This window comes from Ochotona curzoniae, unplaced genomic scaffold (assembly GCF_017591425.1).
Source record: "Ochotona curzoniae isolate NIBS_2020 unplaced genomic scaffold, NIBS_Ocur_1.0 contig_523, whole genome shotgun sequence".
NCBI lineage: Eukaryota > Metazoa > Chordata > Mammalia > Lagomorpha > Ochotonidae > Ochotona > Ochotona curzoniae.
In genome coordinates this window covers 1,189,973-1,326,775 of record NW_024466459.1, presented here as the reverse complement: position 1 = coordinate 1,326,775, position 136,803 = coordinate 1,189,973, and the positions used below count along the sequence as shown (strand labels likewise).

The 136,803-nt window shown below is 50.7% G+C and overlaps 9 protein-coding genes across 19 annotated transcripts in view; 6 read left to right on the top strand and 3 right to left on the bottom strand.

Annotated features, from left to right (window-relative positions):
- The window catches only part of SCN4A (sodium voltage-gated channel alpha subunit 4), a 29,100-nt gene extending 2,450 nt beyond the window's left edge, over positions 1-26,650 (top strand). Inside the window, exons 6-24 of the mRNA XM_040989500.1 lie at positions 299-577; positions 1,279-1,342; positions 1,509-1,650; positions 2,667-2,876; positions 4,108-4,261; positions 6,823-7,061; positions 8,598-8,771; positions 9,479-9,835; positions 15,158-15,637; positions 17,293-17,428; positions 17,968-18,122; positions 18,590-18,763; positions 18,865-18,987; positions 20,198-20,476; positions 20,741-20,794; positions 20,965-21,102; positions 21,603-21,707; positions 22,172-22,442; positions 23,449-26,650. Of these exons, the coding sequence (XP_040845434.1) occupies positions 299-577; positions 1,279-1,342; positions 1,509-1,650; positions 2,667-2,876; positions 4,108-4,261; positions 6,823-7,061; positions 8,598-8,771; positions 9,479-9,835; positions 15,158-15,637; positions 17,293-17,428; positions 17,968-18,122; positions 18,590-18,763; positions 18,865-18,987; positions 20,198-20,476; positions 20,741-20,794; positions 20,965-21,102; positions 21,603-21,707; positions 22,172-22,442; positions 23,449-24,677 (4,763 nt within the window). The 3' untranslated portion in view covers positions 24,678-26,650. The remainder of the gene's footprint in view (positions 1-298; positions 578-1,278; positions 1,343-1,508; positions 1,651-2,666; positions 2,877-4,107; positions 4,262-6,822; positions 7,062-8,597; positions 8,772-9,478; positions 9,836-15,157; positions 15,638-17,292; positions 17,429-17,967; positions 18,123-18,589; positions 18,764-18,864; positions 18,988-20,197; positions 20,477-20,740; positions 20,795-20,964; positions 21,103-21,602; positions 21,708-22,171; positions 22,443-23,448) is intronic.
- A 3,246-nt stretch (positions 26,651-29,896) lies between these two features.
- Positions 29,897-32,969, top strand: CD79B (CD79b molecule). 4 transcript variants are annotated; one of them, XM_040989498.1, is made up of 6 exons: positions 29,897-30,051; positions 30,675-30,725; positions 31,501-31,752; positions 31,976-32,094; positions 32,335-32,376; positions 32,467-32,969. In XM_040989498.1, the coding sequence occupies exons 1-6, from the start codon at positions 29,988-29,990 to the stop codon at positions 32,563-32,565; spliced, it is 627 nt and encodes a 208-aa protein (XP_040845432.1). In that variant the 5' UTR covers positions 29,897-29,987; the 3' UTR covers positions 32,566-32,969. The 4 variants fall into 4 exon arrangements, with proteins under 4 accessions (XP_040845432.1, XP_040845431.1, XP_040845430.1 ...); XM_040989497.1 differs by having other exon boundaries at positions 29,898-30,051; positions 30,678-30,725; positions 31,501-31,818; XM_040989496.1 differs by having other exon boundaries at positions 29,898-30,051; positions 31,501-31,818.
- Positions 32,970-40,668: 7,699 nt separating this feature from the next.
- On the top strand, positions 40,669-41,984 carry LOC121162406 (somatotropin). The gene is made up of 5 exons (XM_040989392.1): positions 40,669-40,681; positions 40,887-41,047; positions 41,218-41,334; positions 41,446-41,607; positions 41,784-41,984. The coding sequence occupies exons 1-5, from the start codon at positions 40,669-40,671 to the stop codon at positions 41,982-41,984; spliced, it is 654 nt and encodes a 217-aa protein (XP_040845326.1).
- A 5,221-nt stretch (positions 41,985-47,205) lies between these two features.
- Positions 47,206-53,898, bottom strand: LOC121162405 (intercellular adhesion molecule 5). The gene is made up of 7 exons (XM_040989391.1): positions 53,847-53,898; positions 52,287-52,553; positions 50,443-50,763; positions 49,910-50,188; positions 49,294-49,563; positions 48,492-48,734; positions 47,206-48,335 (listed from the first exon to the last, which is right to left on the bottom strand). The coding sequence occupies exons 1-7, from the start codon at positions 53,896-53,898 to the stop codon at positions 48,106-48,108; spliced, it is 1,662 nt and encodes a 553-aa protein (XP_040845325.1). The 3' UTR covers positions 47,206-48,105.
- Positions 53,899-65,693: 11,795 nt separating this feature from the next.
- SMARCD2 (SWI/SNF related, matrix associated, actin dependent regulator of chromatin, subfamily d, member 2) lies at positions 65,694-74,455 on the top strand. 3 transcript variants are annotated; one of them, XM_040989481.1, is made up of 14 exons: positions 65,694-66,054; positions 66,166-66,214; positions 70,138-70,322; positions 70,484-70,526; positions 70,651-70,773; positions 71,387-71,542; positions 71,903-71,998; positions 72,128-72,229; positions 72,352-72,513; positions 72,624-72,721; positions 72,909-73,044; positions 73,172-73,294; positions 73,408-73,509; positions 73,585-74,455. In XM_040989481.1, the coding sequence occupies exons 1-14, from the start codon at positions 65,999-66,001 to the stop codon at positions 73,636-73,638; spliced, it is 1,485 nt and encodes a 494-aa protein (XP_040845415.1). In that variant the 5' UTR covers positions 65,694-65,998; the 3' UTR covers positions 73,639-74,455. The 3 variants fall into 3 exon arrangements, with proteins under 3 accessions (XP_040845415.1, XP_040845414.1, XP_040845413.1); XM_040989480.1 differs by having other exon boundaries at positions 65,694-66,214; XM_040989479.1 differs by lacking the exons at positions 65,694-66,054; positions 66,166-66,214 and having other exon boundaries at positions 68,463-70,322.
- Positions 74,456-74,503: 48 nt separating this feature from the next.
- On the bottom strand, positions 74,504-81,819 carry PSMC5 (proteasome 26S subunit, ATPase 5). Of its 2 annotated transcripts, XM_040989493.1 has the most exons (14): positions 81,808-81,819; positions 80,957-80,958; positions 79,511-79,561; positions 78,929-79,000; positions 76,776-76,845; positions 76,490-76,587; positions 76,266-76,322; positions 75,961-76,191; positions 75,525-75,651; positions 75,244-75,434; positions 75,054-75,152; positions 74,862-74,972; positions 74,682-74,768; positions 74,504-74,604 (listed from the first exon to the last, which is right to left on the bottom strand). In XM_040989493.1, the coding sequence occupies exons 3-14, from the start codon at positions 79,532-79,534 to the stop codon at positions 74,551-74,553; spliced, it is 1,221 nt and encodes a 406-aa protein (XP_040845427.1). In that variant the 5' UTR covers positions 79,535-79,561; positions 80,957-80,958; positions 81,808-81,819; the 3' UTR covers positions 74,504-74,550. The 2 variants fall into 2 exon arrangements, with proteins under 2 accessions (XP_040845427.1, XP_040845426.1); XM_040989492.1 differs by lacking the exons at positions 80,957-80,958; positions 81,808-81,819 and having other exon boundaries at positions 79,511-79,609.
- FTSJ3 (FtsJ RNA 2'-O-methyltransferase 3) lies at positions 79,772-86,523 on the top strand. The gene is made up of 20 exons (XM_040989473.1): positions 79,772-80,171; positions 80,291-80,396; positions 80,633-80,679; positions 80,791-80,870; positions 81,203-81,302; positions 81,389-81,583; positions 81,972-82,087; positions 82,192-82,296; positions 82,382-82,482; positions 82,578-82,658; positions 82,742-82,888; positions 83,187-83,322; positions 84,430-84,608; positions 84,708-84,825; positions 84,906-85,177; positions 85,348-85,433; positions 85,524-85,623; positions 85,714-85,897; positions 85,976-86,070; positions 86,152-86,523. The coding sequence occupies exons 1-20, from the start codon at positions 80,105-80,107 to the stop codon at positions 86,342-86,344; spliced, it is 2,508 nt and encodes an 835-aa protein (XP_040845407.1). The 5' UTR covers positions 79,772-80,104; the 3' UTR covers positions 86,345-86,523.
- An 83-nt stretch (positions 86,524-86,606) lies between these two features.
- DDX42 (DEAD-box helicase 42) lies at positions 86,607-119,261 on the bottom strand. 2 transcript variants are annotated; one of them, XM_040989471.1, is made up of 18 exons: positions 119,142-119,261; positions 107,252-107,489; positions 105,030-105,180; positions 103,653-103,714; positions 102,314-102,350; positions 101,333-101,482; positions 99,843-99,947; positions 98,526-98,645; positions 97,202-97,378; positions 96,532-96,660; positions 95,888-95,987; positions 95,074-95,121; positions 93,148-93,245; positions 92,038-92,314; positions 91,645-91,871; positions 90,344-90,454; positions 89,143-89,244; positions 86,607-88,189 (listed from the first exon to the last, which is right to left on the bottom strand). In XM_040989471.1, exons 2-18 carry the CDS (start codon positions 107,470-107,472, stop codon positions 87,482-87,484), a joined length of 2,823 nt encoding a protein of 940 aa, XP_040845405.1. In that variant the 5' UTR covers positions 107,473-107,489; positions 119,142-119,261; the 3' UTR covers positions 86,607-87,481. The 2 variants fall into 2 exon arrangements, with proteins under 2 accessions (XP_040845405.1, XP_040845406.1); XM_040989472.1 differs by having other exon boundaries at positions 107,252-107,486.
- A 609-nt stretch (positions 119,262-119,870) lies between these two features.
- Positions 119,871-134,896, top strand: CCDC47 (coiled-coil domain containing 47). 4 transcript variants are annotated; one of them, XM_040989484.1, is made up of 13 exons: positions 119,871-120,021; positions 122,049-122,317; positions 122,983-123,090; positions 123,936-124,110; positions 125,287-125,408; positions 125,648-125,713; positions 127,472-127,573; positions 127,754-127,864; positions 128,427-128,512; positions 130,211-130,269; positions 130,718-130,827; positions 131,020-131,187; positions 134,374-134,896. In XM_040989484.1, the coding sequence occupies exons 2-13, from the start codon at positions 122,054-122,056 to the stop codon at positions 134,452-134,454; spliced, it is 1,452 nt and encodes a 483-aa protein (XP_040845418.1). In that variant the 5' UTR covers positions 119,871-120,021; positions 122,049-122,053; the 3' UTR covers positions 134,455-134,896. The 4 variants fall into 4 exon arrangements, with proteins under 4 accessions (XP_040845418.1, XP_040845416.1, XP_040845419.1 ...); XM_040989482.1 differs by having other exon boundaries at positions 119,873-120,021; positions 122,037-122,317; XM_040989485.1 differs by lacking the exon at positions 119,871-120,021 and adding an exon at positions 121,596-121,697.
- Positions 134,897-136,803: the final 1,907 nt, after the last annotated feature.

Here is a 136,803-nt window from a genome sequence, read left to right as displayed (position 1 = left end):
CTTTCCTAAGCTATAAGAAGGAAGCTGGATCAGAAGTGGATCAGCTGGACTTGAACTGGCTGGCGCCACAGATGGAGGCTACTATGTCATAACACTGGCCTCTCAAATTAATGAATTTTTAAAATAAATAAAAAATGGAGATTGAGCAGAAACCTGCTCTGTGGAGGGTTTGAATTAAGCACACTCAGCAGTCACAGCCCACTGAGCAACAAGAGTAGGCGAAGGCCTGGGGTGCAGGGTTGGGGCTGAGGCTGCGCTGCTTCATCTCCCCGTCCCCTGTCTCACTGCCCCTCCTCAGGGCTGAAGACGATCGTGGGGGCCCTGATCCAGTCGGTGAAGAAGCTGTCGGATGTGATGATCCTCACGGTGTTCTGCCTGAGCGTGTTCGCGCTCGTGGGGCTGCAGTTGTTCATGGGGAACCTGCGGCAGAAGTGTGTGCGTTGGCCCCCGCCCTTCAATGACACCAACACCACGTGGTACGGCAATGACACCTGGGATGGCAATGCCACGTGGGACGGCCAAGAGAGCTGGGCTAGCAACTCCACCTTTGACTGGGAAGCCTACATCAATGACGAAGGTGAGAGCGGGCTGTGGGTAGGTAAGGTTGGAAGGGGTCTGTCTTAGCTCCTGCTTTGCCTTCTCATGCTGGTAGGGCCCAGAGTTGAAAATCTGTCATTTGCCAGCTTGTGTGACCTCTGAAAAGTCACTGGGTCTCCCAGGCCCTCACCCATAGGACTGAGTTGACAAGACCTTCCTTAAAGGGTTAGAATGGTGACAAACACCAAATGGCTTAAAAAGCCCTGCTGCTCTCACTAAACAGCAACGTCTCTGGGCCCGGCTCCCTTTTTCATCACACCATGCACTCACACCCTGGCAATACCCCAAGATACACCACCTGCCCATGTCCACATGGGTCCACACCTGAGCCACACATCTCCACACTACCATTGTTAGTCCACACAGCATCTCTCTGCAGATGGGACAGTGGTGTATCCTTTGTCACCCTGGCACCCAGATTCCAGCCCCTATGTGGGTGCTATGTAGCTGAGGCAGACAGATCCTGCCCTTCACACTTGGCACTGAACTGAAATGACTGAGGCCTAAGCTCCCTGGTCACCATCTGGCCAGAGACCTCAGGGCTGTCCTTGCTGGAAGGGGAAGGGGCCCCCAGAGAACACCCATTTGGCAACTGTGGCACATGGGTATGCAGTGGGTACGGGGGCCCACAGGGTAACCAAATGGGTGACACATCTCCCTTGTGGCATTTAACTCCTAAAGGAAACTTCTACTTCTTGGAGGGTGCCAACGATGCCCTGCTCTGTGGGAACAGCAGTGATGCAGGGTGAGTAGTGCTGGGAGTGGGGAGAGGAGGCCCCTGGGGTCTTGGAAGATAGGACACAGATATGGACACAGGACCAAGGGGATTATTTTTTCCCTTAGTGTATTGCACAAGTCCCCCAGCTAGAGCTCTTGCGCACCTTAATCCCAGCCCTTCATCCTATCTCTAGGCACTGCCCCGAGGGCTATGAGTGCATCAAGGCTGGACGGAACCCCAACTATGGCTACACCAGCTATGACACCTTCAGCTGGGCCTTCCTCGCTCTCTTCCGCCTCATGACCCAGGACTACTGGGAGAATCTCTTCCAGCTGGTACAGCTTCCCCAGCCCGTACCTCCATGCCCCAACCTCCATAGAGCCCCATGGACCTACCCCTGATGGCCAAAACCTCAGCACAGCCACGTCATCCCCAGGACCACAGCTTTCCCTGTGCATTCTAGGAACCCTCTGACCCTGGGTGTCTGTTCAGAGCTGGACCACTGTTCCGGCCAGCTGTGCCAGTAACATGGACACGGCGAGGGTCTGGGAAATGAGGCGCCAACAGGAGACCAGTGATGGTGACAGGAGACCAGTGATGGTGGAAGTCTCTCTGAAGCATCTCCGAGGCCTCCCTTTATTCTCTCCTCTCTTGACCTTTCTCCTACTTCTTGTTTACTCTTTACCCCACACCCTCATTAGCACATATTGGATACAGCTGAGATCAGGTGCTTCTAGCCCCAAGCCCACTCCCTGTAGTGCTCGGCTTAAGGAGTGCTAGTCAACTCCTTAGCCCACAACAGACCACAATCTTCTTCACCTTTAGTTTAAGAACTAAGGTCTGAACCTGGCATAAGCTCAGGCTCAGGAAACCCCAGGCTTCACTAAAACCAGCAAGACACCTGGGAAATTCCACTCTGCCCATGTCCTGGGCTGATTTCCTCCTCATCATTCCCTAAGGAATCAGCACAACAAGCATTTGTGAAGTATTTACATTGTAAAGACTCTGCAATTCAGAATGTTCCCAAATGCACAAACATTTGGAACTCTATGTGCATGGGGTGGTCTCCAAAACATATTACAAAATGTCTGTACACAGATTTAAAATTGTTTTGGCACCAAAACCAGGTTATCTTTTAATTTCATTTTCCATGGACTCTTGAAAGTCCCTTACGTTTCCTAGAATATGGCCTGGCCAGCTGGCGATGGCCACATCTCATCCCAAGGCTTCTACTCCCCAGTTCTAGGAGAGCCTCCCTCTCTACTTACCCCCACTGAGCAGTGGGTGCCTCAGGAGGAGCCACAGGTGCCATGGGATTGCTCCACCACCACTACCACCTTCTCTGTTCTAGACCCTTCGAGCAGCTGGCAAGACCTACATGATCTTCTTCGTCGTCATCATCTTCTTGGGCTCTTTCTACCTCATCAACCTGATCCTGGCCGTGGTGGCCATGGCCTACGCAGAGCAGAATGAGGCCACACTGGCTGAGGACCAGGAGAAGGAGGAGGAGTATCAGCAGATGCTGGAGAAATTCAAGAAGCAGCAGGAGGAGCTGGAAAAGGTTTGAACTTAGGGCAGGGAGGCCAAGACCCCAGGGACCTCCGCCACCCAGTCCAGTCGAGTCTGGTCTGTGCTGGACTGCTGGCTTCCCCCAGGGAGGCAGGCAGACAGTTAAGGGGGTACAGGTGGAAAGGCGGGGAGAGCAGAAGGCTTAGGCTGAAGGCTTTGGTGGAATAGGAGACATCAGGTGATAAAAAGGTCTTTCATCCTCAACCCTCATGTTCCCATCTTAAAAAGGAACCTGGAGAACTGAAGCCTGAAGCAAATCTATTGGGTTTTGGTTACAGAGAGAAAGAGAAACAGATAGGGGAAAAAAAAAAAGCAGAAGAAAAATCGTCTGGTTCACTCCCCATTTAAATGGCCACAACGTCTGGAGCTGAGCCAATCTGAAGCCAGGAGCTTCTTCCAGGTCCCCCAAAATGATGCAGGGTCCCAAGGCTTTGGGTCATCCTCTACTGCTTTCCCAGGCCACAGGCTGGGAGCTGGATTGGAAATGGAGCATCTGGAACACAAACTGGTGCCCATATGGGATGCCAGTACCACAAAAAATAACAGCATGATAAACCACAGCTCCAGCCCCAAAGAATTGTTTTGTGATTATGTAACATGTGGTTCATATTGAGTGAGAAGCAGGTGTTGTGAGTCCTCAGACAGCAACTGCTCAGATTCTCATGACCTCATTACATGTAAGGTCCAGCAAAGTGGAGGGTCTTCTCAGTTGAGGGTCCACTGGCACCCTCCTACCACCACTTGAGCTGTCTCCTTCCCCCTGCTCTGTGCTTGCACAGGCCAAGAAGAGCTGCCATAATAAAGAATTTTGGAGGCGGGCTATGCGGTACAAGGAGATAAGCTTGATGTTTGGGATGCCCGTACCCCACATTCCATGTCTGGGATTGAGCCCTGCCTCTCCCTCCAATCCAGCTTCCTGCTAGTGTGTGTGTGTGAGACAGAGACAATGATTCAAGGTCTTGAGTGCCTACAGCCACCACGTGGCAGACATAGATGGAGCTCCTGGCTATTGGCTTCAGCTTGGCCCAGCCCTGGCTATTGCAGGCATTTGGGAAGTGAACCAGTAGGTGAAACATCTCTCTCTCTCTCTCTCCATCTTTTAAATAAAGTTAATAAGTATTTAAAAAAAAAATAAGTTATTCAGGAAGAAGTTTGGAGAGCCAATTAGGTCATCCCTTGGCTCAGAGCCAGACTGGATGTTCACCACCCTTGCTGGTCCACAGGCCAAAGCTGCCCAGGCCCTGGAAGGTGGGGAGGCAGACGGAGACCCAGCCCACAGCAAAGACTGCAATGGCAGCCTGGACACAGCACAGGGGGAGAAGGGCGCCCCAAGACAGAGCTGTAGTGCTGAGAGCGCCATCTCGGACGCTATGGAGGGTGAGTATCTTACACCTCCCCTGGCACCCTCACATTCCTTACATGCTGCCTAACCTGCCCATCAGGCCACTCTGCGGGCAGGGTGGGGCCTGGCTGGAACCGGCTTTAGAAGGACAGTAATTTAATATTGGCATCGAAGAAATGGTTGGGATAAATATAGTCCTGTCTGAACGCGGCCCAGTGCTGGCTGGAAGGCCACCGCTGCTGTGGAACTGGGGGCTTCCGGAAGGCTCTGGGGGGCTGCCAAGGGCTGCTAAGGCTGATCAGGAAGGCCCAGACTTCCGGAAACTGGAGCTTCTGCTCCTCAAATGTTCTCTGGGTGAAAGGTCAAGATACAAGGTCACACTCTGCCCAGATGGATTCACAGACCCCTTCAGTCCCTGTGCCCACCCGCTGCCGAGGTTTCAGGAGGACACTAACCACACTGATGAACAAGAAGAAGGGGGATCGCTGGGTGGACAGATGGGTGGGTGGAAATCTCTAAATGGAAAGAGACAGATGGAGGGGAAGGCAAGAAAGAAGGCAGACAAGAAAGGCTCCCCGACGCAGAGAAAGGGTTGGCTTCTCTTATGCCCAGAAACAGTCAGGGGTCCCATGGGACTCTGAACCCTCTAGAGGGCACCACCTTATCTGGCCTTGTAGGACAGACATCCAGATGCCATCGTGTCCTACCCAAGAATGCCCCAGGGAATGCTGGGGGCTGGCTCAGTCCGGCCACTGGGGAGAAACTCAGAGAAGTTCTGAGCACTGGGGCCAGCAATATGGCCTAGCCTTGAAAGTGCCGGGATCCCATATGGGCACCGGTTCTAATCCCGACAGCTCCACTTCCCATCCAGCTCCCTGCTTGTGGCCTGGGAAAGCAGTCAGGATGGCCCAAAGCCTTGGGACGCTGCACCCGTGTGGGAGACTTGGAGAAAGTCCTAGCTCCTGGCTCCAGATAGGCATAGCACCAGTCATGTCGCGGTCACTTGGAGAGTGAACCAGCAGATGGAAGATCTTCCTCTCTGTCTCTCCTCCTCTCTATCTGACTTTGTAATAAAAATAAATAAATCTTTAAATTTTTTTTTTTAAAGGAGAAGTTCTGGGGCCTGGCGCGGTGGCGCAAGTGGTTAAGGTCCTCGCCTTGCACGCCTGGGATCCCATATTGGCGCCAGTTCTAATCCCGGCAGCCCCGCTTCCCTTTCAGCTCTCTGCTTGTGGCCTGGGAAAGCAGTCGAGGACGGCCCAAAGCTCTGGGACCCTGCACCCGCGTGGGAGACCCGGAAGAGGCTCCTGGCTTTGGATCGGCATAGCATAGGCCGTTGCGCTCACTTGGGGAGTGAATCATTGGACGGAAGATCTTCCTCTCTCTCTCTCCTCTCTGTATATCTGCCTTTCCAATAAAAAATAAATCTTTAAGAAAAAAAAAGAGAAGTTCTGAGCACTGACTCTGGGGCAGGTGCAGAAGCTGGGAGCAGAGTCACATCAGCCCAGGATCTTGGTTCTCTAATCATTCTTCATGGCAGCTATTCCTCATCTGTGAAGTGGTGGCACTAATAGGATTTGCCTCGTTTTTAAAAATATTTATTTTGTTTTTATTTGAAAATCAAATATACAGAGAGGAGGACAGAGAGGAAGATCTGTTCACTGATTCACTCCCCAAGCAGCTGAAATGGCCAGAGCTGTGTCAATCGGACCCCTCTTCCGGGTCTCCCACGCGGGTGCAGGGTCCCAAGGCTTTGGGCCGTCCTCGACTGCTTTCCCAGGCCACAGGCAGGCAGCCAGTTGAGAAGCAGAGCCGCCGGGAATAGAAACTGGTGCCCATATGGGATCCTGGCACATGTAAGGCAAGGACTTTAACCGTTAGTCTACCACGCCAGTCCCCTCATGTGTTTTTGGTAATAAGTACATGACATCATGCCTAGGTCGAGAGACCCATAAGCTCTACCCACCCCAACCCCCTGCCCTTTAGCAGGGGCAGCTACATCCCATGTGCCTTGCAGCAGAACCCCCACAGCATTGAGGTGGCACAAACAGGCATTCCCAGAAAGCCACTCTGGTGGGAAAGGAGCAACCGGCATTCCTGACAATGGGGACAAGAGCCCAAAATCCCACGGTGGCGTCCCGCCCTGTCCAGGGGATCCAGCCAGAAATGAGGGCGTCTCCTGGGCCAGGATCACTGCCCAGAGCAGCTGGCAGGGAGTGGGAGCCTGGGCCAGAGCTTGCTGACGGGAGGGGCTTTGTGGGCTGCGCCACAAAGGAGGGCGTGAAGTAGGACCTGGGGAACCAACCTTTGAACTTCTCACCGCTAAGGGGTGGGGCTTTGAGGGGCAGAACTTCAGGAGGGTGAGCCTTGAGACCTTGCCCAAGGGGTTGAGTTTCAGGGTGGGTTTTGAAGATGGAACACAAAGGGAAGGGGGATTTCAAAGGGAGAGCCATGTGAGATGGAGGTTACAGGTAGGGTGGTGTCCTGAGAGACAGCTCCCCACAGGGGTTAGTGTCCCACAGTGGCCCACTAAGGGGTGGAGAGGGCACGTGGGAGGGGGAATCCTGAGCAGGCACTTGTCACCTCCCACCCCTAGAGCTGGAAGAGGCCCACCAGAAATGCCCACCTTGGTGGTACAAGTGCGCCCACAAAGTGCTCATATGGAACTGCTGCGCCCCTTGGGTGAAGTTCAAGAACATCATTCACCTGATCGTCATGGACCCCTTTGTGGACCTGGGCATCACCATCTGCATCGTGCTCAACACCCTCTTCATGGCCATGGAGCACTACCCCATGACTGAGCATTTTGACAATGTCCTCTCTGTGGGCAACCTGGTAGGGAGGGGCCAGCGTGGGACCCAGAGGAGACAGAGGGGGGCTGTGTGGAAGCACTGTCTGAGGGCCTGAAGGAACAGCTGGGGTTACTTTCCCAGCGTGTGAGAAAGGGGGCCTGAGTTGGGCAAGGGCGGATCCAGGACTATCTGCGGGCTGTGGGATTTGGGGACAAGGGGATGTGAATGAGGTTCTGGACTTGGAGAAAGAGATAGGGACTTGGGAATGTGGAGACGGTAGAGGGGAGTGGGACAAGTCTCTCAATTGTAGATGTTGTCAAGAATCTCAGAGGGACCAGGCTGAGCAGCTAAGGCTCCCACACCCCAGCGGCCCTGGAGAACAGTCCCCTACCCCTCAGTGACCTCCAGGCCTGGCCGGGCGGCTCCCCTGCCCAGCCCTTCCCTGGGCCACTATTGTTGACACACACTGATCCCTGAGCTGATCTGGGCCATTAGGAGCATTATCACCTCGTTTCCAGCCCGGTGGAGTCTGACAAAGGGAAAAAGCCGCCACTGCCTCCAGCCCTGCCCCACCCTTCCCCACCCTTCCCAGTTCCCTTTGCAGTTTTTCCCAAGATAGACAAATGAGCTACATGCTCTCTCTCACCCCATCCCAAGAGTGAGACAGTAAGATCTGGAGCCTAGGACAAGACCAAGACTGGGTGGTTGGCACAGGGCTTCCCAGCCTTTGAGGCAAGCACCTCTACCCCAGAGGGGTGCCCAGGGCAGCCAGGCAGGGCTATGGGAGCAAGAACACGCTCTGAACTCGGCACAGCTGTTGGGTGTGCTTGATGGGCTGGGCCACCCGCCAGCCCATCCCCTACCCACACTGTGCTGCTGCTGTCTGCGCACCTGCCGTGGCCAGGGACAGCTCCTGGGAGGGGTCAGCATGGGCCCAGGCAAGCTGCGGACTCTGGACAGCTGAAGCCTGGCAGAAGGGGGGAGTACCCTGCCCAGGGAGTGGCCAGGACCTTGGCAGCCCTCAGGCTTCCGTGTCTAAGGCTGAGGATACAACTTCTTTCATTTTTGTCCCTCTTGATTCCTACTTTCAGCATCATCTACTGTAATTAGTTGGGGATAATTTCTTCAATAGAGGCAGGGAATAGAACTGAGATCCCCAAGAAGGAGATAGTGGGCCCTAAAGCCAATTGGTCACCTCTCTGAGCGTCAGTCCTTCATCTGTGCCAGAGAAACCCACATGATGCCCCCTCCCCACTTCATATCAAATGCAGCGGGAACCAGAGTGCCCTATGACTGTTGAATCTTTGCATCCAGCCAAAAACCAAGTTCAGGGACTTGCCCATGATCACAAGGCCAGATAGAAATGGGAATAGGCCTCTAGGCCATGGTCAACCCTGCCCTGTGGCATAACGATGAGTTCCTGTCACAGGTGCACATGGGCAAGGGAGGCATGCATTGCACTCCCGACCCTCCTGGGGCTGTGATCCCTCCCGAGTCCCTGCAAGAAGTGGGGGTGAGCTGAGAGCCTCCCCTGCACTCCCTAAGGCCCTGAGATGGGGACCCCTATCCCCCCTCACAGGTCTTCACCGGCATCTTCACTGCAGAGATGGTTCTGAAGCTGATCGCCATGGACCCCTACGAATATTTCCAGCAAGGCTGGAACATCTTCGACAGCTTCATTGTCACCCTCAGCCTGGTGGAGCTGGGGCTGGCCAATGTGCAGGGGCTGTCCGTGCTCCGTTCCTTCCGTCTGGTACGTGGCATCCCCAGGCCCGGGGGCTGGCAAGGGGACAGGAGGAGAAACGTAAACAGCCATGCAGGTCTCTTGACTACTCAGAACCTTGGGAAGCAGAGAGAAAGGGAGCCTCCTCTCCTTGTCACACTAGGGTTGTGGGGACCAAACACTCAGCAAGGGGGGCTGACATTGAGAAGAATGGAGCAGGGACATCCCATAGTGCAGACCTGAAAACTGGGGCACTGGAAGCTCCAGAGAGGCTAGACTAGAACTTGCAAGCTAGCACCAGTCCACAGCTCAGTGAAGAGCCCATTTATTGCTCAGCAGGAGACCTTCCGCAGGTGCATAGGAATAGAGAGGAAGAATAGTGAACCTGCAAACGCTCATCACGCAGCTCCAGCAGCTGTCAGTGCTTCTCCACGTCTTCCCTCTGTTGCCCCCATTTGTATTACAGGGTCGGAGGCTAGAGTAAACCCCAGCAGTGTAATTCCACCTCTCGATACACACTCTAGCATCATCCACAGAGAAGGACTTTTTCTCTTTTGAACATGTGGAGAGCGTGAGGTGGTAGAACACAAGAGCTGCCATTTAACAGGGGGGGCCAACCGAGACCTCTGATCAATGTGGAATTTGAAATATCAAAGTAGTTTTCTCTCCTGAGGATGGGCCTGTGGTCCCCAGACCTCATTCTTGTCCTCCTCCTTCCCCAACTCCTCATCCGGCAGCTGCGGGTCTTCAAGCTGGCCAAGTCATGGCCGACGCTCAACATGCTCATCAAGATCATTGGCAACTCAGTGGGGGCGCTGGGCAACCTGACGCTGGTGCTGGCCATCATCGTGTTCATCTTCGCCGTGGTGGGCATGCAGCTGTTCGGCAAGAGCTACAAGGAGTGCGTGTGCAAGATCGCCTCGGACTGCAGCCTGCCCCGCTGGCATATGCACGACTTCTTCCACTCCTTCCTTATCGTCTTCCGCATCCTCTGCGGGGAGTGGATTGAGACCATGTGGGACTGCATGGAGGTGGCCGGCCAGGCCATGTGCCTCACCGTCTTCCTCATGGTCATGGTCATCGGCAACCTTGTGGTAAGTGAGCCAGCTGGCATCCCATTCCTCTGCTGCTTCAACATCAGGCTGCCCATGTGTGACACTGCTGTTGCCTGCTGGGCTCTCGGTGATTCTCAAAGTATAAGCTGCTTAGGAATCGCCTGGGAGTGTCTTAAAACACAGATCCCTGCCCCAGGAGCCTGAGCAGCAGCTCTGGCCAGGGGCCTGGGAATCTGTACTCTGCAAGTTCCCAAGACCACACTATTCGTCTTGATTTTTTGTCTTAAAATTTCTTTATTTGTTGGAAACTCACAGTTACAGAGAAACAGAGACATCCTCCATCCCCTGGTTCACTCCCTAAATGGCCTCAATGACCAGGGATTGGCCAAGCCAAGGCCAGTTTCATCCAGGTCTCCCTACAGCAGTGCAGAAACCCAAGCATTTGGGCCCTGCTCTGCTGCTTTTTTAGGCACATTAGTAGGGAGCTGAACTGGAAATGGAGCTACTGGGTCTCAAACTGGCATCCATATGGATTGCTGGCACTGCAGGCAACAACTTTACCTGATCTGCCACAATGCCCACTCTTTATTTTGTTTCTTAAATGAATATTTATTTGGAAGGTAGAGTGACACACAGAGAAAGGGACCAACCAAGAAAAAGATCTTCTATCTACCGGTTCCTCCCCCAGATTGCCACTAGAGCCAGGGCTGGACCAGAACAAAGTTAAGATCCTGAAACTCCACTGGGGTCTCTCACATAGGTGGTAGGAGCTCAAGTCCTATCCAAGCACATCCAGGCACATTAGCATGGAGCTGGATTGAAAATGAAGCAGCCAGGGGGACACAGTGCAATATCTCAACTAGCTAATCTTCCATTTGCAAGCGCTGGCATCCCATCTGGGCTTCCTATTCATTCCTTGTTTGTGGCCTAGGAAAGCAATGGAGGATGGTCCAAGTTCTTGGGACCCTGTACCCATGTGGGAGACCCAGAAAAAGCTTCTGGCTCCTGGCTTCAAATCAGGTCAGCTCTGGCTATTGCGGCCATTTGGGGAGCAAACCAGTGGGAAGGAAATCTTTCTTTGTCTTTTCTCTCTATAAATCTGCCTTTCCTGTAAAACTAAATAAATTTCTAAAAGAAAAGAAAATGAAGCAGCTGGGACTTTAACTGGTGATCATATGAGATCATATGAGCTACATACACAGTGGCCTAACTCACTGTGCCACAGCTCCAGCCCCAGGGAGCCCTGGTGTTCTGAGCTGGAGAGCGAGTCAGGCAGACCTGGGTTCCAGTTCCAGTGCCGTCATCTGAAGTAATGACTGCCCTCAAGGATTCTTTGTCAGAGAAAAAAAAAATCTCTGGTGGTTCCCAGAGTCACTGGGAAAACCAACCATTTGCAAGACATAGTGCAGGGTGGGACCAAGACCCCTGGCTTCTCTATCTCCTGACCTCTCTCTGTCCTCTGAGTCAGACCAGTGGTCCAGGCTCTGGGTGGCTCAGGGGCCTCCAGCTGAGCCTGTGTAGGCTCAGGGCCTGGCCTGTTGGGCTGGTGCGGGGAGGTGAGTGGTATTCTGGGGAGACCTGACTCCTCCCCTTGTTTTTTTTTTTTAAATTTTATTTTGACATTCTTTACATAGTTAATTAGGGTAAGAAGGTTCAAGGGCTATAGGAAAGTGGATCTTCCATATTGTTACCTTCATGTTTAAAGGGGGGTATTTAAGGGAGAAGGCCCACCCAATTTCCCACCCTCCCCAGGTCCCAGATGTAGGGCATGCTCTGAGGTTCTTGCTCAAGTGGTTTTGATATTGCCACAGTTATGAATCACTGTCAATCTTGCCACTCCAAGCACTATGAGGGCTTTGAAAAATCCACTGATTGACATAGTCCATCATAGCTTAGATGGTTGGTTGACCTGTTCTGTCTTCTCTCTTTTCTTGGTTAGGGTTCTGAGTCCAGCATTTAGATTAGGAAGATCTCCAAAGAAACTTCTTGTATGTGCTAACAAGTACAGGGCCTGGCACCGTCCATCACTCCAATCAGCTGGTGGTTGCAATTGCTGGGTTGGTTCTGTTTTCATTCCTGACTTCCACTGGAACCAATGGGTATTGCAGTCCAGCCTGGTTCTGCCCAGCACATACTTGGCCTTCACACTCCTCCCCTTCTGATGGAACGTTTGGGGTAACTCCTGCCAGGGGCGACGGAGCTGTTCCCACGTGCCCACTGCAGAGGCCAGTGCTGCCCTGGGCAACAGTGACTGTGAGGACATGCATGTGTCCCCATGCTCCGCAGAGGCCTGGGCAATCCTTGGGCTGCTTGCTGGATCAGCTTCTCAGATATCGCTGAGCTGCAGCGGGCAGAGGGTGGCACATGGGTAGGTGGGGAGTGGGACAGAGACTAGCCAGAAAGGAAGACCCAGGGCTGCTATCCTGGTGGGTGGATAGCAAGAAGATGCCCCTGGCCGCCGGCTGACGGGGCAGGATCAGAGAAGGGCCATAGCAACTGACTTGAGAAGTTTGTGAAGATCAGCGTACAGGCCCAGGACAGCAAATGGAGTTCATCGGGGCTTCTTTCTGTGGGTAGAAATCCAGAAAAGTCTCCTGGCCCTGCTCCCAGCCTTGCTACCAGGCAACGCTCTTGAGCAGAACACTGAACTGCTTAGGGCCTCCCCGTCCGCATTTGCAAAAAGGGTGCTCATGGTGCATGGCTTAGTGCCCAGTAGCCTGCTTGGCCCTGAGGCCCACGGCCTGCGGGAGGTGATGGCGGTTTAGGGATTGGTATGGGGTTCCTGCAAAGGGCCTGGCCCTGTGCTAGCAGCTTTACTGCATTAGCCCTAATCCTCCCAACAACGGGTCTTGTATTCCCACACTGGGGCTGAGGCACTGCCCAGAGCCACAGAGCAGAGCTGTGCCCAGGGCTCAGGTCCATGTAACTCAGTAACTGTAGGCTCCATGACAGCAATAATGGGAATCATGAAGTGGCACTACCGGCAATAAGGACGATGACAGCTAACATTTGTTTCCCATCGACCCAGCCCCCTGTACGCATTGTGGACTCATTCGCCTAATCCCTGTAGCCACCCTGGAGGCCAGTTTGTCTGCTTTGGTTGAGGAAGTAAAAGCTCAGGGAGGGGAGCTGGCAAGGCCCGCAGGAGTTGAGCCCCAGCAAGCCACCCTACTTTACCACCACCACCGCTGCGCCACACAGGTCTGCATGCACGGTCCCCCGCTCATGTGCATGTGCGCACAGCGGCCACATTTTCCAGCCAGATCTGTGCCTCTTGCTCTCTGTGCCAATGGAGTGCAGCGGCCCAGGGAGGTGGCGCGGTCAGCTCCCTGGGCACTGTCCCCTCCCACCCCATCCCAGGCTTCAGAGAAGCAGGTGTCTGCCAGAGTGCACCAGGGCACCCTGCCAGGGGACCCGTGCCTTGAAGCCATGGCACTTGGTCACTTCCTGTGGGTTACTGCCGTGAAGAGGAAGTGACTCGGTGGAAGGTAACGTACCCCACAGAGCCCCAGAGGGCCATGACCTCCATCCTCCCTCCCCTGCACTCTCCCCACCCCCACCCCTTGCCCGAGGTGGCTATTTCTGTCTCAGTAGAGCCGTGTGCAAACCCTGCTGACCCAGAGAGCAGCTAATTCCCATCTCAGATGTGTTTCTGGCAACTGGACGCTGTCCCCCCACCCCCACCCCACCCCAAAAGAAGGACAGATTGTGGAAAGACCAGTAAGAGACAGCAGGGGCAAAGACAGAGAGTAGCTAGGGGACATGGTGGCAGTAGCGGGCGTCCCCCTGCCATATATTCTTTCAAAGGTTTTAATATATTCTTTAAAGAGATGGTGCTAATGTGGCAATTAAGACAGCGACAGAAAGACCTTAAAGCACCCCTGTCCAGGTAATAAGATACATGGAGAAGATGATCAAGGGTGGCAGAGTCACCCGTGCAGGCTCCCCTACCCTCTCACATCCACACGTACACCCAGCCCTGCCCCGGCCCTGCCCCAGGCTGAAAACCTGACTACATCTGTAACTGATGGTAGGCAGGCCCACTACTCCGCCCAACCTGCAGAGGTGCCACTCACGTCATGGGCTATGTGAAGGGAGCTGCCATCTGACATTGTGCAGGGGCTGGCTTCCGGTCCTGGCTTGCACCACATGTCCTGAGCAAGTCACGCCACCTTTGCAGGACTCCGTCTCCATCTGTGTGGGACACAGTCTTGTATCGATGCACAGCATACAGTAACAGCCAACGTTGAATGTTTCCCAGATGCCTCCCAGCTGTCTGTCTGCTGGTTATTACCGACATGAGGAGCACGGGAAGTGCTTCTGTTTTATAAAAGAAACAGACACGCACACACAGCCTGACAGCATGATTGCAAAGCCTGCACACTCCCACCTGTCTAATACCACCCAAACCCACTGTGTTGACCCGATTAAGTGTCTCCAAACCCCACGCAGGGACTCATGAAATGTGTTCTTGCAGGAAATGAAACCCAGAGATGCCCAGGGAAGGCCACTGACCCCTTAGGCCCATCTCAGGGGGATGTGGGAAGAGAACCAGGAGTGGGTGGGAGATGAAACCCCCACCACCACCAGGGAAGGAAGGGAATGAGTCACTAGTAAGTGTACCTTCTGGATAAACGGAGGGCTGGCCTTCAGGAACTCCAGGGACACAGGGCCTAATAAAAGTCTCATTCAGGGGCCAATGCCATGGTGTATTACGTTGGACCTCCACCTAGAGTGCTGGCATCACATAGAGGCACCAGTTCAAGTCCTGGCTACTCCATTTCCGATCCAGCTTCCTGCTGGTGTACTTCAGAAGACAATGGAGGATGCCCTGAGTCCTTGGGCCTTCGCACTGACACTGGAGACCCCAATAAGCCCTGGCTTTCAGCTTCAGATCGGCTCAGCTCCTGCTATTGTGGCCCTTTGGGGAGTGAACCAATGAATGGAAGATTCTCTTTCTGTCTCTCAATCTGCCTCTCAAATAGAAAATAAATAATTCATTTTTTGAAAGTCCTATTCAGCAGATGAAAAGGTTTACAAAATCAAATGTTCTCAGCAGGTCCTAGGAGTTGGAGACTTTGAGCTCTGTTTCTCATTATGTAGTGAGAGTAGAGAATAGGGTCTTAGCATCCCAGTTGCCCAGTATGTCTGCCTTGGGTAGCAGATTTCTGCTGTATGCCCACGCCTCAGTTTCCGTATCTGCAAAGTGGGTGACGGGAACAGTCCTGTCCTCCATCCTTTTCACTGCCTGCCCCCTGGTGGTGGATCTGGTCTGCACACCGGAGGCCTCCCGTGCTGGCGGATGCTGTCACTCTCAGAGCCCAGAAGCCGACCTGAGGCTTCCCTACCTCTACTCTGCAGGTCCTGAACCTGTTCCTGGCCCTGCTTCTGAGCTCCTTCAGTGCCGACAGCCTGGCAGCCTCGGATGAGGACGGCGAGATGAACAACCTGCAGATCGCCATAGGCCGCATCAAGTGGGGCATCGGCTTTGCCAAGGCCTTCCTCCTGGGGCTGCTGCATGGCAAGGTGTTGAGCCCCAAGGATATCATGCTCAGCCTGGGGAAGCCTGGGGGTGCTGGAGAGGCTGAGGAGAGCGCCCCCGAGGATGAGAAGAAGGAACCGCCCCCCGAGGAGGACGACAGAGACCTGAAGAAGGACAACCACATCCTGAACCACGTGGGCCTGGCTGACGGCCCCCGCTCCAGCATCGAGCTGGACCATCTCAACTTCATCAACAACCCCTACTTGACCATACAGGTGCCCATCGCCTCCGAGGAGTCCGACCTGGAGATGCCCACAGAGGAGGAGACTGACACCTTTTCAGAGCCTGAGGACATGAAGGTGAGCCCGTCTGGGACCACCCTCACCTTGAGGACTTGGGGACAGATAGGCCCGGCTTCAAAGTTCTCCACAACGTGAGCCAGCCACACGGCCTCTGCAGCCCAAGTTTCCCATCTGTGACATGGGCATGATGATTCCCAAGGTCTCTCCCCTCTTCCCTTCACTAAGGACCTAACGTGCCACCTGGGTCCTCTGTCCAGCAGGTGGCACTCTTGGACAGAAGGTGCTGTCCGTATCCAACCTTGGGCTGGGCCCTTGAGACCCAAGAGACCCCTTTCAGATTCTAGCTCCCAGGCCTAAAGACTCTGCTAAGGCCTTGCCAAGATCATCTGTTTCTGTTTAGAGCCCCCAGGGGCTGACACTGGCTAGAGATTGCAAGGAAAAGAGCAGGACATGGCAAATGGGCACAAAGAGAACAGAGAACTTAAACATAGCCTGGGGGGGGGGGGTGCGTGCACTGCCCCACTCTGCCCCTACATTGCCAGGGTGAAGAAGGGATTAGAAGGCAGGAGGCTGTCTCTGCCAGATGCCAGGGCTGGGACCAGGGCTGGGTCCCTGCCTAGGCCTTTCCCAAGGGGCTGACTCAGCAGATCAGCCCCAGAGCTTGGCAGGGTACAGGAGCCTAACAAACTTTGTCCTGGAAGTTACTGCCTTGTTGTTCCACTCCCCTCCCCCTGCTGCTCCCAAATATATGTCATGCTGAACCTACCAGGGGGCCAGTGTTTGCCGGGCTATAAATACCCGACCTGAACCTCGGTATGAAGAACTCGGGGAAGAGAGGGGAGGGGCTGGAGAGCACCCAGGGCCCAGGCCTGGGGAGGGGAGGGAGCCAGCCAGGGCTCCAAGAAGGACTCTGGGGGTAGTAGTGCCCAGATGGAGCCAGCAGCTCAGTGGGTGCCCTGGTTGATTTAACACTATTTGCCTCGGTTTTCCATTCTGTCAATGGGGAACAAGTTGTCCCCCTTTTGGTTTTCTGCTCACTAACTTGGATGCTGAGTGGTAGCCCTGCCAAGGTAGCCACTGCATCTTCCTCTTTGGAGGCCTTGCTCCCAGCTGTGATGGGGTCCCCCTCTGGCAGTGCAGAATGGGCTGGGATGTGACCCGGGAGAATGCCATGAGGAGGTTGCAGAGGCCCAGCCCTGCCGGTTGGAGCACCAGCCTCTCCACCCCCACCCCACTCCGATCAGATTCCCCTGGCGCCAGCCTGGGGCTTTGGCTGTGGAAAATTTTCCGTCCCTTCTGGGTCCCTCAGCCAAACTGCCCCTGGGGTAGGAAGACCTACACCAGGAGTGGCACATGCCCTGTCTCCTTGGGCTGTGGCAACCCAGTCCTGATCCCTGCCTCCTGAGCCTCCACCCTGGCCCCTGTCCATCCCTCCCTTACCTGAGGCCTCCACCTGCCCTTTCTGGCCCTCCCCGGTCCTGAGCCAGGTGTAAGTGTCAGCGGGCAGGACTGAGGCCACCTTCCTCCTCGTGGCTCTCTCGCTCCGGGTTCTATAATCCTGGACTCCACAAGTGACTGAGTGAACAAAGAGTTTGCTCCGACTCTTCTCCCACCTCCTTTCCCTGTGGTCTCTCGCCCAGTGCTATGTGGTGGTGGAGGGGTGAGGAGTTGTCTAGGAACCCCAGGGTAACGTGACCCTGTGGCTCCCACAGAAGCCACTGCCGCCGCCCCCAGACGGGAACTCCTCCGTCTGCAGCACAGCTGACTACAAACCCCCTGAGGAGGACCCCGAGGAGCAGGCTGAGGAGAACCCTGATGGCGAGCAGCCAGAGGAGTGCTTCACAGAGGGTGAGGGTACAGCCAAGCCTGGGCCTATCTCCCTGGAGCTGGCAGCGCAGGAGCCCAGGACCCAAGGACCCTGCGCTGCCTCAGCTGGAAGCACTGGGCAGAGGCGGCACTGCCCATGCCACTGTACAGAAGTCAGGCAGCGCCATGTGCAGGCACAGCTGAAGCCCCATCCCTCCTCTCCCGCCCCCTCCCCTCTCCGCCTCCCTTCTCCTGGCCCACCCTCTGTGTTTCCAGACTAGCCTGGAGCCACATTATCACCCAAAGGGCTTGGGCTGTGCGAAACAAAGGCACAGGGAAAAGGGGGAGGCCAGCTGGTGGCCCAAGCCCATTTGCCAAATGTCTTCATCCATGCGTCCATCCCTAGCAGCAGTTGACAATGGGTGGAGTGGGCTGGTGGGTAGGATGGCTAAGCCCCCCCCCCCGCCCTTGAACTAGATAGAGCTGCATTTGGAGGCGGGGCTGGCTCTGGGGAACAGTGAGGTGGGGGCTGGGAGAGACTGAGTAGCCCTATGAACCCGCCCTGACCCCGCTGCCCACAGCCTGCGTGCAGCGCTGCCCTTTCCTCTACGTGGACGTGTCCCAGGGCCGCGGGAAGCAGTGGTGGACGCTGCGCAGGGCCTGCTTCAAGATTGTCGAACACAACTGGTTCGAGACCTTCATTGTCTTCATGATCCTGCTCAGCAGTGGGGCCCTGGTAGGCACCATGGGGCGAGAACGGGGCATGGGACCAGGGCAGTGACCAGGGCCTGGACAGCCACGACAGGGCAAGTGGCCTGCGGCATAGCAGTCCCAACTCCAGAGATCCCTAAAGGAGCTCACCTGCCCTTCCGGGGTATGTTCTAGAACATTTTAACTTTTTTTTAAGCAATGGGTGCTTCAACTTCATTCTGCAGGCTCTGACTTGTGTACGGCCCTGGATGATGGGGAGGTAGGGCTTGAGTTTGGGTAGATGGGGACAAGACTTGAGAGCTGCTGGCAATCAGCTTGGAAAAGAGGAACCTGAGGAATCCCCTCACCTTCCACCCCGTGGCACCGGCCAGGAGATGGCCCCAACTCGCCCCCTTGGCCTGGACCTCTGTGGCAGAGCCCTGGGAGCCAACAGCAGCGGGCAGGGTGGGAGACATGGCTGTGGCCAGCGGCAGCCTGTGCTGATGTCCCCAGGCCTTCGAGGACATCTACATCGAGCAGCGGCGGGTCATCCGCACCATCCTGGAGTATGCTGACAAGGTCTTCACCTACATCTTCATCGTGGAGATGCTGCTCAAGTGGGTGGCCTACGGCTTCAAGGTGTACTTCACCAACGCCTGGTGCTGGCTCGACTTCCTCATCGTAGACGTAAGTACCCCGAGGCAGTGTGGGGAGCTGCTCAGGTCACCAAGCTGGGACCAGGTGCCAGCAACCCTGCGCCCCCTAACCATGGCTTTTTCTCCCTGCAGGTCTCCATCATCAGCTTGGTGGCCAACTGGTTGGGCTACTCAGAGCTGGGACCCATCAAATCTCTGCGGACACTGCGGGCCCTGCGTCCCCTGCGGGCACTCTCCCGATTCGAGGGCATGAGGGTGAGTCCTTGGGGGCCCCATGTGGGAAGCATAGGATGGGACACCCCACTGAGCAGGGTGGACAGGCAGTTTGTGCCTCACCTGTGTCATGAAGAGGCTCAGGACTAGGACCTGGGCCTGCTCCCTGCAGGAACTTTGCCTGCTGGCCCACCAGAGGGCAGTAGAGGTTGCAGCAGTTCCCAGGAGACCAGTGTGGCAAGAGCAGAGAGGGAGGCAGGCGGGCAGGCCTGTGGGTTTAGGGGTGTCCCTCCCTGACCTCAGATAAGGGCCTCCCAGAGCTCTGAAACTAAAGACAGCAGGAAGGTGTCCAAACCCTGGCCTTGAGCCTGCCTCCCCTTGAGCTCCTGGTCATGCCCTTGAATTTAGGGAGAATCTGGACATGATCCCTCGGGCCCATGAGGGCGGAAGTGACAGGTAAACATGGTGCTTGAGCAGGAGACCAGGGACTTCCCCAGCGCAAAGGGAGGCCTGCTGGGAAGAACACCTGCCCACAGGGATTAGGCCCTGTGAATCGCTGGTTCCGGCTGGTTCTGGCTGACAGCTCCTGCTCATGCCAGGACCTTGAGACCACCCACACCAGGGACCCTGCCCCCAAGGAGGGGGGAAAGCTGCCTGTGGCCATGCCACTGCTTGGCGCCCCAGTCAGCAGCCAAGCTCCCCTGCGCAGCCAGGGTATGCTACCCACTGGAGGCCATGAGGTGGCCCAGGGCCCAGTCTGGAGGGCCAGTGTGAGCAGGCCTGGTGGGAAGGAGTACAGGGCTCTGGACCTGGGGTGCTACTGCTTCAAAACCCCCCAGTGGCAGCTTTTCCATGTCTTTCTCATGCTGTGGCCATGAGCTGAGGCCACGTCACATCGGCTGAGTTTCCTACGGGGGCCGAAGGAAGAATGTTTGTCTCCTGCCCGGTGGCCCGTGACCAGGCTGCTTCCAGAGAAGCCCAGCGCCCCCACCGGGGCCTGATGGCTCCAGCCAAGCAGAGAGCCCTCTCCGACCACCAGGCTGGCGGCCCCCAACCCTACCCCCAATGCACCCTCACGTGGCCCAGCAGGTGGCTGCTTCCTTCCGGGCTGGGCTTAGATGGGCCTTCCTCCCAGGAGGCCTCCCTGCATGGCAGTGCCCAGCTCTACTGGGTCCCCTGGTTGGTAGGCAGTGGGGACATCACTCTCAGAAACCCAGCAGTGGCTCTGACAGTATTGTCCCCCGCCCTTCAGGTGGTAGTGAATGCCCTCCTGGGTGCCATCCCCTCCATCATGAATGTGCTGCTTGTGTGCCTCATCTTCTGGCTCATCTTCAGCATCATGGGCGTCAACCTGTTTGCGGGCAAATTCTATTACTGCATCAACACCACCACCTCTGAAAGGTTCGACATCTCCGAGGTCAACAACAAGTCCGAGTGTGAGAGCCTCATGCACACAGGCCAGGTCCGCTGGCTCAACGTCAAGGTCAACTACGACAACGTGGGCCTGGGCTACCTCTCCCTGCTGCAGGTGGTGAGCCTGACTTCCCGGCCTGCCCAGAACTGGGGCAAAGGTGTCCACCAGTATTCCCCATTGGACCAGTGCTCACAGTTGCCCCTTGTCAAGGGTTGTGCATGCCGCTTCCAGGGCCGTGGGGCCTGAGGCCTTTCTGGTATCTGCTGCCCCACAACACACACATCCCTCAGGCTCTGCCAGGAGGCACAGTGGAGGGGAAGGAAGTGTGTGGGTGTTGGAGGCAGGGAGAAGCCCTTCTCTCACCACTCTGCACTCCCCCAGGCCACCTTTAAGGGCTGGATGGACATCATGTATGCAGCTGTGGACTCCCGGGAGGTGAGTCGGGCTGCGACTGATGACCGAGCCAGTGGGGAGGACTCGGATTACAGGGAGCCAGCAACATGTCCCACCCCTCCCCACCGACCTGGGGTGGGGGTGTCTGGGTCCTGCCGCAGTGCAGAAAGACACCAGCGCATGCCCAGCTTGCCCCACCCTGTGCCCCGCAGAAGGAGGAACAGCCGCAGTATGAGGTGAACTTGTACATGTACCTCTACTTCGTCATCTTCATCATCTTTGGGTCCTTCTTCACCCTCAACCTCTTCATTGGTGTCATCATTGACAACTTCAACCAGCAGAAGAAAAAGATGAGTACCCAACCCGACCCCCAGTCGCCCTGCCAACACCCTGCCCTCCCTCCTTCCTTCTCCTTCTCCATGCTCCCTGGAGCCACTGGACTTCCTCCTGTGCTCAGGCTGCAAGCTTGGACCCCACCAGGGGACCTTGGGCAGGCAGCTGCACCTCCCTGAGCTCAGCCTCTGAGATATAACATGAAGGTGACATAGCCCTGCACACGGGGCTACTCAAAGACTCCGCGAGATCTTGACAAAAATAGGCCCCACATAGTACTGGTCCCCCTCCCTCAGACACCCTGCACCCCTCTATCCTTCTTCTGGATCCTTAATCCCTTGTGGTCACGCTTCCCATATCCCATTCTCTCATCATCTCTGACCTCCTAGGCCCCCTCCTCTGATCTCTCAGCTCCTCTGCAGGGTAGTGCCTGCCTTAAGGGTGGTGTTTTAGGGAGGGGGTTCTGGAAGCAAAAAGGAGACCCCCGCCCAACCTCACGAGTCCCATCCCACTATACTTTGGAGGGAAAGACATCTTCATGACGGAGGAACAGAAGAAATACTACAATGCTATGAAGAAGCTCGGCTCCAAGAAGCCTCAGAAGCCGATCCCCCGACCCCAGGTACGGCCCCTGGGCTCCTTCTCCTGGCTCCTGGCTGGGCAGCCCCACTGGCAGGGAGGACCTCTGTAGCTGCACAGGCACACCAGCATGAGCAGCCTCATGCACTGGACTCCGGTCACGCCCAGTCCCCAGTGGCCAATCTACCCCTCCCCATGGACCTCATGGCACCTGTGGCAAGGCCCTCACAAGGGTAGGGGAGATAGTACCTAGACCCTCTCCCTGTGAACCATAACTTTGGGAAAAGGGTGAGGGACCACGGAGGACCTTGGAGGGACGGAGCCCTGAGCAGTTCCCCCCGGTCAGTCATACCCCGGCCCCAGCTGATTCCCCCTCAAGCTCTGACACCTCCTTTCCTTTCCTCTCTGTGTCTATGTCGTGCCTTTCCACATCCGCTGCCCACGCACATCCTCCACCCCGTGTCTCGGCATGTGTTCCTCGGCACTGCCCCCCCCACACTCTTGCAGAACAAGATCCAGGGCATGGTGTATGACTTCGTAACGAAGCAGATGTTTGACATCACCATCATGATCCTCATCTGCCTCAACATGGTCACCATGATGGTGGAGACGGACGACCAGAGCGAGCTCAAGGTGGACATCCTCTACAACATCAACATGATCTTCATCATCATCTTCACGGGAGAGTGCGTGCTCAAGATGATCGCCCTGCGCCAGTACTACTTCACTGTCGGCTGGAACATCTTTGACTTCGTGGTGGTCATCCTGTCCATTGTGGGTGAGTGGGCCTGGGCCAGGCTGGCAGGGCAGCCCCGCGTTGAGCCACTCAGGAGGGCCATCCTGTCTCACCCCTGCCCTGGCACACTCTTGTACACCCACACAGACACACACATGTGGATCTGCCATTCCGTCTACTTGTGATTTTTACTTGTCTTCTTTGAGACAGACAGATGAAGAGGGACAGATAGTGTCCACCTGCTGGCTCACCCCCCAACGCCTGCAGTAGCCAGGAGTTAGGAATTCAATCCAGGTTTCTCACTACAGGTGGCAGGGTCTCAAATGACATGAGCCATCAGCTGCTCTGCCTCCTAGGGTATACAGGAAGCTGGATTCAGGTGTACAGGAAGTGGGCGGCCCAAGGGGCAGCTTAATTGCTGTGCCAAACACTGCCCCCTGTTATTTGTGCTTTAAAATATACAATGATAAGATTTATTTTTATTTGTTTGAAAGACAGAAAAGGAAAGACAGACTCTTCCATCCCCAGGTTAACTCACCAAATGCGTTAGTGCCAAGTCAAGTCAAAACCAGGAGTCAGAAGCTTCTGCTTCTCCCACATGGGTGTAACCCAAGGGGTTGAACCATCCTCCACCTTTCCAGGCACATCAACAGGGAGTTGGGTCAGAATTGGAGTGGGCAGGATTCTTGCCAGTGCTGCAAGAGACATCTTTACATGCTCTGTCACAATGTCAGCCCTGTTAGCTACTTTTAATGCACAAGGACACACAAGAGTGGGCTTGTAGACAGCATGTCACCTGCATGCACCAGAAGACATCTCAGAAGCTCACCTGACCAGTGAATACGTACTCGGGTGCCCACGTCCTGAGTGGCTACCCTAAGATGAGTTTCTAGGATCTGTCCAGCTGGAAAACTGAACACACGTGCAGGTGACAGCAGTATCTAGTGCTGTTTTTTGGGTACCTGTTGCGTTCTGCAGGACAGGCTCCCTGACCCCAACCCCACCCTGATCCAACCGCTTCGTTCTTCCCTCCCACCCCCACTGGCAGGCCTTGCACTCTCTGACCTGATCCAGAAGTACTTCGTGTCCCCAACCCTGTTCCGCGTGATCCGCCTGGCACGCATCGGGCGGGTCCTGCGCCTGATCCGTGGGGCCAAGGGCATCCGGACGCTGCTCTTCGCCCTCATGATGTCACTACCGGCTCTCTTCAACATCGGCCTCCTCCTCTTCCTCGTCATGTTCATCTACTCTATCTTTGGCATGTCCAACTTTGCCTATGTCAAGAAGGAGGCGGGCATCGACGACATGTTCAACTTTGAGACCTTCGGCAACAGCATCATCTGCCTCTTCGAGATCACCACGTCGGCCGGCTGGGATGGGCTGCTCAACCCCATCCTCAACAGCGGGCCCCCAGACTGCGACCCCACACTCGAGAATCCGGGCACCAGCGTCAGGGGCGACTGTGGCAACCCCTCCATCGGCATCTGCTTCTTCTGCAGCTACATCATCATCTCCTTCCTCATCGTGGTCAACATGTACATCGCCATCATCCTGGAGAACTTCAACGTGGCCACCGAGGAGAGCAGCGAGCCTCTGGGTGAGGATGACTTCGAGATGTTCTACGAGACGTGGGAGAAGTTCGACCCTGACGCCACCCAGTTCATCGACTACAGTCGCCTCTCTGACTTCGTGGACACGCTGCAGGAGCCACTAAGGATCGCCAAGCCCAACAAGATCAAGCTCATCACGCTGGACCTGCCCATGGTGCCAGGGGATAAGATCCACTGCCTCGACATCCTCTTCGCCCTGACCAAGGAGGTGCTGGGTGACTCTGGGGAAATGGATGCCCTCAAGGAGACCATGGAGGAGAAGTTCATGGCAGCCAACCCGTCCAAGGTCTCCTACGAGCCCATCACCACCACCCTCAAGAGGAAACACGAGGAGGTGTGTGCTATCAAGATCCAGAGGGCCTATCGCCGCCACCTGCTACAGCGCTCTGTCAAGCAGGCCTCCTACATGTACCGTCACAGCCAGGACGGCACAGGAGGCGGGGCCCCAGAGAAGGAGGGACTGATCGCCGAGGCCATGAGCAAGATGTATGGCCCTGAGAACGGGGCCAGCCTTGTGCAGGGCCAGGGAGCAGAGGAGAAGGGCTCCCCTGAGGATGTTAGCCCTGCCAGGGAGCACACATCTGTCAGCTCCTCAGGGTCTGCCCTCCCTTCAACCCCTGCACCAGGGCAGACTGTCCGCCCAGGGGTCAAAGAGTCTCTGGTCTAGTGGGCAGCGTGGAGGTGGTCTAGCCAAGTCTTGGCACAACCCCCAGAGCTCCCAGAAGTGCCTGCATTCTGAGCGAAGGGGCAGGGTTTTGAGCCTGTGACTGTGTATGTGTCCATCTGTCTGACTGGCTCCCTGCTGGGGGACAGGATTTGGCCATACCTAGACAGACAACCAGCCCCATGCACCTGCCTTCCCAGGCCATGGAAAATGAGAACTGCACCCAGGGGCTCCAAGCTGGGCCTGTGGCCCCTGCCACCAATTTTTGCCTTCAAGTTTGTCTTATCTCCTCCTGGCACAGCTACCACGCTGTCAGCTGGGGAAGGAGAACCCCTGCACCCTGCTCGGGGACCAGCCAGCCTATCCTCCTGTCACCACAGTCTTAAGGGCTGCTGGTCCCTTCCCAGGAAGTGGCTTAGGCGCCCCTTCTCCCAGCCACTATGGATGGAGACCTCCTAACCAGACCCAGGCTGCTGCCAGCCTGCCCCTTCTGCCTCCAGGGTGGGGAGCAGCAGGGCCAGGAATTCCTCGGGATTCAGCAAGCACTCCCAAGCCAGCTTGGCCCCTGGGTCTTGCTGGCTGCACTGGGCAGGGGTTGAGACCCTGAACCAATTCCTGAGCTTCCCGAGAGGGGCTCCGGCCAGCTGGCCCCAAGGGAAGCATAGAGGAAGGAGCCCCTTGGGAGCTGCCTTTTTCTGGGAGCATGGCTGCACAGCTCAGGCTGGGTCTGCCAGCTGAATCACTATGCTTGGCCTGGGCATCCAGCTCAGGGAGAGCAGGGCCCTGGAGCTCAGCAACAAGTCTCTTGCTTCCTCTTTCTCTTCCTCACCCCCACCCCATCGACACCGTCAGGGCTCCTTAGCTTAAGGGGTCCCTACCTTACCCAGAGGTCATCTCCCCCCCAACCCACATCCATGTCTTCCTCCCTCCTCATCCTTTCCCCTCCATCCTCAATTGACCCTGAGTGTGTTTCCGTTTAGTAGATGTTAGAGATGCTGAGTGGGGCATATAGCAGAGAAGGTACACCTCGCTCGGGCTCAACCTCCCACCTTCCTGCTACTTGGAAAGCCAGGGGCATTGCCATTGGCACTACCAATCTGAGAGGTTAGGATTGGCTGCTCTAGGCTCTGCTGGCTCCCAGAGACTGGGCCTGGAGGAGGGGGTGAGATATCTGCTCAGGGTCTCTGGATGTAGTCACTTGAGTGTGTACCTGTGTGTATCTGCTTACAAGCCTACACAGACAGCTCTGTGTGCATGCATGTGTGAGCCACTGTGTATACATGTGTGTGTCTGGATACCTCTGTGTCAGTGTGCTCTGGAATACCAGAAGGTCTGTGTGTGTGTCTGTGTGTGTCTGTGTGTGTCTGTGTGTGTGTTCTGTGTGTAGGCCTGGTCATATGAATGTGCTTGTATGTGAGGGTGTGTGGATGAATGTGAATACATGAGGGAAAGTTTTTACTTTGAGTCCTCTGTTGGCCTAAGTTCCTCTTCTTTTCTGTTTCTCGTAAATAGTTTAATTAAAACTCAGGAAGCAGCAAAACCTTCAAAACAAGGTGTATGTGTGTACACATGTGTGTGTGCGTGCGCACACCTGTGGGCCAGTCTTCCTTGTTGTTCGTCGTGCTCTCTGCCTGTCCACTGTTCTCTCACTCACTCCCCAGGAGCTCCTCTCTTCCCCCTCCTCCCACGGACCCAGGCCACACCCTGCTCCCCACCTCTACTCCTTCGGGGGGGCTCTGCCTGCGGTGACACTGCCGCCGCCATCCTTCCAGGAGTTCATCCAGCAAAGGACTTCCCCTGTCCAACACCTGCCCCTCTGTTCACCCTTGTGGCCCCCAGACAGGAGCATCCCCTCGGAGCCTCAGGAACCTGTTGGGTGGGACCTTCTCCATGGACTGGGTGGTGATTGCAGAAGAGGTTCTGGCGTCTCCCTGGCCCCTCCATACAGATCCACACCCATTCCCACCTCACTCTTGTCGGGGGACAGGCCTCAGTTGGGGCTGGCCAGCAGGCTCCTTTGTACAGTTCTTACAATAAACCCTCCCCAGTGCCTCTGCGTCGTGGACTCCTCCCATGCGCCTGTGGACGTGGATGGGGCTGAGGGCAGCAAGGGGAAAGGATGGTGTGGAGGTAGGGAGGAGAGACAGAGGGTGAAGGCAGGGATGGGGGGCCCAGGACAGGAGCACAGGAGGACCCCGGCCCCATTCTCTGGGTCATTCTCCTCCAATCCGTTCCTGCTCCAGAAGCCTCTCAGTGGAATCCCAAGAGGCCACATGGGGACCCTGGGTCTGTGCCCCCACTCTCTCTTCACAGGCAGCACCCAGGAAGTACCTGGAGAGCCCGTGTTCCTGACCCCTCATCTCCAGAGACCCTCACACACAGCCTCTCTTCCTCCTCAGCTCTGCCCCTGACACCCAGCCCCAAGGTGCCCTGTGGGCCTGCATGGGACAGCATACTCTCAGCCAGTGCACTCAGCCCTGCTCCTCCAGTCTGAAGCCATCACCACAGCTTCTGCCCTCCTAGACTTCTTGCTCCGGGGCAGTGAGCACTGGAACCTTTTCAGGGTCTCTGCCTCCTCTACCTAGGCCCTGAGGCAATGTGACACACACAGTGATGTCCCTCCATTGTCCCTGTGGCTTGTGCTTCCACCTGCAGATGTCTGCTGGGAAGTCAGGCAGCCTCATGGTTCTCCTGCTCTCTGCCTGAGCAGGGGCTGCTTCTGACCTCAAGGGCAGGAGACTTACATGGCACCCAGACCCTGTGCCACCCTTCCTAAGAGCCTCCCCTAGTGAAAGAAAAACAGTGAAATCTGGAAAAGAGGCATAGCTACCCATAGATGAGTGTCACAATTATCCCACCTCCCACTGTCAATCAGCACCACTGACCACACCTTTCACCCAGGCTTCAGGCCCAGGATTGCAGGCAGGTACACATGGCTACCCTGTCAAAACTCCATCATTGGCACTCTCTCACCGGAAGAACCTTGGGTCTCTGAGCTGTTAGGATTGGCTGCTGCCCGCCTAGGTGCCCTTGGCCTGTGAAGGCCAGGGTTGCCACTCTTCCCTGTAAACACACTTTTGTCCTAGCACTCATCCAATGCCCAGGCCAAGCCAGGAGCACCACTAGCCGAGACCACCCTAGTGGCCTGGGAAGACTCCTGGCTGGTACACTGCAGGGGGCAGGATTGGAACCCACCCACCACCCACCCATCCTCCCCCACCCCCCGGCTACAGGCCTCTTCCCTTCCAGGAACAGCTAGCCTGGAGGAAGGGTAGATCTGAGTTCCAGCCTTCTCTGGTGAGGTAGCACGGGATGGGTGCGTGACTCTGCCTTCTTTGTGTCCCCAACCTGTGGGCCCCTTGTGCCTCTGCCTGCACCTCCCGCACCACACCTCTTGTTTTGCTACTGATTTCCTGGAAAGGTGACAGTGTGTGTGGGATGGGGGCACTGCCAGATGTCGGGGCTGTGTAGCCCTGGGTGGCCAGAGGCAAAGTGGGCTTAGGAAGCCTCCTGTTCTGAGAAAGGTCATCAGGAGCCCAGGACAGGGCTGGGTGCTGTTGTCAACAGCAGGGAACAGCACAGCCCAGCAGTGACAAATAATCCTGCAGGCACACCCTCCTCCTGCCACAGACCCCTCAGCCTCCCTGAACGCAGGTTCACCCAGCATGAATGGGAACGAAGCCCAAAGGACACATCTGCATCTTCGCCCACAGCTGGCGATGTGGGCACCTACATGCAGACGCAGGATGCCAGTCATCCCGCTAACCTCTGTGCCCCTTGCAATCACCTGGGCCCCAGTACAGCTCCGAAGCAGGCTGTACCACCCGCGCCCCAGGCAACCCATCTGTGTGAGTACGTGTGCGTCTCATGTGTGCCACAAGCCATGCCCTCTCACCTTCTCAACTTTGAAGGGGACACAAGGCCCCCAAGCCAACCAAGGCCTCCCTCACACCATGGCGTGGGCAAGCTGAGGTATGCTTAAGGAGGAGACCCCTCAGTGGGGGCTCTACCCATGCCAGGCTCTGTGGCCCCAAGCTGACCCTGGGTCATGTTCTCATCCGTAGGCTGTTTGTTCTGTTAGCTAAACACCTGACAGACCTCGTCACACAAATGTTTTTTCATCGGGAACATCTGGAAGCACAGCAAGAACATCTGGGACTGCCCAGAACGAGCTGTGCCTCAGTAAAAGCTTAACCCTCCCATCCCCAATTTCTGCAGCTCAGGTCCTGCCCAGTACCCCTTAAGTGTGCTCGCCCTGTCCTACATAAAACAAGGCCTGGGCCCAGGACTGGGGGCACAAGGGCACCCTTGCTGTGCCCCCAGACCAGGCTGAGATGCCAAGGCCTCCACCCTCTCTCCTGTTCCAGGGTTCAGGACAAGAGAGCCAGGAGCTGCTGGGAGTGGGCTCAGCTGCAGGAGACCCGGTGGGGACTCAGGTTGGGCTCCTATTCTGTGTAGCTGGGCAGGCTGTGCCCTATGCAAGGGCATTGCCCACTTGCCAAAGGGCCACATCCAAGCAGGGGGAGGAGCCAGGCCCCGGGGGCTCCTGAGCATCTTGCTTATTATGTCCATTGTCCTGCTGACCAACAGCCAGACAAGAACCTTGACAATTTGGAGCCAACCCTCCTTGCCCAAGAGCCTGAGGAACAGTGGACAGCATGGCAGTGTCCCCAAGTCCCTGAGTATTAAGCGAAGTCTTTTCTCTATGCCATCTCCTCCCGGAGCCCCCAGAAATCTCCCATTTTCTCCACAGTGCCTGCTGACTTCTCCTGCTCTTGCTCAAGAACTTCTGTGGTTCCCTTGCTCCATGGGGTCAGCTTCCAACATGGGCCGCCCCTCTGCCTCCTCCCCTGTCCTCTTTCAGTACTCTCTTCCTGCATGGCAAGGGCTGGGCCAAGGCACACAAGCCTGATTGCAGCTTCATTCAAGAGCTGCCACGTGCCTGGAAGACAGGCCAGCCAGGTTCTGGTCTTCAAGGGGCTGGCGGAGCTGGGGTCAGCACAAACAAGGGGGAACAATGTAGTCCTTCATCTGCCAGAAGGCTCAAGGCTCACCCCCCGCCAGCTCCCACCTGCTGGGGCTTCCACCAAGCTGGGCAAGTTCCATGCACCTAGCAGCCCAGCTGACAAGAGCCCGCCCTCCCCAGGGTCCCAAGAGAGCTGCTGCCTCCCCTGGGCCCAGATTTGCATGGCAGGAAGGGGCCTGGTGAGGAAGGTGTGGGGAGGGGACGGGCTGCAGCTCGGACAGTTACACGCTTTCCCCAGGAACCTCTCACGGCCTCTTAGGCTTGGGGTCAGGGACGGAGCGGTGACCATGACCCAGCTGGTGCTGTCTCCCACAGCCAGAAGTTGGATGCTGCTGCTGCTGCTGCTCTCAGGTACGACCAAGGCCCGCTGGCCGGCTCTGCTCACCCTCTGTCGGCGCCCACTCAGTCTCCAGCTCGCGCCACTCTCCTCCGGGGCTCACACCTCCTGCCTCCTCTCTCCCTCTGCCTGCTGGGGCCCAGGGCTGTGGGACTCAACCGTGGTGTGTGCTGGGCTTGGGGTTTGCAGCCCCGGAGGGTGGGTATCAGGCTAAAGGGGTACAAAGGGCACCCCAGCCTTGGCAGCTAGGCAAAAGTAAAGGGGTGGAGGTGGGGGCTCAGCCCCAGAAACCTGGGAACATCACATGAGAAGAGGCAAGCAGAGGTTGAGTCTGGGAGATCCCTGTACCAGAAATGTTCCCTTGCTGGCTGGGAAGTCAGGAAAGGTGAAACTTCCTCCTTCATCTCATTTTGGGGCCCACTCAAGGCTGCCCGGAAGCTCAGAGGCAGAGGGGTAGCTGGGAGAGGGCTTCTACCATCCCCATCAGGCTCCTGACTTCTCGGGTTGGGGCAGGGTGGGCTGAGGGGTCTTGAACCTGGAAGGAGGAAGTGGTGCCAGAAACAAGGAGGGCGCAGGGGTGGGGCAGCCACGCAAGGGGAAGGGCCTGATCTTGCCCCGCCCACTTCCTCCCACCCAGCAGGTGAGCCGATGCCAGCTCAAGGCCAGGAGGAGTCCTCAGATCCCAAAGGTCAGTGACCTCACCCACGCCTTCCAGGGGTGAGCATGTCTGTGCGACCAGTGCTGGCCATTGACTCAACTAGGTCTTCATTTCCCTGTCTTCCCATCCGGGAACCTCATCCCCAGGCCTCCTAAGGGAGTATCTCCTTCTAGATGGCCCCACCCCTGGCAGCTGTCATCCTGGTTGGATAAGTGTGCTGTAGTCATGGCCGTGGGAAGAACTCCCTGGGGAGGCCACCTTGGTCTTGGCCCCTGGTGTGAGGGGCTCTAGGTTGTCAAGCTGCCAGGGGACAGGACAGGGCAGGAGGGCCTCAGTGGGCAGCCAGGGAGCTGGCCATTATCCCCAGAGGAGCCAGGAGCCCGTGAGGAATTTCAGCCCAGGGCACTAGAGAGGAGGTAACTGCAGAAGTACCAGCCCAGGCTGCAGGCTTACCTGTGGGATTGCACCCCTGGGTGGGGGCTGGATCTCACTGTTGTCATGAGTATGGAAGGAACAAGAAGGCCCTAGGACCTTCTACAGGAAACTTAATCGGGCGGAGGGGCAGAAGACAGGCCAGGGAAAGCCCTGTGCTTGGACTTGTGGCCACTCACATGGTTCAGTTTCCTTGCACCTCCTTCTTCATACTATCCCATCCTGAGCAGCAGGGATAAGTGAGGAACAGAGCAGGAGCACAGGACGGGGGTGGGGGGAGGCTGGTCTCGGCATCCCCTGAGGTGGGAGCCCTTGGGATACCAAGGCTGGCAGACAGCTGGCAGGATTCTGAATCTGGTCTTGGTGCCCACAGGAAGCACTTGTTCCCGGCTCTGGCAGCATCCACGTTTCATGGCCCAGAAACGAGGCAATGTGATGAAAGTGCATTGCTATGCCAACAACTCCCTTAACTCCAGCTCCATACAGTGGTTCTGGAAGCCAAAGATGGACGTAGACCTGCAACCGTTGCCAAAGGAAAATGACCGCATCCAGTGGACCACTAACAGCACCTGGTCCACCCTCACCCTCCAGGACGTCCAGTTTGAGGACAACGGCTTCTACGTCTGTGGGGGTCAATGCGTGAACGGCACAGACAAGGTCTTGGGCTTCGCCACGGAGCTGCGAGTCATGGGTGTGTGTCCGTGTGGAGCGGGGTGCTCCTACAGCCACCTGAGCCAGGGAGAGATGCCGCCTGGAGAGTGGCCACGGCCATTATCTCCCCAGGGAAGCAAGGCTGGGGGTGGGCTCCCTGGAGGACCCTGAGCCCAGCCTCATGCCCCCTCCCCCAGGGTTCAGCAGCTTGGCGCAGATGAAACGACGAAACACATTGAAAGATGGCATCATCATGATCCAGACCCTGCTCATCATCCTCTTCATCATTGTGCCCATCTTCCTGCTTTTGGACAAGGTGACTGCCAGCAGGCAGGGCTAGTTCTGGGGGGCTGGGGAGGGGCCCTGGGCGGGGTGGCTGGACGTGGCCAGGGTTTCCCACTGACACTGTTGACTCAATCACTCAGCCAGTCGGTCATTCTTGAACAATGCACCTGACTCTGGCCTGCACCCTGGCCCTCCTCAGCCAGGCTCAATGGGAGACAAAGTCATGGAAATGCTAACACTCGCCCCTCCATCCCACCCCTCCCCCAAACAGGATGATGGCAAAGCCGGGATGGAGGAAGACCACACCTATGAGGTAAGGGGCAGGAGTGCCAACAGCCCAGGCCACCATCTGTGGATGTGGTCAGGGGATGGTCCAGGCCTGACCTCCGTTTCTTGTCTCTAGGGCCTCGACATTGACCAGACTGCTACCTATGAGGACATAGTGACCCTGCGGACAGGAGAGGTGAAGTGGTCTGTGGGCGAGCACCCAGGCCAGGAGTGAGGGATGTTCTCCCCAACCGTGCCGTGCACAGCGCATGGGCCCTTCTGGATGCTTCCGAGGTGCCACGCCCTCCTCCTGGACCCCACGTTTGCCTCCCAAGCCAGCCCGCCAGAGCTACCTGCCCCTCCGGGCCCCAGAACAGAAGGACAGCAGGGGTCGTGGTTTGGAGTGGGGCAAGCTGTATGGGATGTCGTCGCTGTGGTCAGGGGACACAAGGCAGAGACTTGAGCAGAACTGGCAGATGGACTCAGAGCCCAGTAACTTCCAGCTGAGCCTGGACAGGCTCAGGCATCCCCTCCGGGCCCCAGGAGGGCCCCCAAGAACTTCATTCCACTCTCCCATCCTCCTCATTCTCACAAGGAATAAAGGATGTGTCGTGTGAACCGACACACAGAGGTGTGATATCTGTGGCGTGCGGTGGATGGCATTTATCTGGTCATGTCTGGAGTTGTGGCACCTGTGGGCCTTGGGGCAGGGCTGACTGCCATGGTCGCCCTCTGCTCCCACCTGAAGGCCTAGTAGCGACCTATGATACCCTGCTGCCTGGTTGGCTCCTGCCCTAATTGGGCCTGCGGGAATGATAGAAAAGCGGAGGTTGAGCTGGGGCCTTTAGCCAATACGTAGTGGTGGAAACCTGCTGCATTTGGGGCATTTTTGTCTTCTTAAAAACGTATTTATTTTATTTGAAAGGCAATTACACAAAGAGAGAGGTGGAAAGATTTTCCATCTGCTGGTCCACTCTCCCTAAAAGCAGCAATCACCAGGGCTGAAGCCAGAAGCCAAGAACTCCATCCGAGTCTCCCCCATGGGTGCAGGAGCCCAAGCACTTGGGCCATCTCTGCTATTTTCTCAGGGGGCGTTTGCAGGGAGCTGGTTGGGAAGTAGAGAAGCTGAAAGTTAAACTGGCACTCAAATGGAATTCCACATTCCAGACAGTGTGTTTAACTAGCTGTGTCACCTTATATCAGCCCCAAGGCTTGAGGGTCCTGCCCTCCCCCACCTCACCCAATCCAACTGTCCTTCAAGACCCTCCGCCTGCAGGAAGCCCTCCTAAGACATTCAGTTGGTTTCCTAGCCCTGTTAAGCCTGTGTCCATGTAGCCAGACCTCAGCTGCAGTGGTGCTTGGATGCCAGCCGTGGTCCTCCAATTAGACTGGAAGCACCCTCAGGGTAAGGCGTCCACTGCCCCATCACAACCCCCACTCCATCCCTCAGCCTCCCTCTAAGCCCCAGGCCTATGTGTGTGCTTCAAGCTTGAACTCGAGAAGGGAGACTCTATGTGGTGACATTTGGGGGTCCTTACCCAGATAACCCTTTTAGGCTTTCAAAGGTGATGGAAGGACCCAGTGTGATGACTCAGCTGGCTGATCTTCCACCTCCAGGTGCTGGCATCCCATATGGGCAGGGAGTTCCTGTCCTGGCTGCTCTACTCCCCATCCAGCTCCCTGCTTATAACCTGGAAAAGCAGTGGAGGATGGCCCAAAGCCTTAGGACTCTGCACCTGCAGTGGAGACCCAGAAAAAGCTTCTGGTTTCTGGCTCCTGGCTTTGGATTATCTGAGCATTGGCTGTTGTGACCATTTGGAGAGTAAACTAGCAGATGGAAGATGGTTCTCTGTTTCTCCTTTTCTCTGTAAAGCTGCCTTTTCCAATAAAAATAAATAGGCCTTTAAAAGGTGGGGGGGGGGGAGCTTATATCAGAGGCTCCCTGAGGCCCAGGATACCCATAAAGTGACCATAGGGTCCTTCAAGTTACAGCCAGGCCTGAAGGGCAGCACATTGATCAGCAGCAGCCCCCAGCTGGAAGTGGAGTCGGCTCCATTTCCAACAGCACCCCAAGTAGTTCACAAGCTCCCCTCTGCAGCTTTGTGTGCTGTGGGTCCAGGCAGGGAATCCCTGTCCTCAGGGAGCCACTGCTTTAACTGCCATGCCTGGAACCAGCCAGGGTGGCCGCCAGGGTTTGGCTGGTTGTGGGTCTGGGTTTCCTGTTGGAGAACGCAGGTAAGGCACTCGTGCCTGGGAGCTTCCGGTCAGCCTCTCCCTGCCACCATCCACCACGTGGCTGGGCCAGGTGGTGCTCCCTGCCTGGAGGAGGGAACAGGCTTGTTTTGGCTGCTGCCTCCACTGAGCTGGAGCCCTGGCTTTCCTGCTGCTTTGCATAGCGGCGCTAATTCTGTCGCCCAGCCTCCACCGGGGGCCCAGGCAGCAGCCGCCTGGGTGGAGGAGTCTTCACTTCTGCAAGCGGGGTCTCCCCAGCGTGGGCTGCCCCGGGGCAGAGCAGCAATTGAACATGGCCGATTCACCGGTTTTCTTTGGGCCTGGAAGTAGAGGCCCTTGGTGGCCTGGGATGCTGGTTGGGAAACTTACAGCCCAGGATGCGGGGTGTACCTTATGGGTGCTTGACCCCAGGACTGGGTGATGATAAGTGTGTGCTGGAGAGGTGGGGAGACCAGAGATGGTGACCCTCTCAGGCCTCAGTTATGACATCTGTGGAGTGGGAGCCATGACGTCTAGCTGAGGGAAAAGAGCTGAACCAGATGCTGTTTTCTGTCATGAGCACACGATCAAATTGGAACTGCTTTCTTTGGCTACACAGTTCAGTGCGTTGTAGCACCTGCGTGGAAGCACACACTCACTGCCACGATCGGAACACACAACACAGACCAAAAACGTTTCCATGGGGCCCAAGAGCAGTACAGCCAGGGCCTCCTGAAGGCCACTGATTCTTTATACCCAGCACCTCCCGCTCCGTTTTGCCCTGTTTACAAACAAGTAAATGGAGGCCTGGAGAAATTACCGGAAGTGGCCAGGAAACACAGACACACACACACAGGCTTTCCGATCCACACCCGTGTTCTTTCCACTGAAGCAGGGGTGGCCCCCCTGAGGGACTCAAAGGGCAGAACCCGGGAAGGCTCGACTTTTCAAGAGAACTGCCCTTCCCAGCAGTCACAGCTTCTCAAGCCCCACCCCTATCAGCAGGGCCTTGCTGGGCCTCCCCGCAGCCTCAGCAGGGTGTTATTGGGTCCTTTTCCAGGAGTCCAGCTCTGAAACCCTCCCACCACTTCCCATCTGACCCCCCTCCCCACTAGATGGCAACTCCAAGGCCCTTGGTGGCCACATGCCCCACTGCCCACTGGGGGAATCCTGCCACGTCCCTGGGGACCCTGGGGTAAGCACAGGCTGGTTCCTCCTCCACACTAGCTTGACTTCCGGCCCGCTCCCTGCAGGTGCGGCTAGGGTGATCGGGCCCAAGGGTTTGGGTGTTTTTCCAGCAGCGGGAGTTGCAACAGAAAGCAAAACACAAGGCACGAGGCCACTGCTGTTTGGTGGCAAGAGCAGGCAGGGTTCACCTGCTAGCAGGTGTCTGGCCTGGCCGGGTCTCAGGTGCAGGCCTCAGAGGCCCTCCTGGAGCGCCCCCCCACACTGGGGGTTGGGGGAGTTGGGGGTCCCTGGAGTCTGTGTCATCTCCTTAGGTCACCTCTCCAGGGTCCAGAACCAGAGTTCTCAGCTGAGATTCCTGGCGGTGGCTCGAAAGTCCAATGTGCGGTTCTGGGGACGGCCCCCTGGAGTCCTGCCCGTTGAGTCAGTGAAAAACCACAACAACCCTCCCCTTTGGGACACCCAGCTGCTCTCGCCAACCCAAAAGCCCGTGCTGCTTGGTGACCACAGAGGACAAACCCTAACGTGCATTAGAGTCCAAGTTCAAGGCGAGCATGTTTTGTGAATATCCATTTAGACGGCTCCTAATATCACAGGATTGGGAGCTGTGCGGCCTCTCCTTAAAAATTATGTCTTTTTTTTATTATTATTTAGTTTTATTTATTAGAGATCTTGCATCCTCTGGCTCTCTCAAAGTTACGAGATGAAGCAGAAACCAAAGGCTTGGAACTCAAATCACCGATGGGGACCCCAGGACTTGAGCCACCCTCGGCCACTCCCAGGGCACCCAGGAACAGGAAACTAGAACTGCGTGAAGAACCAGGACTTGAATCCAGGCATTCTGACGTGAGCTGTGTGCCAGATACCTGCCAGTTTCCAGAAGGCACATGTGAAGCACCCGGCCTTGGCCACTTTCTCATTTACTCATTTTCACGTACCTGTCATTGTACATTCAAGTTCCTGTCTTCATTGATGATGGCAAGACATCACAGGGTCGGCCTTACCATGCTCAGCCAAGTGAGCATTCAAGTTCTTTTCTCGGGGTTGTCCTCCCATTCGTTCAATCCACTCAGTAAGCGTAGGCGGAATTCCTGGAGCCAGGGGTGTGCCTGCTGCCCAGGCCTCCCACTTCCTTTTCCTGTCCTTGCCAGCTGATTCCTTCGTGGTGGTTTTCCCACTCTGTGCGCATTTATTACATAGTAATGGGTTTTCTGTTGCCTGTCTCGTGGGTTATAAACCTGGGAAGAGAAAGGATGGAACCTTCCGGCGTGACAGAGTGCATGAGTGAATGAAAGGCAGAATCTGGCCTCCAGGAGCCAAGAGCCTGGGATGGGGAATGAGACGACCACACAGAATCAAAGGACAAGATAAAGGTGGGCCAAGTCCTCACCAGCCTAAGTCCAGGAAGACTCCCCCAACTCACTATGAGTACTTAGTACTTAGTGCTCTACTTAGTATCTTAGTACCTACACCTCAGTACTTCTTTTTCAAGTTACGTACATTGTCACATACTTCTAGATTGTTCCAAGACCGTCAATCTGCGTAAGCAACACCTCCATTGATGGACAAGACTGCCTGCCTCGGTCCTCCCCCTGTACGCCGCCCCCCCCACCACCTCCCAGAGCCCTTCCCCCATGCTTGAGCCCCCGCCCACCCGGCTGCGTCATGCAGCCCAGTCAAGGGTCCAGTGAGATACAGGAAGCGAAACACCTTGCACAGTGAAACGTGCGACCCAAGTGTGGCACGCTTCACCGAGCCAGGCCTCGGCTTGTTTTTTTCTGCCGCTGTCCTCAGCGTCTGGGGACCCCTCATTCTGGGGCTGAAGTGTTTTGTGTTCCGTTCCCACCACCTCCACTGTGCATCTGCTGGGTTTGCATTAAGTCCTGTCCATGCTTGCTAGGCAGTGCCGCCATCTTGATCAGATCAGGCATCCCAAGAGCCTGGTGTGACAGAAAGGCCAGGAACCTGAGGTAGACATCTCTTAGCAACCCCAGTAAGCTGCTGCCTCTCTCGCTCCTTTTAGAAAGTTTATTTATTTTTATTGGAAAGTCAGATTTCCAGAGAGAAGGAAAGAAGAAAAATCTTCCATCTGCTGGCTCACTCCCCAAGTGGCTGCAACAGCCAGAACTCAGCATCTGAAGCCAGGAGCTTAAGTCTGTCTTCCAGGCAGGTACAGGATTCCAGAGACCTAGACCATCCTCTGTTGCTTTCCCAGGCTGCCACATTTTAGAGCCCCCTGTCCTCAGCCATGACCCTCACCCTTAGGGTTCTATCACCATCTTCCCTACCTCCCATGCAAAGTCCCTGGGAATCCAAACAAGGGACTCTCCCCAAGACCTTGACCCAGTGGGCTGGTGGAAGGTATTGGATGCCAAGACAGGACATCAGAGGCTTCTGAAAGCAGCACCTGGTGTCAAGGAATGAAAGATGGAGCCAGAGGGGTCATGGGGGCATCAGATCACCAAGGGAGCAGTGGAGAGAGCCACCACAGGCTCCTGGAGGCTCTGCAAAATGGCATTGCCCCAGCACCAGAGACTTGAACTTCAGAGGCCACCTCAGGCTCAAGAGCAGATCTGAGCCCTTCCACAGTTTGCCTGGAGCCCCCACCCCAAGAGAACTGGAAGGGAACGCAGGTTGTAGACAGGGTACTCTTAAACAACTGGGGAAATCACCGCAGGCCTCCTGATGCTGCCCTCCGAGGTGACCACCCTGACCTCTCTCCACCAGCTGTGCGCAGCCCTGGGCGCTGGCCTGAGTGGTGCCCCAGGAGCAGGCACTCCTGGCGACCCCAAATCTAACCTGCAGTTCATCTTCTGTGCATGTGATAAAGTCTTAAAAGGCGCAGGTAGGGACAGCCCCCCCCCTGCCCCCACCCACAGACCCCACACACTGGACCTCTCTGTTGAGTGTCCCCATTGAGAGGGTCTCCTCTGTCCCTCCTCTCATCCCCGTCCTTGGCAGTCACCTATCTGGTGGGAGCCACTGCCACCTCTCGTGTGCCCACCTGTGTGGCCAATGAGTGGTCCCCTCACTCGGCTCCTGCTGGCCTTGCTGCACACATGAGCCCCAACATTGGCTGGCACTGCTGCCACTCAGGAGTTGTGCCCACGCCCCACGCACACCCCAGGAGGGAATAGAGGCAGGAGAGACGTGGGACCCTCCCCTCCCATCCTACCTAGACCCCTCATGGTAGCAGAGATAGAAACAGGAGATGAGAGATACCCTCATCCTCTTCCTCACTGTCCGTGTGTCTCCCAGCAGCCCCCCGCGACCCTCCCACAGTTCCCACTGTGCCAGTGCCTGACCAGCATGGGCAGCAGGGAGGCCATCGGGGCATCTGCTGGGCAGCAGTGCTGAGAGATAAAGGGGTTTTATCTGCTGGTGCTGGGGAGGGCGAGGCCCTAGCACCCACATTCTGCATCCCAGTGGGGTGAGCGGGCAATGTTGGTGCCAGCATTCTAGTCAGCCACTTACCTGCAGGGTCAAGTGCTGACCCTTTTTAGACTCGGGCAGAAGGATGGGACATGTGGAAATCTGTTCTTAGGAAAGAAGAGCTCTTGTCCCCCACCCTTCCCAGGCATGTTCGGTACTGAGCACCAGAGGCCTGGAAGCCACAGTCTTGGCCTTCTCGGTTCTTTGCCTCTGGCCCCTGCTCCTCCCTACCCACTCCCACCCCACTCCCGGGAGGCCACTGAGCTGTTGTGGCTGAGGGAACTGAAGGAGAACAGCCTGCTCATTCAAGGAAGCCAAAGCAAGGGGCTACGTGAGGACAGCCAGGGCCCCTATCGTCAGCAGACTGAGAAGCGATAGGCCCTGAGTGGCATTGCGCCATCCTCCGGGATGGGGAGGCATGGGAAGCCACCGCCATGCAGGTCGGCTGCCTTGGTTGAGTTGGCGCGTGAAAGTCTCTCTGTGATATGAGCCAATGTCTCCTTTCAAAAGGGGATGAGGAGGGCCTCGTGTGAGGAGGCCGGGGCAGGCCTCTTGCACTCCACACACGCTGTGCAGGCAGGAAAAAGCAGAGGAGACTGTGTGGCATGACAGAGTCCTGTCCCCCGAGTCCTTGCACGGGGCAGAAAATAACCCCCTCAAGGGCTCTTTTGACTTGGAGATTCTCTGAGGTTTCAGGGTTAAAGGAGGAAGCACTTGTGGGCCGCGTCTGTCCCTGAGCTTCCTGCTTCTTGGTTTGTGTCAAGTCCAGGGACTCAGGCAGCATCTCAGGGCAGGTCCTCTGCCCCAGCCCTGGGGGGGAGCCCCGGCTCTGTGGAAAGGCAACGTGTGGGGCTGCTGCCTCCTGGTGGGCATCACTGGTACTGCACCCAGCTGCTTCCAGCCTGCCCAGGTGGCCATGGAGAGAAGCAGGTGCACTCTGGCCAGGTCAGGACTACCCGGGGGGTCCATTGGCCCTCAGCAACCATCTTTCTCAACACACACACACACACACACTCTCTCTCTCTCTAGGGTTAGGGGGAGGAGAGAGATTGGGAGGGGGTCGCAAAGCCATTCTGCCATGACCCCCCTTCCTGGGAACCAGGTTGGACCCTCTTTACCCTTTGGGACGAGCCCCCAAGGGCCTCATGCTGGGGGGATGCAGGCCACAACCCTGGATTCAGAACACACTTTCCTACCCCTCCTTCTCCCAAAGAGGATGGGCCTGGTTGGAGACCCCGCGTGCACCCTCACGGGACTGGTGACGGTGGCACGGGACCGATGACGGAGCTGGGTTCATGGCCCCCGAGGGAGGAGAGCGGGCACAGGATGAGTGGGAGGCGCTCCTAAATTATCCATCAGTACAGGCCGGTAGGGCCCCTGCATAAATGGATGGCAAGCCTGGTGTGGGGGCCAGAGCTAGGGTATAAAAAGGGGTTGTGAGGGACCAGTCTCAAAATCCCAGGGACCAGTTTCCCACAGCACTCCTGCTCTGTGGACACCTCAACCCACCATGATGGCTGCAGGTAAGGCCAATCAACCCTGTGGGAAATGGTGCAGAGATGGGGGACCTGCAGATGCAAGGCGACTGAGCCTCAGCCTTGGGACTTCTCCTCGTGAACATACCCATCTATGCCCAATGCTCAGACCTTTCTAGAATGTTCTCAGTCCATGGAGGCTGCCAGGAACCCTGGGATGTAGCCTTGGATACCATCTGGTCTCTCCCTCTAGGCTCTCAGACCACCCGCCTCCTGGTTTTTGCTCTACTGTGTCTGCCCTGGCCTCAGGAGGCCAGCGCCTTCCCGACCATGCACTTGTCCAGCCTGTTTGCCAACGCTGTGCTCCGTGCCCAGCACCTGCACCAGCTGGCCGCTGACACCTACAAGGAGTTTGTGAGTTCTCCTGGGAATGGGGCACAGGGGGCAGCCAGCAGAACTGGGGTGGGGTGGAAGGGGAAACTGGGGGGCTGCTAGGGGGTGGGTCCAGGTGTGGATGGGGTGCAAAGGCTGTCCCCTCAAAGCGGCTGGGATGTCAGCAGGTGACCCTCCACCCGCACCCCTAGGAACGTGCCTACATCCCTGAAGGCCAGCGCTACTCCATCCAGAACGCACAGGCGGCCTTCTGCTTCTCGGAGACCATTCCGGCCCCCACGGGCAAAGACGAGGCCCAGCAGAGATCCGTGAGTGTCAGAGGGACCTGCCTGTGGGACGTTCTGGCCTGTACGGCAGAGGTGGGAGCAGGTGCAGGAGGAGGCCCCGCCTACCCACCTGCTCCGCTGCCTCGCCCGCAGGACATGGAGCTGCTGCGCTTCTCCCTGTTGCTCATCCAGTCATGGCTGGGGCCGGTGCAGTTCCTCAGCAGGGCCTTCACCAACAGCCTGGTGTTCGGCACCTCGGACCGCGTCTACGAGAAGCTCAAGGACCTGGAGGAAGGCATCCAGGCTCTGATGCGGGTGAGGCCGGCACGGGAGGGGCAGGGAGACAGCAGCCGGGCCCTGGCTCGGAGAACGCCCCTTTCCCTCAGTTTCCATCTTAACTCCCACTCCCTGAGCAGTCTCTAAGCCCTGGAGGGGAGCGATGACCGGAGGGACAGTTGCCCAGGCCCCTCTCCTTTTTGTACCATCCGCAGGAGCTGGAAGACGGCAGCCCCCGGGCCGGACAGATCCTGAGGCAAACCTACGACAGGTTTGACACGAACCTGCGGGGCGACGACGCGCTGCTCAAGAACTATGGGCTGCTCTCCTGCTTCAAGAAGGACCTGCACAAGGCCGAGACCTACCTGCGGGTCATGAAGTGCCGCCGCTTCGTGGAGAGCAGCTGTGCCTTCTAGGGCGACCCCTCCTCCTCTCCCCCCACCTCCCCAGCACCACCCCTGTCCCTGGGAAGGGAGTTCTGGTGCCCACCTGCCTCATCCTAATAAAATGAAATTGCATCATGGCATCTGACTAAGCGACTTTCTTCTTTTTAAGATTTATTTTTATTGGAAGGACAGGTTTACAGAGAAAGATTGCCCATCCGCTGGTTCACTCCTCAAAAGGCCACACGACCAGAGCTGGCCCCATCGGTGGCCAGGAGCCCCTTCCAGGTCTCCCAAGCGAGTGCAGGGTCCCAAGGAGTTGGGCCATTTTCTGCAGTTTTTCAGGTCATAAGCAGCGAGCTGGATGGGAAGTAGAGTAGCCAGGACTAGAACCCATGCCTATGTGGGATGTCAGTGTTTGCAGGCTGAGAATTAGCCTGTTGAGTCACCATGCTGACCTCTAAATATATTTACACTATAGAACAGCAGGCGGCAGTATGAAGCAAAATGGCAGGATTGGGAGGTGTTATTGGAAGCCCGGCTGCTGACCATATACCATCCCGGCTCTTCTGGGGCTTGACCAGAAGTGACGTACCGCTCTTTGCAACTCACACCAAGTCCATGGCCCCAGGCCTGTTGGCTTCCCACCTGACTTGGCAGTCATGGATCAACTCTAGAGAAGCCCTTGGCTGGGGGTGGGATTCAGGGGTGGTCCTCCTTGTTATGCCAGCTCCAGTAACAGCAAGGAGGCACCTCAGGAGGCCAAGACTCCAAGCAGAAGAAAGGCGAGGCAGGCCGTGGGTGTCCATGTGGGAGCTCTCTGAGGAATTGGGAACCCTGCAGGAAGAGGATGTTGGGATCTGAGAGCCTGGATGAGGGGGTGTCCTCAGGGGCCAGGTGGACATCACAAAGGGCAAAGGCAGACACTGACAGTCAACCGGCCAGCATGGGGTTTGAGGCAGAGGTTGGAGAGCCCCAGCATAACCAGAAGTCAGAGTCCAGCCTCTCCCCGACTCAGGACTCGGGGAGCCCAACTGGCAGGATAGCCGAGGTTTCGGGTGAAATCTGAGGGTTAAACATGGGCAGCTAATCTGTCCATTTTAAAAAATATATTTATTTACTTTTATTGGAAAGGCAGATCAAATCTACAGAAAGGAGAGACAGAGAAAAAATTCTTGCATCCACTGATTCACTCACCCGAATGGCTGTAACATCAGAGCTGGGCCAATCCAAAGCCAGAAACTTCTTCTGGGTCTCCGAGGAGATGCAACGGGCCAGTGGAGTCACACCCTACAAGGGTTGTTTGGGATTCATGCACGTACCTGAGTGGCAGGTAGGGTAGGGGTGAGGCTTCGGCGTGTGAGAAAGCTGTTTCCAGGTCATCGTGAACTTCACGGGCCGCTGATTCTGAAAACTGGGAATATTTTCAGTAAAGTTCTGCATCTGTATGTGGGAGGAGCAGGAATCTGCCCTGGAGGTTGTGTTGGTGCTCCTCCACTGTGACTGGCCCCTCCTTCCCCAGTCGGCCCTACGGAACACCCCTCGCCCTAGGTAATAACAACACATTGTTCACAAGAGTTTCTGAAGTGACTGATGTGTGACGTAGCGTGGCCTTGAATTTGCGGCTTTGTTTATGATCTGGCTAAGGGTGACTGTTCCACAAAGGCCCATGTACTTGACAGGGTGGTCCCCAGCTCCTTAGGGTAATGGGTATATGTTCATGGTGTATGGATTAAGAATGGGGACTTGGGCCCGGCGCGGTGGCGCAGTGGTTAAGGTCCTCGCCTTGCACGCCCGGGATCCCATATGGGCGCCGGTTCTAATCCCGGCAGCCCCGCTTCCCTTCCAGCTCCCTGCTTGTGGCCTGGGAAAGCAGTCGAGGACGGCCCTAAGCTTTGGGACCCTGCACCCGTGTGGGAGACCTGGAAGAGGCTCCTGGCTTCGGATCGGCATAGTATCAGCGGTTGCACTCACTTGGGGAATGAATCATCGGACGGAAGATCTTCCTCTCTGTCTCTCCTCTCTGTATATCCACCTTTCCAATGAAAAAATAATAAAAATAAATTTTAAAAAAAAGAATGGGGACTTGATGGGATTATGCCAGCCAGCTGTGATCCCAGGGGAAGTTAGTTCTGGCAAGAAGGTTGGCTGGTTTTACAAGCCATGGCTGCCCAGCTGTCTGCTCTTCCTAGCACGTGTCATCCTGCCTTTTCCAACTGTGACATTCCAAACACGTGAGCCTGAGTCATCAGCTTGCTTCCTAAGCAGCGTCTTGCTGCCATTTACGACCTCTGAACACTTTTTACGGTCAAGTTGTCCATTCCTGATGGTGTCTCACATGGTTCTTATTTTCAGATGAACTTCACACAGCTGTGGCTAAAGCTTTCTGGGTGTGTCTAGTCTCCAAGCACCTTGGCTCACTGTCTGGAGGCCCATGAACGAATCCGTACAGCTTGGGGTACTAGCCAAAAATGATTTCATGAGGGTCCAGAATTCTATTACAGCACAAATGATCAGCTCGCTAATTAATCCTGAGAAATTCACAGATCTATGGGCTATCACTGATCTTTACAACAGTACCCGGTGTCATTTTCAAATGTCTCACATTTGATAAGACTTGGATAGTGGTTTAGAATTGGAATCACCACAACTGCAAGCTTGAGGTCTTAAAAACTGTGCCTGCGTCTTCAATCATTTGTTCATTGTTTGCCTGGAAAAATCATTTTGGGGAAAGAAGCACTTGACTTTGAGGGCAAACCTGTCCATTTCCACAGAGGACTCTCTCTCTCTGCTGCAACCACAATTTGTGCAGCATTAGAACCCCAGGAATCACCATCAGGGAAGTGTTTCTTAGTATTAAGTTGGAATCAATATCTTGTAACATCCCTCCTTTCATTTGGAACTATACAGAAACCTCACAGCTGTTAGAGAAGTATGTCTCAGCGTGAATGTTCTCAAAGGAAATAGAAGCCATTGTAGTGTTGGAGAATGACCGTGGCTGGCAAGTTCATTGGGTCCCAATGGGACAGTGTTCTAACTATGGGGGGTGTCTCAATTTACAATGGAGCTGTACCTGGTAAGCAATGTCAGTTGGAAATGGGAGTAATGTCCCAAGCTTCAGGACATCCGGGCAACGGCCTGGCTTCATTGTGGAGTGGTGGGAGCCATGTTGCTGCCACTGCCATGCAACGTAAGACAAGATTGGACATCGCAGCACTAGCCTGTGGAAAGGGCCAAATTCCAACTCCAAAGCGCAGTTCTCGATGGACTTGTTCCACACTTGCACTGCTTTTAAAGATGAAAACGGAATCCTAAATTGAAACACCCATGGTACTAAGGAGTTTCCTACAGTAGAGGTGCCATAACAGCACTGGACAGCAGAGGGGGCCAGACCAGGATGCAGTTCTTGGCTCCCAGTGCAGGACAAGGCCCAGCAGAGATCTGTGAATGGTGGAAGGACAGAGAAGGACCTCAGGCTGGCCTAGCCTGTGAGGCGCAGTTGGGAACAGGAGCTGGGTGGCCCCACCCCAATCATCTCCACCTCCTCGCCTGGCTGACAGGACATGGAGCTCTCTGTAACTCTTTATGTATTCCATTGGAAAGGAAGACTTAGAGAGAGGAGACAGAAAGATCTTCTGTCTGATGGTTCACTCCCCAAGTGACTACAACAGCCAGAGCTAAGCTGATCCAAACCCAGGATCTCCTCCAGGTCTCCTACACGGGTGCAGGGTCCCAAGGCTTTGGGCTGTCCTCCACTGCTTTCCCAGGCCACAAGTAGGGAGCTGGATTGGAAGTGGAGTACTTGGGATACAACAGGTGATCATATGGGAAGCCATTCTTGGAGGTGGAGGATTATCCAGTTGAGTCAAGGTGTGCCCCTCTGTAACTCTTTCCAATAAAAATAGATTTAAAAACAAAATGACAAGGAGACTAGCATTTGGCACAGGTATGCTCATATCCCATCTCAGTATGCTAGGTTCAAATCCCAGTTACTCTGCTTCCAACTCAGCTTCCTACTGTGTCTTGCCTAGGAGGCGGTGGTTGATGACTCAAGAACTGGAGTCCCTGGCACCCATGTGGGAGACCCAGGTTGGTATCCTGGTGCTTGCCTTCAGCCTGGCCCAGACCTGTTCTGGGTATTTGGAGTGACAAGATCACAGAAGCACTCTCTGCCTTTTAAATACAATGAAATTTTTTTTGTAAAAAAATTAAGAATTGGAGGTGCTGGGCCCGGCGCGGTGGCGCAAGTGGTTAAAGGTCCTCACCTTGCACGCCCGGGATCCCATATGGGCGCCGGTTCTAATCCCGGCAGCCCCACTTCCCTTCCAGCTCCCTGCTTGTGGCCTGGGAAAGCAGTCGAGGACGGCCCAAAGCTTTGGGACCCTGCACCCGCGTGGGAGACCCGGAAGAGGCTCCTGGCTTCGGATCGGCATAGTATCGGCCCGTTGCGCTCACTTGGGGAGTGAATCATCGGACGGAAGATCTTCCTCTCTGTCTCTCCTCTCTGTATATCTGCCTTTCCAATAAAAAAATAATAAAAATAAATCTTAAAAAAAAAAAAAAAAAAAAAAAAAGAATTGGAGGTGCTGTATGACCCCGGATTGTACGAACCTGGCAGGGGATGGAAAGAAAACTGGAAGAGATTCTGAATGTACAAGAGCCTGGCCCACCTGTGGAGGGCCTCTAGGACTGCTTAACCTAAACTCTGGGCCCTGCGATCCTGGACACCCACACAGGGAGCTGCCTGCAGCTGTCTGGGCCCAGCACTGCAGTGTCCTCCCTCAGCTCTGCGGCTGCTGACCTGCTGGATGGACGAGGCTGCCTGTGAACAGGGCACCCCGGGGCTCCGCCAAGCAAAGGCCCCAGCAGGCTTAGCATCCAGCTAACTGTGGGAAGCAGGCAGTCCCACGTTCAGGCTTCTCCCATTTGGATTTACGGTGCCTCAGGGTACTGGGCCCAGAGGTGGGGGTTTGCAGGGTGGCATGGTGCCTGTCTGGTGCTCTTGATTCTGATGCGGAAATGGCTAGAGAAGCTTCCCCCAGCTTAGGCTGCCCCGTACCGCTCTTCTAAACCAGCTGCCTTACTTCTCCAAATGCTCAGTTCTCGAAGTTCTTGGTCTGTCTCTTGCTCTGTCCTTCAAGTAGATAAAAATATTTTTTTAATTTTTAATTCTTTGAAGATACTTTTAAAAAGCTTTCAACAATGACACAAAAGGAAAATACATTGATTCAAAATTAATCATTTTAATTTTTCCAATAACCAACATTTCCAACATTTCATGACTGATTTGGAAGAAAATAACTGTTTTTGGTGATTCTTCATGCCTTCTCCAAGGATGAGCGCACATGCTCAGACAAGCTGAATCACAAAATCACACAGGGACACGGGGACAAGAGGACCGCGCCCCACGTTCACTTTGTAGACAGACGAAAACACCGGTTTCTCTGTGAAAACGGTGAGTAAACATTTGAAACTCTGACCTAAAGACCCGTGGGGTAAAAAAACAGTGCATGCGGAGATGATTACGATGGTTTAGGAAAAGGAATTGAGAGCTGCTTGGGGCCCCAAATCTGTAAGGATTCAAGGAACAGCGTGAGCTTTCACTCCGGGCTGACAATTTTAAGCTAAGGAAGTTACTACCTGATCCACAGGGCCCACTAGATAGCCACACACAGACACTTGATGTTGTCTTCAAGCTCGGCTCTGGACCGTGGCATTCCAGAGCCACAGGGCAGAGGAGCCAAAGAAGGTGGGTATGGAAACAGAGTTGTCATTCTTACCCTTCGGTTTAGTTCTTGCCCTCTTTAAAGCTCTGGTTTCAGACTAAGAAAATTCGTTATCAGGAAATCATGAGAAATGACTTGCTCTATGCTGCTTCCGATTATCTCTTTAATTTGGTGTTTGGGAGAAAGTAGAAATAATTTTTTTTTTTTATCTTGGCAAGATGCCAGAGATCTCACTGGCTGCATACTGACAATGGAAGCACTGGTGGCAGAGTGAACATCAGGGAGAAAGGCGAGGGTCTGGACAGCGAGAGCCCGGGGGCCTGGAACATTGCTTTCTGGGACGGGGGACACCGACAGCAACACGACCTCACGTTGTTTCTCCTCTAGCCACCCTTCTCTCCCCGGGAACTCAGAGGCAGCAGTCCTGCTCAGTCCTGGAGCTGCTTTGAGTTAACAGTGATGCCAGTCACATTGCTCGGCTGGTTGACCTGCAGCCGGTCCTCCTCCTCTTGGCTCTCTGCTTGCTGCCTGTAGGGCAGCTTCCTCTTCTTTATTTTGCAGGGCTGGTAGTTCAAGTACAGAGCGAGGGTGACTACACCGACTCCCAGGGCGGCAATGATGATGATGAAGATGGTGGAGCTGACTCCTTCTTCTAACCCTGCTCAAGCGCAAAAGACGAAGAATTGGGAAGTTTAATAACTCCACTCCACCCCACCCCTCCCACTTCTCGTCCCATCTTCCCCAACACAGTCACCCTTTCTTCTTCCTGTGCCCCTGCCCCGGGGCACTGCCAGCTGGACCAGGTAGAGCTCACCTAGCACGAGGACCCTGATGTCCTTGCTGACGGAGCCCAGCTTGTTGGTGGCAGTGCAGCAGTAGAGGCCGGTGTGGTTCTTGGTTGCTTTCTGTGGCACACCTGGGGGGAAGAGCACCCCCTTCCAGGTGCACACCACGGCTGGAGCCGGATTGCCCTTCGGAACACAGGCCAGCCTCTGCTCTAGCCCTTCCACCCACGTCTGGTTGCCAGGGCAACTGGATTCCTCTAACCGCGGCTCATCTGCAAAAGAGAGGCCCCCCAGAAACGTGCTAAGCCCACCACGCCCTGCTCCCTCGCACCCTCATCCTCACCTCCTTTTCCTTCTCTCAATCCAAATGCTGTCCCTTCCACCCACAGCTCACTCCCTCCAACGAAGGACTGTCAGCTCCCTCCTCTGGGACACTGTTACAGACGGACTAAACGCTGACACTGCTCCGTCAGGGGTCAGCCCGGTGGTCCTGCTCCCACCTTTGTTTCGAAGGTGAGGAGCTGGATGGGGCTGACTTTGCTACTTTTCAAACTTTCCAACAATTACTTCCTATGTTCCCTGCAGTCATTAGCCTGCAGCGAACACTTTTCAGCCACTTTAATCCCCCTTCTATTCCCAAACTCCCCTTTCCTCCTCCTCTCCAGGGAGGGAGGGAGGGTTAGGTACTCTTGGATTTTATTTTATGGTCTCCTTGCATTATTTTTTCAAATAAGAAAAAATGTGGCAATTCTGATCATGAAGCTACAAGATCTCTAGACATGACAAACAAATCATCCTTGTTTTGACCGGAAAAATCAGGCCTCTACTCACATAGGACATGGAGCTGGGCCACGGAGGTTTTAATCAGCTGCCGACCCTGCACCTCCAAAGAGGCCTCGCAGGAGAAATTTCGGCCATCATCCTCCTCTGTGGCCGTGAGCAGCAGCCAGGTGGGATCCCCGGGCACAGGGCGGGCTGGGGCTCCCTGAAGTCGGAGAGTAGGGCTGGGTGACGTCAGGACATGTCCTGAGCAGGTGACATTCACATCTGTCCCTGCCAAGGGGTATGATTCTTCTATCTCCAGGACAGGTGGCGGGAAGCCTGGAAGGAAAAAAAAGACACAAAACACACATTTCTCCAAACTGGGAGCCACTTCTGGACCCTTGCTGCTAGCAGCGCCCTCTGGTGGGCAGACCTCAGAGGAAGGACTTCGGACACCGTTACTTCCTCTGGAAAAGCTGAGTGGGAGGCACTGGGCGTGTCGGAGATCTGAACGCCTCATCTGACAACGCCTTACAGCGGCGCCGTGAGACCAGCAAGATGTGTTTTCACCCATGACAAAGGTGAAGTCTCCTGTTCACTTGAGATCGTATGTGGCAAAGATGAACGGGGGTTTCAGCGGCTGTGTGTGCCGTCACATGGGGAAGGAGTGAGGCGGCCCACTTACTATAGACATGCACCGGCTGTCGGGCTTTCTGTTCCATCAAACCCAGAGCGACGAGGCAGGAGAGCTCCTGATCGCCGGGCTCCATGGCCCGAATGGTGGCGTTGGCCCAGGCCGTGTCACCCTCCCAGGAGAGGACAGCATTCAGCTCCTGATCGCCCAGGGCCATGTGGAATGTGATTTCTCTGGCTGGAAACACTCCAGCCACCTCACAGCTCACTGTCTCTGCCATCCCAACTTCCAGAAGTGAGGAGACCCAGATCTGGGGGCTCTGAGAGAACTCTGCCAAGAAATGAGGAAAAGGGGGGGGAAAAAGATAAAAGCCACAATAAACCATGTACTTGGAGGCTCCTAGATGTAGCAAGGGCGGGGGACTAAAATGTCTGTCTCCTCCGGAGAGAGTTCACAGCCCAAGCAGAGGGGCAGCTCCGTATGCTCACACCCTCGCCTCCACCCTGGACCCTGCAGGACCCCCCAGTCCCAGAGGCCACGGCCAGGAGCCCAAGATTCCTGCCTTGACCCAAGGGCTGACTCACCGAAGATGCGGAGCACCTTGGGGGCTGAGCTGCCGTGGACCAGCCCGCCCCCGTGTGAACTCAGGTCCAGCTCTGCGCGACAGGAGAAGTTGCACCTGTCATTCTCCCTTTGCGCTCTGACACTGATGGCGACCTCAGCTGCTTGGGAGGCTGGAGCCAAACTCCAGAAGTTCTTTCTGTGTAGTTCTTGGTTACCCTGGAGAAGGGTAAGGGTGAGATTCTCCAGAGGTGCCACACTGGGGACATGGCACTTGACTGTGAAAGCTTCATCCACGGCCACCCACGCAGGCTGCAACTCCAAGATGACCTGCTCTGGTGGCTCTTGAAGAGAAAAAGACGGACATGGTGAGATAGCGAGCGACCCCCTCCAGGAAGCAATGGCATGGGACAGGAGGACTGTGATAAAACCAACCAGAAGGTTCTGTCCCTAACTGATTGGAATTGGCTTGCTGCCCACCCTGCCCTAGCTGGGATGAGGTAGCCTGTTGGCTTCTGCTATTGCAAGTAGCTGGAGCCATAGATGAGAAATACAACAGTAGAGAGCACCCTTGCTCTGATGTCACTGCCATTCTGGAGAGCTTTTCTCTGACAACATGTGCCTTGGGAGCACTAGCGGCTTTTCAGGACTTCCTTGGCAGCACACGAAACCTGTACCCTAGCTTACCAAGGTGATGTTTCCAAAAAGATTTTTGTTGGAAAGGCAGATCAGATTTACAGAGAAGGAGAGACACAGAGAAACACTTCCATTCACTGGTTCACTCCCCAAATGGCCACAATGGCCAGAACTGAGCCAATCTGAAACCAAAAGCCAGGAACTACTTCCAGGACTCCCACAAACAAGTGCAGGGTCCCAAGGCTTTGTGCCACCCTCTGCTGCTTTCCCAGGCCACAAGCAGGGAGCTGGATGGGAAGTGGAGCAACCAGGACACAAACCAGTGCCCATATGAGATCTCAGCACTTGCAAGGTAAGTATTTGGCCATTGAGCCATTGTGCCAGTCCCTTGAGTTTTTAACTTCATAAACATCACACCTGTTCCTACAGTCACATGCTTTCTGATGCTATTTTCAAACTGCCTGAAAGGCTTTCTTCATCTGTCCCCTGAATTTAAACCCCTCCTTTTTCATGAAGACTTCTCTAACTGCCTCACCAAGACCCTCCTTTCTCCAATCCCTACTTAATGCTAAGAACTTGTAGCAAATAATGCAGAACTGGTTTTACTCTGTTTTTAGTCATTGAGAAGTTAGCATAGGGGCCTACACTGTGGTATAGTAGGTTGGGCTGCCACCTGTAGCACTGGCATCCCTTGAGGGCCCTGGTTTGATTCCCAGCTGCTGATGCTAGGACAGGGGAAGACAGCAAAAGATGGCCCAAGTGCTTGGGCCGCTGTGCCCGTGCGGGAGACTCTGAGGCAGCCTGTGGCTTCGGCCTGGCTATTTGGAGAATGAGCCAGTAGATGAATGATCTCTCTCTGTAACTCTACCTTTCATAAGTAAATAATTTTTTTTTTCTTTAAGGAAGTCATTATTATTAACGGTTACTTCATGTACTTGAACATTGCTCTAAGCAGAGACATCTGCATGCCCTGTCTGGGCCGCTACTAATGTAGAAGCCAGAAGAAAACCACACACACACACACACACACACACGACCACCACCACCATCCCCTCTTCCCCGGCCCAGGAAAGCCGACAAGAACTGCCTCTGGAGTCACTACAGGTGGACAGAAATCCATCAAACGCCCTGATCTCTCACCTCAAGAAGCCCGTGGATTCATCCCTGACCAAGACGCATGTGCCCTTCCCACAGCCCCCTACCTCCATCCTGCGCCCTCGGTGCCACTCACTGTACACGGTAATGTCAAGGCTCGAGTCCTTCTGGATTCCCGCACAAGAGAAGAAGCACTGCAGCACTGAATTCTCCGTGAAGCCCTCCAGGAGAAACTCCTTCCACTGAGGCCCTTTGTCCACCTGGGTCTTCTTCAACAAGGTCTCAATTCCTCCAGGGCCTGGGTCTGGGCAGGTGGTGCTGCAGTTGACCGTTAGGGGTTGTCCAAACTCTACCAGGGTCTGATTTGGCCAAATGGAAACCTCAAATAGCTCCTCTGAGAACCCTGAAATGAACCACAGAATGCCAAAGAAACTAGTGAGTGCCAGTGAGACTCAGACTCAATACACAGTTCATCCAGCTGGTTCTGAGCTAGGAAATAAGGAATTGGCCCTGGAGGAAAAGGCTCAAGGGACTGGGCCAAAACCAGATCTTCAGTGAACAAATGATTTTTCCATTCCCTCTACCCATCTTCTTTCACTTAATCTTAACCAAAAGCCGAGAAGTGAGCTACCCATCTTCTTTATAGAAATCTTGTAATTAGTGTTACTTTGGGAAATTGTAAGTTGCCAAAAAATCATGCCAAGGAAACCAAACCATTCTGTTTCTAAACTTCAAGAATTCTTGGAAACTCCCCAGGAGAGGCTGCTGGAGGTTGCTGAGGGGATACTGGGCTCCTGAGCCAAAGTGGTTTTACTACGATGATGATTATCTATACCTCAAAACAAGTGTTCTCCCAAATGATGATAAAGGATGGCCTTCACTTGACTCACCTGTGACTGTCTCAGGTGAATGATGGTGAACTTGTGAAGGCGGGGCCAGGAAGTATGGCAGGGACAAAACAAGCCCAAAACCAGATTGTGAGAATGACTGACCTAACATCACTCATTTCCCATGGAATATTCCATCTCTTCCAGAAGGAGACCATTCCATTTGGTTTTGATGATGGGGCAACTGATGCTTTTGGAGTGTTTTTCCAAGTCCAGTCTGCTTGTGAAAAGTCTCAGGTGCAGAGAGAGATGTCAGCTGACCTTCAGCTGCCCATGAGGGTCAAGTGCCGTGGTCTCCTGACGGCCTCCCTGAAGGTCCATCTGGCTAGCCCACATCTACCACCCGCTGCTTCTCCCAAATACCAATCCCCTCTGAGTGTCACAGCCCATACGGCACTGTTACCCACAAAAGGCCTATCTTGCCATCAGGAAAGCTCACTCCTTGCAACTGAGCTGTAGGCCCTGTGCTCCCAAGACCCTGTTGTAGTTTGTTATCGCCAAAGGTGGCAACAAAAAGTGAAAATATTCTTGAGAAAGCAGGACAGACATGGGACGTTGGGGAGCCTAGCAAGGAAGGCCTGCTTCCTAGGGGGAGCTCTGACTTATGACTTGATCTATTCTGAATACAAGCCAGAGACGCATCGGTGTCAAGAAACAGGTTATCTCTCAGAGGGGTCCAAATGAACCCCTCTGAGAGATGAACACGCGTGTCCCCACCACCCACCCAGGACTTCCAGGTTCCTTCCTCAGTAACTCAGTCCCCTGTGTCCCAACACATCCTGGTTAAACAAACTCTCACATAGTCTTACCTGGATGAGGGAGGGAGGCCAGCTGGACACAGACACCAAACAGAATTTCCATCTTCAGAAGAATGGTCAAAATCTGCCGAGAAAGGAAGACATGGGTCTGGAAAAAGGATCAAAAGCATTACTAGCCGTCCTGGAACCTCATATGGTCTGGAGAAGCTGCCACAAGAACACCCGCAGCATGGGCGGACTGAAACAGCTTCTGGAATCTGTTTGCACGGTCAAAAAGATGAGGGGGAAAAGATGAGACATCAGGAGGGGATTTCTGATGAGCAGGATTCCTAAACATGCTTGTATTGTATTGCTCCTTCTACTAGTTTGCCTCCATCCCGCAGTTAACTGGAGGTTGTTCGCATGGAAACATGAAAGCAGTTTACAGAATGAAATTGGGCAGTGTTTCTCTGGCATTGTCCAGTGGAAAATGGTGAATCAAGAGAACAGGGTTCCTGGAGTCTCATTCTCTGGTGTCAGGGAGGAATTTTCCCTCCAGCCTCTCTCCAGGACCGCTGGGAACGAACGCCCAGTCATCCATGGCTGAACGCCTCCCGGTACCCCAAGCAAACTTGGGCTGGGTTAGATCTTAAGCATTAACTTCTCTGTTCACCATTTATCTGATCCATGTGTTTTGCTTGCCCCATTTCACAATCCCTTACTTATTATCTCCTCTTTGAACTCACTCTGTGCCAAACAAGATTTCTGAAAACTGAATATATTAAAGTATAGTACACTTTGCTGAATTAGTATACTTACGTAATCATCATCACTATCCTAGGAATCCCTTGAATACAAAAAAAGCTATAATTAATTTATCTTGTATTCCAGCACCTAGCACAGTGCCCAGGACATTATGGATATGACATATATGAGTAACTACTTTATTAATTTCATATTTGTATTTTCATACATTGAATTATATGCAAGTCTACCTTTTAAAAAAAAGATTTTATTTAGTTTCATTGGAAAGGCAAAATTACAGAGAGAAAGATCTTCCATCTGCTTGTTCATTCCTAAAGTGGCCACAGTGGTGCCTGTATGAGATCCTGATGTTTCTGCGACAAGGCTTTAGCCATGGGGCCATTGTGCTGGGCCCCAAATCTACCTTCTGTGCTAGGATGGAAGTGTTTCTTCTCGGTCTTTTCAAAATATAATCACAGCCTAATAGGCCTGGACAAATTTAAACTCCCCAGTATAACTCTCTCGGAAAACTAGAAGCTTAATCCATCGATGACAACATTTTTCAAACCTTTTCTGGGAGTAATTTAGAACTGGATTTTAAGCAATAAAGTAAAACTTTTTATTAAACTAATCTGTAATTTTTTGGGCAAAAATGGCATTACTTAGGCACCTTTTTTTTTTTTTGCCAAACTTAGCTCTATGGGACTTTCATTTCTTTTCAAGAAAAGCCTGTGGGCCCGGCGCGGTGGCGCAAGTGGTTAAGGCCCTCACCTTGCACGCCCGGGATCCCATATGGGCGCCGGTTCTATCCCGGTGGCCCCGCTTCCCTTCCAGCTCCCTGCCCGTGGCCCAGGAAGGCAGTCGAGGACGGCCCAAAGCTTTGGGACCCTGCACCCGCGTGGGAGACCCTGAAGAGGCTCCTGGCTTCGGATCGGCATAGCATCGGCCGTTGCGCTCACTTGGGGAGTGAATCATCGGATGGAAGATCTTCCTCTCTGTCTCTCCTCTCTGTATATCCTCCTTTCCAATAAAAAAAATCTTAAAAAAAAAAAAAGAGAGAAAAAAAAGAAAAGCCTGTTATTAAAAATATGCTAAATATGGGCCCAGTACAGTAACCTAGTGGCTGGAGTCCTCACTTTGCACATGCCAGGATCCCATGTCGGCATCAGTTCTAATCCCAGCTACCCCACTTCCCATCCAGCTCCCCGCCTGTGGCCAGGGAAAGCAGTCAAGGATGGTCCATGGCCTTGGGACCCTGCACCCACATGAGAAACCTGGAGGAAGCTCCTGGCTCCTACTTTCAGATCAGCTCTGTTCCAGCCATTGTGGTCACACGGAGTGTAGATCAACAGATGGAAGATCTTCCTCTCTGCCTCTCCTCCTCTCTGTATATCTGCCTTTCCAATATATTTAATAAATCTTAAAAAAAAAAAAAAAGATATGCTGAATCAAGATGGTAGAATACGGTAAGGACATGTTTAAACAGATGGAGAATCATTAGCCAGTATGAAGTAGAGAGGGCACAGTCCAGGAAATAGAAGAGGACAGAATGAGAGCAGAGGGGCACCTGGAGACTGACAGACACAGGAAAGCAGTGGACACAACGGTGTGGTGCCGCAGTGACTGATATCTCAGTGGCATTCAACAAGCAGCGATCTGAACTGCACTGGCTGCCAGAGCTCCACCATCAACAAGACAGAAAGGGGGGAGTTCACGGGAACCCAGGAGGTGAGCCCAGACAAAGAACTGCCCATCCTGCTGGTCTGTTTGATTTCACCGGGAGCAGAGACAGAACAGCGGTTCCCAGACGGGCAGTGCGGGAACAGGGTGGATTTCACAGCTCAGTCTGCCCCCTAGAGCTGAATCAAGTGCCATTTTGCGCAGGAAGATAAAGCAATGAGACAGGACTGAGCATGCACTGAGCTGGGAGTGAACTCATTTCTGGTTCAGTGAACTGCAACAACATTGCATCCTACAGATTCCACCCCAAGATAGATCCGGGTAGCCCTCATACCTCACAACCAGCAGATCAAGAACTCTAGTAGTGGCACATTAGGCACCATTTTGTACAGTGTGGCAAAAGTTTTAATACTGTAGGACAACACCCATATGGAAGACCCGAAAGAAGCTCCTGGCTCCTGGCTTCGGACCAGCTGAGCTCCAGCCATTACAACTGCTTAGGAAGTGAACCACTGGATGGAAGAGCTTTCTCTCTGTCTCTCCTCTCTGTAAACTTCCTTCAGGACTCGGGAGAGGAGCTTTCCTTGGTCCTTACTTAGTTCCAATTTTGGATCCCCACCCTCTCTTGAAATGACCATCAGGGTCGCTCCGGAGCCCCGCCACCAAAAATTAGATCAGATAGACAGAGACCAATAAGGAACGCTTAGAACAGACAGGAAACAGTCAGCTTGGACTCACATATACCTTACTAGGTAGGACACAAAGATTAGTTACTCCTCACTAGGATATTGAAGATTTCTCTGTACACCCCTCCTAAAACTGTTCTGAGCCTCAAGTGTTAACCTATGCCTTGTTAGAGTTACAAGCCTACTTGGACTATCCTAAAATTCGCCAAGTTCGGTAAAAAAAAAAATCACATTTCAATACTATAAGCTGTTAAATATAAAAATGAAAACAGACACGAGACAACTGAATAGTACCCTATAACCATTTTAAGGTGTATAGCGGCCTGTTGTATATAAACTAAAATTGAAATGTCAATGAAGTAGTCACAGGACGTGGTTAAGAACTTGCATTTTGTAACATTTTGGTCACTCGATACCATGTCAATTAACTCCATGATGTTGTAAATTGTTGTTGATGTTATGTTGTGGCCTTTCATTGGAGGGGATGATATTCTGCCAGCTCTACTTTCAAACCAGGGATGCCCCGCCGCCCATGAAACTGTTGACTTTATCTGGACAACAAGATGCTGGACTCCATGCATGGTACATGCTCGCAATGAAGGAATCATGACTGGAGATGAATTGTAATACTGTAACAATGTGGAGGAATCCAATATGGGGGAGGGCATGGGGAAGGGTTGGGGAAACTGTGTCACAAAAGGAAAGAAAAAGAAAAAAACAAAAAACCTGAGGATACTAATCTTGCAGAAGTGGACGATAGACTAAAAATCCAAGGCCTGTGAAACTCTCCAGTGGTGAGATTTTGCCTTTTTAAATGCTACTCATATTCTACTCCAGCATTCTTCCTGGCTTCAGTTAATTTATGAAGACACACTAATTTAAGTAAGTTTGTAGTTTCTGCTTTTGGCTCCTGCTAAAAGTTAAACTCATGAAGTTTTGTATCAACTTTGTTCTTTAAACTAAGTGGGCATTATGTGATTGATGAAACACATACTTGATCATTAGGGTTTCTAAGTAGGTCGAAGCTTGCACAAGCCTTAGCATGACCTTTCAGTATTAATCATGTCATGAAATCTTCCCAGAACAAAATGCCTCCTGAGCTTTCTACTCAATTGAATTCCCATCTGTTTCTAAAATATAATAACAATGTTTCTTGAGATAATTCAGTTTTGCTCATCCTATCAAGAATATGGAATTAATAGCAAGATGTAGGTTGAGAAGTAAAACTTTATACAGTTCAAAGAGCTAATTGACAGATGTTCTTAAACACATGCAACATGGGCCTTTCCACTAGGTGTTGGTAAGAATTGGGGACAATTTATATTTTATCATTTTAGTTTTTAACCAGCCTTTGCATACCCAATATTACATTGGAGTTAACACTTGTGGAAAGGACAATGCTCTTTCCAAATTTTGCAATAACCTGTACTACTGGGACTGTCCGTGTAAGACCGGCCGCCACATATAAACCCTGTGCTACAGAAAACATTAAATTGTTACCAGGCATGTTTAAAAAAAAAAAATCAGCCTTCCCAAGAAAAATAAATTTTTAAAAAAATTGATGTCCAAATTGAGATGCACTCTGTCAATACACACTTTATCTCAAACACTTAGTGTGAAAAGTAATGTGAAAAATATACTTTTTAAAAAAGACATCCGTTTTGACTTATATAATCTGTAGACTATACCTCACAAACGTTTAAACTCAGAACATGGAAATCTGGAGCTGCCACTGTGGTGCCAGCTACTCCACTTCTGACCCAGCTTCTTTCCATATGCCTAGGAAGGCAGCGGAGGATGGCCTAAGGGCTTGGAACCTCCACCCACCTGGGCGACCTGGACGGACCTGGACGGAGTTCCTGGCTCCAGACTGCATCGCAGCCATCTGGAAAGGGAGCATCTGGTTGTCAGCCAATGCTTGGGCGCGTGCTCGTGTGTGTGTGTGTGTGTGTGTGTGTGTGTGAGAGAGAGAGAGAGAGAGAGAGAGAGAGAGAGAGAGAGAGAGAGAGAGAGAGATGGCAGGAGGAGGAAGGTGCTAAGGGGGGCGGCTAACAGCGGATTGCTGCGCGGTCCAGCAGGCCCCGGACCCCGCGTCCAAAGTGAAGATTCTCACCTTCGTTTCTACCCAGGAGTCACATCCCACCCTCTGCCCAGAATTCACTTCCTCCTCCCCAAACGTGCTTCTCCCCCATCCCATTCACCTGGCCTGTGAGGCCCATGGCAGCCAACACTTTTCAGCCCTGCATCCACACACCCCGCATCCACACACCCCGCATCGTGGAGGCTTTTGCATGTTGCCCAAACTCAGCTGCTGACTCCGGAGGGTCCTGGGCACCCAACTCTCCCCAGGACTGCAAGCTCCAGGAGCACAGTGCACGGAATGCCATGGAGGGCATCCGGCGCACCCAGGAGGGGCCTTGTGGGCAATCAGCACTGATGAGGGAGGCAATAGATGAGTTCAGATAAACATGAGGAACCCTAGGCACGTGTTAACACTGCTGGGAGAAAAGCAGCTAATAGCTGGTAGGCATCCTGGGCCTGGCTAATTTCCTCATCCTTGGATTGGCAAGATTGACAGCATTTTCAAACTATCAAGACCACTTGAGCAGAACCATCAGACCCTGCTCCACACCGTAGACCCTGGGTCGATAGCAGGTGGTCCGTCCCCATCCCTGAGTACTTGGGGCAGTTGGAAGGCTGGGTGTGGCTTCTCCCCTTATCTCTCCCCTCCCCCCAGATACAGGAAGAAGACAAAATTTGGGAACAAAGGTCTCACCCCCTTTCCCCTAACCCCTGATCCTTCCCACCCTGATCAACTACGTAAGCATCATCAAAAATTAAAATTTTGCTTAATCTAACGGGGACGCCGGGGTGGGGGCGGGAGGGAAGAAAAACTCCAACGGGCGCTCCTCGTATTGTCCGGCCCACTAAGCGGTGAAGACATTCGGCTTCCCCTGAGCCAGGACGGCGCAGACCTGACAGGAAAGCCTGAGGAGAAACTTCGGCCTCACCGGGCAGTGGCCATTCGGACGCCGCTCTCCTTCGCAGGGCTGCCCCTCGCTGCCCCGGCCACCGCTCCTCCAGCTGATCCTTCGCCTCGCCAGCTTCGCTCTCTGGCGTCCACCACACATTGGACCTCGCAGACCGTTAGGTGGGCACTGTCAGATGGCGGGCCAGAGGATGTCCTAACCTGCCTAGAAACGCCTGACGTACGCGCAAGCTCTTAGTCGGATTGGCTGAGACAAGTTGGGGGGGCTCAAAAATCTAAACCAGCAGGGGTGGGACTGCCGGGAAGAAGAGGCCGGGGGAGCCTGTATCCTACTCGACAGAAAGCACCAACTTGACTGGAGGTTATCACTATTATGTAAAACTAAGCGTATGTAAAGGGAAACCGTGCTGTAGCAGAAAATAGTGGTTCTATTAAAGAAGAAAGAGGCTGTCCTCCCCGCTTGCCCGGTTGTGTGGTGCTGCCCGAACACGTGACACATCCGTTTGCAGGGATCTGCACGTGCCAGCCACTTTCCCGCCTTGTCGGTGGGCGTTGTGTGGAGTTAGGCCTCCATCGGTTACTTTTTCAGAAATCTCCCAGAACCACTTGCTTAGTGTGGTTAGAAAAGGTTTCGTTTGTAGTTAGACAGGCTTAGAAAAGGTTTTGTTTTTCATTTTGGGGTGGAAGGGAGGACGGGGACTTGGTCAATATTTTTTTCCACAGGCAGCGTTTGGCACACACAATCCTGGCATTGTAGGCACTGACTTAAGCCACTGGACCGCAGTGCCAGCCCTCCATGCAAGTCAGACGCTTGGGCTCTCGCCTCCCCATCATGTTTCCCGCTGGGCATGCCTGCACGCCTGCTTGACTTCCCAGAGTTAGGGCAAAGCCAGATGAGAATGAGCAAACAAACCTCCCACTGTTGCATCTTCTCAGTGATCCGTTTCCTCAACTTTCCTGTCAAACGTCTTGTGACATCTTCTTTTCAAAAGATTTCCCCATTTTGACTTTACAGGCAGAGTTACAGAGAGAGAAGAAGAGTCTGAGACAGAGGTTTTTCATTCTGTGGTTTATTCCCCTGATAACCAAAACAGCCAGGACTAGGCTAGACATGGGTGCAGGGGCCCGAGCCCTTGGGCCATCCTCTGCTGCTTTTCTGGGCCATTAGCAGTGAGCTGGATTGGAAATGGAGCAGCCACGATCTGAACCAGTGCCCATAGAGAATGCCAGTACTGCAGGAGAAGGCTTAACCTTGTATGCCATGGTGCAGGCTCCTCCGATGTCTCTTGAGGGTCATTCCTCAAAATTTTGCTCTGAGTTCAAATTGGGTTATTCATGTCAGCATTCTGTTCTTGTTGTGTTTGGTTTAGCTTGTTATTGGCCAGACCATGAGCCCTGGGGTGAGTTCCTTGGTGCAATAAAATGTGGGTATTTGATGGCTCCCTGCTGATGGCCTGGGAAAAGCAGCAGAAGATGGCCCAAGAACTTGGGCTCCTGCATGGGAATGGAAGACCCAGATGAAGCTCCTAGATTCACTTCAGCCTCGTCTAGCCCTGGCTGTTGCAGTCATATGGACAATGAACCAACAGCTTGAAGATCTCTCTCTCTCTCTCTCTCTAACTCTGACTTCAAAGAGATCTTTTCTCTGAAGAATGGAGGATTTGAGAGATTTTTCTGAGTAGGACAATTGTGTGCACACACTATACCACTTAACAGAACTACCCTCAAGCGAAACACTGATGTCATTATTGCTCTGGCGGGGCCAAGAAAGGCTCCATATGTGCACAAGGAACAAACACCAGGAACCACGTTGTTGGAGAAACAGAGCCTTAATTCTCACCAGGCAGCTCAGCAGTGGGATCTGAGGTAGGAACCAAGTCATTCCCCATGTGCAGAAAGGGGCTTAGGGATTTCCGGGATTGGGGTCAAGAGGGACGTGACTGGACCAAACTGGGTGATGGAATTTCATATGTAGAGGCAAACAAGGCTATGGCAAGACCCTTGAGGGTGCTCAGTTAGCAGAACCAGCTTCTCCCTGTGTCGTAAGTTGGAGGATGGCTACTGATGTACCGTCAAGTGGGATGCCCTTTGGGTATCATGATGAACCAAAAGTAAGTCTCGGATCAGTCTGGTGGGTCTACTCAGGCACCAGGAGCCGTTTTGTTCATGTCTAGTTCTGTGACCAAGAGTGTGCCCTGGAACACAGGCAGAGCATCTGAACTCTGGAACTTGTTTTCCAGAAAATGTTCTAGCAGAAAGCTCAACCTGCAACACTGCACTCAAAGGTGGCGGGGTGTGGGTGGGGGAGGTGCAGACCACCACAAAGAGGCGACAAAGAGCAAGGAATCAGTCTGAATGAGATGTTTGTGACTTACACTGAACTTTCCTCAGGATAATGCTACACTCCCTGCCTGGGGGAGGAGCTTGTCATGGACTGAACATACAGGCCATAGGACACCAGGCAGGTGCAGTGAGGGGCTGGTGACCTCAGCTGTGTTCTTGCTTACAGTCAAGAACTTCTCTATTGTCTGTTATGGCTTCACCATTAACCCCGTCTGTGGGTAAGAGAATAGGTTTACAGATTCCTCATTACTCTAAATGGGGGGTGGCAGGCAGGGGAGTTATTAATGTTGTTGGCAATTTTGCTTTCCAGTTCCTTAAAAAAAAAAAAAGCAAACTTACTTATTTTTATTAGAAAGGAAGATTTACAGAAAGGAGAGAAGGAGGGAGAAATCTACTGGTTCACTCCCTGAATAACTGCAGTGGCTGGAGGTAGGCAGGTCTGAAGCCAGGAGCTTCTTCCACGTCTCCCACGTGGGTGTCCCTGTCATTTTTGGTGCTTTCCCAGGCACATTAATAGGGAGCTGTCAGAAAGTGGAGCAGCTAGAACTCAAACCAGTATCCATATGAAGTGTTGGTGCTGTAAGTGGAGACTTAAGCTACTGCATCATGGTGCTGGCCCTGGCTTTTTTTTTTAATTATTTTATTAACATTTTATTTGAAAGGTAAAGAGCAAGAGGCTACAATTTTCCATCTACTGGTTCACTCCCTCAGATGCCTGCCATAGCCAGGGCTGGGCCAGGCCAAAGCCAAAAAGCAGAATTCGGTTCCTGTCTCTCAAGTGGGTGACATGGATCCAAGTACTTGAGTCATCCCCTGCTCTGCCCACTCTCCACTCCAGGAGACAAAATAGCAGGAGTTGGAATCTAGAGCAAAACTTGGACTCAGATCCTATCGTTTTGATACTAGGTGTAAATGCATTGCCAGTGCATCTTAACCGTTGTGCCAAATACTAACCCTGAAGACTCTCAGCCTTGTGACTTCAGCCTTCTAATTGCTTTCGTTTTGTTTCTCCACCCCTGTCTCCAGAGGTGATGACAGTGATTGTATTTGTCCAGAGAAGATATCACTACCACCCCCTGCTGGCGGATACAACTGTTCATCATCTCTATCCCTACTTTAGAAGGGGAGAACAGACAAAATAGAGAAACCAGGTTTGTGGGAGACATGCTCTCAATTCATCTCAACCTCCAGTGGGCAAATTGAGGAGAACTGGTGTTGTGACACAGCGGTTAAGGCACCACTTGGGATACTTGCATCTCATGTCAAAGTGCCTTGGTTTGCATCCCGACTCCACTTTGAACCCAGCTTCCTGCTCCTGCACACCCTGGGAGGCAGCAATATGGTTCAGTTCCTGGGATCCCTGCCACCGACGTGGGAGATCCAGATGGAATTCCTGACTCTTGACTTTGGCTTTCTAAAGTCTTGGCTGTTGTTGGAGTTGGACAGTGAACCAGCAGGTGGAAGAGATCTCTGTCTCTCTTCGTCAATTTCAAACAAATAAAAATTTAAACACATGTATATTAAAAAAGGACAAAGTGGGGAAGTCTTCTGATACAAGCCCTCCAAAATAGATACATTTTACATCCCTTCATAAAATTTCCAGTAATTTTAAGAACACTTCAGAAAGTTTGCAGAATAATGAAATTAAATAACTTCATTTCAGTACCAAATGCTTTTAATCCATGCATGCTTTTGTCATAACACATTTGTCTATGAATTTTCAGAAGACCCTTTGTGCTAGTGTAGGAGCTGGTTTTTAATGACATGGAAATATTCTGGGAAGTTTTAATTAATGAGGCTTTATTTTATTTTCATGGAAATGTTTTCATGAATGTTTAATTTATCGAATGGTGTGTCATAAAATTTACAGGCTTTAAGAAGTTGAAAGGGTCATAAAAATGTGGATGGAAAATTCACATTACCTTTTTTTTTTTTAAAGATTTATTTGTTTTTTTTGGAAAGGAAGATTTACAGAAAAATGAGAAAAAGATCTTCCATCCACTGGTTTACTTCCCAAATGGCTTAACTGGTTTGAAGCAAGGAGCTTCTTTCAGGTCTTCCATGTGGATACAGGGTCTCAAGGACTTGAGCCTTCTTCCACTGATTTCTTAGGCCATAAGCAGGCAGCTGGATTGGAAGTGGAGCAACCAGGACATGAACCAGTGTCCATATAGGATCCCAGCACTTGAAGGAAAGGACTAACCAATTAAGTCATGACACCGGCCAAAAATCTTGTTTTCTTTCTTTGTTTTTAAGATTTTAAAATTTTTATTGGAAAGGCAGATTTACAGAGAAGAGATAAAATGAGAGATTCTCCATAGCTAGTTCACTCCCCATGTGGCCACAACAGCTGGGGCTGAGCTGATCCAAAGCCAGGAGCCAGGAGCTTCCTCCAAATCTCCCACACGGGTGCAGGGTCCCAAGGCTTTAGGCCATCCTGTACTTTTCTAGGTCATAAACAGGAGCTGGATGGAAGTAGAGCAGCCAGGACACGACCAGTGCCCACATGGGATCCTGGCATGTGCAAGGCGAGGACTTAGCCACTGAGCCATTACACTGGGCCTGAAACTTGTTTTTTAAACAATGGAGTGAGCTACAGGTGACTGCTCTCTACAAAGTAAATTTTATTTGTTTTAGTTGACAGAGCATATGCTAACATTCCCATGCCTAAATGCCTGCAATGGCCAGAACTGGGGCAATCAAAGCTCGACCCGGAACTCAGTTCATTGTCTTTCCCATGGAGGACAGGCTTCCGGCTAGTTGTTCCCCACACCATCACCACTGAGGATGCACATGAGCAGGAAGTTGGAAACCAAACCCAGACTAGAACCTTAGAAATACAACATGGCATGAGAGTCCCAAATGGTATGTTAACCGCCTGCCCAACACCTGCCCTTGATTTCACTGTTTTTCTTTAAAATTCACTCCCCAATGGCCTCCACGGCCAAAACTGAGCGAATCGGAAGTCAGGAAGCAGGAGCTTTCCCCTGGCCTCCCAGGCGGGTGCAGCATCCCAAGGATTTGGACCGTCCTGTCCTCTACTGCCTCCCCAGGCCACAACCAGGGAGCTCGAAGTGGAGCAGCTGGGTACCGAACCGGTGCGCCTAAGGGATGCCGGCGTCGCAAATGGAGGATTAGCCCCGGCTTTACTGAGTCACCATCTGCGTTACTGAGAGCCCCGGGTGCATTCTGTGTCATTTGCTATGCTGGTCCTTGGGAAGAACCCGCAGCAGGCCGTGTAGACCAGCAACTAACCCAATATAGACGCCGAAGGAGCCTATCTGACCTTCGACTCCTGACCCTGCGTTTCCCTCGGCACTTCCGCCCTCACTTGGGTTCCCGCCTCGGCGAAGGGCGGGCCCTGGGGCTGCGGCAAGTGCCCAGCGGCCGGCGGTTAGGGGGCGGTGCCTGCCCGGGGTGGGTCTCGCGAGGGCGGGATTGGCGGAGGCACTCTCGCACTAGCCTGCCGGGTAGGGGCGGAGTCTAGTGCCGGGCCGGGCCGAGAGTAAGGATCCGCGGTCCTCCCTCCGAGGCCGGGGGCGGCAGGCGGGCCCGCGAGTCGATCCCGGATCCGGAATCTCCCGGGCAGGAGCGGAATCGGGGTCGGGCCCTGGCCCCATAGCCGGCCTCGCGAACTTGGGTTAGGAAATCCCGGAACCCGGATCCGCAGACCCCGGAACCCGGAATTAAGAGCGGAAAAGTCCCGGATCGCGGAGCCCTAGAGCGCCGAGTCCGGGGCCGGGAGCCCCGATCGCAACCCCCGCGCGGGACGGGACGCAGCGATGTCGGGCCGTGGCGCGGGCGGGTTCCCGCTGCCCCCGCTGAGCCCTGGCGGCGGGGCCGTGGCAGCGGCCCTGGGGGCGCCACCACCCCAAGGGGCACCCGGCATGCTGCCGGGACCGGCGCTCAGGGGACCGGGCCCGGCTGGAGGCGTGGGGGGCCCCGGGGCCGCCGCCTTCCGCCCTATGGGCCCTGCGGGTCCCGTGGCGCCGTACCAGGTGAGGAGGACCGGGCGCGCGACGCCGCGAGGGCGCCCCGGGCAGACGGCGTTGGGAGGGCTTCGGGTGGGGTTGAGCCTCCTGGGCCGAGAGCACGGGACTCGGCGGAGGACCGAGCCGGGGGCAGGGCCAGGCCGGGGGCGCTCCGGCCGCAGCTCGGTTATGGCGGAGGCGGCGCGGGGAGAGCTGGGCGAGGGGGTACCCTGCGGCGGTGGCTTGAAGCATCGAGACGGCTGCCTTGGCACGGACGCTCTGAGGAACTGAGAGATGGAGTTGCGGTCGCGTGGAGCGGGCAACCTAGTGTCCAGGGTCCTGGCACGTGATGAGCAAGTTTTGGTCCAGGCTGCCACTAAGGCAACGACCAGGGTTACTCTGCAGTCGCCTTGCTGCTGTTCCAAGTCCGCCCTGTTTTTTTGTTTTGGTTTTTCTCTCGCTGGGAGCTGGCAGGGTCGTAGCTTGTCTGAGATGGCTCCCAGCTGCTGCTAATGAGGCAGGCGGCCTGGCTTCCCACGGCCCAGAAAGGCTGAGGTTGGGACTAGGGGGTTCTGGCCTTTGCACGGGGTGCAGATTCTACTCCCAGTGGTCAGGGTCAGGTGACCGGGCCTGAGGGAGGAACCGCTCCCAGGAAGAGCCGACTCTGGGCAGCGTCGGGCCCGGGTTTGCTCTCTGGCATCTGGAGGGGCAGAGCTGTGGCACCGTGCTGGGCTGGGGCTGCAGGAGCTGGCCTCTCCACCTCCTGCGCTGACTCCTTGGGGATTCTGCTCCACCTGGAAGTCCACAGAGAGGCGGAGCCGGGCTGGGTCTGGCAATGGAGGTGGGAGAGCTCAACCCAGCCCTGCTAGCGGGGTTAGGATTTCCTAGTCCCGGATTCTGCAAAGACCATACTCCAGCCACAGCGCCCTGCGTTTGCTTCTTGGCAGTCTCCCTAAGTCCAGCACCTTGCCAGGACCCCAAGTGTTTGGAGACAGTTTCCTCTGCTCCCTGAAAGAAAAACAAAGGGGGAGCACTCGGGGTCCCTGGTAGGCAGCTGGGCTCTTCCATTCCCCAGGGGAAATTCGCATTAGTGATTCCAGGACTTGGACCTGCTTGCTCAGACCTGGCCTGGGAACCCTTGGATCCATGGCCTTGGAGGGACCTGGAACAGACAGACGCCTCTCCCGTTTCCTTGCATGCAGCCCAGAGGAAGTGTGGCCCTGGGAAAGCCCCCCAAGAGGATGGACTCTCCAGTGTTTTGTGGGACGCGGCCTTGGCCTTGTGGCAAGGCAACGCTGGCCGGCTGGCCCTCCCTGGGCTCTCAGGCATGGGGGAGCAAAAGATAGCCCCAAGTTGGGCCTTTCCATCTCACCTCCAGCTCCACTGGGCTGAATGTGTAACAGCCTGCTTGGCATCTCTGCAAGTCCCCTTGGGTGACTGCCCGGAAAGGGGCTTGAGATCTGGGGAACAGAGGGTCCCTGGGTGCCAGCAGGAGCTCGAAGCACCAGGATACAGATGGGGAGGCCCCCGAAAGAAGGCAAATGCTGACCTTCCTCCAGAGTAAGACTCCAGTTGTGGATCACTGCTGTCAGCTGGGTTTGTTCTGGAGTTCTCTCCATGGGTAGAGGAGCAGTCTGTCCTCCAGCTGGTGCCCTCAGGCCAGCCACCTGAGGTTTGGGAGGAGATTGAGCACCTGAGTCCCAGGGGGCTTCACCTCTCACCTCAGCAGGGGCCCAGCCTGAGCCCTGTACTCCCCCTCCCTGTGGTGGTGGACAGGCTGATGTGGCAGAAGGGTGATTAGGTCACTGCCCATTGTAGGGGCACAGGGGGCTGAGCCAGGCCTGCCTCGCCCTTTCCAGTGTGGAGGGAGGCTACGAGTTTAGGGGCTGCTTGTGTTTAATTTTGCTTTTGTTGTTATTACTATTTTTATTTGAAAGGAGAGAGAGAGACAGAGAGAACCTCCATCTGCTGGTTCACTCTCCAAGTGTTTGCAACGGCCAGAGCTGAGCTAATCTGAACCTGGGAACTAGGAGCTTCCTCCTGGTCTCCCACGTGGGTGTAGGGTCCCAAGGCTTTGGGCCGTCCTCTGCTGCTTTCCCAGGCCTAATAGGGAGCTGGATGGGAAGTGGAGCAGCTGGGTCACGAACCAGCACCCTTATGGGTTGCAGGCACCAGAGATAATTAGCCTGCTGCATTATCGTGCTGACCCCATTTTTGGCCTTTTAAAAACCTTCTTTTTCCTTTCTTTGAGTTGTGCTTTTGCAGGGGGTGGAGTTGGAGCACCTGCTTCCTAAGGTGATAGTGGTGGAGTGGGTTTGGTGAATGCCCTGGTGCATTTGTGGGGACCGCAGGGCCCTAGCTTGCCTCTGCAGTTGCTCCTTGCCCCTCTTCTCCAGCACTGGGAAAGTTGGAGACTGGCCATGGAGCAGCCAGGCGCAGAGCTGTAGCCACAGTGAGGGTTTTTTTTTTCCCTTCCTCCCCCTATAATCCCTGGCAATGACTCTTTAAAGCAGACATTGCTGTCTTTTGTCTTTACTTTCCACAGTCCTGACAAATCCCTTCCTGATGGGAGAGACTTAGGGCCCCCGAGACACCTCCCCCCACCCCCCAACAGCCTCCCTCCTACTGTACTCCTTGTCCGCCACAGCTCTGGGTTGTGTTTTGCTGCATCTGGTCAAGTATCTGACCCTGCACGTTGGGAATGTGCTGGAAAGAGGGGTGGGGTCAGCATCTCCTCTGCCCACTTTGAGGGGGGCGTGGGGGGAGGGTCCTGGACTCCCTGAGAGTCTCCAGCCAGCCTGGCTGGGTTGGCTGGTTGTGCTCGTTGCATAATCTGGGCCCTGGGGCCAGCCCTGTGAAGTTGCCAGGGACAGTGTGTGCAAGGCTGAGCTGCTAAACAGGCCTTGCCAGCAGCTGCTGCGAAGAAGAGGGCTTGCGAAGAAGAGGGTTGGGGGCAGAGGTATTCCCTGAGGGGCGCCACAAAAACAGCAGGGAGCTGGGCCTTAGGTGGAAAGCCTTCTGCAGGCATCCCCTGTCTCCTAGCTTCCTGCTGCTGCTCCAACCCCTGCATCCAGGACAATCCTACCCATCCTCTAGCTTGGGCTTACTAGGGTTAAGTTGAACTCTAGCCAGTCCTGGCTGCCAGGTAGTGCCTAGAGCACAAAATGCCAGCTGCTCTCACTCCCACAGGCCTCCCTAGGGCCAAAGATTCCCTTTTGGGGTCTCCTGGCACAGTGCTCTGGGCGTGATGGTAGGGAAGCAAGAGAGGAGTCCAGTTCTGGGCTGTGGGTAAGGCCATATGGTGACCAGATGGTCTGTGAGCTATGTCTGCCAGAGGCTCCCCCCCCCAGCTGGGCCATGTCCAGCCCATCCTGTTGCAGGTGACTCCCTGGGGTGCTGCTGGCTGACAGGCTTACCAGCTCACCGGCTGCTTCTCTCTCTTAAGTGGGCATCAGGGCTCTGCCTTGTCAACCTGCTTATACCTGCTGTGACTGTACCCCCAAGCTGCTGGTGGTGCTGTACTTGGCCCTTAAAATGGGTTCAGAGAAGGAAGGAAGTGCTTGGTGGGAGGCTGAGGGTCTACTGTGTGCCAGAGCTGGCTGGTTACAGCAAGTGGGCACAGCATGCCAGGGCTAGGAGGTGGCCCTGGAGAGCCCTCCTCCACCCCCCCCACCCCATCCCCAGGCCTCTGCCAGCAGGTTCCTCCCACCCCCAGCCTCCTGTCTGCTCATTTGCTGGCAGGACTACGAGGTGGGAGGAGCGGGCAGGTGTGGTTTACGCCCTGCACTCAAGCACCGGCTTCCCTGCTTCCCTTTGTTCCTGGCACTCCAGTGGGGCTGTGTGTGCTGATCGGGCCTAGGCTAGCTGGAGGGAGAATGGATGGCCTGAGCTACTGGCCACGCAGCAGTCCACCACTGACCTATACACTCCCACTGTCTCACTTCCCCCAGCGGCCGGGCATGTCACCCGGGAGCCGGATGCCCATGGCTGGCTTACAGGTGGGACCCCCAACTGGCTCCCCATTTGGCACAGCTGCTCCACTGCGTCCAGGCATGCCCCCCACCATGATGGATCCATTCCGAAAACGCCTGCTCGTGCCCCAGGCCCAGCCCCCAATGCCTGCCCAGCGCCGAGGGTAAGACCCACCATTTTTCTCAGCCTGTCTAGCCAGCTTGAGGGGTAACCAGGGCTTCCTTCTGTCCCAAGAGCTTGGATGATGGAGGAAGAATTCTTGAGGTGGGGGGGATCCTGGGAATGGGAAGCACTGCGCCCCTAACTGGGTTTCTGTCCTCCCAGGTTAAAGAGGAGGAAGATGGCAGATAAGGTTCTACCTCAGCGAGTGAGTGGGAGTGTCAGGGAGGGGAGAACAACTGCCCCAAGCCTGGGGGTGGGGGGTGGGCAGCAAGAGGAAGGCGCCAGAGCTGGGGTGGAAGTAGACCGGTTAATTTCTGCCCCTTTGCCAGATCCGGGAGCTCGTCCCAGAGTCTCAGGCATACATGGATCTCCTGGCTTTTGAGCGGAAGCTGGACCAGACCATCGCCCGGAAGCGCATGGAGATCCAGGAGGCCATCAAGAAGCCTCTGACGGTAGGTAGAGCTAGCCCCACTGCTTCGCGCCATTTCTGCCAGGGGCCACACCAGGGTCGGGGTCAGGCCAAGAACAGGTTTCTCAGGTGCAGGAACTCTGCGTGTTGGGACCAGCATGTTTTAAATGGATATAAAATAGAAAAATACCAGGAAGCACTTGGCATATTACGTCATCAAATTCAGAAATTTTCATATATGTGAATCCTGGGTCATGATTTAAAGTGTAAAGCTTATGCATCATGGTTGAAAGTTTGAAAGCCACTAGATTGGAGGTTAGGAAAGCTTAGTTCCTTTCTCCATTTTTCAATGAACCTCTTTTTAAATAATCTAGAACAGTCCTCTGCATGGTGAAGGCCTTGCAGGAGGCTGGATCTTTTGGGGACTGTGATGGATGTCTGGGTGTCATTTAAAGTAAGAGGTGTCTGATTGGCTTGCTAGTGCCATGATATGTCTGTCACACATATGTGTCTGTATATGTTGGCTCTGTGGCTGGGATTTACTACTTTTGCTGTGGCCCGCTGTGCTCAATGTTGAATGCATTTAGAAGGGAAGACTGGACAGCGTTGTTTTCTATCATGCTGGTCCACCTCTAACTGATTGCCTTTCTTTTTAGCAAAAGCGAAAGCTTCGCATCTACATTTCCAATACATTCAGTCCCAGCAAGGCAGAAGGCGATAGTGGGGGAACTGCAGGAACCCCTGGGGGAACCCCTGCAGGGGACAAGGTGGCTTCCTGGGAACTACGAGTAGAAGGAAAACTGCTGGATGATGTGAGTTTGGAAGGAAGGGAGGAGAGCTGGGCTGAGGGTGGGTTAAACCTGGTTATAGACACTTGGGGTCTCGGAGAAGCCTTGTCATAAAGGAGAGGGCACGGCTCTGGCATTGGGGGTTGGTTTGCGTGATTGTTACAGTAGCTTCCGCGTGGGCAGCAGTCCCTTGTTAGTGAGCAGGTGCTGTCTTGCTGCCTCCGCTGTGTTCTGCTGCCCACTCTGCCAGTCTGGCTGCCCCGCTGTGGGCCCTGAAGTCCTCAGTGCCCTGAGCTGCAGGATAGAACAGAGCTCCACAGGGCAGTTGGCCTAGTTTAGTCGGAGAACCAGCAACACCCTTCTTATACCCTCCTTCATGCCCAGCCTAGCAAACAGAAGAGGAAGTTTTCTTCATTCTTCAAGAGCCTTGTCATTGAGTTGGACAAGGAGCTGTATGGGCCTGACAACCACCTGGTGGAGGTGAGCATGAACCTAAAGTTGAGAGAGCAAGATGGCATGCCAGCTGGGTCGCCATGGCCTTGGTGCCATTACAGGTCTAGGTATTTATCTGTGACCACCCCTTGTGGGTATGCTTTGTTCCCCTCCCAGTGGCACCGTATGCCCACCACCCAGGAGACAGATGGCTTCCAGGTGAAGCGGCCCGGAGACCTCAATGTGAAGTGCACCCTCTTGCTCATGCTGGATCACCAGGTGACAGACGCCCGAATCAAAGCTGGGCCTTGGGGATGGGGGAGGGGAGGGAAGCAGGTGCCTCAGACCCACCTTGACCCTGTCTTGTTAAAGGCCTCCCCCTTACTCTGTTCCGTCTCTAGCCTCCACAGTACAAATTGGATCCCCGACTGGCGAGGCTGCTAGGCGTGCACACCCAGACAAGGGCTGCCATCATGCAGGCCCTGTGGCTTTACATCAAACACAACCAGCTGCAGGACGGGCACGAGCGCGAGTACATCAATTGCAACCGTTACTTCCGCCAGGTTAGCAAGATGCTGCCCTGTCTCCTGCTGCTGCCCTACAGTCCCACCAGTCTTAGAACTGAGTCCTGGCCAAGGCCCCGGGCATTACCAAACCTCGGTACTCTCTCCAGATCTTCAGTTGTGGCCGACTCCGTTTCTCTGAGATCCCCATGAAGCTGGCCGGGCTGCTGCAGCATCCAGATCCCATTGTCATCAACCACGTCATTAGGTAAAGGGAAGGTGGGGGTGGAGAGACTCCTCCAAGAGCAGTAATCTTACCCAGATCTGAAGCCACAGGGAAGGGACAGGTTTCTTGGGCCCCCAAGAGCGTCGATGGGATCCACTCTGGATCCCCCTGGCTGATCCAGGTGGGCAGATACAGCCCTGAACTTTCCTTCCTCCCTGTGCATCCACAGTGTGGATCCTAACGACCAGAAGAAGACAGCCTGTTATGACATCGATGTGGAGGTGGATGACCCACTCAAAGCCCAGATGAGCAACTTCCTGGCTTCCACCACCAATCAGCAGGAGATTGCCTCCCTGGATGTCAAGGTGGGCCTCTGGGAGCAGGCAGCTGTCAGGCCCCTCTGTGCTTACAGCACCTTGAACTTTGGGACTGTCCTATGGGAACAGAGCCCCAAAGGTGAGGGCCACATGACACGGGCATTCCTCTTCCCAGATCCACGAGACCATCGAGTCTATCAACCAGCTGAAGACCCAGAGGGATTTCATGCTCAGCTTCAGCACTGACCCCCAGGACTTCATCCAGGAGTGGCTGCGTTCCCAGCGCCGGGACCTCAAGGTGTAGTCCTGTTTTCTGAGGGGTAGCCCATGTGAAGCTTGGGATGACTCCCACCCCATGGGGCAGGCTGAGAGTGATGCCAACGCTGTGGCTTTCCTCCGGATTCCTTGCAGATCATCACCGATGTGATCGGCAATCCTGAGGAGGAGAGACGAGCTGCTTTCTACCACCAGCCCTGGGCCCAGGAGGCAGTGGGGCGGCACATCTTTGCCAAGGTGAGGCACTACCACACTGACCCTTCTTTGCTTGTGAACATCAGAGGCCTGAGCCATGGTCTCTTCTCTCTCCAGGTGCAGCAGCGGCGGCAGGAACTGGAACAGGTGCTGGGCATCCGCTTGACCTAACTGCTCAGGGACTGCATCCTTCTGCCCAGGCCTGGAGCTCAGAAGGGGACCAGCCAGCAGGTCCCAGCCGGGACTGCAGACGGGGTGAGGGGTGTCTGCTAGCACTCTACTCCCCAGCTTTAGTTTCATAAGCATAGTGGTAGGATTCCTTGTTGCTTGGTTTCCAAAGCCTTATTCCTTCCTTTCCATGTTGGCTTTAGCCGGGTTCATAGGTACCTCCCCTGCCCCTACAGGCAGGCCTCGTGGGACCACTGGAGGCTGTGCTTTGATGTAATTGAGACCTTTAGGAACCAAAGGCGCTGGGTTTGCATGTTTACAGGCCCCCACCCCAGGGTGAGCAAGAGCTGGCTCTGCGGAGGGAGCCAGGCGAGGAAGACGAGGCACAGCCCAGACTCTTCCTAACCTCCTGAAACCAAAGTTCTTGGCCATTCCTATAAGCCCAGCCTTGTTGCCGGTTTTTCTCCTTTTCTCTGGGTATTTGCACTATTTGGGAGCAGGATTTTCTATGTGGGAGCCACTTTTTTTGTACAGGGGTATGTTGGGGGTTTTCAGGGAGCCCTATTTGGTGCCTCCTCATTCTCTTTCTTCAATCTATGCAAGCGGCTCCAGCCGCCATCATCTCCTAGGACACCAGCGGGCTGGGGAGGTGACACCTCCTGGAGGGGGGAGGGCGGGTGTGCAAATGGTGAAGGGCAGGAGGTGTCTGGGGGGATCCCTGCTGTCCTTGGGGTACTTGGGAGGGTGGGTGGGTCCAGGGTTTGGCAAGTGCCACTTCTGGCAGGTTTGGAACTTCCCAAATAAATCCTTTTGTTTATTGGTGGTGCCCAGACCTGGTCATTTGAACGGAGCGGAGTCCTGACAGGGCTTACACCACAGAGCTTTATTTGAGGGGTCCATGCCAAGCATGAGAACTCACTTCCACAGTTTCTTAATGGACATGTTTTTCTCACTATCCTTCTGCATGACCTGGAGAAAAAGAGAATTAGATCATGAATCCTGGGCACACAGTCTCCCAGCAGCTGAGGCAAGGTCAGGGGCTGTACCTTTGCAACTGCCATCTCAAAGTCCTCCTGGGTGACATGGACTCGCCGTTCCCGCAGGGCATACATGCCAGCCTCCGTGCACACACCCTAAGCAGGGAAAGCAACTTGAGCCTCCCCTCCTGTCCCCTGAGGCCTGGAGTTTCCTCCCACCCCCAGCTGGGGCCCTGGCTCCCCGAGCACCTTCACTTCAGCCCCTGATGCTCCTGGCATCAGCTCAGCAATCTTCCTCAGGTTGATCCCTCGGGTCAGGTTCATTTTCCGAGAATGGATCTTCAGAATGTCCAGTCGAGCCTAGAGATGGAAGAGGAAAGGGCTGAGCCCCACAACCCACCCCGTAGCCTTGGGCCACAGTAGGCACTGTCCCTCACAGACCTCTTCATTGGGGGGCGGGAATTCGATTTTCCTGTCAATGCGCCCTGGGCGAAGCAGTGCAGAATCTAAGATGTCAATCCGGTTAGTGGCCATGATGACCTGGGTACAGAAAGGTGGTGAAGTCAGCTAAGTGCCTGGGCCTGCCCAGCTCCGAGGGCCATCCTGGGCCTGCCCATCGAAGTGGCCTTACCTTGATGTTCTTAGTGGCCTCGAAGCCATCCAGCTGGTTGAGCAGCTCCAGCATGGTGCGCTGCACTTCACTGTCCCCCCCAGAGCCACCCTCGAGGCGCGAGGAACCGATGGAGTCAATCTCATCCATGAAGATGATGGAGGGAGCGTGTTCCCGCGCCATGACGAACAGCTCCCTCACCATTCTCGCCCCTGCACAGAAGCCAAGGGCCATCAGGGTGTTACAAGTTCCTCCTGCCCACACTTCTGCTTGGTTCTCAGCATGGTCCTAGTTGCCATTACCTTCCCCGATGAATTTCTGTACCAGTTCAGACCCAGAGACACGGATGAAGGTACAGTCGGTATGGTGAGCCACAGCCCGAGCCAGCAAGGTCTTCCCGGTGCCCGGGGGCCCATAGAGCAGCACTCCCTAGAGGGAAGCAGGGGTCAGGGGTGGGAACGCCTGGTCATGGCTGGTCCTGCTGAGGCAGCTGCAGGTGAGACTCAAATTTCAGGCTGTTCACATATATTGGACTTCCGGCTGACAACTGTGAATGGTCCCCAAATGAACCTTGGCAGAAAAAAGGTTCCCCTCCTGTGTTAGAGAAGATGAACACCATGGGCCCTTCTAGACTGGGCCTCCCGCCCAGCAGCAAAGGGCAGCGCACACGGGCCAAGGCGGCTCACTCCAACCCCTGCATCTGGTCTGGGTGGGATGGAGTCTAGCCTGGCCCCTCACCTTGGGCTGGGCAATGCCCAGGGCTTCAAAGAGCTCAGGGTGCTTGACTGGCAGCTCAATCACTTCCTTGATCTCCTTGATCTGCTTGTCCAGTCCACCGATCATCTCATATGTGGAGTCTGGCACTTTCTCCACCATCATCAGTGACACTAGGGGGTCCACCTTGTTGGGCAGGATCTTGTGCAGTGTGTAGCTGTCATTCCTTAGGGCCACCCGGCAGTTGGGTGTCACCTGAGAAGCGAGCAAGTTTTGGGTAGTGCAGTGATGGCAGCTGCGCCCACCCTTACCTGACCCACCACACTCACATCGTTGATGTCAATATTCTTGTCCACGTCCACAACAAACTTGCCCTCGGGATGTACCTGAAAGAGATTTCCTGTTCTTCCCTGACCACCAGGTGGTCACCCTCCCCAGGGAGACCCGTGACAGTCCTAGCGTTAACAGCTGGACACACAATGCCGTCTTCCTGAGACCCCTTGATAGTGGGATGCTGGGGGCAACGGGCTGGGCCCCGGGGAAGTGACTTTACCTTGACCAACACCTTCTTCTTATCCATGGCCCGGACCACCTCCCCCACGTAGGAGCCCTGCTCCTGCAGCAGCTGCAGCTCCTCCCGCAACAGGCGAACTAGACACAAACACAACCAGTCACCCAGCTTCTACACACAAACACTGCAGAAAGGCCCTGCCCCCGACTTAAAGCCCACATTCATAAGAGGGTCATGCTGGCACATGATCAGACCAGGAGACTCCACAGGTGCTGCATGGAGATCCCGAGCAGTCGGACCTCAGGCAGGTCCCCACCCTCGCCCTCACCTTTGGCATTCAGCTCATTCCTTTGTGCCTGAAGCCGGCGGAGGTTTTGGCTCTTATCATTCACAATCAGCTGTGGAGGGCAAGAGGCAAATGGGGGTGTTCTTAGCCAAGAGCCAGACCGGGAGTGGGAGCGGACGGAAGGGTCCAGGGCAGCTGCGCGCTTGGTGACCCCTCCTGTCCTACAGCCCCGTGAAGTCCAGGGCAGCCATTCTGAAAGGCTCTCACTGGCCCGTGGGGAACGGAATTTCGCTGAAGAGCTACAGCTGATTTGTGCAGGCTTTGTGAGGGGGGAGATGGGGGCAGTGTGATCCAACAGAAACCAGAGTTCTAGCACAGCTGCTCTGGAAAATGAGACAATGCCAAGGTGAGGTATCTCAATGACCTCAACTAGAGCTGTCAGAAAATTGCACCGGGCTGTGGCACCAGCAAACCCACTTGTTGTCAGGCGATTAAGGTGGACAAACAAAATCACACACGAAATGGCTCCAAAAATGGAAGCCCAGGGCTGGCACTGCACATTAAGCCACTGTCAGCAGCACTGGCATCCCATGTGAGCGCTAGTTTGAACTGCGGCGACTCTGCTTCCAATTTAGCTCCCTGCTGATGCACCTGGGAACACAGTGGAGGACGGCCCAAATGCCTGGGCTGCTGACCCACGTGGGAGACTTGGGTAAGGCTCCTGTCTCCAAACTTGGGTATGGCCTGGCCCAGCCCAGGACAGAGTGCCCAGCAGATGGAAGGTCTGTCTCTGTAACTCTGCCTTCCAAATAAATCTTTTTTTTTTAAAGGAAACCAAATACTCAAATAATACATGTAAGCACACCTGGAACTCTGAAGTTTTCCTAAGCCACAGTAATGATTTTCTTATTTCTCCAGGCCCTAATTTCTAGGGCCCTGTTCTGACCAGTGGGCTGGTTGCTAGATTCTTCCATCCAGTCTGGATGCTGTCAGTATCTTCCAGACCCCTCATACTCTGCTCATACCCTGCCCTAACACTTTCCTGATCACTTCATTTGCAGAGCCCATGCCTCTCGCTATGTAAGATTCCTCCAGGAGCTGGCATTCAGCACAGCAGTGAGATGCCCACACTAGAGTGCCACACCAGTGCCTGGCTGCAGCCCTGGCTACAGTTCCGATACCAGCTGCACTAACGTGCACCCTGGGAAGGCCACAGGTTGAGGGCTCAGCACATGGGAGACCTAGCGGGGAGTCAGGCCCAGCTCTGGCCGTTGTGGGCACTTGGAGAAGTAAACTGGCAGATGGAAGATTGTTCACATAAATTGAAGAACCAAACCAAACAACAACAAAAAAGCCCCTTTCATCTACATTCCTTCCAACAGGGCTGCCCTGCAGCCAGCAGCCCCTCTTCTGTTAACATTCTCTCTTTTTTTAAGACTTACTTATTTTTATTGGAAAGACATATTTTCCAGGGAGAGAAGGTCTTCCCAACTGCTGGTTCACTCCCCAAATAAATGTGATGGCCAGAGCTGGGCATATTCAAAGTTGGAGCCAGGAGCTTCTTCCAGGTTTCCCACTTGGGTGCAGGACCCCAAGGCTTTGGGCCATCCTTCACAGGCCACAAGCAGGGAGATGGATGGGAAGTGGAGTAGACAGGCCAGGAACTGGCACCCATATGCGATGCTGGCATCACAGGGTGGAAGATCAGCTGTGGAGCCACTGTACTGGCCCCTGCGTGTCGACTCTAAGTACTTAAATTTTCTGCAATTTAAACCAAATAAGCTCATTTTTACAATGAAGTAGAATGATCAGATGCAGACTGGAGAAGAAAGATAAAGAATGTCAGGAAAGAGACAGGGTAGGAATACACAGCCCAGAAAAAAGCAAAAACAAACAACAACAAAAAAGGAATACACAGCCCAATCAAACTCATTATTAAAGAGAATTAATTCCTCAGAGGTGATCAACCGTGGGCATGTAGATGGATCAAACAGGCCTGGCACTGACCTAGTCCTTCAGCAAGCTGCAGAGGGAGTGGGGCCCCACAGACAAGAGACGGTTAGCGTGTGTTTTATATTCCTTTATACTTCTACTCATCCAGATCCTAAAAACTAACGCACAAGCTCTCCCCCTGGCCCTCCCCCAATGAGAGGCATCCTCAATCCACTTCCCGCCCCCGCTGGGGCTGCCCTCACCTGCAGCTCTTCGATCTTGGACAGGTAATACTGGCGCAGTCCGCTGCCCGCCTTCCCCTCTTCCAGCTCCATCTGAAAACACGGGGTCATCACTCAACACACCCCACAGCCACCAGGAAGCAGGTACGTCCAGGGCCCCTCACCACGAAGCTTCCAGCGAGCAGTTCTGTGTGTAAGAGGAGCTTGGGCCGACGATTCGGCTTCTGAACGCCCCCATCCCTCCCTCCGATCACTCCGTTTTCCTCTAACCGCCGCCTGCCCCCTCCCTGGACTCCAAGGAGAACCAGACGCCGTGTCAAGCGCTCCGCCAACAGGCGTGATCGCTGCGGACGGAGCCCCGGGGGAGGACGGACGTCCCGTCCCCCTGCTCCCATTCACTCGGCTTTTGCGATTCCTTCTCGCCCAGCACTGCCGGCCCACGACGCGCGGCGCTGACACAGCAGATCCTGCCCCAGCGCAGGGCCCGGCCTGAACGAGTACGGCCATCCGAGACCCCACTAGAAACCCCCGGGGCGGCCCGCTCCCCGGCACCTCGGACAATGCCCTTCCTCCTGCAGCCCCGGCCCTGCCCCGACACCGCACCTGCTCCGGCCCGTCCAGCGCCATCTTCGCTTTTCACGGGAGACCGCCGGCCTCCCGGGCGCCTAGGAGCGCAGGCGCGGAAGCGGAGTGGGAGGGCGGGGCTGACGACCCGGCAGAGAGGAGTTCCGGGTCAAAGGGTGTTAGAGTGAGAGAAAGGTAACAGTAAATAATAAGGGCCATGCTGGGAAGGGCGGCTACTGGAGTTCAGGAGTTTGGGAAAGAGTTTAAGGAGGGAATGGAATTGCAAAGTATCGCTTCCCTAAAATACTTTTTATTTCTTGTAATCTGCATTCCTGATGTTAACGTTCAACTTCTACAATGAGGAAAGTGACGTAGAGAAAACTTAATGGCCACTCCCGAAATGGCGGAAACCTCGGCGCCAGCGACGTAGGCGGCGTCAGCGGAAGCGGAAGTACATTTGCCTGCTGCTTCCATGTGCGGCTCTTCGGGTGGGCAAGGCGGTTCTGGGTGGCGGTGATCGTGTGGGAATTCTGCTCCCCGGTGACCGCGCGGACGGGCTCGCGGCAGGCGGGAGGTAGCGCTTCGAGGTCGGACTGTTTCTGCGCAGGTTGAGTGGCACTTCCTCGTCCCGCCATGGGCAAGAAGGGCAAAGTCGGCAAGAGCCGACGAGACAAGTTCTATCACCTGGCGAAGGAGACGGGTGAGCCGGGGTCTGCGCCGCAGCGCGTGTCCCCCTTGCGCGGTATTGCGTTCTCGGGCAGCAGCGGGTGGCGGGCTGTGAGACCCGGCCACCTGATGACCGTGTCGCCGCCGCTGCAGGCTACCGTTCCCGCTCTGCTTTCAAGCTCATCCAGTTGAATCGGCGTTTTCAGTTCCTGCAGAAAGCCCGCGCCTTGCTGGACCTGTGTGCGGCGCCGGGAGGATGGTGCGTTAACTCCTACGCGCTCACTCCTGTGAACAGTGGTTGTGTTGGTGTTGGGGAAAAGATTTACGATCCACCCGCAGTAACCATAGCCTGATCTGTCTCCTGCTAAGCGCAGGTCTCCTAAACCCTGGAGTGTGCACCCGGGACACACTCTGGGACTATTTTACTTGGCAAGGGCTCCTGACACCAGAGGTGAGGGGTCGTGTTGCCAAGGCAGGAATCTGCTTCTGTTGTAGGCTGCAGGTGGCTGCCAAGTTTATGCCTGTATCCAGTCTTATTGTGGGTGAGTGACGGGAGGCTGTCTGGAGGGTGTGAGCCCTAGCCTTCATCCTCCATGTCCCTCCTTCCTGCTGGCGATAGAGCTGTGGAATACTAATACCTCCATCTTTTCCAGGAGTGGACCTGGTGCCCATCAAGCCTCTGCCCAACGTGGTGACCCTGCAGGAGGACATCACGACGGAACGCTGTAGGCAGGTGATGATCGTCTCCAGCTTCCAATTCCCCAAATCCTGCAGAGGTGAAAACTCGTTTATCGTGCTCTGAGCAAGTTCCTGCAGAACATCTGTGTGACAAGACCATGGTAGCCCTTGTGTCCCCTAGCTGTGGGTGAGGGCTCACTGTAGAACTCTAAGCGACACAAAGATAGGGTGGCGTTTTTGTTACTGTTGGGGAGCCCTGTGCCCGTAATAGGATTTGACTCATAGTGGACACCCAACAAGCTGCTGGGGGAAGGGGGACCAGTGGCTGAGTCAGGGTCTTCACTCGTAGCCACTCTTCCTGTCACAGTGATCCCTTCCCTTCTCTAGGCCCTGAGAAAGGAGCTGAAGACCTGGAAGGTTGACGTTGTGCTCAATGATGGGGCCCCCAACGTTGGGGCCAGCTGGGTCCATGATGCTTACTCACAAGGTGCTGGGAATGTGGGTCCTGGAGAGTAGGGTGGTCACGTCATCCCAGGCTACAGAGGGCCTCAGCTGCCCACGTCTCTCCTGCAGCCCACCTCACGCTGATGGCTCTGCGTTTGGCTTGTGATTTTCTGGCCCGTGGTGGCTACTTCATCACAAAGGTCTTCCGCTCCCGCGACTACCAGCCTCTGCTATGGATCTTCCAGCAGCTGTTCCGCCGTGTCCAGGCCACCAAACCCCAGGCCTCCCGCCATGAATCTGCAGAGATCTTTGTTGTCTGTCAAGGTGGGCTTCCCTTTGAGCTTTCTGTTGACTAGCTGCCCAACTATCAAAGCACAATTTTTTTTTAAAGTGTTTATTTTGCATCTACAGAGCCACAGACATAGAGATTTTTCCATTTGCTGGCTCACTCCATAAATGCTGCAGTAGCCAGGGCCGGGGCTAGGCCTGCACTAAAAACCCAGAGAGCCCTCTGTGCACTTCCCACTTGGGTGGCAGAACCAAAATACCCAAGCCGTCTTCTGCCATCTCCCAAAATGCGCTGGCAGGAAGCTGGATTGGAAGCAGAGTGGCCAGAACTCAGTGGCATCTAATGTGGGATGCAAGTGTCCAAAGTGGCACCACAAAGCCTGCCCCTCCCTGCAGCATGCATTTTATTATTATGTCTTTTTAGGATTCCTGGCTCCTGATAAGGTTGACAGTAAATTCTTTGATCCAAAATTTGCTTTCAAGGAGGTTGAAGTCCAGGCTAAAACTGTTACTGAGTTGGTGACCAAGAAGAAGCCAAAGGTGTGTTTGGTGGAGAGGGTTCTGGAACTCTGGGGAGACTGAGCCTGGTGGTCCTGTAGATATCTTACAAGGGACTGCCAGGCAGCCTCATTTCTCTCACTAAGGCTGAAGGCTACGCAGAGGGTGATCTCACCCTCTATCACCGCACCTCAGTCAGCGATTTCCTCCGAGCTGCCAACCCTGTCGACTTCCTCTCCAAAGCCAGTGAGGTGAGTTCCCAGACTTTGAAGGTTGTAGGAGAGCCCCATAACCATGGCCTGGAAACATCCTGACTCCTTCCCTTCCCCCTAAAAGATCTCGCTGGATGATGAAGAGCTGGCACAGCACCCAGCTACCACCGAGGACATCCGGGCCTGCTGTCAGGACATCAAGGTGCTGGGACGCAAGGAGCTCAGGTATGCAGCAGGGGAGAAGCCTGTGGAAGCCATGCCGGTGTGCTAGAGGGTGCTAGAGGGGGCAGACACATGGACCAATCCTATTTCTCTGACAGGTCCCTCCTGAACTGGAGAACAAAGCTTCGGCGCCATGTGGCCAAGAAGCTGAAGGAGCAAGCAAAGGCTCTGGACATCAGGTGAGGGTGGAGCTAAACCAAAGTAGATGCTGACTAGATGAAGCCTCTGGCAAACTGACAAAACTTCTGGATCGTTCTGTCAGCCTCAGTTCAGGAGAAGAGGAAGATGATGATGAGGAGGAGTCAACAGCTGGGATCCCAGAAAAACCCTCTAAGGAGGAGGAGGAGGAAGAGCAGCTGGACCGGACACTGGCTGAGATGAAAGCCCAGGAGGTGGCAGAATTAAAGAGGTGAGGTGAGGCAGGGTAGGTATTTGGCTTAGTGGCCAGCCATTGAAGCTCCTGCTTCATGCTGATGAACACCCAGGGAGGCACCAGACATTAGGTCAAGTTCCTACCACCCACATGGGAGACCTGGATTGAGTTCATGGCCTGCAGCTGGCCCAGACTTGGCTTTTGTGGCCATTTGAAGAGTTAAGTAGTAGCCTCACTGCAAAATTCCTGGGTGAAGAAGGTTGGAGAAGAGTGACCGATGTGAATAAAACATGAATAGAGCTGGGCAGGTTAGAGCCACGACCTCTTCCTTCAGGAAGAAAAAGAAGCTGCTGCGTGAGCAGAGAAAGCAGCGGGAGCGAGTGGAGCTGAAGATGGACCTGCCCGGGGTCTCCATCGCCGAGGAAGGAGAAACGGGCATGTTCTCACTGCGCACCATCCGGGGCCACCAGGTGAGCTGGGCCCAAGGATGCTCGGAGTGTGCCCGCGGCAAAGCTGCATGTCCTAAAAGTGAATCATCAGGCTTTGGTTGCTACCTTGAACTACAGAAATCACTTGGCAAGGCTACTGGGGGAACCCTGTGATTCAAAGGCCAAAAGAAAAACTTGGATGATGAAATCAGATTTGAGTGTGCTAGATTTATCCTTTAAGAGCTGGCACATTAGGACTGGAGTTGCGATTAGAATCCATGCAGCCAGGGTACTACTTGGTACTACTTGGGTTACAAGCGCAGTTAGAGGGTCTCCCCCACAAGTCCCTGAGACTAATTCACCCTGTTAGGCTATGCAGTGGTGCTTTTGTGACTGCAGCTCAATATGCTTCCTAATCCAGTGGTGGGAATGGCCTAATTAAGTCCCCCTTGTCCTGCAGGAGAGCATGGAGACACTAGACCTGACACAGGCTGTCCCCACATCCTAGCTGCCAGACATTACCCAGAATCCCACAGCCTGCCTTTGCATTCTTCCCTACAGTGGTTACATAGGAAAATAGCAGCCATCTTTGCCATGAGGAAAATAGATTTTTGAGGTTTCTCTAGTCTGCCTAGGTGAGATATTTCTATAAATTGTCTGGCTGCCTTTATTTGGCAGAAAATTGGGATATATACAGTTACTTCCTTGGGAGGTGACTGAATGCCTTTTCCAAGTAACTGAAGGAAGGCAACAAGCAGGCATTTAGCCTGAGGACCAGGGCACCTTTGTCGTGTAGCACAGGACCGGCACTGAATCCTGGCTCTGGCTTCTGCCTTTAGCCATGAGAATACAGCCCCTGGGCGGCAGCTGTGACCCGAGTTGAACTCTGTTCTGGCTCTGCTCATTGGGAGCATTTGAGGAATGAGCCAGTAGAGTTCTTTCTCCCAAATAAAACAAACACTAGTATTTTAGAAAATTTCAAAATTTGCTTTATGAGCTATGGGGGTACTTTAACAGAATACTCGTTTGTGCTACCGCTGAACACAGGTTAGTGCCTTAGAACAGCATGTTTTCATGTCTGGTGGTGTTGCTTAAGGTAAACTAAGACAATGAGCATGGGACTAAAGCACCATGTTTGCCACGTTTCAGTTGTTAGAGCAAGTCATGCAAGGAGACATGAGCACTGCAGACACATTTCTGTCTGATCTGCCAAGGGATGACATCTATGTGTCAGATGCTGAGGAGGAGGAGGAATCTTTGGACAGTGACCTGGACCCAGAGGAGCTGGCAGGAGTCGGGAGACATGAAAGCCTGAAGGAACGAAAGCGGTAAGTGTATGAGTGAGCACGCCTCCCTCATTGAGAACCACTGGGGCTTGCCAGCACTCGGGGACCCTGAGCTTCCTTTTGCTGTCCTTTGGTTTACAGTGTGCAGTTTGCTGAAGATGATGACGATAAGGAAGAGGAAGAAGAGAATCCGCTGCTAGTGTCACTCGAGGAAAAGGCAGTACTGCAGGAAGAACAAGCCAATCTGTGGTTCTCAAAGGTACAGGGCTGAGGGCTAGGCTGACAGGAAGTTGGCATCCCCTGAGAAAAAGGTGGCTGAAGGTTGTTCCCTCGCCACAGGATGGCTTCAGTGGCATCGAGGATGATGCGGATGAAGCCCTGGAGATCAGCCAGGCTCAGCTGTTACACGAGAACCGCCGGAAGGAGCGGCAGCAGCAGCCAAAGCAGCCAAAGCAGGAGCAGCAGCCACCATCAGCACCCCCAGCTTTAAATCTGAAGACTCAAACACAGTCTCTCCCGGGCCAGGAAACGGCCTCCGGGGAGACAGAGGCTCCCCCTGTCGGAGATGACAGCTCAGACAGTGATAGCAGCAGCAGTGAGGATGAAGAGAGGTGAGATCCAGCAGTGGCCTGAAGTCATTTCTCTAAAGAACAAGCCCTTTAACAGCCCTGTACATTCTAATTTGGTCAGCCTGGGGTACAGCCTGGATGGCAGGGGTTGTGGTCAGCTGGGACTGTGCTGTGGGTACTAGAATATTCACTTAGTTCTCTGCCCGCCACAGCTGGGCAGCGTCCCGTGGTAAGAAGCGAAGCCGAGGGCTGCCGTCAGATGATGCTGGGTTTGAGGTAGTGCCTATTGAGGACCCAGGTGAGAGCACAGTGCAGCCTGGTTGGGTGGAGTGGGGAGACCAGTGGGAAATTTCAGTGCTCAGATCAAGTCTGCCCTTTGCCTACCTAGCAAAACATCGGATACTAGATCCTGAAGGCCTGGCTCTGGGAGCTGTGATTGCCTCTTCCAAAAAGGCCAAGCGAGACCTCATAGATAACTCCTTCAACCGGTAATGGGGACCAGACCATGGGGAAGTGGGTGGTTTCTTCTTCAGAAGCCCACAGTGGTTGTTGCTGGACTGTTGCCCTGTCTTGCCTAGGTACGCATTTAATGAAGAGGAAGGGGAGCTTCCAGAGTGGTTTGTGCAGGAAGAAAAACAGCACCGGATCCGGCAATTGCCCATTGACAAGAAGGAAGTGGAACATTACCGGAAACGCTGGAGGGAAATCAACGCACGTCCCATCAAAAAAGTGGCTGAGGCCAAGGCTAGAAAGAAACGGAGGGTAAGTGTGGAGGGCTGCCTGCAGCTCAGGTGTGGGCCAGGGCCGAGGGAGAGGTCACTGACTGAAACACATTCCCAGATGCTGAAGAAGTTGGAGCAGACCAAGAAGAAGGCTGAGGCTGTGGTGAACACAGTGGACATCTCGGAGCGAGAGAAAGTGGCACAGCTGCGAAGGTGACTGGGGGAAGGACCCCAGGACATGAGGAGGTTAAAAGGGTGACAGCAAGGCCTCTAACCGGTTGTTTTCCTTTGCAGTCTCTACAAGAAGGCCGGACTGGGCAAGGAGAAACGCCAAGTTACCTACGTTGTAGCCAAAAAAGGCGTAGGCCGCAAGGTGCGGCGGCCAGCTGGAGTCAGAGGTCACTTCAAGGTGGTGGACTCCAGGATGAAGAAGGACCAGAGGGCACAGCAGAGGAAAGAACAGAAGAAAAAACACAAGCGGAAGTGAGCAGAGCCCCAGCGTTGGGCGAGAACAGGACATGGCAGCCACACCCTGGCAGTGATCCTGGGTAGCAGGAGTGTTCTCCCATCCCATCTGCAGACACTGAGGAATGTGGTGTGTGTGTAGGGGGGTGAAAAGTCAAAACATTAACCTATTAGCTGAATAAAGCCAAGATGAGATGAAGTGTCTTTTGCTGGCTCATACCACGTGTGCCGAGATTCCCGTGTGCCAGCCCGTGGTGAAGCAGAAATGACAAACAGTCCACAGGTCCCAGCAGTAAAACATTTACTACAGAGCAAGCAGAGGAATGCACATCTTAAAGAAACCTTCACAAAGTCACAAAATCTGAAGTTTGTATATTTTCCTTTTTATAAACAAGATAGAACAAAAAATCATCAAAATCATTTCAGGAAAAGACTACCACTGGGGCAAGTTTAAAAAAAAATGAAATAGAAGACACTTTTAAAAAGCTGTTGTTGGGTTCCATTTTGAATTCAGCAACATCTCAGACTTGGGATGATCACAGTCCTGTTTCCAGGACCCTTCCCTCCCAGCATAAGGGCTGGGGCCCCCAAATCTGGTGGGGCCTGGTGGGGAGGGAGGAGGAGGGCGTGCTTGTGCCTGTCTCAGGGCTGCATACAGACCTGCCTGGGAACCTGAGCACCCACATCTGTTCAAGTCGTGTTCCCCTCCTCCAACAGCTCAACTGGGTTTGCAGAAGCCAACTCCTACAAAGGGGACTGCCTGGCCACACAGCTAAGAAAAAGTCTGACTTATATAGATGTTTGTAAGGTGACATTTTAGTAAAAAATATAAGCTACATATAATATAAACCTAGAGTGAGTTTTGTGCCCTCTAAGGCCCTTTCTCTCAAGGTATCCTCAACTTACCCTCACAGCAACTCACCTAGAACCCAAAGAAGTTTCCCAGCTTGCTCTCACTGCATCACAGGACCAAAGCAGTTTCCCAAGAAAACATCTGAAAAATGACTCTGACGAAGGGATGTCTCCAAAACTCCAGCTCTTCACTAAGGGCAGGGGGTCCTTATATCTGACCCCAACCCAGCCCTGAGACATCTAGTTACCAAAATCTTTCTAAAAATAAAATTAAAGACAACTGACTTCACGCTTCACACACAATCTCTTAACTGTCCCATCGACTCTTTTTGCGTTTGGGTGGCTCTGGGACAGCAAAACCATCCGCTGTCTTATCTGACTTGCTGTCCGTCTTGTCTGTCTTGTCCATCTTGTCCATCTTGCTGCTGTCCGCTTTGGGGTCCGTCTTGCTCTCACGATTACAACCTTCCTTCCTGCTTTCCCCATTCCGACCATCACTTGCACCCCGGCTCTCCCCATGCCGGCCTGCACCTCCTCCATGCCTGTTCTCCCCATGCCAATGGCCATCAGTATGACGACTGCTGCTTTCTGGGTAGCGATATCCATCTCCGTGACGACCACCATCTCCATGACGAGGGCCATCTCCATGCCGACTGCTGCTCTCTCCATGACTGTGTCTGCTGCCACCCCGGTTCTCGGTGTATCTTTCTCTCTTCCCATTGCCACTCCCTGTCCCTTCTCGGCTGTTACTTCCTGAAGCTGTATTGTTGACTCCTTGGGCTCCAGCAGAAGGGTACGACACAGGGGCGTTGCTGGCATTCCCAGTACTGCCAAAGCCTGGGACACCTTTGGAATTGGTGACGGGGCTGTCGGGACCACTGGGGCCCTGTTGTGCTGAATTAGTGGGAACGGAATTCAAGCTCCCTGCACTAGTCCATCCACTTGCCCCAGCAGTAGAGCTTCCTGCCTTCTGATTGCTTAAGCTGGCTGCCACAAAGTGACTCTTATACTGTGACTGAAAGAGAAAAGACACCAGGAAAAATATGAAAGTCCAAGAAAACGAAATACATACGTTTGGCAATTATGCATATAAACTGCTACATTGACAAAGCTGATCTGAGTGCCCCAAAGCACAGGCCTGTTTATTCTTGCTCTACAAAGGAAAAGATTCACAGCTCAATGTAGCAAAATACTGCTACCACCTGACTGGCTAGAACACACACACACACACACACACATCAACATATAAAGCCAGAATTCTCTGTAATTCAAAATATAAAACATTGTGAAAAACAAATGTTTTTGACAGCAAAATCTGACATGAACAGGCTATTCAGTTTTCATCTGCTCTATGAATATATTGAACTTCGGAAGTCTGCTAAGACACCTGGCTGCATACCTTGCTGATATATAAATACATGAATTATGTATCACCTTTCTCCCAATCAGAAATGGATCCTGAATTTTTTTTTTGCCCCACCACCCCCTGAACCTGAATTTTAAACCAGGATTTCTGTGTTCCTACACTAATGGGACAGGAAAAAGTCTTGAGACCATACTGAAACAGTCTGGAGACAATGAGCTGTGTAAATTCAGGCCCAGCTAGTAACTGGACAGCTAGCCAGCAGGAACGGCAGGCGGAAGAAACAGGTTCAGAGTTCAAAAGACAGTGAAATTTGGGCCAAAAATATGGTGATTATTGTGAGACAGATTAGGACAGTTTGGGAGGAATGCCAACACGGCTGCAGCACAAGCAGCCCTGGGCTCTCGTGAGACTGCAGCAGATGCTCACCCAGCAGGAGAGGCTTCTGCAGCTCTAACTGTACATTTATATTTGAAACCCAAGGAAGAGAACACCTGAAATCCAGCACCATGCTTACAAGCCCAGTTATCACCTAAGAAGACGAGGTCCCCAGTCCCTGCCCAGGAGCTAATGTGAAAACCCTTAACCAGAGGCTTATTTCAGACCTGGAAAGCTGCCTTCATTGCCGTCAGCCGGTCTCCCATCGCTCCTGTGGAGGGTTTATAGGCCTCATAATTGCTCATGACATTGTTGTTATTTCCTCGGTCCTAAAAAACAAGTATGTACAGCCCTGAGAATGGAAAGTGGGAAAGACAACCACGACAGACTGGGGCAGCTTATACTGCCTAAAGAGGCAGCTGCATAGCAACTGGGTATTTTTAGAAAGTTACTTAGTTACTTGTGCTTTCCAAGTAAGAACCTTTTAAAAATATTTACGTACCAATACAGTAGTTCATTTCCTGGAATTTAACCCCAAGAATCAGAGATGGAGCCAGATTATGCCCAGAGCTGTTATTTGCACACAAACACACAGACCCAAATACATTTAGTTAATGGAGAATTGTTAAAGCTAAAAGGCCACAAACACAGCAATTATGTGATGACTCAAGTTCTGACTGAAGACCCTGGAGGATGTGAATTCTGAATTCTGTTTCATCCATTACCATTGTGTAATCTTAGGTATCTTGGTTTTACCAACTACTATACACTTACCACCTGGCTGCTATAAACATTGCCCTGGCTACTGCTATCATCTGCATTATCATCATCCGGAGAATAGGGTAGAGGGTCTTTATTAAAGGTTCCAAGCCACCTAACATGCCACCAAAGTATACCGAAAGCTTGCTTTCTCGGCTCAGGAATCACAATGGCAGAAAACTGCAAGTTAAGATATCACAGGGGGATGACATGGTATGTGGACTTTGAGAAAAATTAGCTCTGAACTCTCTCTGATTAATTTCCCAGAGTTTAAGGATCACTCCTGAGTGTCGCGACAAGATACTGCTAGAATGTAGACAGTAACGCTCCAGCAACAGGACATGGGCCTGTCAGCATTGGGGAGCTTGTAAAATAACTGCTGGGCCCCATTTCCTGAGCTTCTGATTCACTAACATGGAGTGGGGGACTAGTATGCACGTGCTGGTGGTCTAGGAAACAACCTGAAAATCACTGCTAATCTGAGACTAATTTCCTGAGCAAGCCTGGTTAGCCAAGTACAGATGCTTCTTCAGAAAGCTGCATTAGGAATAGGCACTGCATGTACTTGAACCAACAGATTATTCAATACAGCCAGAGCAGATTGAACAACCGTGACCTCATCCAGTACCCAGGACCCAAGCTAAGAGCACCACACTCGTCTGCACTCACCGAGTTCTCGGAGCCCAGGCCAGGCCGCTCCCGGTAGCCTAGGCCTCCTCCACCAATGTTGAGCTTTTTGCCTTTCCCTCCTTTGAAGCGAGATTTCCGAAACCAGGCATTCTGCATTAAACACAATTCAAGGTTAAGCCAGGGAAGAAGGGAGAGAAGGCCAGAGAAAAAGAGGACAAGGTCAAAGTGCAAACAAGGTTGGAGGGAAGAAATTTTTCATCTTCAGCTTAAATTTCTTGGCAAGTGTGAGGGGGGGCTATTAACAACATACAAAACGGTGTCTTCACGGTAGTTTAACCCACAAAACGCCAAAAGAAGATCTCCATCTAAGGCTTCCTTTACTGCTATTTTTCCCTTCAAGTTCTCCTGGAAGGGAAGTTGACTAGGTAGACGGGCCACGTCTACCTCCTTGGGACAAACACAATTATTTTTGTTTCTCAAACCTAAACGTATCACTGGACATAAAAATTACGTGGGTTCAACAGGGGAAAAAAATCACAAGAAAGGAAGTCTGTTCGAATGAGTCCAAGGGTATTGTTCCAGAAAGACTGGTGGCTGAACGGAAAATGTTATTTCCCCCCAGAGTGTAAAAGCATTCACTGAACTCGCACACCATCACAGCACTCCTCATCAGATTTAGTGACATTCTCTTAAAAATATAAACAGTTCTGGGGAGATTAACGTTCTTAAAATGCCCATGATGGAGTCTACACACAGATTTCAAAAAAAATGTTTTACACCAAAATTAGCTTAAAGTTCTATTTTTCCCCCAAAGATTTATTTTTATTGGAGAGGCAAATTTACAGAGCGAAGACAAGACAGAAAAGATCCCTATGAGAGTGACTGTTTAAGTCTTGGCTGTTCTGTTCTTTTCTTTTTCTCTCTTTTTTTAAAGATTTATTTATGGGTCCAGCGCAATGGCTCAACTGTTTAATCCTCCTCCTCAAGCACTGGGATCCCACATGGACGCCATTTCATTTCCAGCTGCTCACTTCCCATTCAGCTCCCTGCTTGTGGCCTGGGACCCTGCACCCGCGTGTGACACCTGGAAGCAGCTGCTGGCTTTGAGCTTCAGATCAGATCAGCTCTGGCCATTGCAGCCATATGGGGAGTGAACTAGCAGATGGAAGATCTTTTTGTCTGTCTTTCCCTTCCTTTGTAAATGTGCCTTTGCAAACAACAAATCAATCTTAAAGAAAAAAGATCTGTTTATTTATCTGAGAAAGTGACAGAATGAAAGCTTCTACCTGCTGATCGACTCTCATGCTTAGATTTACAAGTAAATTGTTTCCAGGCCTCACCTGCATTGCCAGATCTAGGAGTTCCTTGGAAACATGCTGATTTGCTCCTTCCAAGTTTCGGACAAGGTCACCAGCAAAATTGCTGTCCTTGGGGGTCAGTAAGGTATAGGCCACACCTTTCTCACCCGCTCTTCCTGTGCGGCCAATCCTGTGAGTATGGGTATCAATGTCTCGTGCCACATCATAGTTAATAACAGTCTTAATTGAAGGGATGTCCAGACCCCGGGCTGAAATTAAGAGTAAACAAAGTCTTCTCTTATCAATCTGGAGTTAACAGATCAAAGCACTCTAAGAGTCTGCATTCCTCGTCAGTCATATCACAGGCCTTACACAGTAAGATACAAGTCCCTTACAAGCGCTGGGACCAACAATTACTAAAAATTCATACTCTACCTGCAACATCTGTGGCCACCAGGACTGGGATGTCCTTCTTCTTGAAGTCTGAAATCACTTTGTTTCTCTCACTCTGATCCATGTCCCCATGGAGCAACCCAAGATTATGACCCTCCTGCTTAAGATTATTGGCCAGCTCTTCAGCATTTGCTTTTTTAGTAACAAACAAGAGGACACTCCCCGAAGAGGTGAACTCTACCAGTCGCCGCGTAAGCCAGTTCCATTTACTGGGCCCAGAGTGGAGAATCTCCACAATCTGTGTCACATCTTCATTTGCCTGATGGGGGAGAAACAAAACATTTGCTGACAGTGATGCCACAAGCGCCTCAGCAAGGACCGGGTCTTCCATTTTTTTAGCTGTACCTAGAACCACTCCTACCTTCCTGGGCCTTCTTTCTGCAAGCCCAAAATTGATTCATACTCTCATGTAACCTTGCTCACCCCTTCCACTGGAATGTACACATATCCACCTAATTTGTAGACCTCATTATCTTGTACAACTTTTTATGTAACTATGATCACATAGCAAATGAGTAAACTGCTTTTTGGTTTATTCCCCTAACTGCTCCCAGCATAATTCATATCTGCACATAAGAAGCATTCAAAATCTGAAATAGACAATGTCAAGCAATTTAAACCAAGCAGCTTTAACTGAATTCACAGCAATTTCCACAAAAAGCCATGGGTATAACTAAGAAATGAAATTTAACTTTTTCTTGCCAGGTTTTTCAGCTCATTCTATCTTCAGAAGGCATTCTGCTACCAACAAATAAAATGCCAGCCCCAACATACTTCACTGGGGGTCAATTAGGAACACCGGATCTATTTTAAAATTTAAGAAAAAAATCTTTTATGAGGAAAATTCTCAAGCTTAAAAGTGAAATCAGCATAATCAATTCCTACATATCTACCACCCAGTTTCAATAACCACCATTCTGCAACTCCTGCTGCATCTGTATGTGTATTTGATTACAAATCTAAATCAAGCTCCCTCATCACAAAATATACCATAATCTTAGTTTTTCCTCTCATGAGTGAGAACTAATTTTATTTCTCCATTAACATGAGAAATAACCTACTGAGGTTTCTTCCAGCCCTTCTTAATGTTACCTCTCCAATATCTCCCTGGACCACTCGAATAGGATCAATCAGGATGTCCCGGGCCAATTTTTCAATCTTTTTCCGAAAAGTTGCACTGAATAAGAGGGCTAAAAGAAAAAAAATTCTGTTAAACAAGCAGTATGACTTTTTTTTTTTTTTTTCCTATTGGAAAGGCAGATCAGATTTACACAAAGAAGTAGAGGCAGAAAGAAAAGATCTTCCATCTAGTGGTTTACTCCCTAGGTGGCGGCAATTATCGAAGCTGAGCTTCTTCCTGGTACCCCATGTGGATGCAGGATCTGAGGCTTTGGGCTTTCCTTATGACCTATTCCCAGGCCATAAGCAGGGAGCTGGATGGGAAGTACAAGAGCCAAGACACGAACTGGTACCCATATGGGATCCCAACACTTACAAAAGTGAGGATTTGGCCATTGAGCCACCATGCTGGGTCCCGTACAACTTTATTGAATACAAACTAAGCTTCATTAATGTTCAGAACTTTTATTTATGTACTTTATTTATTTATTAACATAAGCCTATCTAAATGTTAAGAACTGACTCATGGGGCCCGGCGCGGTGGCGCAAGTGGTTAAAGGTCCTCGCCTTGCACGCCCGGGATCCCATATGGGCGCCGGTTCTAATCCCGGCGGCCCCGCTTCCCTTCCAGCTCCCTGCTTGTGGCCCAGGAAAGCAGTCGAAGACAGCCCAAAGCTTTGGGACCCTGCACCCGCGTGGGAGACCCGGAAGAGGCTCCTGGCTTCGGATCGGCATAGTATCGGCCCGTTGCGCTCACTTGGGGAGTGAATCATCGGACGGAAGATCTTCCTCTCTGTCTCTCCTCTCTGTATATCCGCCTTTCCAATAAAAAAATAATAAAAATAAAATCTTAAAAAAAAAAAAAAAAAAAAAAAAAAAGAACTGACTCATGAGAAGCTGGCATTGTGGCACGGCATCCTAACTCTCTACCTGTGACATGGGCATTCCATATAGATGTCGGTTTTAGTTCAAGATGCTCCACTTCCAGCTTCCTGCTAATGGACCTGGGAAAGCAGCAGACAATGGCCCAAGTATTCAGACCCTGCACCTATGTGGGAGGCACAGAAGCACTGGGCTCCAAGCATCATGTGGCTCAGCTCTGGCCATTGCAGCCATTTGAAGAGTGAACCACCAAATGAAGATTCTTTCTCTTTGCTCCCCTCTCCATATTAACTGTGCCTTCCAAATAATTTTTTTAAAAAACCCTTAAAGGTAACGACCAGTGCAGTAGCCTAGTGACTAAAGTTCTCGCCTTGCACGTGCCAGGATCCCATATGGGTGCCGGTTCTAATTCCAGCAGCTCCACTTCCCATCCAGTTCCCTGCTTGTGGCCTGGGAAGGCAGTCAGGGATGGTCCAAAGCTTTGGGACCCTACAACCCCATGGGAGACCCAGAGGAAGCTTCTGGCTCCTGGATTTGGATCAGGTCAGTTCTAGCCATTGTGGCCACTTGGAGAGTGAATCGGCAGACAGAGGATCTTTCTCTCTGTCTCTCCTCTTCTTTGTATATCTAATAAAAATAAATAAGCCTTTAAAAAAAACCTTAAAAAGAAAAATAGATTCACTAGACAAAAAAAAGTTGCCTTTGTTTTTATTACATTTTGGATTAAGAAATTAGTTGATCATTAATCAGTGTAGCGGTACCATGTGCTACTCATAACTACTGATAAAACTGTACCAATTGGGTAAGTAATTTAATTTATGAGCTTTAATTTTATCATCTATAAAATTTAGAAAGTTAGAACCAATGATCTGAAGTCTTGTCTGATTCAAATAGCCATTGTCTTGTTCTTTATGATTCTCATCATTTGTTTCCACAGCTACATGAACATTTATAAAACAAATAGTTAATCATGCTGAACACAAACGTGATTTTATAATAAAATTGCTTCATACGTACTCTGCCTGTCAGGACGGACATGACTTGCTATGGATCGAACCTGGTACTCTGAAAGAATAAAAGTAAAATTAGTATTATAACCCTGTTATTAAAACATCTTGAGAAGCCAGAAAATTGTCATTTTATTAAAGATACTCATAAGAAGTGCTAAAAATTAAGGCAACTTTGAAACTCCTGGAACGTTCCTTCTGTCTACCTGGCCTGTGCTTGGCAGTGTGCCTGTCACTGAAGATGTTTACTAAGAATTTTCACACAGCTGAATAAGTCCAAGACACCAATGAAAAAGCAAAGGGGCTTGGACGATTTCTATCCAAATGTTTTATACAAGAGCACAAACCTTCACCTCCACGATCAAAGACATGTGAATAAAAATGAATGTATACAGAAAATATCCTGCATTTAAAAAGCACCATCAAATTTCCTCAACTCAATAAAAACTACCACACTTTCCTTAAGAAAACTCCTTGTGCCTTAGTTTAATCCTACCCATGACTTTCTACAGTTTCTTATGCTTAAAAAAAAACTGAAAATATCCTAACAATACGCTGAACTCTGTGACACTGTCCATGCCTACGTTGTTGGGAAACACTTCAATCACAGCATGTTGGACTGTGACTGTTCATGAAGGACACCCATTGTAAAACCAGAGGGGAATCAATGGAGAGTGGGAAGGAACCTGGGGCAATGGCACGGGCAACCCCAAGCATATGGAACTGTATCGTGAAACAAAACAAAACAAAACAAAACCTTTTAAGGCCAGAAAGAGGAGGGGGATTATCAGGGCAGGGCAGAAGATATGGTATTCAAGTCATACCAAAACCCATGTCAAACATTCGATCTGCTTCATCAAACACAAGGTAAGAGACTCTTTGAAGATTGGTAGCTTTCTTCTTCACATGATCAATCAGTCGGCCCTATAAGATCCATAAAGTGAACAGTAAGTATAATTAGCATTTACAAGGACTCCTGGCCGAAGTGCTAACTCTCCTATCTCGGACTGTAGAGATACTTGGCCCACAGTTACGTATGCACAACCTCTAGCCCAGAAGAATAGAAATTCTGAAAACTCAATTAGATTCTCCTCTTTCATTAGCTGTGATTCAAATTTTGTGGCAGAGCAGCCAGTTCCATTTTTGTGAGGCTTTATGAAATGTCCTTAAAGCCTTAATGATTGATGGGTTTTAATGTTTAGACCTCACTTTTCCGGAAGCTATGACCACATACAGGATAGCTAATTTTTGGTGGTGCTGCTAACCATGAATCCATTTCCTAGGAGAGTTTTAAAAAACTATTTGAAATAGAGAACTTGTGGGTGCATAAATAAAACGAGAGGTTGTCATTCAGTAGAGTACTTGCCACCCTGCTTTACCACATTTTAGGGGAAATTCCCTCCAAAGCTAACCATGTTTTCCATATCCAGAGAAGCTGAGAAGCCACTGAAGTACAAGACATACTTACTGGGGTGCACACAACAATCTCTGCCCCTTCCTGAAGGGCCTTGGCCTGTTCCCACATGCTCCCTCCTCCATACACGGCCACTGATCGAAGGTTATATGCTTTCCCAAACCGCTTACATTCTGCATGGATCTACAAAGTTGTTAATAACACAATAACCAACTGTGACACCAGCAAATACCACTATTAAAACCCAAAAGGAGTTCTACAAAACAGACACTTGTTGTGATAGAAAGTCAAAACCTAAAATATGCTTTAAATTCACAATGGTATTAAGGTATAATTGAAAGGTATAGTACCATTAACAGTTCACAGTCATATAGTCTTGCCTTGATTAATTCATTTTCTCACGTTTTTTTCTGATCCTGTGCCAATGCCTTTCTATTAATTCACCCTAGTAAAACACACTGTGAGCATACACAAACAATTCCTTTATCATATTTTTGTCTTCTTAAGACAGTTTTTAGGGAAAAGTACATATTTGGTTATACAGAGAATATAAAATATGCAACAGCTTCCAAAATCTTTATAATACAACTTGAATATGCACAATATCTTGAACTATGCATTTTCAAACGTCAACTCAGGTGTGTCTATTTACCCTAATTTGTACTGGCTAGTCTCCATGTGCCCAGATAGCCCCTGGCAACCCACACTGGATGGGAGCACCTACCTGCTGGCAAAGCTCCCTGGTAGGACACACAATGACAGCAATTGGTCCATCCCCTGGCTCCAACTCCTTCTGGTCCATTATGTGAATCAGCATGGGCCATATGAATGCTGCAGTTTTCCCACTGCCTGTTTTAGCAATGCCAATCATGTCTCTACCACTTAATGCCACAGGCACACCCTGAATAATAAAAAAAAAAAAAAAAAAAAGCAAGTCCACTAACAAAATTCAGTTCTAAAGATGTCTACAAGGAAATCCTGGGGAATGATCAAGGACTGTTCATGACATTCATTTCCAATGGAACAAAAATATCTTGGGATATAAGACTGGCTATGAAATAGTGAGAAAAGTCTGACATTTCCATAAGTTTATAAGAAATTAAGGCATTCTCTGAAGATGGATCAGATGTCAATTACAAAATACAAGTGGCTCTGCTTTGCCTCAATATAGAATTACAAATTATAATTTATAATAGCAGCAATTACTAAAGCTGAAAAACATTCCAACTTGAGAAGGTACAGATTATCTCATATGTGAATGGCAAACAGATGCTTTTCCTTTCAGTAATAAGTGACAGTTCTTAGAGGTTAAAGAATTTCAGTCACTAACAGTGCTAAATTTATCAAAGCACAAATATTTTTGTTAGATATACATCTAATAAATTGGGTTTTTATATCATATTTCCAAGGTATGTATCACAGAACATTTCCCAGACATTTAGCAACTTCTTAAAGTGATAATATCCATTTGCATTTTAAAGGTGTAAAAATTTCAAAAATACTCCTGATTCCAAACCTGGTGCAATGGCCTAATGGCTGCATCCTTGCCTTGCATGTGCTGGGATCCCATGTGGACACCAGTTCATACCCCAGTTATTCCACTTCCCATCCAGCTTCCTAACTGTGGCCTGGAAATTTTAGTGGAGGATCTTGGGACCATGCACCTGAGGGGGAGACCTGGAGGAGGATCCAGGTTCCTGGCTTTGGATCGGCTGAGCTCTGGCCATTGGGGCCACTTGGGCAGTGAGCCAGCAGACGGAAGATCTGTCTGTCTCTCCTTCTCTCTGTAAATCTGACTTTCCAATAAAAAATAAATAAATCTTAAAAGAGTCCTATTTAAAAAATACTCTTGATTCCGTGTAACATTTTTTTTCTTAATTGAAGCACAAATTGAAGATTATGTCACAAAGAAACCATGTGAACATCTTCTACCCATGCCATCATGATTCTACATAAAATACTGTGTTACTATCTTCATTCAAAGGCAGATTCTACCCAATTACAGAATATCAATCTACTTTATGTCGCTTTTTTTACGTTCTACTTACCTGGCACTGTATTGGAGTGGGCTGGGTATACTCAGATTTTCGAATCTGGTGCATCAGTTGTTCATCAAACCCAAAGTGAGCAAAGCTACTTCCTGGTCTAGGAGGTGCAGCACCAGAGACCTAGAGACAGAGACAACTCCAGGAATGACTCCAACTCACCATAACACAGCATCTGAAGTTCAGCTAGTTACTTGTAATTAGTATTTTAGCCTGAGCAGGATGTTAAAATATAAATCTGAAGTCAAAAACATAAAATGGAAAGCCAGAATCTCAAAATAAAAATATTAATAATATAAAACCTTTTACATATATGTATATATATTCCTAAGATAAATATCATCAAGATAAATTCTGCCATAATTTCAAATGATTAAGTACCTAAAAATACCTTAAATCAAAATTAATTTTCTAAAAAGAAATAATGAAAAACTAATCAACAGTTTGGGAAAAGCCATTTATGTTCCTCTTTTTGCCATTGTGCATAAATATTAACTAGATGGCAGGAAAAAATACAATCAATTCTTAAAATGAAAAGCACAAGTGAGCTCAGAATAAACAAATCTATACTGCTGGCTATAGAGACATAATCTACTACCCTCAATATTCACTGTGTCTAAAGGGTCTTCCCTCAGTGATGGTCAAATCACTGTCACACTGCTCCAATGTGTCCAAGAACTCAAACCTTACTTTATCTCCAATAATAGTTACTATTGCTTCACCAATGATGCCAGTATTTCCAGTTTTGGGGAGTGTCAAGGAAGTGGAGCATGTAATTTATTGTAAAACAAGCAAGAGCATGCACGCGCACACGCGCACACACACACACACATTCAGGAAACAGCAAGTCAAATATCATGCAGTACAGACCAAAAAGTAGCCCCTAGCTAAGCATTTGTGCGCCTCATGTGTCATCTGGTGTACCCTAAATGATATGACCAATGAGTAGCCCAAAATTATTTGGTGGATAATTTAAACTGCTATTTTGAAATTAGTACATTTGCATTTTTAAAGTGTACTATACATATTAGAGAAGCAAGTGTATCTTAATTTTAAACTAAAGATACCAGACTCCTACCCTTCTTCACTGGTCCACTCAGCACACAGAATTAACTGAATTTATCAAAGAAAAAAAATCACATATAAAACATCTGCAGAACTAAAATAATCACAACACATGAACCTTAGGGGAAAAATTATTATTCTATCTAAGACATTACAAGAACCATAAGAATTTCAACAGTTTATAAATAAGCAATTTAAAGACCTGAGATAAACAACACTGATGTAAGAAAACTTGACTGAATTAATGAGTCTTACCCGAAGATTGAGCTTATGCCGGAGATCTATTAACTGTTGCGGAGTGAGGCTGGTTATCTCCTCATGCTCATTATAAAAATTTTTTTCAAATGGTGGATAGTCAATCTGCAGGTCCAATTATTCAAAGTTAGTCTAGAATTCAAGAGTCAATCTTGTAAGTTTGATTTTAATGCAAAATAACCTCTTACAAATATGACACAAGTCAAGCCATCCCAGGTAGAGAACAAAGGAATCCATTTATTCTTCACATGCATCTCAAAAAATATAGGAAAAGTATATTTTCCTATTCCTATTTTCATGCAAATACCAATCTACCTCTCAAAGTAATTTGTTAGAGCACCTTAAATTTGAACTTTGAAAAAAGACTAACAAATATATAAAGTGCCAAAGACCTTCTGGAACAAAGGTTCTGGATAATCTATTTCACCCTCCAACACTCAGGTTTTAGGTTAGGATGTTTTACTTTGCTGCAAGTATTTAACTATTTCTAATATTCCCTTTGGAAACAGTTCTGTCTTTAGAGGGAATTGTATCTTTAAAAAACAAAAAGAAACAGGAACTGCTCAATAGCCTTTAAAACATTTACAGCTAAAGAGTTCCAATTTCACAGAGAACAGTAGTCATTTCAATTCTTCCTTTCCTAGCTTGCTGGGGCAAGGTGACAGAACACAAGCACATCCATCAATGCCTATGAGTGCGGCAACTGATTCTCTTTCAGACATCATAGGATATCTGTAATAGAATCAATTTTTAAGGAGAGTATGAAAGTTTCATATTTCTGGATATTATCCACTTGGTAAGAAGAATGGCACTGGTCCACATTCTTGCAAACCTCCAATTCTTAAACTAGCTCCTATTGTATTCAAATTTTCTGACAGGTTATACAAATTCAAGCTTATAAAGAAAATGTGCCTACAAACACATAAATGAAAAAGGGATTCCGCATTGTAATACCCTTGTCATATACTTGTGAAAATTCCAAATGTGAGCAAGCGATCCATGTGTGCCCCTCAATTACAACACAGAGTCCTACAGAATTTAACTTAAGCACTTAACAGATGACAGGAAATACAGACACTCTCAAGACACTTGTGTAAGAATTAGTCCTTAAACCGAAGAGGAACTGTATCACCTCGAAACAAGAACCGAGTTCTGGAGCAGACATGAGGTGCAATGGTTAAGACACAGCACGGCTATGCTCCACTCCATACTAGAGTGCCTGAATTCAAAATCCCAGCTCCGCTTCAGGTTCCAGCTTCCTGCTTATACACACCCAGGAGGCAACAGGTGATGACTCAAGTACTGCAGTCTCTGCCACCCATGTGGGAGACCAGAACTGAATTCTGGGATCCTGACTTCAGGCTAGCCCAGGCCCAGCTGTTGTGGGTATTCGGGGTATAAACCAGGAAATGGAAAATCTGTGTGCCTCAATATTTTAAATGAAGTAAAAAATAATTTTAAAAAATCAAGTTCTACAAGAAATATCATACCTCTGAATGATCAATAGGAGGAAGAGGATCAATGATTTTCTTGGAAGGTGCAATTGGATTTCCATCGCTATCGTATTCCAAGTTGTCTTCCTCCTCTTCCTGAACCACACCAGCAGTTGGGTTTTCTGCCATGTATCGGAAGTAAGCTTCCTGCAGGAAAAGCACAAGAGCCTAATCACACCCAACTACACCTGAGAACACCTCTGTTCCTATAATCAGTGCACACAGAGTACAAATATCTATACAGCTTAAATACCTACCAAGCAAGGCAAGATTTGTACTAGCAGTGATCCCTTTCATAACAGGTGTACTCTTAAGCTCAACCAGAAGACATTAACAAGGCAGTTAGTGCTATAAGACAGTTTAACTTATTTAACCAAGACTAAGAAATCTGTCTGTTCACATCCTTCCTGGGGTGGGGTGTCTACCTACCCTACCCAGAGCTGTCGTACATGTGCTGTGGCTTTGTCAATCCAAGTTTGGAACTGGAAACTAATCAGAAAGATCACAAACCTGGAAAAGGTTATTTTTCATTCTAGTACTCACTATCCCACAAGTGAACAATGGGGAAAAAATATTAATAATAGTCACTAATGTTCCATCTTGAAATACAAGAATCACAAATAGAACCTTTAGAAAGAAGTAGAGATTAGATATTGCTAGAGGTCATAGATAGATCCCACACTACTCTATCAGTTGGTTTGTGAGAATAAATATTACTTATAGATTTTAAAAAAGCAAGCTGTATAAAGCTCAGAATTATTTTAATGATGGCTGATCAAAAGTTTCATCTCTAACAGGGGCAAAGTCATATGAATCTTTATACTGCCAGTTGGGCACAAAGATACAAGAGTAGCAAATCAAATGATATTCCCTGCTGAATGTCAGAACTGGCCCTTTCAGTGAAGACAAGCTCTAGCTTGTCCAGCATAGATTCTGTGGGGTAAAAATAAAAGAGAGAAATACTGCATGGGAACTCACTTGGTCATCTTCCTCTTCAATGTCATCTCGAATACCCCTGGAAAAACAAGCGGAGAAACAAACTTCCCTGCAAATGTTCCACATACCCAGCTCCATCCTTATTAGTGTTGAATTCCACACAGCAGAGGAACTCTCAACACTAATCATAGCAAAGCACCAATAAGCACACTTTAAACTATCCACCCATCAAATATGTGTGCTTTTGCACTATAACTTGATGAGATGATATGGTAGTCCTAGAACCATGAATTACTTTCAAGGATGTAAGGAGTAAATACTTTCTGAAGACAGATACCAAATGACCCTAGCTTTGTCAACCCACACAACAAACACAATGCAGTTGTGAAAAATATTACTTAAAAAAAAAAAAGTCCTGTATTGCTACATACTAGAAAGACTGACAACTTTCTTACTATTCCCCACCATTCTAACTTTAGAGTAGTTCATTTCAGCAAAAATCAGTTATCTTAGGGACAGGGGACAGAAAGGAAAACTACATTTACTTTTTCATGAGTTTGGGCCATGGCACCCTAAATGCGCACTGCCATTTGGTGCATCTCTTTGGATCAACAGGAAGCATGACTGCTTAGTTCCCACAACTATCTTTTTCTTATCCAACTTTCTAATATGGAGCCACTTACTATTCCTAAGGTAATCAGTAAGCAACACTACCAGTGTAGGGCAGCTGGGAGAAGATGCAACACAGAGTAAGTACCCAAAGGAGAGCTGAACTGCCTGCCACACATCACAGGAATCTTGGGAAAGGCCTGAAACACTGATTCCCAAGCAGAGGGAGAAAAAAGTCCAACCACACCTGGTTGAAAAAGCCTTAGGAGCAAAATTCCAAAGGAAAGAGAAGACTGCTCTTCCCTATAAAGTAAGTGTTTCAAGTTCCAACTCTGACTGCTAAAGCGTAATGATGCACCTTACATAAAATTAACTCAGATTGCTGGTAAGTTTCTGTGATACAATCATACTATGTCTCATAATCAATCACATCGACATCAATCTATTTGATATTAAATATGGAACAAAATCTACAACAATAAGTCCAAACTTGTCATAATTACGCTTTCCTAACCCCACTGAAATTCCTTTCATATTTTTACTGAACTATTCAGAGTTGAAGACCAAATACTATCCTATCAAACAAAATCTTTTTAATTACTACAAATGCAAGTATGTTTACTACCTACAGAAATCTTCAAGATACAGGCATAACTTCAAGTAAAGACATGGGTACATTTTAATTTGTTTTCTCTATGAACTGTAAGAACAGACTCTGTAATTCTTTCGCAGTTTTCATGTAACATCTGTGAGGGAAGAGAAAACAACTTACTTTACGTTTTTTCTTTCCTTGTCCTTATCTTCAAGTCTCTTCATGTCTCTAGCTGCCTGATCCTAATGAAACAAAAGGCCATGCAGAATCACGTCAACTAAAAACATCTAAAGAAGTTAATAAATGATTTTAGATTCAAACTAGTGCAATTTTAGCTCCAGCTTTGTGATCTGACACCTGCATTTTGATACAACTTGGCAATTATTTTCCAACAGAAACAGCCATTTCTATATAACTTACACAACTGCTTTTTACTAAAAAAGCAACACAGGTTTTTCTCACAAGGTTTCATTTTTAAAAAATGTCACCACATATGCCATTGCATGGTCAGATGTTCAATCATATCAGATGATCCGCACCCCCAAAAGAAAAGAATCCTTTGTCTTAAGAAAAGGTATTATACGGGGCAAGTACACTGGCTTTCAGACTGACCCTTGGCCTGCATTGCTGGCTCAAATCTTGTCTGCTCCACTTTTGATCCAGCTCCCGGCTATGGCCTGATGGGAAGCGGGACTGCTAGGATAGAACGGGCGACCATATGGGATGCCAGCATGTAAAGGCGAGAACTTTAGCTGTTAGGCCACCACACTGGGACCAATTTCTTTCTTTCTTAAAGATTTATTTTAATTGAAAAGGCAGATTTACCAGGAGGAGAGACAAAAAGGTCTCCCACCTGCTGGTTCACTCTCCAAATGGCCACAAAAGCCAGAGCCGAGCTGATTCAAGGCTAGGAGTCAGGAGCTTCTCTTGGATCCCCTGGTGCAGGATCTCATGGATTTGGGCTATTCTGTACTGCACTCCTAGGCCACAAGCAGGGAGCTGGATAAGAAGTGGAGGAGCCTGAACACACGAACCAGCATCCACATGGGATGCCAACACTTGGCGGTGGAGGACTGGCCTATTGACCCATTGTGTTCACCCCTAAAAATACCTCTTAGAAGATCAATAATCTGTTTTGGAACATAAATGCAGGATGGCCTATCACTAAAAGCTTTCAGGATTCCTAATGAATGTGGAAGTTATTTCATAAACAATAAAGTCACTGTTCAAAATAAATAAACCTTTAAAAAGTGATGAAGGAACAGACAATCTGCCTAATGGCTACAATGCCATTGTTCTCCATGACCAGGAGGGTTGGGTTGGACTCTTAGTTCCAACTCCTGACTCCAGCTGCGAATCAATGCAGACCTTAGAAGACAGCAAGTAACGTGGCATCGGTCACTGACACAGATCTGCATTCAGTTTCCCGTTCCAACCTTCAGCCGGCTTCCTGCAGGCACTCAGGGACTTAAAGAGCAGAGGAACTGAATTCTCTAACTAAAAGGAATGCTGATGAAGGTTAACTTGATCTTTTAAGGAACCAGAGTTGCCACATGCCTCCACTTCAGCCATGAACGCCTCCAGCGGGTCATCATCACTGTCGGAATCCATGGGCTTGGAATGGAACTGCTGGCGGGTCGGGGAGTTTTCAGCAGGAATGTAAGGTAAGTCAACATTGGTGGAGTCTTCTTCCTCATCTTCAAAATATCTAAAATTGAAAAGGCAGATTTATACAATAAATGTCAGAGTCAGTGATCCTTCATTTAACATAAAATTTTAATCTATATGTTGTTCTTCCTTGTCAAATTAGAAATCTCCACGGTTTTGACTAAGCCAAATACTTAATTATTTATTAAATGGATATAGCAATATTTACTTAAAGAATAAGTGCTATGGGAAAAATGAGATATGTTAGTGTCAAATACCAAAAATTCAGCTTTTTAAATCTAAAAAGCAATCTTACAGGAATATCCACATGGATGTTTCTTCAGTAGTTGAAGGTTATTTTCTGAGGATCCAAGAGAACTTGTAGAATTCACACCGTGGAAGGACAACCCCAGTGCTCAGAGAAAACAGGACTTTCCTTCCAACAGCCCGGAGAAGATGTCAACACAGCTCTTTACAAAAACTTTTTTTTTTCAACAAAACATTTTTTTAAAATCTTACCTTAAGATACTGTTTAATAACTGCAGCTTTAAAACTTAAAACAGGTGAAACCTACACAGAATTATCTGAAAAGTTCTAACAACTGTTAGGCTTCAGAGAGAAGCTAACGGAACACACACAGCTGCCCTTCCAAGCACGAAGGTTGCACATTGTGGATTCAACCAACTTAGATGAAAAGCACTCAGACAGTGAGAGAAGCATGTGCAAATGAACACATATAGATGTTTTAAATCTCATTCTTCCCTCAGTGATATAGCATAACAACTATATTGTATTAGATATTATAAATAATCTAGAAGTGATTTAAAGTATCTGGAAAAACTATCAAAATACAATGCCATTTAATAGAAAGGACCTGAGCATCTGTAAATTGTATTCCTTGCAAAGGGTTCTAGAATCAATTCTCTATATGAAAGATGACTATATAGCATGCATACTTATGCACACATTCTTTTAGAACGCTATCCATATATAATTACATAAAATAAATGCACATATCAATGCGGTATACATAATGTGGTGTGAGTACACGTGTGTACACACACAGGCTCCTGTTTCCCATAGGAAAACCAGACACACATGCGCACATGAAGGTACTTCACAGAGTTCCCTGAGGGGCAGATGTTTAACCCACCAATTAACACACCTATGTCCCCCACTGGAGGACACAGGTTCCCTACCCAGCTCCTGGCTCTAGTCCTAGCTGTCGCCAAGAGTCAGCCTTTGAAGGCATTAGTTCAGAGAACCAGGAAAGAACTCAATCTTCTCATCCAAATTTATTAATTTTTTTTAAAAAATGACAACTAAGAACTAACTACAAGTGAAAAAAATCTGAGGCAATTTGTCTATCACTTAACAAGTTATAATATGGGGGCCCAGTACGGTAGCCTAGCAGCTAAATTCCCCACCTTGCATACGCCAGGATCCCATATGGGCACCAATTGTATCCCAGATGTCCCACTTCCCATCCAGTCCCTGCTTCTGGACTGGGAAAGCAGCTGAGGGCAGCCCAAAGCCTTGGGATCCTGCATCCAAGTGGGAGACCCGAAGAGGCTCCCAGCTTCTGGCCTCACATCAGCTCAACTCCAGCCACTGCAGCCACTTGGGGAGTGAACTAGTGAACGGAAGATCTTTGTCTCTCCTTCTCTCTACAAATCTGACTTTCCAATAAAAACTAAATCAATCAAAAATGTTGCAATATAATAGCTTTTGGATGACTTACATATCAAGGTAAACTTTCCTAGTTCTTGACAACTGCTGCTCACACAAGAATTTACACAGCATCAATAAGCCAGTAGTTCACAGAAAACTGTATGAATTAAATTTAAGTAAAATTCAATTCATATTTAGTAATTTCAATGGCAAGTCCTACAATTAACTATGCATCTGTTGAGTAACCTCTCACTGGAATACTGTCTAGGACCACAGCAGGATTCACTGACTTGGCAAAGGTAAAAAGCAAACATTGTCAAGCAGTACAAGTGAGTAAAGTTGATGATTTATCATCAGCAAGATAACCAATTCAGAAGTCATAATTATTTGAAAAAACACAATTCCTGCCAACAGAAAAACTCAAAGCAACATGTGCTAAATTTATAGGGATTATTACTTACGCATTTTCCTCATCAAAGTTGGCCCGTCTAGATCCAATTTTGTAGAAAGAAGGGAGCTGGGGCGCAGCCGACTTTCCAAACCCTGAGGAAGAGCTGGTTGCCCCGAAGGCACTGTGGGACTGCTGCGGGAGTTTGGGCTCCTCCTTCTTCCCAGCACTGATGGCGAAACCTCCGAAGCCAAATCCCCGCTTCGTGCCAGGGCCACCTTTATTCCAGTTCATGATGTCAGGCTGCTCTCCTGGACACAAATGAAATTAATTTTATAAGCCGTCTCAAGGATTCTCTCTTTTCATTACTATCTATGATTTAACTCTAAACTTCCACTTCTCACATTAAACCAGCTCAATTTAAGCAGGAATTTAGTATTTAGTATCAATTCCTTCAAAAGGCTCTGACTTCTAATATTTCCGAAAATGTGACATATCCCAATTATTTCTTTCAGGCACACTCAAAGATTTAATATGCTAGCCTTTCTCACCAGGGATAGAGAGACAGCTAAACCCCAAAACAACCCAAAATCTTAAATACGATGCTTGCCATAATAAAGACAGAGATGTCATTAGCAACAGTGTCCTCAAGGTAGTTTACCATCTGGGAACAGCATCTTAAAGGATCAAAGACGGGAAACTTACAAGACCAGCTATCTGTAGCTAGCGGTCAGTTATCTGTCTCGCACGTGCACTTACCAGCCATGTGTTTATGGAGCATCTTGCCCACCAGAATGCTTATCCAGGAAGGAACTACAATTCACTGACACCCTACCTCAAGTTAACTTATAACAGACAATAAAATTTCTACAGAACAGTCCTGGTGCGGTAGCTTACTGGCTAAAGTCCTCGCCTTGAACGCCCCAGGATCCCATATGGGCGCCAGTTCTAATCCCGGCAGCTCCACTTCCCATCCAGCTCCCTGCTTGTGGCCTGGGAAAGCAGTTGAGGACAGCCCAAAGCTTTGGGACCCTGTACCCGCGTGGGAGACCTGGAAGAAGTTCCTGCTCCTGGCTTTGGATCAGCACAGCACCGGCCATTGTAGTAACTTGGGGAGCCAATCATCGGACGGAAGATCTTCCTGTCTCTCCTCCTTTCTGTATATCTGACTTTTCAATAAAATAAAATAATTCTTTTTTTTTTAAAAAGATTTATTTTTATTATTTTTTCATTGGAAAGGCGGATATACAGAGAGGAGAGACAGAGAGGAAGATCTTCCGTCCGATGATTCACTCCCCAAGTGAGCGCAACGGGCCGATACCATGCCGATCCGAAGCCAGGAGCCTCTTCCGGGTCTCCCACGCGGGTGCAGGTTCCCAAAGCCTTGGGCTGTCCTCGACTGCTTTCCCAGGCCACAAGCAGGGAGCTGGAAGGGAAGCGGGGCCGCCGGGATTAGAACCGGCGCCCATATGGGATCCCGGGCGTGCAAGGCGAGGACCTTTAACCACTTGCGCCACCGCGCCGGGCCCTAAAATAATTCTTAAAAAAAAAAAAAAAGTCAGAAGGCAAGCAAAGGAAGGATGGTAGAGAGATTTTAATTGTGGATTTTAAGAATAACATAAATGACCTCCTAGCAGGAAAACTTGTAATAGTTTGTTCGCTCCCCACAGAGGGCAGGGCTGTATCAGGCCGAAGCCAAGAGCCCAGACTGTTTCTGGGCCTCCCGCATGGGTGAAGGAGCCCACACACTCGGGTTGTCCTCTGCTGCTTTCCCAGATACATTAGCAGGGAGGTGGACCAAAAGTGGAGCAATCAGGTATTGGATTGGTGCCCACGTGGGGTGCCAGTGTAGCAGGCAGGGGCTTAGGTCACACTGTTGGGCCCAACAGATCTGAAAAGTTTGCAAGCAGTATGTTAAGTGTTGGGCATTTTATACACCAGGTACACAGTATCTGTTCTCGAGCAGGTGGCAAGGTAGTTTTTTTAAAAAAAATTTATTTTTATTATTTTTTTATTGGAAAGGCAGATATACAAAGAGGAGAGACAGAGAGGAAGATCTTCCGTCCGACGATTCACTCCCCAAGTGAGCGCAACGGCTGATGCTATGCTGATCCAAAGCCAAGAGCCTCTTCTGGGTCTCGACTGCTTTCCCGGGCCACAGGCAGGGAGCTGGAAGGGAAGCGGGGCTGCCAGGATAGAACCGGTGCCCATATGGGATCCCGGGCATGCAAGGCGAGGACCTTAACCACTTGCGCCACCGCGCCGGGCCCGCAAGGTAGTTTTAAGCAGCTAAAAACATGATGTGCGAGGGCACTTAACCTACCAGTTATCAAATTGGTTTAAAATGTTCCACGCTGGAACACCTAGGTTTCCACATGGTTCCAACTCCCGACTGCAGCTACCTGCTAATACAGACCTTGGGTGGCAGCTCTGATGGCTCCAGGACCTTGGGGGGATCGGGACTACTTCCAGTTCCTGGAGCCAGACCCCAGATTTGGTCCCAGGCACAGCAAGCATCTGGGGAGCAAACCAGCAAAGGGAAGTTCTGTATGTTCATGTCTCTTCAAACAAAAAACAAACCACACAGGCCAAGATTATGGCAGAGTGAGTTGGGCTCATACCTGCAACCCTCATCGCTGTGCCTGTTCAGTCCCAGCCGCTTTGCCTCTGATTCAGCCTCCTGCTAATGTGCCTCGCTCGGCAGGAGCAGACAGCCTGGGAACAGAGAGTTCCCGGCTTTAGCTGGTCCACACGTGGCTACCGTGGCCATGTGGGGAATGAACCAGCAGTCAAAACAAACTGTCACTGTTTTTCAAATAAATAAATCTTAACAAGACATGATTTTTTTCTAACATACACTACACAGTATTTTTTTTTTCCTTTGGTTGTCCATGACCATGGGTGGAGTTGAAGGCACAGTTTCCCTGAAACCTGAAGAAGTATCAGACCCAGGAGATGTGTTGGAAAGTAATCCGACTGACAGAACCATCTTTATTAATGCAGAGGACAGTTCAGTGTGGCCAGAGTCCAGCAGGACATGTGGGAAGCTAGAGGGCGCATGTTCAGAAGGACAGAGTAGGCCAAGATAAACTGCTTAGTTGGCTATGCTAACATACCATATAAAACTCTATTTTAACATCCAGAAAATAATTAACTTAAGCAAAAAGGAGACAATCTAGAATAGTAACACCATTCTAGACTGGATAAACCAGGAAAGTCAAGGCATTGAAAGCTGTCAGTAATCACAGACCTACAAACACCGTGATAAGGTCACAAACTGAGGACATGTCTGTGAGCAAGAAGGGAGTGAGGCTTGATGTGTTACAGGAATCTGTAATAATCAACAGGGTTGCATGTCCTGAACATTGATGGAAGAGTCAAGAATAACTGAAAGTTTCTGGCTTCCAAAGCCAGATTAAGGTTGGTACCACCGACAAAGATGGAAACCGGAAATGAGGACCAAACTTTAAAAAGCAGGCTCAAGGTGAGATGAGCTCAGTGTTTACAGCAGAACTAAGGAGAGATGCAAGGTAGACTCTGAAATTCCATGGAAACTGATCTGGGGGGAGATGTAGGTTTGGTAGGAATATAAGGAGTCTGCATCTGGGGGTGTCACATAGATAAGCTAGCAGAGAGGACAGATGGCCAAAGGGGCAAGTCAGACCTTAGGTAATGTCAGTGTTAGAACTGACAGGAGAAAAGAAGCTCCCACCATCAGTCGTACCATCCTTCCCACCACCCCAGCAAACTCACCTCTTCTCAAACCAATGGCAGAAAAGATGAAAACACCAACTGGCTTTCAGAGCAAATATTTACCACGTGGCTTCCTTCACCAGCGGAAGCTCCACTAGACACACATACACTCACACACTCAACACGACAGCAAATAAACAACAACAAAAAAGAAACAGCACAATTTTTAAAACAGGCAAACTATTTGAGATTTCTTCAAAGATAATTCAGAAGGCTGGTAAGCACAGGAAGATGCTGAATGAAACTAATCAGCAGGGAAACACAATCACACAATGACATCACCCTTACATTCATTAAGATGGCAGGCGCACACACATCAGAACATAAGTACTGGCAGATGTGTAGAAACCAGAATCAACATACACTGCTAGTAGAAATACGTAATGCTGGGCCCGACGCTATGGCCTAGCAGCCAAAGTCCTCACCTTGAATGCGCCCGGGATCCCATATGGGCGCTGGTTCTAATCCCGCAGCTCCACTTCCCACCCAGCTCCCTGCTTGTGGCCTGGGAAAAGCAGTCGAGGACAGCCCAAAGCCTTGGGACCCTGCACCCGCGTGGGAGACCCGGAACAGTTCATGGCTCCTGGCTTCAGATTGGCTCAGCACCGGCCAGTTGCGGCTGCTTGGGGAGTGAATCAATAGACAGAAGATCTTCCTCTCTGTCTCTGCTCCTTTCTGTATATCTGCCTTTGCAATAAAAATATATAAATCTAAAACAACAACAAATTAATCCTGAAAAAAAAAAAGAAAAAAGTTTTGGGCAAATACAGATCTGCTAACGTAGAAGTTGTCACAGGAAATGGAGCTGCAGATACAAAAATAAGGATGACAATGAACTCTTTGGATCTGATAAAGAAAAAGAAGGGCCTACATGGTATAAATCTAACAAAACAAAAAAAATCCTGCACTTGTTTTCAAGTCCTCCATTTTACCAGATGTGAAGCCTGGAAAGATGAGACAGAGAATAGCAAGGGAGTGAACCAACTACGGGAGCTAACTTAGTTCCAGTTAAGTACGGAATTTAAAAATTCCAGGCAGAGATGATAGGACAACAAGATAGGACCATGTGTAGTGCATGTATGTGGCTGTTTTCAACAAGATCTAAAACCCATGTTGCACTGAATTACTTACATAAAAACTTGAAAAATTAAATAAAAAGGGGGGGGGAGGTTGGGGTGGGAGCTCAGGATCAGACCCATGGCAAAACAGGCTAACCTTCTGCCTTCAGCATCAGCACCCCACAGGAGTACCAGCTCCCGTCCACCTCCCTGGCTGTAGTGTGGGAAAACAGTGGAGGAAGGCCCAAAGCCTTGTGCGCCTGCATCGTCATGGGAGACCCAGGGGCTCCGGCACCTGGCGTTGGTTCAGCTTGTTTTGGCTCTGGAATTACAGCCATTTGGGTGGTGAACCAAAGGATGCAAGATCTTTCTTTGTGTCTCTTTTTCCTGTAATTCTGCCTTTCAAGTAAAAACAAAATAAATCTTTAAAGAAAAAGCAAACAAGAGCTCAAAGGCTGACCAGCGGTGATGGCAGGAAAACAATGTAGTCCCAACACCACCAAGCTGTACACATAAACGGTTGACAGAGGACACTGCAGCGGTGCCTGCAGCCCATATGGGATCTGGTGCCTGCGCCAGCTGCCCCACTTCCGACCCGGCTCTCTGCTGATAGTCTGGGAGAACGGTGGAAGATGGTCCAAGTCCTTGGGACCCTGCACCCACGTGGAGAACTGGAAGAAGCTCCCAGCTCCCAGGATGGGATCAGCTCAGCTTTGGCCAATGCAGCAATCTGAGGAGTAAACCTGTAAATGGAAGATCTCTGTCTCTCCCTTTCTCTTTGTAAATCTACCTTTCAAATAAAAATAAACTTTAAAAAAGTAACATTTTCACATATATATATTTTTTAAAGATTCATTTTTATTACAAGGTCAGATATACAGAGAGGAGGAGAGACAGAGAGGAAGATCTTCCATCCGATGATTCACTCCCCAAGTGAGCACAACGGCCGGTGCTGCGCTGATCCGAAATCAGGAACCTCTTTCGGGTCTCCCACATGGGTGCAGAGTCCCAAGGCTTTGGGCTGACCTCGACTGCTTTTCCCAGGCCACAAGCAGGGAGCTGGGTGGGAAGTGGAGCTGCGGGATTAGAACTGGCACCCATATGGGATCCAGGCGCATTCAAGGTGAGGACTTCGCCCGCTAGGCCATGGCGTCGGGCCCCCATTTTCACATATATTTTATAAATTGAAAACTAGGGCCCGGTGTAATAGCTTAGCAGCTAAAGTCCTCACCTTAAATGTGCCAGGATTCCATATGGGCTATGGTTCTAATTCTGGCAGCCCCAATTCCCATCCAGCTCCCTGCCTATGACGTGGGAAAGCAGTCGAGGATGGCCCAAAAGCCTTTGTACTCTGCACCTGCGTGGGAGACCTGGAGGCGGTTCCGGGCTTTGGATAGACTCAGCTCTGGCCATTGTGGCCGCCTGCAGAATAAATCATCAGACGGAAGATTTTCCTCTCTGTCTCTCCTCTCTGTATATCTGCTTTTCCAATAAAAATGAATACATCTTTAAATAAAAATAAATAAATTGAAAACTAAAGATTTAGTGCCCAGTGCAGTGGCCTAGTGGTTAAAGTCCTTGCCTTGCAACCACCAGGATCCCATATGGGTGCCGGTTCTAATCCCAGCAGCTCCACTTCCCACCCAGCTCCCTGCCTGTGGCCTGGGAAAGCAGTCGGGGATGGCCAAAGGCTTTGGGTCCTTGTACCTGTGTGGGAGATCTGGAAGAAGCTCCTGGCTCCTGGCTTCCAATCAGCTCAGCTCTGGCTATTGCGGCCACTTGGGAGTGAATCAGTAGACAGAAGATCTGCCTCTCTGTCTCTCCTCCCTGTATATCTGTTTCCCAATAAAAATAAGTGTTTTTTAAAAAATCTAATTTGAAAAAAATCAACTAAATAATAGAACCATAAGTTTTAATAACCAATTGCTTTGAAGAGATTTAAATGGTCCTATTAGTAACACTGTTTTATATTGGCTACTAAACACTTTTGCTATGTGCTCAGTGTTAAAAAAACAGGTATAGCCTCCATTTCCCTCAAACTCCACTGCCAAGATAATTTCCTACCCAGTCTCCTGGTAGATCCCAGCCTGCAAATCCCCACCACAGCGATGACTAAGTCAGAATGTACTGTCTACATCTTGCCGGGTTCCAGTCCAGGCATTGTAATGGTATTAGACAGCCCTAACCCTCAGAGTCCAATATGGCCCAGGAGGAAACATACCTAGTCACGTCACTTCAGGGAGTTAACACGCTGTGAAACCAAAGCAAGCAGGACAGGAGGTAAACCATTGCGAAAGGCCAGGTAAGATCTTTCCAAGGTCAGTGACATTAACTATGTCAGCTAACACTCTTCCGTAACCCCAATACTCTAAGAATGTCTGTCTGATGGAGCCCAGCGCCATAGTCTAGTGGGGCTAAATCCCTGCCTTGCATCCACTGGGATCCCACATGGGTGCCGGTTCATGTCCCAGCTGCTCCACTTCCCGCCTAGCTCCCTGCTGTGGCCTGGGAAAACAGTCAAGGACAGCCCAAAGTCTGAAGACCCTGCACCTGTATGGGAGACTCACAAGAGGCTCCTGGCTTCAAATTGGCTCAGCGGCCACTGCAGCCACTTGGGGAATGAACCAGCAGATAAAAGATCTTTCTGTATAGCTGCCTTTCCAATAAAAAAAAAGTTAAAAATGAATCATTAAAAAAGGTGCCCGATTTACTGGAAAAACAGTGGCGATACACCTTCCAGAGGCAGCATCTATAGGCAGCAAAGCTTCCATAAGCTACAAGATGTGATACTATGTAGTAAAGCATAAAACAAGAAAACAATAAAACAAGAAATCAATCTCCACTTCCTTCAGCACAGTAGTATCATGGGGAAAAGAAAAAGCAAGTGTCTAGCCTGGCAACTGCGATGGGCCACACTTGATGCCAGGTTTAGCTCCTGACTCCAGCTGCCTGCTAGCACAGATCTGAGGAAGCAGGGTTCCTCCAGGCCCTGGCACCCACATGCACCATCTAGTGTGTGTCTCTGCATCCCAGCTGTGGCCCAGTCAGCCTGGCCTGTTGCAGGGCATCTGCAAAGTGAACCAGTGGCAGTGCTCTCTGTCTCTAAGAGAAATTTCAACAATACAGTGTCACACCAAACGGAGAAGATAGGCAGCTGTTCAGGAAAAGCCCTCTTTTCCCAGAACCTGGGCCACCATTTCTGGTTCTGTCCCTCTCTTGCATCCGGTGGCCCTGCATTAACTCAGGTGGGCTGGAATGATTCTGCACCCTGTCATCAACAGTTCCACCCTTTGTATTCCCCAGGCATTTCCTGCAGGCACTCAATCTCCCAAGAAAACCAGGCCCTCTAGTGAATATTTTGCCTGCTCCTTGGATGCTCTCATGGCCTCCCTCACTGCAGCTACTGAAGTCCCATCCGGCAAAGCCTACCCTGAGTACAACAATGACAGGAGCAAGATTTACCCAGACAAGTGGTGTCACCTGCCTCAAACCCGCCTTCTGGCCTCAAATCACCGGATGCTTCAGCATTTCTGCAGACTTATTTTTATTGGAAAGTCAGATATACAGAGAGGAGGAGAGACACAGAAAGATCTTCTGTCTACTGAGTCACTCCCCAAGTGGCCCCAACAGCCAGAAATATTCCCACTAGGAGCTAGGAGCGGGGGACTCTTTTGGGTCTCCCACGCCAGTGCAGGGTCCCAAGGCTTTCCTCGACTGCTTTCCCAGGACGAAAGCAGTGAGCTGGATGGGAAGTGGGGCTGCAGGGATTAGAACTGATGCACGTACTGGATCCTGGCGCGTGCATGGTGAGGACTTTAGCTGCTAGGCTACAGTGCCGGGTCCAGCACTTCTGCTCTTGTGTGATTCCTCCAGTTCCAGGGCTTTGAGAAAACTGTCCCATGTTTGTTTGTTTGTTTTTAAAACTCTTACAGCCTGTTTTCCAGAGTAAGTACTCATTAGTCATGTTTGTTCAATGTAAAGGAGACTCAGGAGATGCAGAAAAATTTAAGATGGCATCAAGCCCTGCTTGGTGCAGCTTTGGCACTCAAATGCCCTGCAAAGAGTGATATAGCACAGACTGGCTATGCTCAAAACTAGTTTTGCCACTAACTTAATTAATTTGAGCTCCAAGTAAACTTTGGCTTTCCTGAACCTCATCTGTAAAATAGTGAGATTATCTCCCCAACTAAAACAGGACAGGAGGAAACTGTTTCCGCACAACAACCCACTTAACAAAGTGTGGCCCAAGGTGAGGATGGAGCTTCCTGCAATTACATGAATCAGGATTCTGCAGAAACTAGCTACTTCAGCAGATCTCTTTCAGCTCAAGGATCTCATTCTGATGTGCCACAAGCACTGACCATGCAACAGACCACTACAGGTTCATAAGTGAGGGTAAGCATCATTTTTAATTAAATTTTTTTTTTTTGCTTATTTATTTCAAAGGCAGTCGGTGAGGGCTAGAGAGACACTCCCCAATGCCTGCAAACGGCCGCTATTGGGCCGGCCTGGCTTGGCTCTCGCAGGCACAGGAACAGAGGCCTAAGCACTTGAGCCATCTTCCACGCTCTGCCAGGCACATTAACAAGGAGTTGGGTCCGAATGGAGCCCATGAGATGTGCACCACAGCACAGGCCCCAGGGTTAACACTTTACAAGAGTTCAAACCCAGATGAAGCAAGGGAACACGCAAACGAAGAGCAGATGTACCCAGTGGGCGTCCCGCCCCTGGCTAAGCAGCCTACCTCCCTGGCAGGCAGGCCTGCACTCATGTTTGGCTTCACTTCCTGACTCGGGCTTCCTGCTAACAGAGACCCTGAGAGGCAGCAGAGACCTGAATTGGGTTCACACTGTCTTTCATCCAGCCCAGCCCTACCTGGCTTTTGTAGGCATTTGCGGAGTGAACCGGCAGATCAGAGTTTACTTCCTCTGTCTCCTTAATTACCAAAAGAAGACAAAGAACAGCAGTAGACTAAAAACAACTCATTATCTTACAAGCCACACCATTACTTGCATTTGTGGACCTGGGAGAAGACAATGACAGCTGACTACCAACTGCTCTACCTAATAACGAAAACATTTCTCCTGAGAGCCTGTGCCTTGGCGGAGGTAGGGTAAACCTCTGCCTTCAGTGCCAGCATTCCCTAGGGGTGCCACTTGGAGTCCTAGCTTTTCCACTTCAGATCCAGCTCCCAGCTCACGGTCTGGGAAAGCAGTAGAGGATGTTCCGAGTCCTTGGGACCCCATACCCCTCATAGGAGACCCAGAAGAGGCCCCAGGCTTTGGATCAGCTCAGTTCCAGCCATTGTGGCCATTTGGGGGAGTGAACCAGTGGATGGAAGATTCTCTCTGCTCTCTTCCTCTCTGTAAATCTGCCTTTCACAGAAAAATAAATCTTTAAACAAAACAAAAAAATTATTATTGGGTCTGGTGCAATAGTCTAGTGGCTAAATCCTTGCCTTGCAACCACCAGGATCCCATATGGGCACCAGTTCATGTCCCAGAAGCTCTGCTTCCCATCCAGCTCCCTGCTTGGGCAAGCAGCAGAGGACACCCAAGGCCTTGAGACCCTGCACCTGGATGTGAGACATGGAAGCAGCTCCTGGCGCCTGGCTTCGGACAGGCTCAGCTTCGGCCGCTGTGGCCCCTAGGGGGATGAAACAGCAGACAGAAGATATGTCTCTGTAACTCTGATTTTCCAATTAAAAAATCTTTTAAAAAAAAGTATTCTTGAAAAAATTATATGCTTTGTGTCAGTGCTTTAATAACCTGCATTAAAACTCAGGAATCACATCACACTCTTCTATGGCCAAATATAAGTAATTGCTGAGTTATGGTCATTTTTAGACGCGTATCTATCCCCCGTTATCTTAAAGAAACAGAGTTGGTGCTATAACTATCAATGTGATGAAATACAAACTTAAAGAATTCTAGCATTCTGCTAAAACTATTACACTGTAAGCCAGACCTTATCACTCCTCCGCTGAAAAGCTCTGAGAAGGCTTTCGCCTTTGGTAGGAGGGTTAAGGCCACACCCTCCCTGCGCCTCAAAGGTAGGACTGTCCAGTCACCCTCTCCTCCTGATCTCACCTCTCTACCAAGCCAGCTTGATCCCCCACGGACATCCAGGCCTCACCCCGCTCCTCACTTCCCTGCAGGCCAGCGGCTTACAAAATCAGCCCGTCTGTAATGCGGTCCCTGCTCATCCACCAGCTGTCCCACCGCACCCCCCACCTAAGGACCTCGCGCCAAAATGCATCTCCTCGGGGCACGTGGAACACCTAGAACACAGCAGGTGCTGACGGAAATCGTCCTGGCAGGAACTAGGAACTAGGACTGCCTAACATTCCTTGGAGGTACCACAAGATCTTTCTTCCCACGGCTTAAGGCCTGAAAACGACTTTGTGTACTGCTCACTTTCTTTGTGCCTGGACTGGGCGTGGCTCTGAAAAGTTTGAAGAGAATTAACACCTAGCAGGAGTTCCTGAGGGAGGGAGTGAGCGTGTGTGTAGATCTGGAGCAGGGAGGAAGAGGACGGAGCCGAAAAAATTATTCACAAAAACACCTGGAGAAGCCACAGGAAGTTGAAGGACAATCTTCAAGAGGAGGGGACCAAGGAGCGCGAGAGGGAGACAACGACCTCCCCAAACCGACGCGTCCGAGGCTTTCCCTGACATGTGTGCGGGACTGGACGCGTGCGCTTCTTGGATCAGGTAGTCCCCACATCTAATCCTAGAGCAGGCCACACCGCCCCGTGGGTGACCGTGGTCACGCTCACCAGCAACGCCTCCCGATCGCCCACTCCGCCTTTCACAGTCCTCTCCCGGGACGCCTCGGGGACTGACAGCTGGCTGCGGGGAGGCCAGCTCCCCGCACGTTCCTCCCCGCTCTCCCAGCAGGCGCCACCTCCGGAAAGCCGCCAACTGGGCCTCGCCGAAAAGCGTGGGAGGGAGGTGCAGATCCCACGCTCCCTTCCGAGGCCTCCGCCCGCACTCCCACTCCCTCCCGGCCGCCCGCACGCCCGCTGCCCGAACAGCCGCAGACTCTTTTGTTAAGCGAGGCCGCGGTTCCAGGTGCCTCGCTAGGCCCCGCGGTGGCCTCCAGTGCCCCCGAGGGCCAGCAGCCGCGCGTCCCCGACCCCGCTCGCACCAACCTGGCTGCTGCGGCTGCAGCGGCAGCTGGTACTACCGCCGGCGCTCAGAGAATCCCCCCCGACCGAAGTACGCGCGGGCCGGACTCGGTCCTGCCGCGCTCCTCCTTCTCCGCCCCCTTCGCCGCCGCCGCCGCCTCTCGGCCCGTTGCTGACGGGGGAGGGGAGCAGAGGGAAGCGCACTCCAGACATGCGCAGTGGACGGCGTGAGGCCCGAAGGGCGGGGCCTCGGACCACGGTTCCCGGAAGGAGCCCGGCTCCGCTCCTTAAAGCTCCAGAACTTTGACAGGAAACTGCTGCCGGGTCAACAGTGTCTATGGCTTGCTTAGAAAGTGTGTGCGGAAACGAAAGGCAACAGCAGCGACACACAGAACCGCCCTCCTACCCCCCAAAAAAAGAAATCGCAAGCGAAAAGAGAATTCAACGGAAACGACATGGGGCAATATTTTTCCTCCACGGCTGTAACCACGTGGTCCCGTACAGCATGGCCACCTTTTGCTTCCGGAGCACCGGTTCAGGGCGCTGTCACTGAACCCTAGTGGAGAGGGCTGGGATGGGCGTCCAGAGTTCCGGCCCCAGGGGCGGGGATTATGTAATTTTTCCCAGCAGTCTCATCTCACTGGAGCTCTGCGCGGGAGGCGGCGGCCTCGCGCTGCCCCGAAGCTGCGTCCCGCCCCGACGAGCAGCGCGCAGGCGCGCACGAGCCGCGCGCCTCGTACGTAACGGACGGCTGAGTCTGCGTCAAGAGCGGCGCGGCGTGACTGATCCTGCTCGTCCCGCTGGCGGCCGTGCCACGGTGGGGACGGCGACTGCTCCGAGAGGTCGGCGGGTGCGGACGTGGCGGCCGCGGGGCTGCCGGGCCAGGGTGTAGCTTCGGAAGCAGGTGGGTCGTGAGCTGTGGCGCCTGGCGAGGTGGGGCCGGGCCGAGCGGTGAGCGGCCGGTGGACACCGGCATTGCACCTCGCGCCGCCTGACGTCTCCTGTCTTTTTACGTTTTAAAAACAACCTGCTGAAATAGTCACCGTTCTGTGGACGCATGGGAAGGGGAGGAAAGGGGACAGGGGTCGTTTTTAGGAAGTCTTGGGGCTCGTTCCTGCAGAGCGGTGGCCAAAGGCCGCTGAAGGGCGTAGGCAGAGCGCGACGGGAGGATCTGGAGGTGGACGTTAGGACAGATTGGTTGCTGAATCCGAGCGAGTGCATGGACAGACTCTGACTTCCCCGAACGTCGGTGTGTCTTTATTCAACCCGGGTAATGACACAGAGGCTTGTCCACCCAGTTCCTGTAGATGTCACATTTGGGCCGCCCTTAGGAAGGCCTGATCTGAAATTGCAACACGGGAGTGACTGCTCCGCTTTGGCGTCAGGCCTTTGGTCTCCAAGCTCGCTTGCAGCAGCAGGTGAGCGGCCCGACTTGTTGGCAGCGCTTGTGCCCTGCCTGGCTTCCCGGAGCCTGTGCGTTCTGAGAAAGGAGCTGACAGGAGCAGCGGAGACCCAGGAGGGGGAAGGCTGCGAGGCCAGATAACCTTGATGGAGCCTCTGTGAGCTGAACATGCTAAGAAACAGCTTGTGTGTCGGTCTGATCACCTCACCGACTGCACTCGCATTCACTTTTTGTTGCTTCGCTCTGAAAAAGCTTAAGACTAGGATCTAATGAGGCAAAGAACTTTATGTATTTGAAATGCAGAATAACAGAGAGAGAAGAGAGGGAGAGGGCCTTCCATCCACGGGCTCACTCCCCGAATGGCCACAACAGCAGAGTGTGGGCCAGGAGGGAGTACCGACCGGGGGTCCTGGGTGGCAGGTGTCCAGGCTCTTGGGCCATCCTCTGCTCTCTTCAGCACCCACATAAGGAGTGCCAATACAGCAGGTGGGCTCTTATCCCATGTGTCACAGCACAGTCCCTCTCCTTTTTTGCCCTGTCTCTGGCAAGAATAATTGCTTTTGATCCAGCTATCCAGACGTTTTCCTGGTGTTTTTGATTTCTAATCACTTTATATATATATAATGAGTTTTCCATTTCACTCGTGCCACTGTCAATTAAGTACTATTTTATCTGCATATCTTAGCCATTTCTTGGGTCGCCTGCCTCAGAATACCAGGAGAGGAGCTTCTTCCGGGTCTCCCATGTGGGTGCAGGCTCCTAAGGCTAGATGCTGTCTGTACTGCCCTCCCAGGCCACAGGCAGGGAGCTGGAAGGGAAGTGGAGCAGACAGGACAGGAACTGGCGCCCAAATGGGATTCTGGCGCTTACTGGTAGAAGATTAGCCAACTGAGCCATCACACCGGAGCCACCGGCTTCCATGTTGAAGTGAAAGTCAAACGAGATCACAGCTCTGTTGGCTAGTGATCACACTGCTTCGCAAATGATGGCCTCATTTTCCTATTCAGTGCAATGGGGGTTGCTGATGCTGCTTTCCTCACAAGGTCGTTGGCAAGAGAAAACAAGCTTTTTTTTTTTTTTCTTGGTGCATTAACTTGGCTGCCGTCTGTGGAGCATTTAGAACCGTGGCCAGCACTCTGTTTTCTGTTTGCCCTTATGGTGAGCATGACCACACAAAGGTGATGTTAAGGATGAGTAGCATCTTACTCCAAAAAGCTACCAAAGATCCTTTATGAATATTCATCCTTTGTGAATATTGTGTTCACAAAATTGTAGAGGACGTGCCCGAAGGAAAATAAACAAAATGTTCAAGGTTTTTCGGGTAGCTAATGACAGAACCTAGACTGGATCCCAAGCCTTTGGTCCCCACTTTGCTTTTTGTTTGTTTGCTTCCATACAATGTTATCTGAACTGAATAAGAGAAAAGTAGGAGAGATTTTTTTTTTTAATTCTGCAGTTTGATCACTCTACATGGTAACTCCATTTTAGAGTTGGTTTTCATTTTTTCTCTTTTGAAGCTTGTCTTGAAGGTGCAATGAAAGCCTTCCATGCTTTGTGTGTTGTCCTTCTGGTGTTCGGGAGTGTCTCCGGAGCCAAGTTTGACGACTTCGAGGACGAGGATGACATAGTGGAGTATGACGATAACGACTTTGCTGAGTTCGAGGACGTCGTGGAGGACTCCGTCACCGACTCGCCTCAGCGCGTGGTGACGACCGAGGATGACGAAGACGAGACGACGGTGGAGCTGGAAGGGCAGGATGAAAACCAAGAAGGAGATTTTGAAGATGCAGACACTCAGGTGAGGTCGCTTTTGATTGATGCCCTGGGGGATCGGAAGGATGGGAGGATCTGTGACTGGCACTTTCCCAAAATGTCTAAAGTAAGACGCAGGTCTGGAGAGACCTCTCTGGAACCTTCACTTCTGCTCAGTGGATGGAGCAAGTCTTCCAGACCTCTTGTGGCGTGAGCCTGCCCTTTACACTTGATGAACTGGTTTTCTCTCAGCTGGGAGTGGATCTAGAGAGTGGGTGCCACATGTGGGTGAGAATTTTGTCATTCAGAAGTCTGGACTCAGAAGTATGGGGAATCATCATTTTTGGTAGTGTTTATATTAATGACAAAAACTGCCTATATTTAAGGGCTACAATGCGGTGTGTCGAAATACACACGCCACATAAAGTGATCATCACCAAGCTGCGTAGCGACTCGCCCCTCAGACGGCTGCCTCTTGTGTACCTCCCAGCAGAGTTCACCTGTCCAATACATTACTCACTGAGGTCGCCAGGCTGCATGTTGCATCTCAAGACCTTAGAAAGTGTGTGCCCTTTGGTCATCTTATTATTCCTGTGTTCTGTGCTTGCTGCTTACCTGTTAACGTTTTCCTCTGTAAGTATAGCCCGCCAGGCGAGACAGAACTGCTCGTGACACTTGTAGAAGAAAACAGCTTGTGCTTCATTTTTGTAGGAGGGAGATACCGAGAGCGAGCCATACGATGATGAAGAATTCGAAGGTTATGAAGACAAGCCAGATACTACTTCGAGCAAAAGTAAAGACCCAATAACAATTGTTGATGTAGGTATACAGAATTATGAGTTCCAAACTAATCCACAAAGTATCTTGGTGACATTAATCTCAGGAATGTAATTGGTGATGTAGAACAGCTGGTGACGCAACAGTGGGATCTGGGAAAGGGCTTGGCATTCTTCTGATAAAAACCCAAACCTAGAGAAGCAACACATAGTTTTTTGTTTGTTTGTTTTGTTTTTTTAAGATCTATTTTTATTGCAAAGTTAGATATACAGAGAGGGCAAAAGACAGAGAGGAAGCTCTTCCATCCATTGATTCACTCCCCAAGCGACCACAATGGCCAGAACTGCACCCATCTGAAGCTAGGATCCCAGAACCTCTTCTGGGTCTCCCACATGGGTGCAGGGTCCCAAGGCTTTGGGCCGGCCTCGACTGCTTTCCCAGGCCACAGGCAGGGAGCTGGATGGGAAGTGGGGGCCATCAGAATTAGAACTGGCACCCATATGGGATCCCGGTGCATTCAGGGTGAGGACTTTAGCTGCTAAGCTACTGCGCTGGATCCAATCCTCTATTTTTATTGTAGGTCTCTGTTTTGTCTATCAAGGAATTAAACAAGAGGATGTACACTGAATTTGTTTTGGGCTAGAACTCAAAATCATGGTTAGTACAGTTTCTCAGCCTTTCCTTCCAACTGATCATCTTTACATTTTCTTAGATAGTTTTTATAAAGTTGACCTAGGAAACCGAAACAGGCGTAATTTTCCAAGTTTAACCGTGTTCTGGGACAGTTACATAAGGTACCACTTGTCTGTCGGCTTTCCCGTTCTCCATCCCGTGAGTCCCACTCCATCCGTTAGCCTCAGCCAATAGCCGTGCTTTTGCTTCTTCAGGTTCCTGCGCACCTCCAGAACAGCTGGGAGAGTTATTACCTGGAGATTTTGATGGTGACTGGTCTGCTTGCCTATATCATGAACTACATCATTGGAAAGAATAAAAACAGTCGCCTGGCTCAGGCCTGGTTCAACACTCACAGAGAGCTTTTGGAGAGCAACTTTACCTTAGTAGGTAAGCTAGGTCATTGCAAATCCGGCTTTCTACTTGAAAACAATCTGGTAAGAACAGTTCATAACCCGCAGTGTCCACCTCTAACTGCTGTCATCCGCTGCTGAAAAGATGTGCTGCTTTTTCTCCCAGGGATCCCTATTTGCTGGTTTTATATAGTGAATAATTTGTATTATTCATCTTTCATTAATTGGTTACCAAACAGCTGTGATTGAATTGGCATACACAGTGCTTTCAGGGCAGCTTGACAAAATTTTGACTGAAACCAATACATCTTGACGTCTTGGATTGGCTGATAAATGGTTTTGGTCATCTTTTAGAAATTGAGAATCCCTCAAGTTCTCTCGGGTCCAGGCCCATTAGTTTTGCAGCCGCCAGTGAGAGGAACTGAAGCGCTTTGAGGAATGTCTCTCATTGTGCAGCAGAGGGAGGCTGCATTCTTCTCTCCTTGGGGTTTAGGGCTTGCCTGGGGATCATGGGTGCCCTGCTCTGCTCCTTGGCAAGCTAATGGTTATTGCCCAGCTGCTTTGCACACCTTGTCCTTTGTAACAATACTCTAGTTGAAGGTAGTTTCTCTTTTCCTTAGTGGAATTGAAGAGCAGAAAGGTTATAACTTGTCTGAGCTGTTAAATTGCATTCATGATGCTTGGGAGCTGTCTGCTTGCTTCCGAAGCCTCCGCTTTCTCCACTGTCTCTTGTCACTTCAGAGGACTTTCTTACCAGGAAATTGGAAACAGAGAAGCCCCCTTCGGCTCCCTGCTAACCCCTTGTTAAGTCTCCATTATCATTTTGGTGTTAGAAAAAAGATGAGATTAAAGTTGGCTCATGGGAGACCCAGTAAGGGAATGTTGAGTAGCTTATACTAATGGTACTTCCTATTCACTGCATGAGAGCTTACACTGATTTTTGTTTCTTTTTGCATCAACTCAGAGATTCATACTCTAAGCTGGTCGTCATTAGACTGAAAGGAACATGGAAGTAATGCAAAAGTTGATCTTTTTTTATTTTTGGACAACAGAATTGTGAAAAATAAAAACAGTAGTGCCTGTTTATTTTCATCTTTGTCCTGTGAACTATGGCTCTCCTAAAGCTGTATCATTCTGGGATCAGGATGAGAAGGGGGGCGGCAGTCACGCCCCAGCATTCTTAGTGACACCCATTCATTGCTTTCACTGCTAGGGGATGATGGAACGAACAAAGAAGCCACCAGCACGGGGAGGCTGACCCAGGAGAATGAGCACATCTACAACCTGTGGTGTTCTGGTCGGGTGTGCTGCGAGGGCATGCTCATCCAGCTGCGGGTGAGGACAGTTGTAGCTTCCCAGAATGCCTTCCGCTTGTGATTCCTAATCCTCCAAATTCAGTGTCTTACCTTCTCGTGTCTGACCTAAAATGAGCCCCCAAAGGCTCTGTTTCTCCTAATTGACACAGGTACTTTAGAATAGATGTTAGAGTATTTGATGTCCCCTCCAAGGTGATTTGTTTATACTGAATGGAAAATGTAATTGCGTTAACTCCCTTTTCTCATTTTTTTTTTTAGTTCCTCAAGAGACAAGACTTACTGAACGTCCTGGCCCGGATGATGAGGCCCATGAGTGATCAAGTAGTATGTACCTTCCTGTTGGTTTTCTCTGTACAAACTGAATTCTTTTTTTTTTTTTTAAGCATTTATTTATGCTTTTATTGGAAAGATTTACAGAGAGAAAGATCTGTCCACTGGTTCACTCCCCAAGTGACCACAGTGGCTAGAGCTGAGCCAATCTGAAGCCAGCAGCCAGGAGTTTCTTCCGGGTCTCCCATGTGAGTCCAGGTTCGCAAGGCTTTGGACCATCCTCAACTGCTTTGCTCCGACACAAGCAAGAAGCTGGATGGGGAGTGGAGCAGCCAGGATACAAACCAGTGCCCATATAGGATCCCGGCTACTATGCTAGGCCCACAAACTAAATTCTTAGTTTTTCTGCTAGATCATGTTTGGACTTTCTGGCAGCTTGTTTCCTATCCCAAACAATGATCCTCTTGTGTTTAGACAGGTTTTATTAGCCAGATTTTAGCGAAAAGCATTTGGGGCAGCATTTAGCCTAGCAGCGACAATGTGTGTGCCCCGCATCTGAGGATTTGATTTTGATGCCCAGCTTTGGCTCCTGACTTGTTTCTGCCAGAGGCCCTGGGAGGCAGCAGTGAAGGCTCAAGTAATTGGGTTCCTGTTATGCAAATAATTAAGTTCTTCCCACCCATATGTTAGAGCTGAATTGCTTTCACAGCTCCAGCTTTGTCCTAGCCCAACTCTGGCCATTGTAGGCATTGGGAAAAAAACAGCAGATGGGAACTGTCATTCTCCTTTTTGAAATATAAAATACCTTGGGACCAGTGTCATGGCTCAACAAGCACCAGCATCCCATATGGTTACCAGTTCTCATCCTGTCTGCTCCACTTCCCATCCAGCTCTCTGCGTATTGCTTGGGAAAGCAGTAGAGGATGGTCCAAGTCCTTGGTACCCTGCACCCATGTGGGAGATCTGGAAGAAGCTCCTGGCTGCTAGCTTCACATTGGCTCAGCTCCAGCCATTGCAGCCATTCTGGGAATGAACCAACAGATGGAAGATCATTTTCTCTGTCCCTTCTGTCTGTAAATCTGCCTTTCCAGTAAAAGTAAGTAGATCTGAGGAAAAAAATTCTTGAGGGGGACTATTAGGAAGGAAGCTTCCGCTAACATTAATCAATATCAAAGCTTTGGGCCATTTTCCCCATTAAGCGGGCCTTTCGGGAAAGGCTGATTACAGACTTTCTGCCGTATAACTCCACAGTAACCTCAAGGGGATACAATATAAAGCAAAGGAAGTAAAAAGGATTTATTTATCATATTATTTTTTATACTGTTTACATAGTTAATTAGGCTGGGAAGGTTAAAGGTTAGGGGAAAGTGGGTGAGACCATTATTTCCACATTTTCTTTTTCTTCTTCCTTATCTGGAGGAAGGGAGGAGATAAGAGGAGAAGCCTCACTCAACCTCCCAACCACCTCAGTACTCGGGAATGGGAAACGGCCAGCCAACGCAGGATGTAAACTTTAATTGGCCGCAGTGACCTAGGCTGAGTCAGGAACCTGGAACTCAGTCCAGGTGTCCCACATAGATGTCAGAGGCCCAAGTACCTGGGCCATCTTCTGCTGTCTTCCAGAAACATGAACAGTGAGCTGGATCCACTTAGAGCAGCCAGGACTGGACTGACACCAGCATTCCTGGAGTGCTGGCATGTCTGCAGCATCATTACAGGCCCCAAGGGGGGAACTTCTATGGGCCATTCCGAAATCTTCCTGCCACAGAAACTAATAAGTGAGTTTTTTTTCTTTCTTTTTGTTTTTTTAAGCAAATAAAAGTAACCATGAATGATGAAGACATGGATACCTATGTGTTTGCTGTTGGCACACGGAAAGCTTTGGTACGACTACAGAAAGAGATGCAGGATCTGGTATGTCTAGTAGTTTCAACTCAAATATATGCAGAAACATTGCCTCTTCACTATGTAGATGTTCAGCTCTACAGGCTGGGGTAGTTAACCACATTACGGTGTGAAGTAAGTCAGAACGTGACTTGCTCGGCAAGAACAAAGTATGTGCCTAATGAAATGTTCCAATTATTTCTCTTCCAGAGTGAGTTTTGTAGCGATAAACCTAAGTCTGGAGCCAAGTATGGACTGCCGGATTCTTTGGCCATCTTGTCAGAGATGGGAGAAGTTACAGAGGGCATGATGGACACAAAGGTACCTGGCTAGCCTGCATCCATTTCCTGGACCTTGGCCCTGACAGCAACACTGCACAAGTCTCCTTTTTATGGCAGTGCACTGTTACGTACGCCTTTCCCACACGAATACTAAAACACCTTCTTTAAGCAGTAGATGGACTTGTCAGAGAAGCACAGTTTGATCAGTTAAGTCGTGCTCTAGATCAAGAGAAGTTGTTCCTGGTGCTGCCAGAGACTGGGGTTTTTTGGGAAAGGAGTAATTCTTTTCATTACATCGCGCACTGCACAGTTTCGACCTTCAGTGAGTGGAGGGAGATGTGCAGAGCCATTTCTCTTCATTGGCTGTGTAATGGTAATGACACATCTCAATATCGGCAAACTACAGGATCGCTCATATTTTCTGCTGGTCAATAAGGAATTTAATCATAGGTATAACTAAGAAGGGCATTAATTTCATTTTGAATCTTTATTTAAATTTAATTCTTAAAAGTTTTCATGATGTGCAGAAATAGAGCATGGAGGATGAATATTATGAAAACGAAGAAATGCGTGAAACTTTAAACAGAATTTTTTTTTTCCAGATGGTTCATTTCCTTACACATTATGCTGACAAGATTGAATCCGTTCATTTTTCAGACCAGTTCTCTGGTCCAAAAATTATGCAAGAGTAAGTATGAGATAACACTATTCAAATTAGTTTTCCTTGCTGGCTTCTTGTGTTCATGTAATTCCCCTTCCCAGATGGGGGTAGGGGGTTGCTGATGGACGTGTGAGTTTTCCTCTGTTTTGACTGTGAATATCATGAATGGTCACTGAAAACACAAGAGGGGCAGACTGAGCCCACCTTCCCCTCGTCTGCAGAACAGGGTAAGGCTGGTGCTGTGAAACACGCAAGTGCTAGTCCCTGTTTCCTTTGCAGATTAGGTTCTTTTGTTACTTTATTTGCTCTTAATTGGTCTGCCATGTTTTATTTCAAATCTGTTATATCATTTTTAATGCTTCTTTGTGAATCTTTTCCATCTATTTTTGTTGTATTTGAAAAGGAGTGAGACAGACAGTTGAAGCAAGATCTTCCATCTACTAATTTACTCTCCAAATGCCTGCACCAGTCAGGACTGGGCTAGGTCAAAGCCAGGAGCCAGGAGGTCCGTTTGGGTCTCCCAGGTGATGGCAGGGATCTAAGCACTGGAGCCGTCTCCTGCTGCCTCCCAGTGTCTGGAGGAGCATGACGCTCGAGCCAGTCACTGAACTGAGGCGCTCCGACATGGGATGCAGGCATCTTCATCACCTTCTCCTGGCGTGGCTCTCGTTGAAGAGAGCATAATTACTGTTTATCCTTAGGGTAGAATTTGCTTGAACTAAATTTTAATCAAAGATTACCTTCTCATGGACTGTAGAGTTGACATTCAAAGTCAGTCTAGGGGCAAGCATTTGGTGCGGTGGCCAAGGCTCTGCCTGCACTGGCTGCATCCTGTATCATAGCACATGAGGGAAGGCCCAACTCCTCTCGTCATTCCAGCTTCCTGGCAAAACACACTGCAGGAAGCAGAGCTCAGAAACTCGAGTGTTTGGGTCCTTGCGACCCATGTGGGAGACCTGAATAATGTTCTCAAAGGCCTGGTTTTGGCCTGGCCCTGGGCCCGACTGTTGTGGATATTTAAGTGGTGAACTAGTAGATAGAAGGTCTGTCTTACTGTCGCTCTCCTTTTCTTTCTAAAAGCCAGTCTGGATCTTAGTTGTGTGTCGAGATGACTCAGCCTGTGTCCCTCTGCCTGGGTATAGCATTGCATCTTTCTTGCCTTGCTAACCCTGGTAGCACCAGAGGAGAATCAGAACATTTCTAGAGCCTTTTGTGTTGCAGGAAGGGCAGCTGCCGGTCAAAGGTTACACAGGCAATCTTCAGCGACAGGACCAAGTTACATATGTCATAGTGGATTACCTCCAAGTTTGTTCTGAGTCTGAAGTCAAAGATCAGATGTTTTAATAGATAAGAGTTGGAAATGAAACAAAGTTCTATTAAAATAAGCAAAGCGCATTATTAATTATGAGCCTTATTTTTAAATTTAGGTTCATTTTTGGCTAACCAGGTGAAATGGTGTATGCCTCACCTGCAGGGGACAACATGGGAAATGTTCAACAACAGGATAAAGGTCACTTAGGAAAGCACCCGTCTATCTGATAGAGAAGTGGACCAGATAGCCTGTGTACTTCCGTTGGCCTCAGATCATATGTGTCATGGGGATGCCAAGACAATACCATCCTGGTTATTTGCAGGTGTTTGTTCATCTGAGAGAACTCTGTGGTTTGTGTGCATGGAAGCTGTCTTTCTTGTGTCCCTTCTTATGAGCCTGCTCTCTTATGACAGGGAAGGTCAGCCGTTGAAACTTCCTGACACCAAGAGGACACTCCTGTTTACATTTAATGGTAAGTGTCCTCTGCGGCCCATTGCTGTTAGTTTAAGATTTATTTACATATTTATTTGAAAGGCAGAAAGAGGCAGTCTTTCATCTGCTGGTTCCCTCTCCAAATAGTCATAACATGTCTTCCCCATTTCCATGTAGCAGGGTCCAATATAATGTAAGCCTTCTTCCTCGGTTTTTCTACATTCATTAGTTGGAAGCTTGATGGACAGCAGAGCAGAGGGTCTCAAATGGGAGGTATGATGTGGGATGCTGCTGTCATCGGTGGCAGGTGCACCTGCTGTACAAGAATGCCAGCTTCCTTAGATTTCTATTTTCTGCTGCATTTTAACTACCTAAGAAACTCGTTAAAAAAAAAAAACAAACAATATTTTGTTAACAAACTACAGTTGAGTGACATAGAAGTATTAATGCTGCCATTAACTCAGTAGGAAAATGGCTTTGTTTTCCAGTGCCTGGCTCAGGTAACACGTACCCAAAGGACATGGAGGCTTTGCTGCCCCTGATGAACATGGTGATTTATTCTATTGACAAAGCTAAAAAGTTCCGACTCAACAGAGAAGTAAGCCCCAAAGCCTTAATTAGAAATTGGTGCCTCTTATTGGTTGGTTGGATTTTTTGCCTTGTGGGAGGTGGGCTGTCAGTGGTCAGTGATTGAATATTTGAGTCGTCTTATGAAAGCATGCTAAATGGGAATTTGCCTCTGTTGGATAAAAGTGGATTTCTCATGGAAGACTTTGTGTCTTGGGGAAAGGGCAAACAAAAAGCCGATAAGAACCGTGCCCGTGTGGAGGAGAACTTCTTGAAGCTGACTCACGTGCAGAGACAGGAAGCCGCACAGTCTCGACGGGAAGAGAAGAAGAGAGCTGAGAAGGAGCGCATCATGAACGAGGAAGACCCCGAGAAACAGCGCAGGCTAGAGGTGAGGCCAGAGCCCCTTCCCCTGGGGAAAGCTGAAACCTAGCGGGATGCCCGTTTGTGCCATGCTGGTGGCTAAGGTAATTCCGTAGCAACATTTATAGGCGAAAACTGTGGCACCTTCTCGGCATTTAGGACATTTTGCCAGTTGATGGCACTGCAGAGATTATTATTACAATCCTTTCTGTTTAAACCGTGCTATATGGAGTTTGAACCTAGGAGATGATCTGAGTTGCCCTGTGCCCCCAGTACAATCTGATTTTGAAAGTTCCCTTTCATCTTTCAAGCCAAATTTCTTATATATTAGGAATTTTAGTAGTATCAGCACATGTGCCTTATGATCTAATAAATAAGCCTGATAGATGGAATCTAAAATGTTGTTATAGAACTAAAGAAGCAAAGTATTTTGCTGCTGTTTTTTCTTTTTTGCATAGCTATAATTTCTTTTTCTTTATTAGGATTTTTTTTTTTAATTGGAAAGGGCGATATACAGAGAGTAGGAGAGACAGAGAGGAAGATCTTCCGTCCGTTGATTCACTCCCCAAGCGGCCTCAACGGCTGGAGCTGAGCAGTCGAAAGCCAGGAGCCAGGAGCTTCTTCCAGGTCTCCCACATGGGTGCAGGGTCCCAAGGCTTTAGGCTGTCCTTGACTGCGTTCCCAGGCCACAGGCAGGAAGCTGGATGGGAAGTGGAGCTGCCGGGATTAGAACGCATATTGGATCCTATACATTCAAAGCAAGGCCATTAGACACTACGCTACCGCAGCAGGCCCAGCATAGGAACATTTTAGGCTTTAGTTATGTCCCAAATTTCAGCATGTTTTGATATTTTTATGAACTAGGCTTCCATAATCCAGCTCTAAGAACATTTTTTTTTTTAAGATTTGGATATCTGGGGCCCAGCACAGTGGCCTAGTGGCTAACGTCCTAACCTTGTATATGCCAGGATCCTGTATGGGTGCTGATTCATATCCCAGCTGCTCTACTTCCCATCCCAGCTCCCTGCTTGTGGCCTGGAAAGCAGTTGAGGATTGACCAAAGCCTTGGACCCTGCACTCGCATGGGAGGCCTGGAAGAAGCTCCTGGCTCCTGGCTTTGGATCAGCTCAACTCTGGTCATTGCGGCCACTTGGGGAGTGAACCAGAGGACAGAGATCTTTCTCTGTCTCTTCTTCTCTGTGTAAATCTGACTTTCCAATAAAAATAAATAAATCTTTTTTTAAAAAAATCTAGGTATCTGGACAGTGGTTCAACTTGCTAATCTTCCCCCTACAAGTGCCAGAATCCCATGTCAGTGCTAGTTTATGCTGTGGCTACTCTGCTTCCCATCCAGCTTCCTGCTTGTTGCCTGGGAAAACAGGAGGATGACCCAAGTGCTTGGAGACCCAGAAGAAATCCGGGCTCCTGACTTGGGATACGCTCAGCTCTGGCCGTTGCAGCTGCTTGGGGAGTGAACCGGAAGACAGAGATCTTTCTCTGTCTCTTCTTCTCTGTGTAAATCTGACTTTCCAATTAAAAAAGTTTTTAAATCTACCTCTAGATTAAAAAAATGTATTTATTGAAGGGCAAAATATCAGAGAGGGAGAGACAGAGAAAGTGACTTTGTATCTGCCAATTCACTCCCCCATCGGTTACAGCCACCAGGGCTGGGCCAAGCTAAAGCCGGGATGCAGGAGCCCCGTGCAGGTCTCTGGTGTGAGGGACAGGACCCTCGTCCTTGGGCTTTCCCCTGCTGCCTCCAAGATGCGCGTTAGCCAGGAACTGGAATAACAGTGGAGCCGGGACTCCAACTGAGGCACTCTCACATGGCCTGCAGATGTCCCTGGTATCCGTGGTGTTTAGCCACTGCACTAAAGACATACCCCAGTTGTAAAATTGTAATCTATCTTGTTAATATTGGTTAAAAAAGAAGAAGAAGAAGAAAACAGGATCCGTATTGTGGCACAGCCGGTTAATGCACCACTTGCAACATGGGAATCCCATATACAAGTACGCACTCAAGTCCCTGCTGATGTGCTTGGGAAAGTAGCAGATGGTGTCCCAAGTACTTGGGCCGCTGCCACCCAAGTGTGGGAACCTGCATGGAGTTCTAGGTCCTGCATTTTCATATTTTTACATTTTTAAATTATCAACAGTGAACATTTTTTATGTGGAGTGCCATACGTAAATCTATTCCTTGAATATGTTAACATAAATACATGTATTAAATATGTAAATATATTTCTCAGCAATAGCCCTATGTTCTGTGTAGTTTTACTCATTTGTAACATGATATGGAGAGTCAATATGAATAGTACGAAGGAAAGAATGAATATCATGAAGTAATGATTGGGGAGGTGGGGAGATGACATTGGAACATTGACTATTTTATATAGCTGCCCCAGAATAAGATCGCTTGATGAAAGGTGTCCTCCGAGTGCTTGCTTGCTCCTGAGCCCTCACAGGAGGCAGCAGCACTACCAGAGTTGGAGAATCCAAACTCAGAATCGGACATTTCCACAATTGCCTAAAAATGTGACATTTGTGATTGTAGTTAAAGTATAAGCGTTAAGTGTATGTGACCACTAACGACCAACAGTGAAGTCCTGATTTGACCTGGCCTCTAAGGCTCTCTTCGGTACAGGTAATAATGGCCTGAAGCTTCTTCGTCTTGGATTCACAGCCTCCCGACTGCTAAGTATAAATTCGCAGTTGAAAACTATGAATTGAAGTATTGTGTTCAGATGAGCTGTCTGTGCCAGAAGGAGATTTAAAGTGAATAACAGGATTCCTTCCAGTTAATTAATTTTTATTTGAAAGAGCGACAGAAAGAAAGAACTCTTCCATCTGCTGATTTACTCCCCAAATGCTTACAACTGCAAGGGCTGGGACACCCCGATGCCGGAAGCCAGGAATTCCACCTGTGTCTTTGACATAGGAGGCAGGAACCCAAGTGTTTGGGCCATCATCTGCTGCTTCACGGGCATATCAGCAAGGAAAGAACCAGAAATGAAGTAGCTAGAACTCAGTTTTTATTTCCTTTTGCCTCATTACAAGTTAATTTTCATCTACTAGCATAACTAATAGTGGTTACTTTTATTATAAGTATCTTCTAGAGTGTTATTTATTTACACAGGCACTTCTCTGGCTTTGATCTGTTAAATGTACACTTAAAACTTAGATTCTCTTTTCTCCCCTCCCCCCCCATCTCTAGGAAGCCGCCTTGAGGCGTGAGCAAAAGAAACTGGAGAAGAAGCAGATGAAGATGAAGCAAATCAAAGTGAAAGCCATGTAGAGATGAGTCCTGTGCCGTGTGGAAGCTCTGGCTTGCTGGGACACGAAGATGCCAGTCCACTGCTCACCTTGAGGGCAGCTGTTCCCAGCAGCTAGACATCCTGACTTCATCATGCTTCAGGCTTAGAGATTTACTGAGATGGTAGAGTCATCAAAAGGGCTGTTTCAATAATTTCCTTTCAGATAATCAAATTGTTTTGATTATTTTATAAAAGGAATAACATTTGAAATCTGTGGTTCTAACACGTTTTTAAAATTGTAACATGAATCATCAGTGCTTTGGGTACTCTGATATTTGAAGAAATATTATGAAATTTCGTGGATAATTAGGTTGTTGCTTCTATATAAATAAGGCAACTGAAATAGAAATGAAGATTAACTCTAAACCACAATTTCACAATTAACTACCAGAATTGCACAATAAACATTGCTTGGTGTTTTTTTCTGCGTCTACATTAAACTTGTGAAAAAAGTAAAATACAGAACACTAAATATGTGCAGTAATGAAATTTCAGAGATTCAAAACATAAGGCAATAAATGTTTTTGTGGGTGGGAAGTGCTGATAACAGTATTATAGAAAATCTGTAGGTTTTAGGATACCGAAATATACATGGAAAAATTCTAGGATTATTTTCTCCTTCCCTGATGCCATGAGCTAATGACAATGTGAATGCTGTGTCTGAAGTGGTTGTATGTTTTCTTTTACTCAACAAGTGCATGAAAATTAAGTAATTCACCTGAGATGAGCTATCAGGTCATTGGTCCGTGTGAAGTACCAAGTTTGTCTGTCGCTGCAACCTATTGGACGTTGCTGGAGAAGCCCCGTCCTCTGCGATGGTGTGTATTTTTGCTTCTCCCTCTGCTTTGAGCTCTCCCACAGCTGAGGCCGGGCATGTTCTTGCAAAGAAATAGCCATGGATGTGCATTAGAGACACTTTTAAAACATAGCTTTCCTAAACTATTGAGAGTTCTGCTTCTTTGGGAAGAAACTCTGGGGAGAGGCCCATCTATCTGCACAAGCACTGTGCAGACCTGTGCATTTTATAAATGCTTCCTATTAAGAAAGCATTTCTTAAAGTCACACTTGTACCCGGTGATTTTTGCCAGGTATTGGACTGGGTTGGGCTTTTTGAGGGGAATGGGGTGGCGGGTATTTTCGCTCTATGCTTTACGTGCAGCCGTGCAGGTCTGTTCCTGAGGCAGTCACAACAAACTGCTGTGAGAACAGCATGGACGCTGTCTTTGTGACTGCATGGGCATTTCACACTGGTCTTTGTCTAGGTCAATACAGGACTATGTAAATCGGGAGATGAAGAATGTAATATTTTTAACAGTTCATGAAAGTAAGTTATTAAAATTACAAAATTTAATTTCTTTAATGCTATATATGATTCTAGAATTAGCCTTGTTTTACAAATCTTTAAGATACATTTTAGAAATCAAAGATGATATGCTTTGCTATCTTTTGAGTAATATAAGCTTTCTTAAAAGTCCCACACATTTGGACCATGGCAGCTAATTTTGTAACTTAAGCATTCATATGAACCTACCTATGGACATATATTAAACTGATTAACAAAACCTCAGAGTGCCGCCTTGACTTTTCTGGAGTTGTCCCACAAGAGCACCAGCCCACAGGAAAGTTCCTTTCTGTTCATGAAAAACAAGCACTGAAATGCTTTTCCTTCGGAAGACTTGACCTTGAACGTGCTGTTACCAAACATCCCTTTTAGAATGTTTGTGTATTTAGACCCCAATATGTTGTTAATGGGCTCCTTGCAGCCCTTGGTCTTGAATTAAGAACCCATTACTTCTCCCTTGAATGAAAGGACAGAGAGAAGGGAATGTTTGCTGACACAAGCTGGAAAAGCACGAAGCCCTCCCTCCCTGCAGCATCTGTTCCCTTAGCAAGGGCAGAAAAAGCACTGGACTGGAAGTCAGCTTTCAGTGCCAGCAAAACCAGTGACCCATCCTTCAAGCAGGCTGTGAACCTGGGTCTGGTGATCCTTTTATAAAGTGAGGATAGCATATACTTTCCTTGTTTGCCTCACAAGTAGTTCAGCCCCCAAGAGATCATATAAGTAAAACTGTTTCGTAACTGCGAAGCACTTCACAAAGTGTCACCTAGGTCTGTTACCCTGACAGCACATTTTTTTCCTTCACCCTCTTAGACTTTTCTTTGTCCCAAGGAATACAAGCAGATTCTGTCGGAGTTCTCTATCAGCAAAACTTGGTAGGGTATTTTGGGAAGAAGACAAGAGTAGTTGGTTCTGTTTCCTTCATAGTAGGAAACTTTTTCTACTTTCCTGTCAAGCACCAGAACTGAAACTTTGCTTAAATGGGATTTGG

Coding starts and splice junctions, on each gene's coding strand:
- CD79B (XM_040989496.1), top strand. CDS start 29,988: ATGACCCAGCTGGTGCTGTCTCCCACAGCCAGAAGTTGGATGCTGCTG. Junction 32,095..32,334: donor TCTTCCTGCTTTTGGACAAG/GTGACTGCCAGC, acceptor TCCCCCAAACAG/GATGATGGCAAAGCCGGGAT. Junction 32,377..32,466: donor AGGAAGACCACACCTATGAG/GTAAGGGGCAGG, acceptor TCTTGTCTCTAG/GGCCTCGACATTGACCAGAC.
- LOC121162406 (XM_040989392.1), top strand. Junction 41,048..41,217: donor CTGACACCTACAAGGAGTTT/GTGAGTTCTCCT, acceptor CCGCACCCCTAG/GAACGTGCCTACATCCCTGA. Junction 41,608..41,783: donor GCATCCAGGCTCTGATGCGG/GTGAGGCCGGCA, acceptor TACCATCCGCAG/GAGCTGGAAGACGGCAGCCC.
- LOC121162405 (XM_040989391.1), bottom strand. CDS start 53,898: ATGGAAATTCTGTTTGGTGTCTGTGTCCAGCTGGCCTCCCTCCCTCAT. Junction 50,764..52,286: donor CCTTGACATTACCGTGTACA/GTGAGTGGCACC, acceptor TTTCTCTTCAAG/AGCCACCAGAGCAGGTCATC. Junction 49,564..49,909: donor ACAGCCGGTGCATGTCTATA/GTAAGTGGGCCG, acceptor TTTTCCTTCCAG/GCTTCCCGCCACCTGTCCTG.
- SMARCD2 (XM_040989479.1), top strand. CDS start 69,811: ATGCCAGGGCTAGGAGGTGGCCCTGGAGAGCCCTCCTCCACCCCCCCC. Junction 73,045..73,171: donor TTGCCTCCCTGGATGTCAAG/GTGGGCCTCTGG, acceptor TCCTCTTCCCAG/ATCCACGAGACCATCGAGTC. Junction 73,295..73,407: donor CCCAGCGCCGGGACCTCAAG/GTGTAGTCCTGT, acceptor GATTCCTTGCAG/ATCATCACCGATGTGATCGG.
- PSMC5 (XM_040989493.1), bottom strand. CDS start 79,534: ATGGCGCTGGACGGGCCGGAGCAG. Junction 76,588..76,775: donor GAATGAGCTGAATGCCAAAG/GTGAGGGCGAGG, acceptor GTTTGTGTCTAG/TTCGCCTGTTGCGGGAGGAG. Junction 74,769..74,861: donor CATCAGGGGCTGAAGTGAAG/GTGCTCGGGGAG, acceptor TTCCCTGCTTAG/GGTGTGTGCACGGAGGCTGG.
- FTSJ3 (XM_040989473.1), top strand. CDS start 80,105: ATGGGCAAGAAGGGCAAAGTCGGCAAGAGCCGACGAGACAAGTTCTAT. Junction 85,624..85,713: donor ATAGATAACTCCTTCAACCG/GTAATGGGGACC, acceptor TGTCTTGCCTAG/GTACGCATTTAATGAAGAGG. Junction 85,898..85,975: donor AGGCTAGAAAGAAACGGAGG/GTAAGTGTGGAG, acceptor ACACATTCCCAG/ATGCTGAAGAAGTTGGAGCA.
- DDX42 (XM_040989471.1), bottom strand. CDS start 107,472: ATGAACTGGAATAAAGGTGGCCCTGGCACGAAGCGGGGATTTGGCTTC. Junction 98,646..99,842: donor GGCATAAGCTCAATCTTCGG/GTAAGACTCATT, acceptor CTCTGTCTCTAG/GTCTCTGGTGCTGCACCTCC. Junction 95,122..95,887: donor AATGTTTGACATGGGTTTTG/GTATGACTTGAA, acceptor TTATTCTTTCAG/AGTACCAGGTTCGATCCATA.
- CCDC47 (XM_040989484.1), top strand. CDS start 122,054: ATGAAAGCCTTCCATGCTTTGTGTGTTGTCCTTCTGGTGTTCGGGAGT. Junction 125,409..125,647: donor GCATGCTCATCCAGCTGCGG/GTGAGGACAGTT, acceptor TTTTTTTTTTAG/TTCCTCAAGAGACAAGACTT. Junction 125,714..127,471: donor GGCCCATGAGTGATCAAGTA/GTATGTACCTTC, acceptor TGTTTTTTTAAG/CAAATAAAAGTAACCATGAA.